Source organism: Neovison vison, chromosome X, assembly GCF_020171115.1.
Source record: "Neovison vison isolate M4711 chromosome X, ASM_NN_V1, whole genome shotgun sequence".
Classification (NCBI taxonomy): Eukaryota; Metazoa; Chordata; class Mammalia; order Carnivora; family Mustelidae; genus Neogale; species Neogale vison.
In genome coordinates, this window is record NC_058105.1 from 63,187,507 (window position 1) to 63,331,685 (window position 144,179).

Genomic DNA, 144,179 nt, shown 5'->3' on the forward strand with positions numbered 1-144,179 from the left:
CAAGTTAAAAATAATTTATATTACAAGGTAAGAGTTCACAAGTTGTGGAGCTACTGGTATAAATAAATTCTAAGAATGAAATTTTTATTATAACATAAATCCAAAAATGAAATGTGGTGTCTATCAGAACAATTCCTTTTAAAAGATAAATCTGTTATGGCTGTTAAATAAAAGTGTGAGAAGTCATATTTAGATCAGAATTGCTTTCATTCTGGATTTAAGTAAGCTATATTTAGTTTAACAACACTTATTCAAGTCAATAAAGCAAAACCTACAATTTCCACCAATGAAAAATAAGAAACTATATTTTTAGCTATTTTAGTCTGTAATCATCTCTTTTATGGCTTCCCAGGATGTAACAATGAAGTCAAATAATCTTACCCTTTAAGTATATAGAACAAAGCATCAATTATAACCAAACTGGAACATTACCACATTGAGGTTACACCATGGAGTCAAGTACCAAAAAAGTTAAGTAAGTTTAACCCAGTGTAGGAATGCTTACAATATTGACTGCATCTTTGGCCCTCCATCTTGTTCATATTCCTGCAACGACCTCCCTTAGGGCTGTGTTCCAGGCTCCTTGGAGGTTAATGTATGTCTTGACCATAATGCAGGAAGGTTTGTACTGATGTTCCCTAAAGCTGTTTAGATAACTAGAAGAGAAAACATAGTTTCTTCCTCTTTCTCCCCTCTGGGGCACAGATGGCTGTAGGTCATTTGTTAAATGTTAAACCCTTTGACCTCACCACAATGCCTTCTGCATATCCCCCTCATTCCATAAAATCTGTGAATTAAGGTCTGAACTTTGTGGATGACAGCTCTGCAATGCCTGGATCATTATTCACCCAATCCCATGTCAGCAAGTTACCCTGAATAAAACTCTGTGTAAGTGCAATGGCATGGCTTGCTTCATTTCTTTAGTTTCAAAGTGACTTCTCAGTTTGGAGGATACTTTACTATATCTCCTTCACCATCAAACACCCAAACTTAGCAAAAGGGTAATTTTTCATTTCTTTAACCAATAAAAATAATCTTCATTTATACCCATTCTCATTTGTGGTAGGAGACATCACATATGAATAGTGAATACTCAGCAAAATGAATGGTCTCCATAATTGTACTCTGAATGTTTTCATGACTTACAGTGGGAATATTATCTGATTATATCTGCTCTTCAATAGAACTTCACAAACTATTATAATTCTTTCATGGATAAATCATGCAGTAAGAAAGAAAGAATACAATATTAACCTATAGTACTTGCTAAAATATAACTTGGTTACTTTTCCAAATTGGAGACTATTAGAAAATTTTAAGAACATATTAATTTATTTTAGTTGGGTAAAATACAGACATTCCTGAAGAGATGGCTTGTAGTACAGCTAGTCATCAAATGCTCCTCCCCAAGGATATAAGGATTCTGGCTATCTGCAGGCTAGTCTTCTATACAATTTTATGACTTTTTCATCCCCTCAGTCCTCTATATTATACTCCCAAATTGCACTGGGCTAGAAGTCATTTTCAGAGCTGGGCAAAATATTTTAATCTAACTTATTTATTTCTAATTCATTTCTTCCACTTATTGAAGAGCTATTTAGACAAAAGATGAATACACTTACCCAAGACTTACAGTAGTTGTAACTTGAGTTGGTTTAATTTTGTTTTCTTTGTTGTTTTTTGTTGGTTTGCTTATAAACAAAGTTTTTTTTTTGTTTTTTTTTTTAGAATCCTGGCCTATCAGCAATACTATGGAAAATATAGGTAGTATTAAGCCATACAAATTAATCTCCTTTTAAAGTACAGATTAACAAGGACTGAGTAGAAATAAGAGAATCATTAAAATACATGTTTCAATCTCATTTGAAAGTATGAAAAGTTAAATTTCTCTCAAGGTCTTAATTGTGATATTTAGGCAAAGAGAAAATTTTAAAAAATGAGTAAACCTTAATTTCTTTGATTTTATGCTACAGACTTTTTCTAGTTATATAAGAAAATTATCAGGGAAAAGTTTTTATTTTAAAAATTTCAAAAATAGTCATTAGGTTGTGGGATAAAAATACCAATAATACTCTAAATCTAAAAGCCAGTATACAGATTCAAATCAGCTCCATTTCTGCTTGAATAAGCAAATATAAACACAAACATAAAACACAAAAAAATAGCACTGTTCATTGCCCTGCTTTTATTTTTATGCATTACATGTGAGTACAGACTGAGATTTTAAATTACTTTAAATTAAAAAGAAACCCAAACCTTTATTCTATACTTTATTCTGTAAAAAGTACTTTATTCTGTAGTACTTTGATGTCAGATTTTTTTATGTAATTTTTAAAGAAGGTGTTTCATATACAACAAACTAATGCTAGCTTTCTCAAAGACATCTACAAAAAATAAGTCCCCTACACTTTTCAACACAATATACAAAACTATAAAATCTGTCAAGGTGGTAGCTTTTAGGAACATCTTAAAGTATTAGAAATTACAGCAAGGCAAAAGAAAGTATTATGTACAAATGTTATTTAAGCGTTCTGTAATAGTGTTCTTAGTGTAATTAGAGTGAAACTCATATATATATATATATATATATATATATATATATATATATATGATATTTTAGAAGCAAGTGAAGTAAACAACACACCAGTTTTCTAATTTACAGTTGATCACATAGACGAGCAAGTCTCTGTGATAGTTCATTCTGGAGAAAGCAAGTTTTATTTATTTTTATTTTAAAAAATATTTATTTGAGAGAGAGAGAGAGAGAGAGATAAAATGAGAAGGATGAGGGGAAAATTCTGGGCAGGGGGCCCAATGCAGGGCTCTATCCCAGGACTCTAGGATCACAACTTGAGCTGAAGGCAGACACTTAACCAACTGAGCCACAAAGGTGCCCAAGAAAGCAAGCTTTAAAAGTCACAAAGTTAAAAAAAAAAAGTCACAAAGTTGTAACAAATATAAATCACTAATATTTTAAATAGCTCACATTTTAAATAAGATTTAAAATCTTGTCTCAAAAATTCACACCAAACCCAACATTAAGACTTTACTTTTTTAAACATTTTGGAACATATGAAGAACGTAATAGAACAGAAGTTATGAAGGGAAGCAAATCCCTTTTTTTTTCTTTCAAGATTTTATTTAAATTCCAGTTAGTTAACATAGTGTAGTATTAGTTTCAGTGGTAGAATTTAGTGATTCAGGGGTGCCTGGGTGGCTCAGTGGGTTAAGCCTCTGCCTTCAGCTCAGGTCATGATCTCAGAGTCCTGGGATCAAGCCGCACATTGGGCTCTCTGCTCTGTGGAGAGCCTGCTCCCCCCCCGCCGCCTCTCTGCCTACTTGTGATCTCTCTCTCTGTCAAATGAGTAAATAAAATCTTTAAAAAAAAGAATTTAGTGATTCATCACTTAATTACAAGACCCAGGACCCATGACAAGAATTGCCCTCTTTAATGCCCAGCACCCATTTATCCCATTCCTCTTCTCGTAGCCAATTTGTTTCCTATTATTAAGAGTTTCTTATGGTTCAGAAGGGAGCAAATTCAATATCTATATGAAATATGCATGCAAGTAGAAAATGCCCATCATAAAGGAGTTAAAATTAACCACATTTTGATAATTTATGATGCCATATTATAGGAAAATACTGTGTAAAATGATAGCTGTATATATTTACTTATATATTAATATACATATTTACCTCATACATCACATTCATATGAATCATGATAAAATCCAACTACTTTACCTACTCTTTGGAAGCAACACTTGTACCAACAGAACCTGTCTGACCCTGTGGTAGCTCCATACTTAGATCAAGGTCACAATGTATGGATCTCTGGGTGTGATGCATAAACAATGAATTTGGAACATAAACACACACAAAATTAATTTAATTTCAAGCAGAGAGAGCTAATTATCATATGGTTTCACTTATTTGTGGAGCATAACAAATAACATGGAGGACATGGGGAGATGGAGAGAAGGGAGTTGAGGGAAATTGGAAGGGGAGGTGAACCATGAGAGACTACGGATACTGAAAAACAACCTGAGGGTTTTGAAGGGGCGGGGGGTGGGAGGTTGGGGGAACCAGGTGGTGAGTATTGGGGAGGGCACATATTGCATGGAGCACTGGGTGTGGTGCAAAAACAATGAATACTGTTACGCTAAAAAGAAATTTTAAAAAATTTTTAAAATTTTGGGCACCTGGGTGGCTCATGGGTTAAGCCGCTGCCTTCGGCTCAGGTCATGATCTCAGGGTCCTGGGATCGAGGCCCGCATCGGGCTCTCTGCTCAGCGGGGAGCCTGCTTCCTCCTCTCTCTCTGCCTGCCTCTCTGCCTGCTTGTGATTTCTCTCTGTCAAATAAATAAAATAAAATCTTTAAAAAAATTTTTAAATTTTAAAAAATAAGATAATTAACATACATGGATTTAATATATGCATTTTCCTCTTTACCTAATTATGATAAGCAATAAAATAAGCTTACAGCAAATTTGAATATTACACCTAGCATTTTACCTTAATTTAAATAACAAAACGGATTCAATTTTACACATAAATAGAACTCAAACATCTTCTGAATGTCCACTTTGGGATAAAAGAATTTACAAATTATAAAGTGTTTTTGTTAAGTCCTAATGGGATCCCACCTGGATGATAATATTATGATAAAAAAGCTAAGGTAAGGACAATGATCTGGTCATCTGAATAAAAGAACAAAGCAATGGTCATCTAATGTATTCAACTTACTGGAGATTACTATGTCTTCTAACTGTGAAGGAAAATTAGTATACCTAAAAAAGAGACTAGACAAACATAGCCTCAGGATCCTTAACTAACATCTGAGCTAACTTCAAGTTCCATTTCTAGCTCCTGAGTTACCCATAGTAGGAATCATCACTTGCATTCACTTATACAAGAGACATCTATAAAAGTTACATACACTTGTTTAATATCGTTCTAACAACAGGACCTGAACCAAGGCTTGTTGGCCTCTAAGGCCAATGATTTTAATCTCCATTATTACTACTTTTCTACTATATAAATTAGCCTTTCCCTCTGTCTCTTGACCAGTGTATGAAAACCAGTTTGAAACAATATTGGGAATAGAACAACTTTAATAATCATTAGGAGAGTCTAGAGACAGATTGTTGTTTGTGTATTTATTTATTTATTTATTTATTTACAGTGTAAAGCTCTTTTACTTTTTTTTAAAGCTCAGCTAGGCAACATATAATACAGCATTAGTTTTTGATGTAGTGTTCAAAGATTCATTAGTTGTGTATAACACTCAGTGTTCACAACATGTGACCTTCTTAATACCCATCACCCAATTACCTCACCCCCATCTCCCTGCCTTCTGTAACCCTCAATTTGTTTCCCAGAGTGCATAGTCTCTCATGGGTTTACTCCATCTCTGATTCCCCATCCTTCAGTTTTCCCTTCTTTCCCGATAGTCCTCCATGCTATTCCTTATGATCCACATATGGGTGAAACCATATGATAATTGTCTTTCTCTGCTTGACTTATTTCACTTAGTATAATCCCCTCCAGTTCCACCCACGTCAATAAAAAAGGTAGGTATTTATCTTTTCTGATGACTGAGTAATATTCTATTGTGATATGAACCACATCTTCTTTCTTCATTCAACTGTTGAAGGACATTTGTATGTCTTCTTTGGAGGAGAGTCTGTTTATTCCTTATGCCCATTTCTTGACTTGATTATTTGTGGGGTTATTTGGGTGTTGAGTTTGAGGAATTCTTTATGGATCTTGGATACCAGCCCTTTATCTGTAATGTCATTTGTAAATACCTTCTCTTATTCCATAGGTTGCCTCTTAGTTCTGTTTACTGTTTCCTTTCCTGTGCAGAAGATGTTTATCTTGATGAAGTCCCAAAGTTCGTTTTTGCTTTTTTTTTTTTTCCCCTTGCCTTTGGAGACATGTCTTGAAAGAAGTTGCTGTGGCTGATGTCAAAGAGGTTACTGCCTATGTTCTCCTCTAGGATTTTGATGGATTCCTGTCTCACATTGAGGTCTTTTATCCATTTTTAGTTTGTCCTTGTGTATGGTGTAAGAGAATGGTCCTGTTTCATTCTTCTGTATGTAGCTGTCCAATTTTCCCAGCACCAATTACTGAAGAGACTGTCTTTTTTCCATTGGATATTCTTCCCTGATTTGTGGAAGATTAATTGACCATAGAGTTAAGGGTCCATTTCTGGGGTCTCTATAATGTTTTATTAATCTATGTGTCTGCTTTACCATGCTGTCTTGATGATCACACCTTTGTAATATAGCTTAAAGTCAGACATTTGTGATGCCCCAGATTTGGCTTTCTTCTTCACCATTCCCCTGGCAATTTGGGATCTTTTCTGGTTCCATACAAATTTTAGAATTGTTCCAGCTGCTTGAAAAATGTTTATAGTATTTTGATAGGGATTGTACTAAATGTGTAGACTGCTCTGGGCAGCAAAGAGATTTTCACAATGTTTATTCTTCCAATCCATGAGCATGAAATATTTATCTATCCCTTTGTGTCTTCCAAAATTTCTTTCTGAAGTGTTCTGTAGTTTCTATAATATAGATCATTTACTTCTTTGGTTAGTTTATTCCTAGATATCTTATGGTTTTTGGTGCTATTGTAAACGGAATCGATTCCTTAACTTCTTTCTTCACTTACATTGTTAGTGTATAGAAATGCAATTGATTTCTGTGCTTTGATTTTGTATTTTGCCACATTGCTGAATTTCTGTGTGAGGTCTAAGTAATGTGGGGTGGAGTCTTTTAGGTTTTCCACATAAAGAATCATGTCATCTGCAAAGAGAGAGAGTTTGACTTCTTCTACGCCAATTTGAATGCCTTTTATTTCTTTTTGTTGTCTAGTCGTTGAGCCTAGGACTTCTAGTACTATGTTGAACAAAAGTGATGAGCATGGGCATCCCTGTTGTGTTCCTGACCTTAAGGGAAAAGTTCTGTTTTTCCCCATGAGAATGGTACTTTTTGTGGGCTTTTCATAGATGGTATTTATGATACTGAGGTATGTTCCCTCTAGCCCTACACTTTGAAGAGTTTTAATCCACTTGGGTGGAGTTGCCCTGCCTCTGTCACAGGTACGGACTCTGTGGAAACTGGTCTTCTGTGCTTTTTGTTCCTTGGTGGCTTTCTGAGTTTCTTCCAAGGGTCAGAGCAAAAAGGGCCACACCCAAACTTCTGGCCTAGAGCAGAGAAATTGGTCTACTTTCTTCACTAAACTCTCCAGGACAGTCTCTGTTTCTGTATGTGTCCCCAAAAACTGCAGCCTCCCATGGTGCCTGCCCACGGTGACTCTCAGAGGTTGTCCCAGGGGTCTTGTTGTCTCCCTGCCCTTGATGCTTCTAAAACTTTGAGTGATCGTGGGCTGGCATGTGCACCTACAGGTCCTGGATCCTGTCGGAGCACTGCTTTAAAGCCCTTTTCCAGCCACAACAGCTCTGAGTTTTTGTCTGGTTGTGGGCACAGGCTCCTGAATTTTTCAGGTTGCCCAAGAGAAGAGCGGTTCTCAACCAGCCCAGCTTGCAGTTTATGGTGATCTTAGATGAGTGACCTTTCCTGGGCTCACTGACAATAACTTGCATCCTGGTTCCACTGCTTGGGTACTCTGTCAGTCTAGGAAGTCCCTTTGGTTCTGAGTCTTCTCCTATCTCAAGACCACAGTGCCCTACCTAGACTTTTGCCTTTTCATTTCCAGAGCCCCTTTCAGAGAGGGATGTCTCTCCCTAGAGCAGAATCCTAAGGGTTCTGATTTTTTGCTTAGTGTTGTATCACTTTCCAGGAGCTAGCTTATGGAGGCTCCCTCCCATTCTGTTTATCTTCCAATATCTCCTTACAGATTCATGAATCTGCACTTCCTACTTTGCAAAAAGCAGTGCTTTTCTGTTTGTAGAGGTCCAGATATATATTCTTATATCTCAGGCTGATGTTGTGGGTGTTTGGAGTGGTTTGGTAGATATTCAGCTAAATTCAGGGGATCAGTTGAAATGGGGCCCTGTACTCCTTTGCCATCTTGCTCCTGGAATCAACAGATTGTTATTTAAAAGTTAATGATATGCTATATTAAAATTTTTCAAGCAGAATTTGGATACATAAACATCTTTAAGAATGGGCATTAGTATTTGGACATCAGTGGTTCTACCTGGTTATACCGCTCCAGTTACCACCCATTATTGATATAACACATCTCTCAATTTTGACCCACCCATCCAAGGAACATTTGGTGATGTCTGGAGGCATTTTAGGGTATCAGAATTGGGGAGAGGGTTGTTACTGTTATCTTGTGAGTAGAAGACTGTGATTCTGCTAAATAGCCTACAGATGCATAGAACACATAGCCTAAAATGTCAGTAGTGTCAAGGTTGAGACATCCTTCTTTAAATCTTAACAAAAATTGTCTACCAAACTTGGTTTTCTGCTGAAGGTCAGCATGACTATAATGTGGCAACTGCCCTTTTACAAGACCTCTCTTGCTGTATTTTCAAGCCCAATCTTCTTACTTAGTCTTTGGTAAAAACAGAAACAAGTCATTAGTCTCAAATTACTAAGATAGAACCTTTTGACACACAATGTCTTAGTATCCTTTATAATACTTAGCAAAAGCCATCTTTCTTGCTACCTACTTGTTGCTGTGTGGGTTTTTATCAGGATACTAACAAAGCAAAATACTGTACAACCTAACCTCCAGCCCTATTCTCAAAATACTACAAACCTGACTTATTAAACTGGGTTTTAATTTAATAAAAATACATCAGTGATAATTGTTGGGTCAGCGGCTCTGGGAATGCATGAGGAACAATAAAAATGGCTGCCAGGCCGTCACCTTCCAGGCCACCCTCTTCCTTACCCCATGACTCTCCCGCAGGAAGGATGGAAGGATGTATGTTGAGGACACGTCACCATAAGTAAACTGATACCTGTGTAGGAAACAGGAACATCAGGACTCCCCCAACCATCCAGTCACCAAATTCCTTACCTTATATGGCTATGAACCTGTGCCCTGTCTTAACCCAGATAAAAGACCCACTCAACCCCTCCGGTGCTGACTTCCCTGACTCCCCTCTCCAGAGTCATGGAACCTCGCCTGAGGGCTCCTTTAATAAGCCTTGCCTTGCGCCTATCTCACCTGGTGTCATGTTTATCTCACCTGTAAAACCTTACAATAATAAGGAGCTGATAAAATTAATCATTTATATTAATCATAAATTAGCTTAGGCACTAGAATAATATTCAACATCTCTAGTTTCTGGGTGTCTACAAATCTTCTCTTCCCAGGAGAAGCAAATAGAGTACAAAAACCATATTTCAATCTATTACTCTACCTTTGGTGATGAAGTATAAAACTTCAGTATCACCCAGTTTTACTCTTTATCTTTGAAAAAAAAAAACCCTATTTTTATTCTTTAGTACAAGTTCTCTTGAGCTAAATAACATACCAGAAAATGCTGTTATAACATGATTTCTAAAGCACAGATATTATCATGGGCAAGTCATTCCCCTGAATCTTGAAGGGCCTGAAATAAACAGCTGATTAACAGATACTCTATTTCTAATAACAGTACCACAAACAGTGTCAGTCATTTACCTTTTTTTATTTTTAAAGGAATGATCACCTGCAATGAAGCAATACTGCCATCTTTTGAACACTTGGAACATTTTGCACATATTTCTCAGATTGCAGGACTCTAATGGGGCTTATAAATTAATGGCTTGATTACACCAGAATTCTTTTGGAAGATGTTTTATTTTATTTATTTTTTGGAAGCTATTTTAAAAGAAATCCAAACATTTGATACATGTTGAACACAGAAGGTACTGAAGATATTGAGGGAAATGTTTAAAAAATCCTGTCCCCCTCATTCATCTTCCTCCATTTCTTATCACATGTAAAATGAATGCATCTCCAAAGATTTTTAAGAAAATAGTAGGATAATTTAAACAGAGTGACTCTTTGAGGAACATGGCAAAATGCAGGATGTTGCTGCAAAGGCTCTACCAACACTAAATTCTAGGGTCAAAAATCTAACTCTGACCATTCGTGGTAAGGACAAATTTCTTTATCCACATAATTTACATAATTTTACATAATTTTAGGATCTCTAGATATTAAATCAAGATTATCCAAAAGCATTCAATTAAATTCTTACCCAGCTTCACCTGCTGGGTAAGAATTTCTTTAGCCCCGGGGTACAGGTCTGTGAATCGCCAGGTTTACACACTTCACAGCACTCACCATAGCACATACCTTCCCCAGTGTCTATAAACCCACCACCTTTTCCTTATCTCCCTCCCCCCAGCAACCTTCTGTTTTGTGAGATTAAGAGTCTCTTATTTATCTCCCTTCCAATCCCATCTTGTTTCATTTATTCCTTTCCTACCATTTCTTGAAGCAACATATCTACTTGATTCTAGAATAAGAATAATTTGTATTTTGATGGCATATTGTTTGGGCAGTTTTTCTTTCTGATTTTGTTTTAAAGAGGGAAACTTGGGAGGTCGAGAGAGGGTGGTTGGGGTTATGGACATTGCGGGGGGTGTGTGCTGTGGTGAGTGCTGTGAAGTGTGTAAACCTGGCAATTCACAGACCTGTACCCTTGGGGCTAAAAATACATTATATGTTTATAAAATTTTTTTTAAAAAAGGGGAAACTTGTTTACAATTCTTAAAAGAAAGCTTTTAAAAATAATTTTCACCAGCAGAGGGGGCTAAATTTCAGAAAATAATTTATTTCTCAATATTAAAATTATAAAGCCTTCAATTCTGAGGTTATATAAAAATATTAGCAGTGATAGTCACATATAATTTTAATCTGAGTAATGCAACTCTCTTTAATGCAATGAACCAATTTCTTAAGCTCTGTTTTAGCCCATTTTGTTTCTTTTTTCCCTTTTTCAACTTTGTAATTAAATTTCAGTTAGTTAACATACAGTATACTATTAACTTCAGGTGTAGAATATAGGTATTCATCACTTACATACAATTCTCAGTGCACATCACAATAACTTCTGTCTTCTTTAATACCCAACACCCATTTAACCCATTCCATTGCCCACCTCCCCTTCAATAACTCTCAGTTTGTTCTCTATAGTTGAGAGTTGGCTTTCTAGTTTGCCATTCTTAATTTTTTTACCTCTATATTATCTGTTTTGTTTATTAAATTGCACATGAGTGAAATCATATGGTATTTGTCTTTCTCTGATTTATTTCACTTAGTGATACTCAAACTCTATCTACATCATTGCAAACAGCAAGATTTCATTCTTATTGCTGAGTAATATACCATTGTGTGTGTGTGGAGGATGTCAGTCTCTACATATAGATAGACACATACACATACAGATATCTATTTATATACATATAGAGACTGACACACAAACATACAACTTTTTATTTATTTGAGAGAGGAAGAGAGCATGAGAGCATTCCCATGGGGGAAAGGGCAGAGGGAAAGGGAGAGAATTTTAAACAGACTCCTTGTTGAGCACAGAGTCTGACATAGAGCTTGATCTCATGACTCTGAGATCATAACCTGAACTGAAATCAAGAGTTGGACACTTAACCAACCGAGCCATCCAGGAGCCACTATATACCATATCTTTATTCATTCATCAGTTGATGGATATTTGGGCTCTTTCCATAATTTGGCTATTGTTGATAATGCTGCTGTAAAGATAGGGATGCATGGATCCCTTTGATTCAGTATTTTTGTATCCTTTGGGTAAACACCTAGTAGTAAAATTGCTGGGTTGTAGGGTAATTCTCCTTTTAACCTCTTGAAGAATCTTCATACTATTTTCCAAAGTGGCTTCACTAGTTTGTATTCTCAGCTATAGTGTAAAAGGGTTGCCCTTTATTTGCATCCTTGTTAATGCCCATTGTTAACTGTGTTCTTAATTTTAGCTCTTCTGACTGGGGTGAGATGATATCTCATTGTAGTTTTAATTTGTATTTCCCTAATGATGAGGGATGTTTAGCATCTTTTCATGTGTCTATTAGTCTTTGGAAAAACATCTATTCATGTTTTCTGCCCATTTTTAAACTACATTATTTGTTTCTTGGGTGCTGAGCTTTGTAAGTCCTTTACATATTTTGGATATTAACCCTTTATCAGATATGTCATTTGCAAATATATTCTCCCATTCCAAAGGTTGCCTTTTAGTTTTGTTAGTTGTTTCTTTTGCTGTGCAGAAGCTTTTAATCTTAATCATGTCCCAACAGTTTATTATTGTTGCTGTTTCCCTTATCTCAGGAGACCAATTCAGAAGTTGCTACAGGCAATGCCAAAGAGGTTATTGTCTGTGTTCTCTTCTAGGATTTTGATGGATTCCTGTCTCATATTTAGGTTTTTCATCCATTTTGAATTTTTTTGTGTGTGCATGACATAAGAAAGTAGTCCTGTTTCATTCACTTGCATGTTGCTGTCCAGTTTTCCCAACACTGTTTGTTGAAGAGACATTTTCTCCACTGGATATTCCTTTATACTTTGTCAAATATTAGTTGACTGTATAGTTCTGGGTCCATTTCTGGGTTTTCTGTTCTGTTCCATTAATGTATATATCTGTTTTTGTGACAGTACTATACTGGCTTGATCACAACTTTGTAATGTAACACGGAATTCAGAATTTTGATGCCTCTAGCATTGCATTTTTTTCTAAGATTTCTTTGGATATTTGGGGTCTTTTATGGTACTATACAAATTTTAGGTTTGTGTTCTCTAGCTCTGTGAAAAATGCTGGTGGTATTTTGAGAGGGATTGCATTTCCTGTGTAGATTACCTTAGGTAGTATATACATTTTAACAATATTTGTTCTTCCAATCCAAAAGCATGGAATATTTTTCCATTTCTTTGTGTCATGTTCAATTTATTTCATAAGTGTTTTATAGATTTCAGAGTACAGTTCTTTTACCTCTTTGGTTAGGCTTATTCCTAGGTATCTTTAGTTTTTAGTGCAATTGTAAATGGGATGGATTCCTTGATTTCTCTTTTGGCAGCTTCATTTTTGGTGTATAGAAGAGCAGCATATTTCTCTATGTTGATTTTGTATCCCAAGACATTACTTTGTTCATGTATCAATTCTAGCAGTATTTTGATGGTGTATTTTGGTTGTCTATAGAGTATCATGCCATCTGCAAATAAAGAATGTTTGCTTCTTATTTGCTGATCTGGATGCCTTTTATTATTTTTTTTCTTGTCTTTTTGTTGTGACTAGGACTTCCAGTAGTATGTTGAATAGAAATGGCATTAGTGGACATCCATATCATGTTCCTGACCATAGAGGAAAAGCTCGTAGTTTTTCCCTATTGAGGGTAATATTACTGTTTCTCATATATGGCCATTATGATGTTGAGGTATATTCCCTTATCCCTACTTTGGTGAGGGTTATTAACATGAATGAATGTTGTACTTTGTCAAGTGTTTTTGTGCATGTATAAAGAGGATCATGTGGTTTTTATCCTTACATTTATTAATGTAGTGTAACACACTGATTTAGCTATGAATATTGAATCACACTTGCAGCTGTGAAACAAACCCCACTTAATCATGGTGAATGATTCTTTTAATGTACTATTTGATTTGGTTTGCTAATATTTTCTTGAGAACTTTTACATCCACATTCATCAGGGACATTGACCTCTAAGTCTCTTTTTTTTTTTTTTTTGTGAAGTCTGACTGGTTTTGGAACCAGGGTAGTGCTGCCTTCATAGAAGGCATTTGGAAGGTTTTCTTCCATATCAACTTTTTTTGAATACTTTGAAAATAATAGGGATTAACTCTTTTTCAAGTGTTTGGTAGCATTTGCCTGTGAAGCCATCTGGTCCTGGACTTTTGTTTGTTGGGAGACTTTTGATTATTGATTTAATTTCTTTGGTGGTTATTGATCTGTTTAAATTTTTAATTTATTCTTATTTAAGTTTTGGTAGTTTATACATTCCTAGGAATGTATCCATTTCTTTCAGATTGCCCTAATTGATGGCATATAGTTTTTCATAATATTCTCTTATAATTATTTTTATTTCTGTGGTGGTGGTTGTTATTTCTCCTCTTTCATTTGTGATTTTATTTATTTGGGTCATTTATCTTTTCTTTTTGATAAGTCTGGCGAGGGGGGTTTATCAGTTTTACTAATTATTTCAATGAACCAGTTACTGGTTTCATTCATCTTTTCTACTGTTTTCTTTTGTTACTATATCATTTATTTTTTTTTCTAATCTTTATTATTTCCTTTCTTCTGATGGGCTTCATTTGTTTTTCTTTCTCTAGCTTCTTTGGGTGTAAGGTTAAGTTGTTTATTTGATATTTTTCTTGCTTCTTGAGAAAGCTATTATATTGCTATTTACTTCCTTCTTATGACTGCTTTTGCTCCATCCTAAAGATTTTGGACAATCATGGTTTCATTTTCATTTGTTTCCATGCATTTTTAAAAAATCTTTAATTTCCTGGTTGACCCATTCATTCCTTAGTACCATGTTGTTTAACCTCCATGTATTTGTGGTCTTTACAAATTATTTCCTGTGGTTGACATTCAGTTTCATAGTGTTATTGTTAGAAAATATGCATGGTACAATCTCAATCTTTTTTGTACTTGTGGAGGCCTAATTTGAGACCCAGAACGTGATCTATTCTGGAGAATGTCCCATGTCCACTTGACAAGAATATGTATTCTGCTGCTTTAGGTTGAAATATTCTGAATATATGTTAAGTCAATCTGGCCCAGTATGTCATTCAAAGCTATTGCTTCCTTGAGGATTTCCTACTTAGATGATGTCCACTGATACAAGTGGGGTATTAAAGTCTCCAATTGTTACTGTATTATTATCAATGAGTTTCCTTGTGTTTGGTATTAATTGCTATATATATTTGGGTGCTCCCAAGTTGGGGGAACATTTACCATTGTTAGATCTTCTTGTTGGATAATTCCCTTTATTACTATGTAGTGCCCTTCTTCAAGTATTGTTATAGTCTTTAGTTTAAAATCTAGTTTGTCTGATATAAGTACTGCTACTCTGGCATTCTTTTGACATCCAACTGCATGACAGATGATTCTCCACCCCCTCACTTTCAATCTGCAGGTGTCTTTAGGTCTAAAATGAGTCTCCTGTAGGCAGCATATAAATGGATCTTGTTCTTTTATCCATGCTGACACTCTCTATCTTTTGACTTTTTAGTCCACTTACATTCAAAGTATTGATAGTTATATATTTAGTGCCAATTTCTTACTTGTTTTGTGATTCTTTCTGGAGATTCCCTCTGTTACTTTCTAGTCTATGTCTTTTTTTGGTCTTTCTTTCCCAAAGTGTCCTCATAATATTTATGGCAAGACTGGTTTAGTGACCATGAACTCCTTTAGCTTGTTTTCTGGAAAGCTCTTTATCTCTCTTATTCTGAAGGATTGCCATGCTGGATAGAGTATTTCTGGCTACAGAATCTATCCATTCAGCACATTCATTATATCATGATACTCTGGCTTGCCAAATTTCTGTAGAGAGATTGGTTGCTAACTTGATGTGTCTTCCCTTGCAATGTTAGGAACTTCCTTTGTTTTGCTGCTTTTAGGATTTTTCTTTTATCAATACATTTTGCAAATTTAATTACAGTATGTCTTGGTGTTGCCCTGCTTTTGTTGATTTTGATGGGGGTTTTCTGTGCCTCTGGGATTTGGATATCTGTTTACTTTCCCAGGTTAGGAAAGTTTTCGACTGTAATTCCCTCAAATAAACTCTCTGCCCTCTTTTCTCTCTCTTCTTCTCCTGGGACTCTTATGATAGTGACATTTCCATGTTTGATGGATTTATTGAGTTCCCCAAGTCTCGTTTTGTGACCTGTCATTTTCTCTTTTTTTTTCAGATTCATTGTTTTCCATAATTCTATCGCCTATATCACTTATTCATTCCTCTGCTTCTTCCATCCTTCTGGTTATTACATCTAATTGGTTTCAAATAACACATACTGCATTTTTCACTTTTGCCTGAGTGTTTCGTTTTCACTCTTTTAACTCTACAGTAGGGGTCTTTCTGATATTTTCCATGCTTTCCTTTTTTTTTTTTTTATTTATTTGACAGTGAGAGAGAGCGTAAGAGAACACAAGCAAGGGGAGTGGGAGAGGGAGAAGCAGGCTTCCTGCTGAGCTGGGAGCCCAATGTGAGCCTCGATCCTAGGACCCTGGGATCATGACCTGAGCTGAAGGCAGATGCTTAATGACTGAGCCACGCAGGTGCTCTCTTCCATGCTTTTCTTAAGCCCAGTGATTATGACTGGGGCTTCAAATTCTGTATCAGGCATATTACTTATATCTGTTTGGATTAGATCTCTGGCTGTGACCTTTGCTTGTTCTTTTTTTGGGGGGGTGAATTCTTAAATCTGGAGGTTTTGTCTAGGTCTATTTCTTCTCTGTGTTAGAAAAACCAATTATGTTTCCTGCTTTTATGAGTAGTGGCTTTAGAAGAATAGGTCATATAATTCTCATGGCCTGGAATTCCATAAAGCATTTCTGGTATGTGCTACATGCACTCTGCTGCTGTGTTTTGGCTGCTCTGTGCCTCAGGTTATTCATCTCCTTCCCTGCAATGGACAGTGTTTGGACCTTGGCCTGAGTGTGATTAGTTTTAACTAGGTTTGTTCTGGTCTGCTTCTTAAATGAGACCTGATGCTATTTCTACTAGAACTGAAGCTCAGCAGAACTGTATGGTCAGTAGACATGGTATAGGGTGGAGGGATTTGTGCTGTTCTTCTGGAAGGGGCTCATAATGTGGTCCTTAGGCACAGCTGCCTGAGATAAGCAGTACCAGCAGAGCCCAGGAGGGTCTGACCTGGTGTAAGTAGGTTAGGTAACCAGTGTTAGTGCTGTGCTGTTTACTAGTTGGTTTATTCTGTGGGGTGTGGGAGATAAAGGGTGTCATCCCCTCTCCTTTGTCTTCAGAGGGTGGTCTCTATGCTTGCTGGTCTCAGGGAAAGCCTCCCAGAAGAGTGACTAATTTCCCCTCATGAGTCCTTTGTGTTTCTTAATCACTGTTTTCACACTCTCTGTCTCTGGGTTGCTTGTCAACCTGGAGAAGACATTGCACTGTGGAATCTATCACAGCCAAGCCTACTGATTTTCAAAACTTTAAACTTTAGGGACTGGTTGTGGTGGGGACCTGAGCTGGTCTTCTTGGGGAGGGTCTTGCTGCACAGGGACTGATGCAGGCTTGATCCAGAACACCAGACTTGCTAGAGCACAGGGGTGTGGGATTCAGAGCAAAGCAGGCTAAACAGCCAGTGTCCAGGTTAGCCACCCTCACCTGGTGTCTCTGGCCTATGCTGAGGGGAAGTGAAATGGCACCTGTCGGCTCCTTTGTTCCCAGAAGCAATGCCACCTTTCACAGATGCACTCCAAGGAGAGGAACAGTCCACCCATTGTGCCCAAGGCAAACCTCAGATCCCGCCTGCACTGTTTGCCTGCCTTCTCTCCAGGAACAGGACTCCACCCTCACTCCTCTATCCTAGAGATGTCTACAGACCTCTAGAACTCCAGGCTTAGATCTCTGCTGGTTGTAAAAACTTACAAAAATCAGTCCCTCTCATTTTTCCAGCCAATGACTGGGGTCATTTTGTGCATCCCTGTGCATCATTCCACTCTGTTTCACCTTTCTCAATAACCAGAGCTCACTCTCCTCCATGGCACCCACTATCTGTTTCTCCCCCAAATCCTGACTCCACATTTCCTATCCTTGATGTGACCTTTTCTAGTCAGTTTGTTCTATCAGTCCTCAGGTTAATTTTTTTTTGGGTATTCAGAATGATTTGATAGTTATGCCTATGGTCCTCCTAGTATGTCACCAACTTAGCTCTCCCTACTAACCACTTTAATTGTATTTAAAGTCTAATAGAGGGGTGCCTGGGTGGCTCAGTGGGTTAAAGCCTCTGCCTTCGGCTCAGGTCATGATCCCAGGGTCCTGGGATCAAGCCCCGCATCAAGCTTTCTGCTCAGCAGGGAGCCTGCTTCCTCCTCTCTGCCTGTCTCTCTGCCTACTTGTGATCTCTGCCTGTCAAATAAATAAATAAAATCTTAAAAAAATGAAGTGTAATAGATTTAAATTTTAGATTAGTCATAATTTTTCTTTCTGGTAGTTAATACAAATTTGATATTAAGAATTACTCTTTAAAAATATCTAGAATAACACTGTGTGCCAACTATACGTCAATAAAAAATAATTTTAAAACATCCAGGGATGAATAAAATAATAAAATATAAGGATTGAGATATTTACTACAGTGTAGGAGCTCTCAGGTAATAGAATCTGATTAATAAAAATCTGTTTTTTTACTTAGTTATTAAAAATATTTTGGATATAAAGGTGGGAGTTTTATAAAGTGTATTTCCAGCTCTATTATTAATGGGGTGTATGATTTTAAACAGATCACTACTAACCTTGCTGTTTTGCCTTAGTTTTTCTTGTTCTTTCATTCAGTTCAAAAACATTCCCAAAATACAGAAAATAATAGATCAAATACTTACATGCACTTATATTTTGCTGTTCTTGTATCCAACATAAGATGTCAGGGGACATCTGTACCTTGTGTTTTGGCTGTTGTAGACATTGCTGCTATAGACATTGGTGTGCATGTGTCCCTTCGAATCATTATGTTTGTATCATTTGGATAAATACCTGGTAGTAAAATTGCTGGGTCACAGTGTAGTTCTATTTTTAACTTTTTGAGGAACTTTTTTCCAAAGTACTCTTTTCCAAAGTAGCTGCACCAGTTTGCATTTCCAAGGGTTCCCTTTCTGTGTATCCTCACCAAAATCTATTGTTTCCTGAGTTGTTAATTTTAGCCATTCTGACTGGGGTGAGGTGGTATCTCATTGTGGTTTTGATTTTTATTTCCCTGATGCCAAGGCATGCGGAGCATTTTTTCATGTGTCTGCTAGCCATTTGTAGGTCTTCTTTGGAAATTCTGTCTTCATGTCTTCTGCCCATTTCTTAACTGGATTATTTGTATTTTGGGTGTTGAGTTTGATAAATTATTTATAGATCTTGGATATTAGCCCTTTATCTGTTAAGTCATTTGCAAATATCTTCTCCCATTCTGTAGTTTGCCTTTTAGTTTTGTTGACTGCTTCCTTTGCTGTGCGAAAACTTTTAATCCTGATGAAGCCTCAATAGCTCATTTTTGCTTTTGTTTCCCTTGCCTTTGGAGATGCATCTAGCAAGAAGTTGCTGTGGCTGAGGTAGCAGTGGTTGTTGCCTGTGCTCTCTAGGATTTTGATGGATTTCTATCTCACATTTAGGTATTTCAACCATTTTCAGTTTATTTTGTGTATGGTGTAAGAAAGTGGTCCATTTTCATTCCTCTTCATGTGGTTGTCCTATTTTCCCAAGACCATTTGTTGAAGAGACAGTCTTTTTTTCATTGTATATTCTTTCTTGCTTTGTTGAAGATTAGTTGACCATAGAGCTGAGGGTCTATTTCTGAGTTCTGTATTGTGTTCCATGGATCTATGTGTCTGTTTTTGTGCCAGTACTATACTATCCTCAATTTGCATTTCCCTGATAAGTGACATTGAGAACATTTTCATGTGTTTCTTGGACATCTGTATATTTTCTTTGGAAAATTGTCTATTTGGATCCTGTGCCCATTTGTCATAAATTAAGTGGTTTTTTTTTTTGTTTTTGCTGTTGTTGTTGTTATTGATTGCATGAGTTCTTTACATATTTTGGATATTAATCCATTATTAGACATACTATTGGCAAATATTTTCTCCTTTTCTACAGGCTTTCATTTTGTTAATGGTTTCCATTGCTGTGCAAAAAAAAAATTAGTTTGATGTAGTCGCACTCATTTTTTTTTGCTTTTGTTGCTTTTGCTTTTGGTGTCAAATCCAAAAAAATCATCAACAAGACCAATGTCAAGGAGCTTATTTCCTATGTTTTCTTGTGCTCAAATTTTTAATCCATTTTGATTAAATTGTTGTGTATGGTGTCAGATAGTGGTACAGTCTATCTGGACCATACTTTTGCATTCTTTTGCATGTGGATGCCCAGTTTTCTGAATACTATTTATTAAAGAGACTGTTTTATCCCCATCATATATGCTTTGTCATAAATTAATTTGGTATATGTACATGGATGTATTTCTGGGCTTTCCCTATTCTGTTACATTGACCTATATGTCTGTTTTCTATGCCAATACCAATCTGTTCTGATTACTACAGTTTTGTAATGTAATTTGAAATCAGGAAGCATGATGTTTCTATCTTTGTTCTTTTTCAAAATTTCTTTGGCTATTTGGGGTCTTTCGTGGTTTAATACAAATTTTAGGATTGTTTGTTCTGGTTAAAATGCCACTGGGATTTTGATATGGATGGCACCACATATGTAGATTGCTTTGGGTACTATGGACATTTAAAAATATATATTATTCCAATCCATGAGCATGTAGTATCTTTTCATTGATTTGTGTCTTCAATTTCTTTTAACAATGTCTTATAGTTTTCAGTGTACAGGTCTTGGATTCCCTTGTTTAATATATTCCCAGGGATTTTATTATTTTTGACACAACTGTAAATGGGATTGTTTTCTTACTTTCTCTTCCTGATAGTTTATTTGAAGTACGTAAAAATACAAACAAATGTTGTACTTTGGTTTTGTAAGCTGCAATTTGCTGATTTCATTTATTAGTTCTAACAGCTTTTTGGTTGCATCTTTAGAATTTTCTATATATATATTATAATGTCATCTACAAATAGAGGCAGTTTTATTTCTTCCTTTCTGATTTGGATGTCTTTTATTTCTTTGTCTTGCCTAACTGATCTGGGTGGGACTTGGCACAGTATGTTGAATAGAAGTGGTAAGAGTAGAGATCCTTGTCTTATTCCTGATTTTGGAGGAAAAACCTTCAAATCTTCATCATTGAGCATTATGTTAGTTATGCTTTTTTCATATGTGGCATTCATTATGTTGGCGTACATTCTATCTATAGCTGCTTTGTTGAAAGTTGTTGCATGGAGCACTGTGTGTGGTGCATAAACAATGAATCTTGGAACATTGACAAAATAAAATTAAATTCAAAAAAGACAGTTGTTATCATAAATGGATGGTGAATTCTGTCAAATAATTTTTGCCATTTATCAAGATCATCTTATGATATTTATCATTCATTTTTAATGTGTTATATTGACTGATTTCTGTATATTGAAGTATCCTTGCATCCATGGATTAAATCCTATTTGATCATACTGTATGATCTTTTTATGTATTCTTGAATTGCTAGTACTTTGTTGAGGATTTTTGCATCTATGTTTATCAAGGAGATTGGCCTGTAATTTTCTTTGCTTGTAGTTTTCTTGTCTGGTTTTGGTATTAGGGTAATGCTGGCCTCATAAAATAAGTCTGAAGTATTCCCACCTCTTCCATTTTTTGAAAGAGTTTGATGGTATTGGTATTGTTTCTTAAATGTTTGATATAACTCACCATGGAAGACACCTGGTCCTGGACATTTGTTTGCTGTGAATTTGCATATTTTACTTTTTATTTTATTATGTTATGTCAGTCACCATTCAGTACATCATTAGTTTTCTTTTTTTTTTTTCATTAGTTTTCAACATAGCATTCCAAGATTCATTGTTTATGTGTAACACCCAACACTCCATGCAATATGTGCCCTCCTTAATACCCACACTGGACCAATGCATTCCCCCACCCTGCTCCCTTCTAAAACCCTCAGTTTTTTTCTTGGAATGTACAGTGTCTCATGGTTCATCTCCCCCTCCAGCTGCCCTCCCTTCATTTTTTCCTTCTATCTCCTAATGTCCTCCATGCTATTCCTTATATCCCAGAAGTAAATGAAACGTATGATAATTGACTTTCTCTGCTTGACTAATTTCACTCAGCATAATCTCCTCCAGTCCCATCCATGTTGATGCAAAAGTTGGGTATTCATCCTTTATGATGGCTGATTACTATCCCATTGTATATATGAACCATATCTTTCTTATCCATTTGTCTATTGAAGGTCATCTTGGCTCTTTCCACATTTTGATATTGTGGACATCGCTTCTATGAACATTGAGGTGCATGTGGCCCTTTTTTCACTACATCTGTATCTTTGGGGTAAATACCCAGTAGTGCAGTTGCTGGGTCATAGGGCATTTTTAATTTTTTTGGGAACCTCCACCTGTTTCCCAAAGTGGCTGCACCAACTTGCATTCCTACCAACAGTGTAAGAGTATTCCCCTTTCTCCATGTCCTCTCCAACATTTGTTGTTTCTTGCTAATTTCTACCATTCTAACTGGTGTAAGGTGGTATCTCCATGTGGTTTAGATTAGAATCTTGCTGATGGCAAATGATGATGAATATTTTTTTTCATGTGTCTGCTAGCCATTTGTACGTCTTCACTGGAGAACTGCTGGTTCATGTCTTCTGCCCATTTTTTGACTTGATTATCTGTTTTATGGGTGTGGAGTATGAGAAGTTATTTATAGATCTTGAATATCAGCCCTTTGTTTGTAGTGTCATTTGTGAATATCTTCTCTATTCCGTGGGCTGCCTTTTTGTTTTGTTGACTGTTTCTTTTGCTGTGCAGAAGACTTTTATCTTGATGAAGTCCCAAAACCTCATTTTTGCTTTTGTTTCCCTCGCCTTTGGAGACGTGTCTTGAAATATGTTGCTTTTGCTGATGTCAAAAAGGTTATTGCCTAAGTTTTCCTCTAGGATTTTGATGTATTCCTGTCTCACTTGAGGTCTTTCATCCATTTTGAGTTTATCTTTCTATATGGTGTAAGAGAATGGTTGAATTTCATTTTTCTGTATATAGTTGTCTAATTTTCCCAGCATCATTTATTTAAGAGACTCTCTTTCGTCTATTGGATACTTTTTCCTACTTTGTCAAAGATCATTTGACCATAGAGTTAAGGGTCCATATATGGACTCCCTACTTTGTTCCATTGGCCTGTGTGTTTGTTTGTTTTTTTTTTTCCCAATTTATTTATTTTCAGAAAAACAGTATTCATTATTTTTTCACCACACCCAGTGCTCCATGCAAGCTGTGCCCTCTATAATACCCACCACCTGGTACCCCAACCTCCCACCCCCCCGCCACTTCAAACCCCTCAGACTGTTTTTCAGAGTCCATAGTCTCTCATGGTTCACCTCCCCTTCCAATTTACCCAAATTCCCTACTACTCTCTAACGCCCCTTGTCCTCCATGCTATTGGTTATGCTCCACAAATGAGTGAAACCATATGATAATTGACTCTCTCTGCTTGACTGATTTCACTCAGCATAATCTCTTCCAGTCCCGTCCATGTTGCTACAAAAGTTGGATATTCGTCCTTTCTGATGGAGGCATAATACTCCATAGTGTATATGGACCACATCTTCCTTATCCATTCGTCCGTTGAAGGGCATCTTGGTTCTTTCCATAGTTTGGCGACTGTGGCCATTGCTGCTATAAACATTGGGGTACAGATGGCCCTTCTTTTCACGACATCTGTATCTTTGGGGTAAATACCCAGGAGTGCAATTGCAGGGTCGTAGGGAAGCTCTATTTTTAATTTCTTGAGGAATCTCCACACTGTTCTCCAAAGAGGCTGCACCAACTTGCATTCCCACCAACAGTGTAAGAGGGTTCCCCTTTCTCCACATCCCCTCCAACACATGTTGTTTCCTGTCTTGTTAATTTTGGCCATTCTAACTGGTGTAAGGTGATATCTCAATGTGGTTTTAACGAAACAGACAAACACATCAAAAAATGGGCAGAAGATATGAACAGACACTTCTCCAATCAAGAAATACAAATGGCTATCAGACACATGAAAAAATGCTCATCATCATTAGCCCTCAGGGAGATTTAAATTAAAACCACATTGAGATATCACCTTACACCAGTTAGAATGTGTGTTTGTTTTTTTGCCAGTACCGTGCTGTCTTGGTGATCACAGCTTTGTAATATAGCTTGAAATCAGAAAACATGATGCCACCAGCTTTGTTTTTCTTTTTCAATGTTTCCTTGGTGATTCCATGCTTTTTCTAGTTCCATACAAGTTTTAGGATTGTTTGTTCCAGCACTGTGAAAAATGTCAATGGTATTTTCATCAGGTTGGTGTTGAAAGTATAGATTGCTCTCCACATCACAGTCATTTTCACAATATTCATTCTTCCAATCCACGAGCATGGTATGTTTTTCCATTTTTTTGTGTGTCTTCTTCAATTTCTTCCATCAATGTTCTGTAGTTCCTTGAGTATAGATACTTTACTTCTCTCATTAGGTTTATTTCAAGGTATCTTACGGTTTTTGGTGCCATCATAAATGGAATCAATTCTCTAATTTCCCTTTCTACAGTTTCATTATTAGTGTATAAGAGAGGAACTGATTTCTGTGCATTGATTTTGAATCCTGCCACATAACTGAATTGCTATATGAGCTCTAGTAATTTTGGGCTGGACTCTTTTGGGTTTTCCATATAAAGTATCATGTCATCTAGAAAGAGAGTTTGACTTCTTCTTTGCCAATTTGAGTATCTTTTATTTCTTTTTGTTGTTTGAATACTGTAGCTAGGATGTCTAGTACTATGCTGTACAATAGTGGTGAGAGTGTGCATTCTTATTGTGTTCCTTTTCTCAGTGGGAATGCTCTCAGCTTTTCCCCATTGAGAATGGTATTCACTGTGGGATTTTCATAGGTGGATTTTATGAAATTGAGGAATGTTCCCTCTATCCCTATACTTTGAAGAGTTTTAATCAAGAACAGATGTTGTATTTAGTCAAATGCTTTTTCCGCATCCATTGAGAGAAGCATGTGGTTCTCTCCTATTGATTTTTTCTATCACACTGGTTGATTTGCAAATGTTGAACCACGCTTGCATCCCAGGGATAAATGCAACCTGGTCATGGTGGATAGTCTTTTTTAAGTAGTGTTGGATCCTATTGGGATCTTGTTGAGAATCTTGGTATCCATATTCATCAGGGATATTGGTGTGAAATTCTCTTTTTTTGATGCGATCTTTGCCTGGTTTGGGGATCAAGGTAATGCTGGCTTCATAGAAAGAGCCTGGAAGTTTTCCTTTTGTTTCTATTTTTTTAAACCGTTTCAGGAGAATAGGTATTCTTTCTTCTTTGAATGTTTGGTTGAATTCCCCATGGAATTCATCAGGTCCTGGACTCTTGTTTTTTGGGAGGTTTGTGATCTCTGCTTCCATCTCGTTACTAGTTATGGTCTATTCGGGTTGTCAATTACTTCCTGTTTCAGTCTTGGAAGCTTATAGGTTTCTAGGAATGCATCCTTTCTTCTAGGTTGCTTAACTTATTGGCATATAGCTGTTGATAATAATGTCTGATGATTGTTTTTATTTCCTTGGCATTAGTCATGGTCTCTTCTTTCATTTATAATTTGGGTCCTTTCTATTTTCTTTTGGATTCGTCTGGCCAGTGGTTTATCGATCTTATTAATTCTTTCAAAGAACCAGCTTCTAGTTTCATTGATGTGTTCTACTGTATCTCTGGTTTCTACCTCATTGATCTCAGCTCTAATCTTAATTATTTCTCTTCTCCTTGTGTGGTAGACTTAATTTGTTATGAATTCTCCAGTTTTTTAAGGTGTAAAGAGAATTTGGGGTACCAGGTGGTGGGTATTATAGAGGGCACGGATTGCATGGAGCACTGGGTGTGGTGAAAAAATAATGAATACTGTTTTTCTAAAAATAAATAAATTTTTAAAAAAGATAATTTGTGTATTTGGGATTTTTCAATTTTTTGAGTGAGGAGTATTCCTACATATTTCCTCCTTAGGACTGCCTTTGCCATATCCCATAGATTTTGAACTGATGTGTCTTCATTCTCATTTGTTTCCATGAATTCTTTAAGTTCTTCCTTGATTTCCTGGTTGATCGAGACATTCTTGAATAGGATGTTCTTTATCTTCCAAGTGTTTGAATTTCTTCCAAACTTTTTCTTGGGATTGAGTTCCAGTTTCATAGCATTGTGGTCTGAGAATATGCAGGGAATAATCTCAGTTTTTTGGTAATGGTTGAGACCTAATTTGTGAACCAATATGTGGCCTATTTTAGAGAAAGTTCCACGTGAACTTGAGAAGAATGAGTATTTTGTAGTTTTAGGGTGGGATGTTCTGTATACGTCTATGAGGTCCATCTTGTCCTGTGTGTCAATCAAAGTTGTTTCTTTGTTGATTTTCTGCTTACGTAATCTGTTTATTGCTGACAGTGGAATGTTAAGGTCTCCTACAATTAATGTATTATTATTAATATGTATCTTCATTTTGGTTAACAGTTGGCTTCTATAGTTGGCTGCTTCTATGTTGAGGGTGTAGATATTTACAGTTGTTAGATCTTGTTGGATACATGCTTTAAGAATGATATAGTGTCCTTCTGTATCTTTAACTACAGTCTTTAGCTTAAAATCTAAATTTTCTGATATGAGAATAGCTACCTCAGCTTTCTTTTGAGGCCCATTGGTATACAAGATTGATCTCCTTACCTTCCCTTTCAGTGTAGGTGTATCTTTAGGTTCAAAATGAGTCTCTTGTAGACAGCATATGGATGGGTCCGGTCTTTTTATCCAATCTTCAACCCTGTGCCATTTTATGGGGGTATTTAGGCTGTTCACATTGAGAGTCATTATTGACAGATAAGATTTTATTGTCATGTTTCCCGTGAAGTCCTTATTTCCATGGACTGTCTCTATTTATCTGTTCTGTATCACTCTTGGGGTACTTCTCCATTTATATAACCTCCCCTTAATATTTCTTGCAAGGCTGGCTTGGTCACATATTCTTTCAGTCTCTGCTGGTCCTGGAAGCTTCTTATCTCTCCATCTATTCTGAATGACAGTCTTGCCAGGTAAAGAATTTTTGACTGCATGTTCTTCCCATTTAGTGCCCTAAATATGTCCTGCTAGCCCTTTCTGGCTTCTAGGTCTCTGTGTATTGGTCTGAGGTTATTTTGATGTTCTTCCCTCTGTACGTAAAGAATCTCTTCCCCCTGCTGCCCTTATAATGGTTTCCTTGGTTGTACAATTTTCAAGTTTCACTATTGTGTGACAGGGTGGGTCTAATCTCATTGATCTTGGGGGTGGAGTGTCCTCTCTGCCTCTAAGACACAATTACTATTGATATTTGTTTTAGGCCTCCACCTGCTCCTTCTTTTCTATCAGTTTGTCTTCTAGATTACTAATTTGATCTTCTGCCTCATTTACTCTGTCAGACTATGTAGATTAGATTGGATCTCACTAATGACATTTTTAAGTGCTGCCAGATCTGTTCTCATTTCTTCCCTTAACAAACCCATGTTGCCATTAATAGTTTTCTCCAGCCTGACTCTTGTCTTCAAAACTGCTATTCTGAAGTTTATTTCTGACATCTTGCTTAGATCCAAGTCCATTAAATCTGCTGGAGAGGCCACTGTTCTGGATCTTTTCTTTGTAGGGAATTTCTCTTTCTTTTCATTTTGTTGAGTTGTGGTTGAGAAGATGTATAGCTGAACATATCAACCACTATTCAGGCAGGGTCCACCTTAGGAAGTTCCAGAGCAATCAGAAGTCACCTCCAAAAAGAAAGAAAGAAAAAACAAAAAGAAGAAAGAAAGAAGAAAGAACCTAGCCAAAATGAGTCCCAAGAATAAGATTTATAAAGTACAAAAACAAAAACAAACAAACAGAAAGACCAAAAGAAGAAAAAGAAAAAAATAAACACACGAAATAAAAAAGAGGGTGGTGGTAGTATTGAATAGGGAGAAAAGGACTACATTGAATCTTATATCAATATCTATAGGTAGATAGATAGATAGATATAAAGAAAAAGAAAAAAGTATGTGCATGATAAAGTTCAAGTTAAAAAGTTACTATGGAATATGTTGTATTAAACATCAAGTTGAAAAAAAGTTTAGTCAGCTGGAGAGGAGAAAGTGAGTGTCACCAAACAGAACAGGCGGCTCCTCTGGGAGGGAACCTGGATAAAAACTAACTGGTACAGAAAAAAAGTTTTAAACATCAAGTTGAAATGGTAAGTAGGTAAAAAAAATAAATAAAAGAACAAGAATCATGAGAAAGAATTTAAAGAGAAAGAGAGAGAGAGAAAGAGAAAGAGAAAGAGAAAGAGAAAGAGAAGTTTTATCTAAGAAATACACAGGCTGTGAGGCAATACCGGGAGCTTAATACACTATTTTCCCCTGGTGTTAGGATTTTACAATTTTATGGAGACCCTGTGCTTGGTGTCCTCTTGTTTCTTTCAGCTTGTCTTTTGGGGGAGGGGCCTGCCACATTGTTTTTCAGTCAGTCCTTCTTGGGCCTGCTGTCTGGGTTTCATGGAAACTAGGTTTTTGGACTTTTGTTCTCTGGAGGCTTTTTTATTTTCCCTCTAGAGGCTTTTCACATCTTTTTGGAGGGTCAGAGCAAAGTAAACTGTCTGAACCCTGGCCCCCACCTCAGAGAGAAGCCACAGTCTGCTCCTGAATGGTCCAGAATGCAGAGACCCCCTCTGCAAACCCCATTGAATACCACAGCCTCCCATAAGTGGTACACACCCCTAGCTACCATCTCAGTGGTTTCCCGAGGTCCCCGCTTATCTCTGTACCCCGTGCCACCAAAACCACAAGTGCTACTGGTCTGGGCAAACCCAGTATCAGCAGCTGCCATTCCTGGGACCAGAGATTCAATTCCATGTTGGGTCCTCTGAGGCACAGGTGGGCAGCAGCTGTGGCCAGTCCTGGGACCATGGGTTTGAATCTGAGCCTATGGCTGCCCGGTGCCAGCAATTGTCCCTTAAGTCCCTTTGTTGAGTGCTGTTACCAGGCACTTCCCATCTCGCAGCCATTGCTTGTCCCCAAGTGCAGGGCACTTTTACCCTGGCATATTACTTTCTAATGGCTCACTTCTGGTGGTTTCATCCCCCTTCTGTTTATCCTCCAGTATCTGTCTGCACAGTCCCAATTCCTTTGTACCTCTCCACTGATGATTGTCTGCCCTTGTAGAGATCCAGAAGTATATAATCTTACATCTCAGACTGATTTCATGGGTGTTCAGAATGCACTGGTAGATATTTAGCTCAATTCAGGGGACTGGTTGAAATAGGGTTCCCTACTCCAGTGCCATCTTGCCCCTTCCCCAAAATTCACATATTTTAATACTGCTGTGCTTGTGTGAGATTTGAAACCTCAAAAATAATTTTTATTCTCCTCAGCAGATGAAAATATTAGACTAAAAATCTTTTCATGCTCTTTCCTTTAGTAGTTGAGCTTATGGTTTTATAAAAGGATAATCATAATATACCAATTTTAAATATATTTATCTTTTATAAAAGATTTTGTTTATTTATTTGAGAGAGTTTTCAAGGGAGTGGGAAAAGCAGAGGGAGGGGTTAGGAGACTCCATGCTGAATGTAGAGCTTATGTGAGATTCACTCTCCCTCTCCCTCTATCCCCTCTACTTCTGTGTTCTCTCTCTCTCTCTCTAAACTAAATAGATAAATCTTTAATATATATATATATACTATATAATACATATTATATATAATATATATAAAAGACCCATTACAAAAGTCCATTTAATGACATAAAGCTTTTCCCCCCTTCATCTTAAAAAGATATAAATCTCCTTCCATAAATATGAAGGTCTATAGGTTTAGAAAAACAACTTGATATACTGCAAACAAAAAGAAATGTCCTTTTATTTATTTTTTTGAATTTTATTTATTCATTTTGAGGGAGAGAGAGACAGAGAGAGAGAGCATGAACAAGGTTGTCGCTCTCACCATCAAGAACGACCCGGGGGCACACAGGGTGGCAAGCTTCTTTATTGCACTCTCCTGCGCCGCGATCTGGGGGCAGCCCTGTCCCTGGGACGCCCCGCTGGAAGCAGCCCCGTCCGGGGCCCCGGGGGTCTCCGCCAGGCGCACCACGCCACAGCGCCGGGAACCCGTGCTGGTCCACCGCTCCCGGGGCCCCGCAGCTCCTCCCCTACACGGAAGTTCATGCACATATATACGGTTTGTAATAGCCAATGAGCAGCCCTATCATGCAGCGCGCGCATGATCATTCCCTTCCACCACCTAAGGGTCCCGCAGTGTTCATTCACCTCTTACATAAGCTGTCAGCCAATCACATCTTGTTCCTCAAAAGCGCATGCGCCATTTTGCTCTTAATCTGCCAGCGTGGCTCCCGACAGCTCCCCCTTTTTTATTTTATTTATATGTGATGGCTGAGACCGTGCCTGTCTTAGGTTGCCGATCCTCACTACCCATGCTTACCCGTCATCGGGTACTCCTCCTGGTCGAGGGGCCCCTGTCTTAGGTTGCTATGGTGTGGGATCAGTCTTACCCGTCTTTGACTACCGGTCTAGCATGCCTAGCCATACTTGGGGGGAGGTACCAGCCTCGAGAGCCATCATGGCCTGGGCCATGAGTTGTTGCTGTCGACGTTGTCGACGACCGAGGCTACAAAACCAGCGTATCATAAATACATTGGCTATCACTAGCAGGATGGCCAAGGCTCCCAGGCCGGCCCATTGTTTGAGGAACGAGACTGATTGCTGCAGCATGTTAAGCCAATCTTGGACTGAGGCAATGGGCCCCTTAGTGGCATTTAGGGTGACAATTTGGGCTCTCAACTGTCGGGTTAAATTCTGGAACTTGAGATTCCAGGTACCATAAGTTACTGGGGTAACACAGAGTCCTGGCATGTTCCTTATGCATCCAATAGCCAATAATGACCCCAGGATATCAACCTGTTCTTGTACTAGATCTACTCTCTGATTTACAATGAGAATCCCTGCATGTAAATGTCCATTGATTTGGTCTTGTGTTGCGAGAGCCTCGGCCACCAGTCCTGTGACGTTGTTGAGAGTTGCAGCAGTTTGTACTGATGTTGTTAGCGCCATTGCTGCGGCGGCCGTAGACGCTGCAATGGCTGCAATTACGGCTGCGGTGATCCCAAAGTCTCGTTTGTGGCGAAGCAACACCGGCAAATTGTTCGAGTCCACTTGTAGAATATCTGATTCATTTGTCAGGGGCAGTGGGAACGGCCACGCTTTCACGAGAGCCCACAGCTGAACTGGCTCCGCCGTTGTCTTGGTGTTGGGATGTAGATTTATCATCATCGTCATCCACAGGGTCCACAGGCTCCATGACCACCATCCTCGTGAGCCTATCTGGCACCCAGATTGGAGTTGGTGCATCCTGAGGAAAAACACAGAGAGATCCTCGGTGCCATCGGAGCACCGGGTCCGGGCCTCTCCAGAGGCCTGTAAGTATATCTTTCCATTTGACCATCATTTGCATCTTTTTTTGCTGGCCCCAATGTCGCTCTGCAGCGGAAAGGCCATCTTTGTCCAGGGTTAGAAAATTTAAAATGAAGGTTACTAGGTTAGTGAGATCCTTAGGTGTGTTGTAGTCCTCCCCTATTCCCCCTTTTTTAATTTTATGTAGGGTTGTTTTAAATGTTAGGTGGGCTCTCTCCACCACTCCTTGACCTTGTGGATTATATGGTATTCCAGTGCTATGTTGAATATTGTAGCATGCTAAAAAACTCTTAAGAGTTTTGGAGGTGTAAGCAGGTGCGTTATCTGTTTTTAGGTTTTTAGGTACTCCCCAGCATGCAAAACTGCGCAAGCAATGGGTCATCACATTCTTTGCATTTTCACCCCTTAGGGGGGTTGCACTGATTATTCCAGAGCAGGTGTCAACACTTAAGTGTAAATATTGTTGCTGACCAAAGGATGGTATGTGAGTTACATCCATCTGCCAAAGTTGATTAGGCAACAAGCCTTTTGGGTTTACTCCTAAGGAGGGTGTAGGAAGGTGCACAGTGCAATTACCACATCCTTTCACTATATCACGTGCATCTGCTCTTGAAATATTAAATCGTGTTTTTAGGGTTAGGGAGTTCACATGCCATTTTTTATGATATTCTCTAGCCTCTTCTATTGTCCCACAGAAATCAAATTTTGCATTAGCATCGGCTATTTTATTTCCTTCTGCCATAGACCCTGGCATTTCTGAATGAGCTCTAATATGTCCAATGTAGAAGGGTGCGTGCCTAGCCAACACTGCCTCCTGTAAACTTGTCAGCAAAGAAGAGATAGGTGATTGATTGGTGGAGATAATGGCTGTTTCTATCAGCCGAGTGGCGGCAACTGCATATTTACTGTCTGAGATTATATTGATGGGTTGATCACCAAATCTTTGTAAGACTATGATGACCATTAGCAATTCAGTTCGTTGGGCTGAGTTTGCAGGCACCACCACAGATGTAACTTGTCCATTAATGACGTAAGCACCCGTTCCTTGCTTACTGCCGTCAGTGAATATTGTGGTGGCACCAGCTAAGGGTTCTAGCCTGCATGTCTTTGGCCAAATGAGTTGGGTATCCTTACAGAAATCAATTAATGGGTGTGATGGGTAATGGTTATCAAATATGACAGGATAGGAGGTTGTTACAATGGCCCAATCATCAACAGTGTTTGTAAGAATGTCGGACTATTGGCCATACCTTGAGGGAGCACTGTCCACTCATATCTGCGATCAGGCTCAGTATGATTGATGGCCGGCAAGGTAAAAGCAAATCTTTTTGTGTCATCTTGATGTAGGGGTATGGAAAAGAAACAATCCTTAATATCAATTACTATAGAAGGCCAATCTTTAGGCAAGGCAGTGACAACTGGGAGACCTAGTTGGATGGGTCCCATTATTTGCATCTGGCTATTTATTCGTCTTAAATCATGTAATAATCTCCATTTTCCTGATTTTTTCTTTATAACAAATATGGGGGTATTCCAGGGAGATATTGATTCACGTAAGTGCCCAGCTTTAAGCTGTTCCTCAACCAAATGTTCTGCAGCTGTTAATTTTTCTCTTGTCAATGGCCACTGAGGCACCCATCGCGGTGTGTCATCCTTCCATTCAATCTTTATTGCCTCAGTGGCCACTGGGAAAAACCCTGGCCTCCCATGGGTGTTGGTTCAGGAGTCCCTTGCCCTTTTGGGCCCAGGCCGTGACCAGGTTTATAGCCCATGGCTTTCATCATATTTCTAGCATTGTCACTATAAATTCTTTCTGTGGTTAATACAACATCCATTTGTCCAAGTACATCTCGTCCCCAGAGGGTTATTGGGAGAGAACATACATAGGGCTGAAAAACTCCCTTATGGCCTTCCTCATCCTCCCAATCTAGTGAGGAGGCACTGATATCTGGGCTGGTAGCTACTCCTAACCCTCTCAGAGTTTGGTTGGCCTTAACGAGTGCCCATTGTTTTGGCCAATCTGCTAGATTTATTATACTCTTATCTGCTCCTGTATCCAATAGTCCCCAGAATTGTTTTCCTCTTATTTTTAGAAATGTCATAGGCCTATCTTTCATGTCCATTGTTAAACAGGCTAGAGAAGTCCCTGTTGATCCGAACCCTCCACTCCTTTGCCTGCCTGTAGATTCATAATTGTCATGTTTACTAGGCAGTATCAAAAGTTGAGCAATTCTATCCCCTGGATTGATAACTGAGATGCCCTTTGGGGATGACACTAGGATTTTTACCTCCCCTGTAAAATCTGGATCGATCACCCCAGGGTGGACAATAAGGCCTCGCAGGGTGGAAGAGCTTCTGCCTAGAAGTAGTCCTACTGTGCCCTCCGGTGGGCCCCCGTGAAAGTCGGAGGGCAGTGCCTGCACTCCCATTTCTGGGGTTAAGACCAATCTGGTGGCGGCACAGATGTCAAGTCCTGCTGAGCCTGAGGTGGCTCTTCTGGGCCTGTCGGTGGGTACAATTGTCTCGGCACTTGTGGCAGCGTCATAACCGCCCCGTACATTTGATTCGGGCCCCGGGGGGACGGGCCCTGCTTCCCGTTTTTTGCATTTCCCCAATTATTTGTGGGAAGGATGTTTCCTTCAATATCAGCCACAGAGCGACATTCACTAGCCCAGTGATTTCCTTTTCTGCACCTCGGGCAAAGTTGCGGTTTAGGGCCTCCCTGCAATTTAGCCAAGGGTGCTCCTTCTGGCCTTACAAACTTAACTGGCTGCGGCTGTTTCTGTCCCCCCGCTTGGGTCCCTCGTTTTGGGCAATCCCTTTTCAGATGGCCTTCCTGGCCACACAGGAAGCACCCTTTGGGACGAGTCCCCCCAGCGCCTTGTAAGGCCTGTGCGAAGGCGGCGGCCATAACTTGACCTTGGACCATTGGTCCCGAGATGTCTCTGCAGACTTTAATATACGCTGACAAATCCTTCGCCCTCCAAGGCCTAATGGCTTCCCTGCACCATTTATTAGCATTCTCAAAGGCTAGCTGCTTGACCAATGGCATAGCTGCGTCCGCGTCCCCGAACATTCTGCCTGCTGTTTGCATTAATCTGTCCACAAAGTCTGCATAAGGTTCATTTGGTCCTTGTATCACCTTGGACAGTTGCCCCTGTAAGTCTCCTGCCCCCCGCAGAGTCTTCCAAGCCCTTAAAGCTGCAGTTGCTACCTGCTGATACACTCCAGGTGGATAATTGCTCTGTGCATGGGATCCGAGGTATTGTCCTGTGCCTGTTAACATGTCTATGTTCCATTGAGGATTACCTGCGGCTGTATTTCTCCGCGCTGTGTCCTGACAGTTATCCTGATTTTGGATCTTCCACTCCAAATATTGACCTCCGGTCAAAACCGCTTTAGCTAGGTTGCCCCAGTCCTCAGGAGTGAGGAAAAGGCTCCCTATAGTTTCTACCAGGGACACAGTAAAGGCAGCCTGGGGCCCATAAGACATGACTGCCTCCTTTAATTGCTTTACTAGTTTAAAGTCCAGAGGTTGGTGATATCTCTGTTGATTCTGATCCTCCATAACGGGGAAAAACCCCCTTTCTGGACCAAGAACCTCCCTCCAGTTTTGAGCAATGCAAGTTGGACAATGGCAAGTTCTGGAACAGCTAGATCTATAAGGTGGAGGCCACTCATAAGGTGGAGCGGTTGGGCCGGGATGCGGAAGAGTAGGGTCCACCATCGCTGTAGCTTCCACTTTTAATTTTAACTGTGCCACAGCTTTCTCTTGCAATTTTAACTCCGCCATGGCCTTCCTTAGTGCTTCCTCTTTTTTCTCAAGCTGTTTTTTAAGCTCCTCTAAGGCCTGTAGACCTTGTGATTCCTCCCTTCTATTTTCCTCCCTTTCTTCTATGTCATTTAGCTCACTCTCTGAGAGCCCTTCTGAGCTTTCACTTTCGGAATCGGAGTCTCGTGAGGACCCTTTACGGGACTCCTCCTTCACCTGCTCAAAAACTTCCTCTCCCTGTTGCACTGCTTGCCTTAAGGGCTCTCGTGTAGATTGTAAGCAGACCCTCACCAAAGACCACACGGCAAGAATTCCAGGTGCGATATTTGGACTGCGCCTGAGATCTTCCCCTAAATGCTCCCATTGCGGAATATTCAGCAGCCCCTCCTCTAGGAACCAGGGAGCGACCTCCTCCACCTCTCTTAAAAATGAGCGGGCCGTTTTTGCTTTTAAGGGTGTGCCATTTGCCTTAAGAAGGTCCCTTAACGGCCCCTCCATTCTATACCTAGCCATCTCGTTTCCCATTCCGGAAACCTTTACTCTTCTCGTCCCTAAGGAACTTCCCTGTCACAAGACAGAAATGGGTGCACTCTTACCTTATCGTTGCCTAGCTCCCGTGTGTCCTCCCGCCACGTAAGCGTTCCCGGGTTTCGGCACCACGTGTCGCTCTCACCATCAAGAACGACCCGGGGGCACACAGGGTGGCAAGCTTCTTTATTGCGCTCTCCTGCGCCGCGATCTGGGGGCAGCCCTGTCCCTGGGACGCCCCGCTGGAAGCAGCCCCGTCCGGGGCCCCGGGGGTCTCCGCCAGGCGCACCACGCCACAGCGCCGGGAACCCGTGCTGGTCCACCGCTCCCGGGGCCCCGCAGCTCCTCCCCTACACGGAAGTTCATGCACATATATACGGTTTGTAATAGCCAATGAGCAGCCCTATCATGCAGCGTGCGCATGATCATTCCCTTCCACCACCTAAGGGTCCCGCAGTGTTCATTCACCTCTTACATAAGCTGTCAGCCAATCACATCTTGTTCCTCAAAAGCGCATGCGCCATTTTGCTCTTAATCTGCCAGCGTGGCTCCCGACAAAGGTGGAGAGGCAGAAGGAGAAACAGACTCCCCTCTGAACCAGGAGCCTAATGTGGGGCTTGATCCCAGGAACTGGAGATCATGACCTGAGCTGAAGGGAAATTCTTAACCATCTGAGCCACATGGTATCTCAAGAAATGTCCTTTTAAATACACAGATTAGCAGGCAAAAATGAAGGAAAATTCTCAAGGCACAGAACCAAAGAGAAGGAAGAATGTATCCGTAGTAGCTAAGCACTAAAGCCAAAGCTCCCTGTTAGGCCCACAAAAAATGAGGTGCTTAAACTGAAGGCTACAATATTATCATAAGGGTGGAAAAGAAAAGTCTTAGCATCAGCAAAAGAAGAGGACATGACAAAGTAACTGTCATTATGGGCCTTGATCTCAGTTCCGGGTAGACCTAGCTAAAGAAATTAAGATAAAGCTGAGAAAATTAGCAAACTAAATCTAGATCTTAATTAAGATTAGAATGAAAAAATAAGGGTAATATAAAAGAGAGGCTAAGAAATGATAAACACGGGTGCAGCTGGTTAGCTCATTTTGTTAAGTGTCTGCCTTCAGCTCAGGTCATTATCCCAGGGTTTGGGTTTGAGGCCCAGGTCTGGCTCCCTGCTCAGTGGGGATACTGCTTCTCTCACTTTCCCTCTGACCCTCTCCCCTGCTCATGCATGCTCTCTCTCAAGTAAATAAAATCTTTTTAAAAAAAGAAAACAGAATAAAAAGGTCAATATCTGGAATCCCATAGATATAGAATTTTTTAAAAATGAGTGAAAGGTTACATTCAAGGAAGTAATACCTGAGAATCTTCCATAAAGAATGAGAGGATTCAATTTTTTAGATTCAGGAAGCACAAGAGAAAAAAATTCAAAGAAGGATGAAGAAAATACATAAATACAACATAGTAAAATTCAGAATACCAAAGAGTAAAATAACTTTAAAAGACACATTGTGAAAATTCAGATTACTTACAAAAACAGTAAAAACTGAGAATTAAAAAAAAAAACATTAAAATAACTTCCAAAGGATGAACAGTTCATTTACAATAGTCACAGTGTTTCAGGAAATAACTGCAAACACTGAATTAGCATGTATAGAACAATTGACCTAAGAGAAAATACAGAATTATGTTTCTGCAAGACTCCAGTCATATTTTCATCAATCTATGAATATATAATCTTGTTTTCTCTGTTTCTGTTTCTTTTAAAGTTTTTCTCTAAATTCCATTTAGTTAACATACAATGTAATATTAATTTTTAAGTTTACAATAATGATTCAACACTTCCGTACAATGCCCAGTGCTCATCAAAAAGGCACTCCTTAATCTCTATCACTATTTAAGACAAACACCCACCTACCTCCCCTCTGGTAACCATCATTATTTTCTCTAAGGAAAACAGATTCTGCTTCCTGGGTTTCCTCTCTTTTATGTCCCTATGCTCATTTGTTTTGTTTCTTAAATTACACACATGAGCGAAATACTATGGTGTTTATTTTTCTCCAACTGATTTATGTCACTTAGCAAAATACTTTCTAACTCCATCCATGTCACTTCAAGTGGCAAGATTCATTTTTTATGGAAGAGTACAATTACATTGCATATATATACATCTTCTTTAACCACTCATCACCTCATGGACACTTGGACTATCTCCATATCTTGGCTACTGTAGCAAATGCTGTAGTAAACATTCATGGGAATATATCTCCTTGACTTAGGATTTTGTATTCTTTGGGTAAATACGTGGTAGTGCAATTTCTGGATTGAAAGGTATTTCTATTTTTAAATTTTTGAGGAATCTCCATACTGTTTTCCACAGTAGCTGCACCACTTTGCATTCCCACCAGTAGTGTAAGAGGGTTCCCCTTTCTCCACATCCTTGTCAACACCTTTTGTTTCTTGTGTTTTTTACTTTAGCCTTTCTGACAAGTGTGAATTGATATCTCATTGTAGTTTTGATTTGTATTTCCCTGATGATGAGTGATGTTGAACATCTTTTCATGTGTCTGTTGACCATCTGTATGTCTTCTTTGGAAAAATGTCTCTCATATCTTCTGCCCATTTTCCTGTTGGATTATTCATTTTTGGGGTATTGTGTTTTATAAGTTCTTTATATGTTTTAGGTACTAAATCTTCATCAAACATAATATTTGCAAATGTCTTCTCCCCTTCTGTAGGTTCCCTTTTAGTTTTATTGTTTCCTTTGCTGTGCAAAAGCTTTTTATTTTGATAAAGTCCCAATAGTCTATTTTTGCTTTTGTTTCCCTTGCCTCAGGAGATGTATCCAAAGAAGTTGCTGTGGTCAAGGTCAAAGAGATTACTGTCTGTGTTCTCCTCCAGGATTTTTATGGTTACAGGTCTCACATTTAGCTCTTCCATATATTTTGAATTAATTTTTGTGTATGGTTTAAGAAAGTGGTCCAGTTTCATCCTTTTGCATGTTGCTGTCCTGTTTTCCTAACACCATTTTTTGAAGAGATGGTCTTTTCCCCATTGGCTACGCCTTCCTTCTTGGTTGAAGAGTAATTGACCATGTAGTTGTGGGTTCATTTCTGGGGATTCTACTCGGTTCTGTTCATCTATGTGTCTATTTTTGTACCACTGTTATACTGTTTACATCACTACAACTTTGCAATATAACTTGAAGTCTGGAACTGTGATGCCTCCAGCTTTGCTTTTTATTTTTCTTCTTTTCATGGTTGCCTTGGCTATTTCTGGTCTTTTGTGCTTCTGTACACATTTTATGATTGCTTGTTTCAGCTCTGTGAAAAATGCTAATGGTATTTTGATAAGGATTGTGTTTCATGTGTAGTTTACTTTGGGAAGTGTAGACATTTTAACAGTATTTGTTTTTCCAATCTATAAGCATTGGAATATCTTTCCATTTCTTGGTGTAATCTTCAATTCTTTCATCAGTGTTTTATAATTTTTAGACTATAGATCTTGTCTGTTTCTGTTTTAACACACCTCATTTAATATATATTAAATGACTAATTATATGCTCATGACTCATTGGCATTTAATCCATGGCCAAGAACATTATAACACAGACTTGAAAGAAGGTTTTCTAGTATACATATATTCTACATAAGGCACACCACAGCCTTGCACTTGGGAACACTACACAGTACTTCAATACTATACTTGGGGGGGCGCCTGGGTGGCTCAGTGGGTTAGGCTGCTGCCTTCGGCTCAGGTCATGATCTCAGGGTCCTGGGATCGAGTCCCTCATCAGGTTCTCTGCTCAGCGGGGGGCCTGCTTCCCTCTCTCTCTCTCTGCCTGCCTCTCCATCTACTTGTGATTTCTCTCTGTCAAATAAAAAAAAAATACTATACTTGGGGATCAGATAAATCACCAACTATAAGCACAAAAATGCAAAAAAAATTGGCACTAGATAGAAAGTGGAAAAGATATTTGTGTGGAGTATGAGAACTGAAATAAGAAGGTAAACATCACACTGTTTAACCTAAGGCTGGGGACATGTACCTCTGGACACTCAAATTTCCAGTGGCTGAAAAAATGCATGAATGACCCTGAAAGCATATTGTGGAATGATTTTCAGATTACAAATAAATTTTAGTGAGGTGAACTTGCAACTATAGAAGCTGTAAAGGATGTCTGTACATTATAAGAAACAATAATTATGTCTGATATGATGAAAGTCTTAGTAAGCATAGTAATTAGTAAATGCATGGTTAGGTACAGATATATACTAACACAATGTTTGTAATGACTAATTTTTGAAATAAAAAAGGCAGAACAATCATAACCAGACAATAAAAACATATGACAGAGGATGGAGTAACTTAAGTCAAATGCTTAAAAATCTTTGAATTATTAAGGAGAAGGAAAGAATATCCAGTTATTTAGACAGTAAATTAACTATGCATGTTAAAATGTGAATGATAATGATAAGAAAATGGTATGTGACATCCAAAATAGTAAAGGGGGAAAAGAGAAAGAAAGAACATATGATTATTAAGGCATTAAATTAACAATGCATGTTAAAATGTAAATGATACTGCTAAGGACATGACATGCCACTTTCAAAACAGCAAAGGGAAAATGGGGTTAACCACTTAATAAATACAAAAGAAAGTAGCAAAAGAGAAGTGAACAGTATGAATGAATCAGAAATGAAGAATGTAGTAACTTATATTGGAAACAGTCTTGATACAATGAGCAGCAGACTGGAGGATGCAAACAGAATAACAAATTAGTGAGATAGAAGAAAAAATATGGAGAATGAAGCTGAATGAAAAGAAGAAATGTGAAATGAGTCACTGAATTCTACTCCTAAAACCAGTATTACACTATATTATTATGCTATATCTTAAGTAACTAGAATTTAAATAAAAATTTGAAAAAAAGAAAGATTAAAAAATCAGCATATTATCTATAAGACACTCATTTTATGCCTAAAGATACTTGCAGATTCAAAGTATGGGCATAAAAAAGAATTTATCATACAAGTGGTTGTCAAAAGAAACCGAGGTAGCAATATTTATCTTACAGAAACAGGGCTTTAAAAGAAAGCAGGTGACAAGAGAAAAAGAAGGGCATTAAATCAATAACAGAGGGCACTATCCAACAGGAAGTTTTTTTTTTAAAGATTTTATTTATTTATTTGACAGAGAGAGATCACAAGCAGGCAGAGAGGCAGGCAGAGAGAGAGAGGAGGAAGCAGGCTCCCTGCCGAGCAGAGAGCCCAATGCGGGACTCGATCCCAGGACCCTGAGATCATGACCTGAGCCGAAGGCAGCGGCCTAACCCACTGAGCCACCCAGGCACCCCCAACAGGAAGTTTTAACACTTGTAAATGTTTATGCACCCAAAATGGAGCACCCAAATACATTAAAAAAATTAACAAAAACAACAAACATAAAGTAACTAATTGATAACCCAATAGTAGTAGGGAACTTTAACACCCAATTAAATCAATTGATTGACCATCTAAACAGAAAATAAATGAGGAAACAATGCTTTGAATGACACACTGGACCAGATGAACTTAACAGCTATATGCAGAACATTTTATCATAAAACAGGAGAATGCACATTCTTTTCAAGTGCACATGGAACATTCTCCAAAATAGATCACATACTAAATAAAAAATCAGGTTTCAACAAATACAAAATTACTCAATTTATACCAGGCACCTTTTATGACTTCAATGCTATAAAACCAGAAGTCACAGAAGAAAAAAGAAAAAAATTTGGGAAGACCACAAATAAGTGAAGGTTAAACGACATGAGACCAAATAACGAATGGGTCAGACAAGAAATCAGAGAACAAATAAAGAAAATACATGGCAACAAATGCAAATTAAAAAAAAAAAAAAGATAACACCAGAACAAAACCTTTGGGGTTTAGCAAAAGCAGTCCTAAGAGAGTAGTATATAGGAATATAGGCCTACTTCAAGAAGAAAGAAAAATCCTCCCCCACCAAAAACAACCTTACACCTAAAAGAGCTAGATAAAGAACAACAAATGAAATCTACAGCCAACAAAGGGAAGAGAATAATAAATATCAGGCCAGGAATAAATGATATAGAAACCAAAAAGACAATGCAACAGACCAATGAAAGCAGGAACTGGTTCTCTGAAAAAATTAACAAATTGATACATTTCTATCTAGATTTATCAAATAAAAAGAGAACCAAATAAATAAAATCACAAATGAGAAAGGATAAATAGCAAGCAAAACTACAAAATATAAACTATTATAAGATAATATTATGAAAAACTATATACCAACAAACTAGATAAACTGGTGGAAATGGATAAATTCCTAGAGACATATAAACTGTCAAAACTGAAAAAGGAAGACATAGAAAACTTGAACAGACCAATAACCACCAAAGAAATTGAATCAGTAATCAAAGCACCCCCATAAAACAAAAAGTCCTGAACCAAATGTCTTCACAGGCAAATTCTACCAAACATTTAAAGTAGAAATAGGACATATTCTTCTCCAAGTATTAAAAAAAGAAAGAAAGAAAGAAAGAAAGAAAGGAAGAAAGAAAGACAAAAAAGAAAAGGAGGGGAAACTTCCAAATTCATTCCAGAAGGTCATCATCATCCTGATACCAAAACAGATCCACTATAAAAAGAATTAAAAGCCAATATCTCTGAATGTGGTTGCACACATACGTTTTTATTGACATCGTGTTGCCTGTTAAGTCCTTGTTTCTATAGATTATCTCCCTAAATTTCTGTTTTATGTCACTCTTGGATTCTTTCTTCTTTTATAACCCCCCCTTAATATTTCTTGTAGTATCAGCCTGGTAGTCACATACTCTTTTAAACCCTGTTGGTCTTGGAAGCCATCCATTTTCAATGTCAGCTTTGCTGGATAAAGTATTCTTGGCTGCATCTACTTTTCATTTAGTGCTCTGAATACACCTTGCCAGCCCTCTCTAGCTTGCCAGGTTTCTATGGAGAGGTCTGATGTTATCCTGATGGGCATTCCTGTGTATGTAAGGAATCTCTTCCCACTAGCTGTGTTCAAGAGCTCCTGTCTAAAATTATGATTACTCAGTCTCACAATCAAGTGTCTCAAGGTCTTTCTAGATTCTGTGATCTTGGGAGGAGACATTTCTGCCTTTAGGACATGAGCGCTGGTTCCATTCCCAGATTGGGAACATTTTCATGGAGAATTTGTTCCACTATATCCTCTTGTCTTTTTTTTTTTCTCCTCGCCTCAGGGATTCCAATAATTCTGATGTTGGAACATTTCATGGCATCATTTATTTCCCTAATTCTGTTTTCATGGCTTCTAAGCTGTTTGTTCCAGGCATCCTCCTGATCATTTTTCTCTATCAGTTTGTCTTCTAGATCACTAATTCTATCTTCTGCCTCAGTTACCCTAGCTGCTAGAGAATATAGATTAGACTCGAACCCATTGATAGCATTTTTAACTTCTTCCCTTGTGGCTTTCACTCCTTCCCTAATTGATTCCATGTTGTCATTAATGGTTTTCTCCAACCTAGCCATTGCCTGGAAAATTGTTACCCTGAATTCTCTTTCTGACATACTGTTTTATGTCATATCCAATAGCTGTGATGGAAAGAGCACGGTCTCTGAAATCTTTCCTCTGTTGAGAATTCCTCCTCCTAGTCATTTTGGTGAGAGATGACTGAGGGGATGTGTAGCTGAATGTATGAACCATGATTCAGGCAAGGTGCACCCTGTAACACTTCTGAGCAATCAGGAGTCCCCACCAAAAAGAAAGAAAAAAGAAAAAATGAGAGAGAAAGAGACAGGAAAAAGAAAAAGAGAAATCCCAGCCAGAATGGGGTCCAAAGTTAAGACTGATAAGATAAACAAACAAAAACGGACAAACAAAAAGACCAACACAAGTAAATGACAAGAAAAAAAAGAAGAACCCAGCCAAAATGAACCCTGAGTATAAGATTTATATAATACTAGAACAAAAACAAATACACAGAAACATTGACAGAAGAAAAAGATGGGAGGGTGGTTATAAATCCTCAGTGTGGGCGAGGAAGGCTATTTTGAATCTTCCTGGATGTATCTTGATACCTTTGTTAAAGGACTCAACATTCCGGAGATAAAGGGGAATTAAAACTAGTTTATATATGGGGTAGTATTGATTGGGGAAAGAGGATTACCTTGAAGCTTATTTCTATATGAATATTAAGAAAATAGAAAAGCAAAAAAAGAAAGTGTAGGCTATATGTATCGAAAGAGTTCCAGTAAAAGGTTATTACGGAGTTTGTTGTACTGAACCTCTTGTGATGGTAAATAGGTTAAAAATTATAAAAAATGAAAAAGAATGAGATAGTGGGAACTAATTAAAAATAAAAGTTGTATCTATGAAGTATACAGGTTTTAGGGCAATACTGGGACTTTAATATCTTCTTTTCCCCGATATTGAGGTTTTACAGCTTTACGAGGACCCTGTGGTAGTTGTCTTCTGAGGTTTTGTTTTTGTTTTTGCTTTTGTTTTTTGGGGGGTTGGCTTTTTGGGGGAGGGTCCTGCCCTGTGGTTTTTCAGGCAGTCTTGCTTAGGTTGAGTCCTCCTGCCCCTATCAAGGGGCTGGAATCTGAGGAAATGTGTTTTTTCAGGCTTTTGTACTCTGCCGCACACCCCCTCCCCGCCCCTGGTGGCTTTTTTAAAAAATTAATTAATTTATTTTCAGCATACCAGTATTCATTATTTTTTCACCACACCCAGTGCTCCATGCAAGCCATGCCCTCTATAATACCCACCACCTGGTACCCCAACTTCCCACCCCCCTGCCACTTCAAACCCCTCAGACTGTTTTTCAGAGTCCATAGCCTCTCATGGTTCACCTCCCCTTCCAATTTCTCTCAACTCCCTTCATCTCTCTAACTACCCATGTCTTCCAGCCATTTGTTATACTCCACACATAAGTGAAACCATGTGATAATTGACTCTCTCTGCTTGACGTATTTCACTCAGCATAATCTCTGCAAGTCCCATCCATGTTGCTACAAAAGTTGGGTATTCGTCATTTTTGATGGAGGCATAATACTCCATAGTGTGTATGGACCACAACTTCCTTATCCATTCATCCATTGTAGGGCATCTTGGTTCTTTCCTCAGTTTGGCGACCATGGCCATTGCTGCTATAAACAATGGGGTACAGATGGCCCTTCATTTCATGACATCTGTATCTTTGGGGTAAATACCCAGGAGTGCAATGCCAGGGTCATAGGGAAGGTCTATTTTTAATTTCTTGAGGAATCTCCACACGGTTCTCCAAAGAGACTGCACCAACTTGCATTCCCACCAACAGTGTAAGAGGGTTCCCCTTTCTCCACATCCCCTCCAACACATGTTGTTTCCTGTCTTGCTAATTTTGGCCATTCTAACTGGTGTAAGGTGATATCTCAATGTGGTTTTAAATTGAATCTCCCTGAGGGCTAGTGATGAAAATTTTTTCATGTGTCTGATAGCCATTTGTATGTCTTCATCGAAGAAGTGTCTGTTCATATCTTTTGCCCATTTTTTGATATGACTGTCTGTTTTGTGTTTGTTGAGTTGGTGGAGTTCTTTATAGATCCTGGATATCAACCTTTTGTCTGTACTGTCATTTGCAAATATCTTCTCCCATTCTGTGGGTTGCCTCTATGTTTTTTTTTGACTGTTTCCTTTGCTGTGCAGAAGCTTTGGATTTTGATGAAGTCCCAAAAGTTTATTTTCACTTTTGTTTTCTTTGCCTTTGGAGACATATCTTGAAAGAAGTTTCTGTGGCTGATATTGAAGAGATTACTGCCTATGCTCTCCTCTAGGATTCTGATGGATTCCTGTCTCACGTTGAGATCTTTTATCCATTTTGAGTCTATCTTTGTGTATGGTGTAAGAGAATGGTCGAGTTTCATTCTTCTACATATAGCTGTCCAGTTTTCCCAGCACCATTTATTGAAGAGACTGTCTTTTTTCCACTGTATATTTTTTCCTGTTTTGTCGAAGATTAATTGACCATAGAGTTGAGGGTCCATATCTGGGCTCTCTACTCTGTTCCACTGGTGTATGTGACTGTTTTTATGCCAGTACCATGCTGTCTTGGTGATCACAGCTTTGTAGTAAAGCTTGAAATCAGGTAGAGTGATGCCCCCAGTTTTATTTTTGTTTTTCAACATTTCCTTAGCGATTTGGGGTCTCTTCTGATTCCATACAAATTTTAGGATTATTTGCTCCAGCTCTTTGAAGAATACCGGTGGAATTTTGATCGGAATGGCATTAAAAGTATAGATTGCTCTAGGCAGTATAGACATTTTAACAATGTTTATTTTTCCGATCCAAGAGCATGGAATGGTCTTCCATCATTTTGTGTCTTCTTCAATTTCTTTCATGAGTATTCTGTAGTTCCTCAAGTACATATTCTTTACCTCTTTGGTTAGGTTTATTCCCAGGTATCTTATGGTTCTTGGTGCTATAGTAAATGGAATTGATTCTCTAATTTCCCTTTCTGTATTTTCATTGTTAGTGTATAAGAAAGCCACTGATTTCTGCACATTGACTTTGTATCCTGCCACGTTGCTGAATTGCTGTATGAGTTCTAGCAGTTTGGAGGTGGAGTCTTTGGGGTTTTCCATATAAAGAATCATGTCATCTGCAAATAGAAAGAGTTTGACTTCTTCATTGCCAATTTGGATACCTTGTATTTCTTTTTGTTTTCTGATTGCTGTTGCTAAGACTTCTAATACTATGTTGAACAAGAGTGGTGAAAGTGGGCATCCTTGTCTTGTTCCTGATCTCAACGGGAAGGCTACAAGCTTTTTCCCATTGAGGATGATATTTGTTGTGGGTCTTTCTTAGATAGATTTGATGAGGTTCAGGAATGTTCCCTCTATCCCTATACTTTGAAGTGTTTTAATCAGGAACAAATACTGGATTTTGTCAAATGTTTTGACAAAATCCCTGGTGGCTTTTGGCAGCTTTTCGGAGGTTTAGAGCAAAGCAAACTGTACCCAGACCTTTATCTCAGAGAGAAGCCTCAGTCTGTTCCCCTCTGGGTGGTCCAGAACACACAGACTCCCCCTCTGCCACCTCCCAAATGCAGAGCTAGTCCCCATCCACTGACTCAGGGGTCACAGGAGCTTCTGTTTTTCTCTGCACTCTGGTGCTACTAAAACTGAGAGCAATATTAGTCCAGAGTGCTCCCTTCCAGTGGCTCCCTTTGTCACGGCTGTCTGGGCAGGTCCAGACCCTCCAAGAGATCCCAACCAGAGACAGCACACTGAGATTTTCATGTAGGCCTGGGCTGGGATTGTTCAGACTCCTGCTGGTCCCAGAGAGCACAGGCTAGAGCCCGCATGGACCTCCTTCAGGGGAGGGAGCATGACTCGCACCCAGGTTGCACAGCATGCATGCAAAGTGCAAAAGGCTGTGGTTCTAGTGTGTGGATGCTAGCTGGCATCCACACCAGACTCTCTCAGAGAGTCGGCCATTGCCCAGACGCTCTCTCACCTGTAGGCGTCTCAGGGAATAAGGCCTGGATGCTTCGCTGCAATGTCTCTGGCATGGCGCCGGTGGTGTGCATCCTGTGTTCTTGGGCTAAAACCAGTGCCCACAACTGCCAGATTCCAAAATTTCCCCTTAATATCTTTTGCTCTTTTTCAGTGCTTTTAATCAGAATCCAAGTTAATGCTGGTCCCCAATCACAGGACTCTCTCTTACTGTGGTATTACTTTCCAGTTGGTTGCTTCGGGTGGCTTCCTCCCTCTCTTGTTTAGAAGAGAGAAAATCTTAAGCAGGCTACAGGCTCAGCAGGAACCTGACATGGGGCTAAATCTCACAACCCTGAGATCATGACCTGAGTTGAAATCAAGAGTTGGGTAACTCTGATTTACTAATTGAGCCACCCAGAGGCCCTCAGAGCTACATTTTTTTTTAATTTTATTTTTTCAGTGTTCCCAGATTCATTACTTATGCACCACACCCAGTACTCCAACTTTTTAAAAAAAATATTTCTTACATGCCAAACATTGTGCTAAGTACTCAATAAATGTTGTCTTTTTAATTATCACAACAGCTCTTTAAGAAAAGTAGTTATTTATTGTAGTTTACAGATAAGGAAACTGAACTTAGATAAATTAAGCAACTTGCCTAGAAAGAAGTGTTAGTAAATGACTGAGTCTCAATTGGAACCTTAGCTTTTTTTAAAAAAAAAATTAAAATTTATTTTCAGCATAACAGTATTCATTGTTTTTGCACCACATCAAGTGCTCCATGCAATCCGTGCCCTCTCTAATACCCACCACCTGGTTCCCCCAACCTTCCACCCCCCCGCCCCTTCAAAACCCTCAGATTGTTTGGCAGATTCCATAGTCTCTCATGGTTCACCTCCCCTTCCAATTTCCCCAAACTCCCTTCTCCTCTCTAACTCCCCTTGTCCTCCATGCTATTTGTTATGCTCCACAAATAAGTGAAACCATAGGATAATTGACTCTCTCTGCTTGACTTATTTCACTCAGCATAATCTCTTCCAGTCCCGTCCATGTTGCTACAAAAGTTGGGTATTCATCCTTTCTGATGGAGGCATAATACTCCACCGTGTATATGGACCACATCTTCCTTATCCATTCATCCGTTGAAGGGCATCTTGGTTCTTTCCACAGTTTGGCAACCGTGGCCATTGCTGCTATAAACATTGGGGTACAGATGGCCCTTCATTTCATGACATCTGTATCTTTGGGGTAAATACCCAGGAGTGCAATGGCAAGGTCATAGGGAAGTTCTATTTTTAATTTCTTGAGGAATCTCCACACTGTTCTCCAAAGAGGCTGCACCAACTTGCATTCCCACCAACAGTGTAAGAGGGTTCCCCTTTCTCCACATCCCCTCCAACACATGTTGTTTCCTGTCTTGCTAATTTTGGCCATTCTAATTGGTGTAAGGTGATATCTCAATGTGGTTTTAATTTGAATCTCCCTGATGGCTAGTGATGATGAACATTTTTTCATGTATCTGATAGCCATTTGTATGTCTTCATTGGAGAAGTGTCTGTCTATATCTTCTGCCCATTTTTTGATATGATTGTCTGTTTTGTGTGTGTTGTGTTTGAGGAGTTCATTATAGATCCTGGATATCAACCTTTTGTCTGTACTGTCATTTGCAAATATCTTCTCCCATTCCGTGGGTTGCCTCTTTGTTTTTTTGACTGTTTCCTTTGCTGTGCAGAAGCTTTTGATTTTGATGAAGTCCCAGAAGTTTATTTTCGCTTTTGTTTCCTTTGCCTTTGGAGACGTACCTTGAAAGAAGTTGCTGTGGCTGAAATCAAAGAGATTACTGCCTATGTTCTCCTCTAGGATTCTGATGGATTCCTGTCTCACGTTGAGGTCTTTTATCCATTTCGAGTTTTTTTTTTTTTGGTGTACGGTGTAATAGGGGTTGAATTTCATTCTTCTACATATAGCTGTCCAGTTTTCCCAGCACCATTTATTTATATCAGGGAAATAAATGATGCCATGAAACCTTCCAGTGTCAGAATTATTGGAATCCCTGAAGGGGAGGAGAAAGAAAGAAGTCTAGAAGATATAATGGAACAAGTTCTTCATGAAAATTTTCCCAATCTCGCGAATGGAACCAGCGTTCATGTACTAGAGGCCAGTCTCCACCCAAGATTATAGATTCCAGAAAAACATCAAGGCACCTGAGAGTCAAATTGAGGAATCATAATTGTAGATATAATCTCTTGAAAGCCACTAGGACAAAGAGGCTCCTTACAGAGGAAAGCCCATCAGAATAATGTCAGACCTGTCCACAAAGACCTGGCAAACCAGAAAGGGCTGGCAAGATATATTCAGGGCACTAAATGAGAAGAACATGCAGCCAAGAATACTTTATCCAGCAAGACTGACATTCAAAATGGATGGAGAGATAAAGAGTTTCCAAGACCAGCAAGGCTTAAAAGACTATGCAACCACCAAGCCGACACTGCAGGAAATATTAAGGGGGGTTCTATAAAAGAGGAAAAATTCTAAGAATAGCATTGAACAGAAATATAGAGACAATCTACAGAAAGAAAGACTTCAAAGGTAACACGATGTCAATAAAAATGTATCTATCAATAATCACTCTCAATGTGAATGGCCTAAATGTGCCCATAAAATGGCACAGGGTTGCAGATTGGATAAAACAACAGGACCCATCCATATGTTGTCTACAGTAGACCCATTTTTAACCTAAAGATACATCCAGACTGAAAGTGAAGGGATGGAGAAGCATCTTTCATGCCAATGGGCCTCAAAAGATGGCTGGGATAGTGATTCTCATATAAGACAAATTAGATTTTAAACTAAAGACTGTAGTCAGAGATACAGAAGGACACTACATCATTCTTAAGGGGACTATCCACCAAGATGATCTAACAATTGTAAATATCTATACCCCCAATATGGGAGCAGCCAATTACATAAGAAAACTGTTAATCAGGATAAAGAATCATATTGATATGAATACATTAATAGTAGGAGATCTTAACATGCCTCTCTCAGAAATAGACAGATCATCAAAGCAGAAACAAGAGCTTTGAATGACACATTCGACCAGATGGACCTCATAGATATATATAGGACATTCCACCCTAAAACAACAGAATACTCATTCTTCTCAAGTGCACATGGAACCTTCTCAAGAATAGACCACATACTGGGTCACAAATCAGGACTGAACCGATACCAAAAGACTGAGATTATTCCCGGAACCTTGGTTTTTAATCATTGGGTACACTGCTTCCCATTTTAAGGTCTTAAGAAGAAGGTAATGCTTAAAATAACCACTGCCAAGTAGAATTTGATGCATGATTGCAAGGCTTATAAGAAATTTGCTTATTTGTAGGCGATTATAATGTATCTATTTATAAGGTTATAAATAAATAAATAACTGAAGCATCCTTCTTGATCATATGAAAATAAACATTTTAGAAATAAGCTGTCACCTGCTTGCCCACGTCCATTCCCTAAATTAAGCTCTAGTGCAACAATAGAACAATTCTTGATGCTTACCTTACAAAGACATGATAACCTCTTCTTTGCAGACTTTTTGCCCCTCCTGGAGCAAGTTGTGCTGGATTATCTGGATTAACATGGAAGCTGTCCAACTAGCTAGGAGTCACTGCTTTTCTGAGGATAGCAGGCTGTTAGGGCCTTTGGGGTTGTACATGCAGAGTTTCATTATGTTAAACCTCTGCATTAACAGTCCCTGCTCATTTAATTCAGTACTGGGAGATGAAGGCTGAGAACTGCAGATACCACGGCAAATACAGTAAGACTCTCCAGTAAGTTAGCTGCTTCGTTTCCCCAATGGAATGCTTTAAAAAGAAGTGATCCTGGAAAATTTCAAGTGAGCAATTATTTTATACTTATTGCCTGGTGCTATGAGGCAGTGTGGAGAAACATTTCACTATCCTGGAGTGTCTTTAGAACTTATAAATCTTCCACTGAAAGCAGCTCACTGAAGTGAGCAGCAGGGGGCCATTTGGGGTTTCTTAAAGTGGCCTCCAGAGTACAGACCCCTACAAAATGTTGCCATTTCTTCTTTGGTCCTCAGGCTATCTACTCTGAACAGGAGAGGAGGCTGTGGTGGCAGCCAGCTTCACCTCTTCTTTCTTCCCTATGAATACTCAGAAAACCATTCTATTTATGAATGTCCAGGCCTCCTAGTCCTTCAAGGAACAGATAGATATTGAGACCCAGAGAAGGACATGCTTGGTAAATATGCTATAAGCACATCAAATCAGTGGGCTTTCTTGGCTTTAAGATATAAGGAATTGTAACATTAAAGTTAATTTGCATCGAAAGAGCACTTTTTAAATAATTCAGTACAACTTTTCTACAGTGAAAAAATTTACTATGATTCAACTTATTTTTCACCCCCCAAATATGTTGATATGCTATTGTTGAAACCCATACAGCAAGGATTTATTTTTATTTTCACCATCAAAATTATTCAATTATTCAAAAACTTGAATTTCTCTAATACCCACTAATTTACAGGATGCTTTCACATGTGCCATGAAGATTCATTTTCACAACACTATAGTGCAAGATGGGGCAGAATATTATTAACTTCATTTTATAGACGAATATCTGGAGGTGAAGATATTGAGTGATCTCTCTAAGGTCAAACCCAATCACTTGTGGTGCTAAGCTTCTAGGAGTCTCCCCACTTTCCCTGCTTTGAGAATATTGGAACTAATCACCCAAATACCATCTAGGAAGCAAATTACCTGCTCCCAAAGATGGGAAGAGTACAATGTGAGAAATGGTTCAAAGTCCCTCCACCCCCACAATCTCACACACATATTAAAAAAAAATAATAATAAATAAAAACAAACAAAATTATCTGTTATTGGCCCAAATGCCTGGCTTTCCAGGGTTTGACTCACTCGTTTGAGCTACTTCTTATGTAATTCTCATGTAAATTCTTTGAAATAAATATCCCATTAAACAGTATCAACCATTCACATATCCAGTGTGAATTCCTGTGTCTAAATTCAACATGTTAACTGCCCATCCTTAACCAGATATCAGACAAATAGAAATCAAGTCAAAATAGACTTCGACTAGGGTAAGATTTAACACAGATAATGCCCACTGTCCTTAAATAGTGTTAGTAAATTGGGAAGCCAGGGCTGGGTAATGTGAGGGGAGTACCTGGCAGAGTCACTAAAAGGAAATGTTGAAAGAGTATGCTTCAGAAAAGCTTGGCCAACCTCCTCACTGGGTTCTGTTAAAATGCAAATTATTGGTCCCACTCCAGATCTAAAGAATGGCTGGAGAAAGACAATCTGTGTTTTCAAAAGCCTACAGGTGATTCTGATGCATGCTAAAGTTTGAGAACCTTTGCCTTAGTAGGATTTAGTTTATCAGATATTTATTATCCTGCATAGTACCTTCTCATTATAGCTATTTTTGGCACTTATATGCCAGATACTGACCCATTAGATTTATATCACTTAATTCTCAGAATGAACACACAAAGTAGGAGGTAAGATTGGCAGAGAAGTAGGGGGACCCTTGCTTCTGAAATATAACTTTGTTGAGGTCAGATCATATGGAACACCCAGGAAATCAATGTGAGGATCGGAAGGATCTCCACAGGTGAAGGGACACAGTGTGACAGGTGCAGGGTGTGTGAAAGTGAATTGAGGGAGAGAAAAACTGCCCTGCTGCAGAGGGTAGGGAGCCATGTCTTCAGCACAGAGAAGAAAAGGAAGAAAAAGAGAAAGATGGGTTGAGAGAGTATGGGAGAAAGAAAACCTCTCCAGATAATGGACTGGGGAGCAAGGGGAAACTGATGATCACCAGTTTTGTGCAAACAATATGTGGAGCTCAAACTGTTAAGTTTTGGAAGTGTGTTAGTTTTGCCAGATTGGAGCTGTAGTGCATGCTCCTGGGGAAAAGGGGGCTCTATCCAGAGAGTGCACAGATGGTGTAGGGATCTCCTGACTCACACTGGAAGAGAATGTCCCCCTTCTTGGAGTACATTTGGAGGGGTGTATGTTGCTTCTCCAAGGAAAAAGCCCCTGCAGTCACCAGCAAATGCTCTTTCATCTGCAGGGGCAGGGGCACACACAGAGGGTGGATAACTTGGTTGCTGATTTTCCTAGTGCTACAAAGTCGATGCTGGTCACCTTGCGGGTGTAGGACTGGTTTTCTGGGACAAAGGACACTAGACACAATGCTACAGGGAGGCTCTTCTCCAGAGGAGGGACTGGATCTGCACTGTACTGGGTCCTTTAAGATTTGGAGTTTTGAATCGCAGTCATGCACCAAAGATAAAATGAGGGAAAACTGTGGTGCCAGGCACACTGATGGCACCTTGCATTTCTGTGAGGGTTCCCTGAGCAATAAGTGTGTGTGTATGAGGAAGGAGGGCTGTGTAAGATCACCTGTCCAGAAATGAGAGAATAAGGTGACACCATTTTCCACTTACCATCAACATGTTCAGACTTCAGAAAACAACAAAGCAGCCCCCACTGGAGACAAGAGCCGCTTATACCAAACCCAATTCCCCGTACCTAGTAAATACATATTTATTGGGGCAGGATTGACTCTGAGCCAGCACAGCAGACCACTCTCCCAGAAGACCAGCCCAGGTAGTACCCTACAGGCGTCAAGTCATACAGTGTTTTGAAGCATCACCTTCAGTTTTGGTGAAAATAGGAAAAGGGTTTTTGTTTTGTTGTTTTTTTTTTTTTTCCTTTTTTCCTTTGGAATCAGGCCTTATAGTTTTTTTTTTTTTTGTTTGTTTGTTTGATTTTTTTTTATTTACTTTTTTTTAAAATCATACTTATTTTTTTTTCTTTTCTTTTCTTTCCTTTTTCTCTCCCTCCCCCCCCAACCCTGTGCTCTTTTTTTTTCCCCTTCAGAATCAGGCTTATATGTTTTGATTGTTTTCTTTGTTCCTTTTCTCTTTTTTGGATCAGTCTTTCTTTTTTTCTTTCCTTTTTCTCTCTTGCCCCCCTCCCCAGACTTATTTCAACAAACAAATAAAAGAACAGCTAGTTAAATGTCCAAAGACACCCCAGTGCAAGCAAAGAGATATTCTGCAGAGGTCTTACCAGTGGGAAAGAGCAGCTAAAACACAATAGCTGAGTGCATACAACATACAGCAAAAACAGTTCCTGAAGTGTCAGGCCCTGGACGTGCATGACCTCTTTTTGATATGGCATTGTTCTGAGGTGCAGGAAGCATAACAAGCTTTCATAATACATAAAACACAGAACCCTATCCAAAATCATCCAATGAAGAAACTGTCCCCAAAAGCAAGGTCAAGAAGAAATCATAGTCAGGGATCTGCTGAAAACAGATATAAGCAATATATCTGAGCAAGAATTTAGATCACAGTCATAAGACTATTAGCTGGGCTTTAAAAAAATTATAGAAGACACTAGAAACTGTTCCTGCAGACATAATAGTCTTTAAAAACTACTCAGTCTGGGGACACCTGGGTAGCTCAGTGGGTTAAAGCCTCTGCCTTCAGCTCAGATCATGATCTCAGGGTCTTGGGATCAAGCCCCGCACCGGGCTCTCTGCTTCCTCCTCTCTCTCTGCCTTCATCTCTGCCTACTTGTCATCTCTGTCTGTCAAATAAATAAAATCTTAAAAAAAAAACACTACTCAGTCTGAAATTTTAAAAAAAAAATGCCAAAACTGAGATGCAAAACTGGTTATACTCATGAGGATTGAAGAAACAGAGGAGAGACTATGTGATATACAAGATAAAGTCATGGAAAATAATGAAGCTACAAAAAAGAGGGAAAGAAAACTATTAAATAATGAAGACAGACTTAGGAAACTCAGTGATTCCATACAGCAAAGTAACATCCATATCATGAGAGTTCCAGAAAAAGAAGAGCAGTAAAAAGAGCCTGAAGGTATAAATGAACAAATTATAAATGAGGACATCCCCCAATCTGGGGAAGGAAATAAGAGTTCAAGTCCAAGGACAGAGAACTCCCCTCAAAATCAACAAAAATATGTCAATACCATGATATATCATAGTGAAACTTGCAAATACAAAGATAAAAAGAAAATTCTGAAATCTGCTAGGGACAAAATGTCCTTAAACTACAGGGGTAGATAGAAAAGGTTAGCAGCAGACCTCACCACTGAACTGGCAGGCCAGAAAGCAGTGAAAGGAAATATTGAATGTACTAAATGGTACATGGATCCAAGAAAGCTTTATCCAGCAAAGCTGTTATTCAGAACAAAAGAATAGGTGAAGAGTTTCCAAGGCAAGCAACAATTAAAAGAATTTGTGAACACCAAACCAGCTCTTCAAGAAACATTAAAGGGGACCTTTTGCACAGGAAAGAGAGACAAGAAGAAAATAGTCTAGACATGAACAAAGACAGTTTACAGGTTAGTGACTTTCTAGGTACTATAACTGTTAGGGTCCGTGATCAAAGGAACGAGACTGATACAAAGCGAAAGTCAAGCAAAACTTTATTTCGCGCCAAGCATCAGGAATCAAACTACCGGTCAGAGCTACCTCTTACGAAAAGGCGGTGACGATGAACCCAACAAGGTCACTTCCAAGAAGGCCACTCTGGACGAGGCTGCTCTAGATGACGTTGCTGCTCCACAGATGAGGCCGCTCCATGATTGGAGCCGTTCCCAAGAAGAGGCCACTCCCAAGACAAGGCCACTGCTCAATGAAGTTTCTCCCCGGACAAGGCCGCTCCCAAGAAGAGGCTGTTCTGGACAAGACCATTTCCTGGATGAGGCCACTCCCAATGACGAAGAAGCAACAATGACAAGGAGGACAACCCAGATGACACAGACTCTGCTCCCCACGATGCTACTCTGACCAGGCTTCCACCCAGAGGAAGCCACCACTGCGGACAAGGCCACTTGTGGTTCGGGGTGGCGAGGCATTTTGCAGGGAGGCTGCTGGTGTCTAGGGGCCGTTGGCATCTCAGGGCTGCTTATGCCTCCAGACTGCTGGCATCTAGGGGCTGCAGGTGTCAGGACCGACTGCTGGCCTCTAGGGTCTGTAGGCATCAGGACCGCAGGCGTCGAGGGACCGCTGACAACTGGACCGCAGATGTCTCAGGACCGCAGGCGTCGAGGGACCGCTGACAACTGGACCGCAGATGTCTCAGGACCGCAGGCGTCGAGGGACCGCTGACAACTGGACCGCAGATGTCTCAGGACCGCAGGCGTCGAGGGACCGCTGACAACTGGACCGCAGATGTCTCAGGACCGCAGGCGTCGAGGGACCGCTGACAACTGGACCGCAGATGTCTCAGGACCGCAGGCGTCGAGGGACCGCTGACAACTGGACCGCAGATGTCTCAGGACCGCAGGCGTCGAGGGACCGCTGACAACTGGACCGCAGATGTCTCAGGACCGCAGGCGTCGAGGGACCGCTGACAACTGGACCGCAGATGTCTCAGGACCGCAGGCGTCGAGGGACCGCTGACAACTGGACCGCAGATGTCTCAGGACCGCAGGCGTCGAGGGACCGCTGACAACTGGACCACAGACGACTGGACTGCTGGGCCGCCGGAGGCTGCAGGCTGCAGGCGATGGCTCGGGGCCGCCGCCGGAGGCTAGAAGCTACAGGCGATGGCTTGGGGCCGCCGCCGGAGGCTGCAGGCGGCGGCGCTCGGGGCCGCCGCCGGAGGGTGCAGGCGGCGGCGCTCGGGGCCGCCGCCGGAGGCTGCAGGCGGCGGCGCTCGGGGCCGCCGCCGGAGGGTGCAGGCGGCGGCGCTCGGGGCCGCCGCCGGAGGGTGCAGGCGGCGGCGCTCGGGGCCGCCGCCGGAGGGTGCAGGCGGCGGCGCTCGGGGCCGCCGCCGGAGGCTGCAGGCGGCGGCGCTCGGGGCCGCCGCCGGAGGCTGGAGGCTGGACCGCCAAACGCGGTTATAGCTCTTACAAGAGCTGTTACAGCTCTTCTATACACCGTTGACTCCCCTGCTCTTCTGCGACTTCCACCGCTCTCCGCTCCACTTCACCGCTCTCCGCCGACTTCACCGCTCTCCGCCGACTTCACCGCTCTCCACTCCACTTCACCGCTCTCCGCCGACTTCACCGCTCTCCGCCGACTTCACCGCTCTCCGCCGACTTCACCGCTCTCCGCCGACTTCATCCCTCCTGTAGCAGCCGCTGCTCTCCTGCAGCAGCCCCCCGGCCCTCCTGCAGGAGCCCCGGCTCTCCTGCAGGAGCCCGCGGCTCTCCTGCAGGAGCCCCCCCTTGGCAGCCTGGCAGAGCAACCTTTATGGGGGTGGTTGAGCCCCGCCCCTACACAGGTGGCCAATTGAATTTCAACCTTCCCAGTGGATATACATACGGCTTACTGATTGGATGTCTCCACGCAGTCTGCCCCACCCTTACATTCAGGGTCCACAAGCAAGTTCCTCTGGGAGGGGCAGACCCTTACAATAACAGCACTAAATTTATATCTATCAATAATTACTCAGAATGTAAATGGACTAAAAAATCCAATCAAAAGACATAAGGTATCAGAATAGATATTATATTCTATATTATGTAATATATAATAATAATAATAATAATAATAATAAAAGTCTCATCAATAATGCTGCCTACAAGAGACTCATTTTTAGATGCAAAGCACCTCCAAATTGAAGGTGAGGGAGTGGAGAACAATTTGTCATGTTAATGGACATCAAAAAAAAAGCTGGAGTAGCCATCCTTATAACAGACAAACTAGATATTAAATCTAAGACTGTAATAAAAGTTGATGAAGGACATTATATCATAATACAAGTGTCTCTATCCAACAAGAAGGTCTAACAATTGTAAATATGTATTCCCCTAATGTGGGAACAACCAAATATGTAAATCAAGTAATAAGAAACTTAAAAAAAAAAACTTGTCATAATAATACTATAATAGTAGGGACTTTACCACCAAACTCAGAGCAATGGAAAGATATTTAAGTAGAAGATAAACAATGGCTTTGAATGATGCATTGGACCAGATTAACTTAACAGATACGTTCAGAGCATTTCATCCTAAAATATCAGAATAAACATTATTTTCTAGTGCACATGGGACATTCTCCAGAATATATCACATGCTGGGTCACAAATCAGGCCAAATCCAGTGCAGAAAGATTGAGATCATACCATGCATATTTTAAGACCACAGTGCTATTAAACTTGAATTCATCCAGAAGAAAAAATTCTGGAAAGACCATAAATATATGAGGTTAAACAACATTCTACTATGGAAAGGATAGTTTCACTGGGAAATTAGAGAATTTAAAAAAAATGGCAACAAATTAGTATGAAAATACAACAGTCCAAAATCTTTGGGGTGCAGCAGGCTTAGCTCAAAAAATAAGTCTCAAATTCAGAACCTAACCTTAGACCTTAAGGAGCTGGGAAAAGAACAGCAAATAAGTCCTAAAGCCAACAGGAGACAAGAAATAATAAGGATTAGGGTAGAAATCAATGATACAGAAATCAATAAAATAGTAAAACAGATCAACAAAGCCAGGAGTTGTTCTTTGAAAGAATAAACAAAATTGATAAACCTTAGCCGGACTTATAAAAAGGAAAAGAGAAAGGACCCAAATTAGCAAAATAATGAATGAAGGAAGAGAGATCACAACCAAAACCAAAGAAAAAATAACAATTATAAGTGAATATTATAAGCAATTATATGCCTATAAATTAAGCAGTCTAGAAGAAATGGATAGTTGCTTAAAACATATAAACTACCAAAAGTGACACAGGAAGAAATAGAAAACCTGAAAAGACCCATAATAAGCAAATAAATTGACTCAGTAGTCAAAAATATACCAACAAAATACAGTCCAAGATCAGATGGCTTCTCAGAATTTTACCAAACAGTTAAAGAAGAATCAATATCTATTTTGTGAAACTGTTCTAAAAAAATATAAATGGAAAGAAAACTTTCAAAGCCATTCTATGAGGCCAGCATTACCCTGAACCCTTAATGAGACAAGACCCCACTAAACAGAAATGCAGACCAATATCCCTGATGAGCATGGATGCAAAAATCCTCACCAAGATACTAGCTAATAGGATCCAACAGTACATTAAAAGGTTTCTTCACCATGACCAAGTGGCACTTAATACTTGGCTGAAGGGTTGGGTCAATATCCACAAACTGGTCAACATGATACATTGCAGTAATAAAATAACAGATAAGTTTCATATGACCCTCTCAATAGATGCAGAAAAATCATTTGATAAAATACAGTATCCTTTCTTGATACCAGCCCTCCACAATTCAGGGATACAGGGAACATAATTAAAAATCATAAAAGCCATATACAAAAGACCCATAGCTAATATCATCCTCAATGGGGAAACAAGGAGAGCTTCTCCCCTAAGGTCAGGAACACTACAGGGATGCCCACTCTCACCACTGTTGTTCAACATAGTACTAGAAGACCTAGCCTCAGCAATCAGACTACAAAAGAAATACAAGGCATTCAAATCTGCAAGGAAGAAGTCAACTTTATCTCCTTGCAGATGGCAAGATACTCTATGTAGAAGACCCAAAGACTCCACCAAAAAATTGCTAACATTGATAGAGGAATTTAGCAAAGTTGCAAGACAAAAATTCAGCACACAGAAGCCTGTTGCATTTCCATACATTAACAATGAAGCAGCAGAAAGATAAAACAAGGAATTGGTCCCATTCACAATTGCAACCAACACCATAAGTTATCTAAAAATAAAGCTAACCAAAGAGGTACAGGATCTTTACTCTGAATAATACAGAACACTTATGAAAGAAATTGAGGAAAGCACAAAGAAATGGAAAAAATATTCCATACTCATGCATTGGAAGAACAAATATTGTTAAAATGTCTATACTACCCTAAGCAATCTATACATCTGTATCATAATACCACTAGCATTTCTCACAGGGCTGGAACAAATAATTCTAAAATTTATATGGAACAAGACGACATCCCAAATAGTCAATACAATGTTGAAAAAAAAAAAAAAACCAAAATGGGAGGGATCACAATTTCTGACTTTAAGCTATATTGCAAAACTGTAATCATTAAGACAGTATGGTACTGGCACAAAAACAGACATAAACATTGATGGAATGAATAGAGAACCCAGAAATGGACCCTCAACTCTATCATCAACTAGTCTTTGACAAAGAAGGAAAGAATAGTTAAGCAGAAAAAAAAAGTTTTCTTCAACCAATGGTGTTGGCAAAATTGGACAGCTACATGCAGAAGAATGACACTGGACCACTTTCTTACACCATGAACAAAAATATATTCAAAATGGATAAATGAGCTAAATTTCAGACAGGAATCCATCAGAATCCTAGAAAAGAATACAGGCAGCATCCTCTTTGATCTTGGCCACAGCAACTTCTTACTAGACACATCTCCAGAGGCAAGGGAGATAAAGGTGAAATGAACCACTGGGACTTCATCAGGATAAAAAGCTGCACAGTAAAGGAAACAGTCAACAAATCTAAAAGGCGGTCTATGGAATGGGAGAAGATATTTACAAATGATATATCAGATAAAGGGCAAGTACCCAACAGTATAAAGAACACTCAAAAAAAAAAAAAAAAAAAGAAAAAGAAAGAAATCCACTCAAGAAATGGGCAAAACCCATGAACAGACATTTCTTCTGAGAGAACATACAAATGGCTAACAGACACATGAAAAACTGTTCAACATCACTTATCATCAGGGAAACACAAATCAAAACCACAATGAGATATCACCTCACACCAGTCAGAATAGCTAAAATTAACAACTCCGAGAACAATAGATGTTGGCGAGGATGTGGAGAAAAAAGAACACTTTTACACTGTGGGAATGCAAACTGATGCAGCCACTCTGGAAAACAGTATGGAGGTTCCTCAAACAGTTAAAAATAGAGCTACTCTACAACCTTGTAATTTCACTACTAGGTATTTCTCAAAAGAATACATAGTTATTTGAAGAGGCACATGGACCCCAATGTTTATAGCAGCAATGTCCTCAGTGCCCAAAATATGGAAAGATGTCCATTGACTCATGAATGCATAAACAAGATTTGGTGTATATATATAAATCTTGGTATATATAAGGATATTTGGTATATACTTACATATAAGAAATGAGTATTACCGAGGAGTATTATTTGCCCATTAAAAAGAATGAAATCTTACCATTTGCAGTGACTTGAATGGAACTAGAGGGTTTTATGCTTAGTGAAATAAATCAGTCAGAAAAAGACAAATACCGTTATGATTTCACTCATTTCTGGAATTTAAGAAACAAAAACAGATGTCCCGTATGGATATAAGGGAAGGGAAGGATAAATATAATTTAAAATATAATAAATATATTTATACATAAATATATATTTATACATATATATATTTACACGTTATTTATATCTATACATAGATACACACACACATAGATATACATAGATATATACATGTATATACATATATATACGTGTGTGTGTATGTATCTATGTATATAGTATATATACTATATATATGTGTTTGTATATATATGTATTTATATATATACATAGATATATATGTATCTATGTATATACATGTATGTATCTATGTATATATATGTGTGTGTGTATATATACGTATTTATACATATATATGTATATACATGTATATATCTATGTATATATGTATGTGTATGTATATATGTGTGTGTGTGTCTATAGACAGAGAGAGGGAGGCCAATCATAAGACTCAACTATAGGAACAAACAGAATTGCTGGAGGGGAGATTGGTAGAGGAAAGGAGTAATTAGGTAGGTGATGGACATTATGGAGGGCACTTGATGTAATGAGCCCTGGGTGTTACATGCAACAGGTGAATCATTGAATTCTACCCCTGAAACTAATAGTACAGATTATGTTAACTAATTTGATTTTAAATAAAATCTAAAAAAACCACACAACATATTATTGTTTTTTTTTCTATTTTTGAGAATAAACTATGTCATTGAGATTAAGTTAGTAGCTTAAACTATTAAGTTATGGGGTCTATAATAGTCCTCAGACCTTCTGATTCTTTATCTGTGATTTTTAAAAAGATTTTATTTATTTATTTGAGAGAGAGAATGAGAGAGACAGCCTGAGAAAAGGGAGGGTCAGAGGGAGAATCAGACTCCCTGCCAAGCAGGAAGCCTGATGTGGGACTCTATACCTGGACTCCAGGATCTGACCTGAGCTGAAGGGGTCACTTAACTAAGAGCCATCCAGGCACCCCTTTATCTGTGATTTCTACCCTGGCTGTTAATTAATACCTCTTAGGAACTTACAAAAATTCCAAAGTCAAGGTTACATGTCAGATCAATTACATCAAAATTTCTGGAGTTTGAGCACTTTGGTAGCACTTTAAAGTTCTGTTTGATGGTTTCAATATGCAGCTAAGATTGAGAACATTATTTGTTCTGAATGTTGACTGTGCATTAGAATCAGTTGGAAAGTTTAAAAATTCAACCTACATTTTAACATTAAGGGTTCCCACCTAACCAGTGAGTATTGAGAAACTCTGTTGTACAAACTGGTTTACTACCTCTTTGAGCTTTGGACTGTTATGGCTATGGAAATGAGTCTTGGATGGTATTGGGGAAAGGAGATGTCAGGAGTTTATACAGGCAAACTGTATTCACAAGTTTATCAAGAGTCCACCTGTCTTAAGCAGGTTTATAACTGACTCACCACTTCCTTAATTCTGGGTATTTTTTCTCCTTTCCTTATCTCCTATTCCTAAAGGCACGACTCCATTTGTGTTCTTATGGGAGGCAATATATATGACATAATAGTTAAATGCAGGACTCTGAAACCAGACTGACCCTTGCTACCCAAGAAAATATGAGCAAGGCATTGAAGGTCTTTGTGCCTCAGTCTCTTCATCTGTAAAATGTTAATATTTTTATTATCTTCCATGAAAGCCTATAAAAGTTCAGAGAGGACTAAAGGTAATGATGCATCTAACACTGACAAAGATTAAGTCATCATTAAGTGTTAGCAAACCATTTAGCCTCAGCTTTCTCATCTGTTAATGGAGGATAAACATACTCACTCTACCTGTCTCTGAAAGCTATTGCTAAAAGAAAATCTTATATATGTGGAAAGTACTTTGTAAGCTGAACTAGACCATATAGCTATAAGAGGTTATGAGTTCTTAGCATTTTCTTTAAGATAAATAGAATAAGGATTCTTCTTGAGGGGTTAAAGGAGTCCCTAAAGTCTGAATCTTGGTGCTAGAAATGCCTTTATAATTCATCAGTCCAACACCTTCATTGTTCAGATGATATGAATGGAATTCAAAGGAGAAAAAAAGACTTGTACAAAGTTACCAGAAACTAGAGGCAGTGCCAAGATGAAATCCCAGGATTACTGATGATGAGTCCCAGGCCTTTGCCACAATTCACATTCTTTATCCCTTTCTGTCTCTATCTCCATGCTTTCCCCCACCACCTCCAGCTCCAAAGCAGTACACTTCATATCCTGAAATGTAAACACAGCAGCTGAGCTTCCATATGCCATTAAAGAGCAGGGCTGCTTCTTTTTAGAGGCCATAGAATTTTAAAAATATGACCAACTGAGATTCCACCTGTGTACAGTACAGTCTGTGAGTCAGGAACTTAGGGATCCTTCTGAATTGAGGAGTGAAGTGACATATTTCTGAGTCTGTACTTTTGGACCTCATTCAACTAGTATACACTGGTCTGGACTCTCTAACTAAATAGAACACTTGCATACTCATATTAGGACTTAACTCCCCTCCATTATTAGTTTACATATGAGGCACACTAGTTTTTGTTTCTGGTCAGATTTTATGATAGTTTAAAACTTCACTGTTTGAAGATTAGAAGTGAGTTGAAGGGAGGATAATAAGCTTGTCTTATGCCAGATAGAATAAGATAAATTGGCTGCAAATAATGGTTATGTGTGGTCACTTAAAAGCCATGCTTATGAGAAATTAGCTTCCCAACTTTTAAGGTATGTTGCCTAAGATCCCACCATTGTCTATTTATTGTCACGGACCCATTTCATACATAATATTACATGTATGAAAGCAACTAGCACTTACTTATCTGCTGGTAATTTGAAAAGAACAAAAAATAAATCCAGCAGCATCTCTACTGTTTCTCTGTGAGACACACTAACAATAAAGATAATAAGTTAAGATGTCAGTGTTTATCAATATGTACTTTTAAACTCATACTGAGAAATCTTAACTTGCCTTCCAACGGTGCTACACATTAGTTCCACCCTGTTAGAAAAGACAGATGAATTGATAGTACCTGAAATTTGATAACAATCCATGACAGTTACATTAAATTTTATTTCAAGAGTTTAACAAATAGAATCATGTTGAACATCCCAGAAGACCTGTCTTCATCTTCTTCAGGCATATTCAATTTCCATGGTGAATGTTAACGTCTTAGCAGATTTCTATTGATTCAAAGCAGCAGGTGTCTACGTTTATTGAGGCCAAAAGAAAGACTAAATTACTCAATAAGGAAGAAGAGGCTGTAGAATACTGTTAGAAATCCTATTTCAAAGTTAGAGCATATCCATTTATAGCTCCCAGATAATATGTATACTCTTTAATTTTTAGAGTTTAAATTCCAAACAAGAGTTCTGTATGTTTCCTTCAAAAGAGAATCACTTGGCAGGAGTAAGATAACTGTATGCCAACATTTTGATAGCGTGGATAGTATAGATTCAATGGTATGAGAGAATTGGCTGGGACTAGCTCATGAGTGCCTATTGTCAAGTTTTCAGGAAATATGTGAGCTGGTTAACTTCAAGTGGCTTGAAGCTGGTCATAATGGGAGCACATACACAAAGACAAGTCAGGACTTTTTCATTTTATTTGTCTTCAGAAAGATGTTTGTAAAAATTGTATTAGCTTCTATTACTGCATGGAATAAAAATGGCCTCTTATTGACATGTAAAGGAAAACACTGTAAAAATATCAAATTTTCTGTTTCCCCTTCCAGCAAAGCTTGAATGATATTAACAGTTCAGTTTTGTTTGATTAATGATAACATGGTATTATAGCTTGACAGGATTTTTTTTTCTCTACTTTAAAAATGTTGCTCTTCCATCTTCCTACTTGCATTGTTCCTGATGAAAAAAGTGCCCCCATCCTTATCTTTGTTTCTATGTGATGTGTCTTTTTTCCTCTGGCTGATTTTAAGATTTTCTCTTTATCACCGTCTTGTTTTGTTTTGGCCATTCTTTCTTATAGTTTAATTTTCTTCATGTTTCTTGCACATAGAGGTTATTTAACTTCTTAGGTCTGTGGGTTATAGTTTTCATCAAAAAGTTAGAAAATTTTCAGCCATTATTTCTTTGAAAAATTTTCTGTCTCCTCTCTTCTGGATACTTCAATCACACATATATTAGGTCATTTAAAAAAATTAAATATTTTATTGATTTATTTTACATAGAGAGAGAGAGGGAGCACAAGCACAGGGACTGGGAGAGGGAGAAGCAGGCTTCCCGCTGAGCAGGAAGCCCAATGTGGGGCTGGATCCCAGGACCCTGGGATCATAACCTGACCCAAAGGTAGATGCTTAATGACTGAGTCACCCAGGTACCCCTGAATTAGGTCTCTTGAAGTAGTTCCAGAGCTTACTGATATTCTTTTCACACTTTGAAATTTCAATTTCTGTCTCTTTCATTTTGAATAGTTTGTATTGTTATGTCTTCAAATTCATTAACTTTTTCTTCAGAGATAGTAATTTTGTAGTTTGCTATGATTTCACTTAGTGAATTTTAAATTTTAAGCATTGCAATTTTACTCTTTAGAAGTTTTATTTGGGTCTTTTCTCTATCTTTCATTTCTCTATTTAACTTTATAAACATATGAAATAGTTATATTAATTGTTTTAACATTTTCATCTGCCAATTCTAACATCTGTGTACTTCTGAATCACTTTTGATTAATTGGTATTTCTAATGGCATACATTTTCTTGCTTCCTCTCATGCCTGGCAGTTTTGATTGGATGTAGAATGTGATATATGAGATATTTATATTTTGATGCTAAATATTTTTATATTACTATAAATATTCTGGAGCTTTATCGTGGGTTATATTTAAATTAATTGGAATTAGAAGTCCTAGCAACAGCAATCAGACAACAAAGAGAAACAAAAGGTATCCAAATTGGTAAGGAAGAAGTCAAATTCTCTCTCTTCGCAGATGACATGATTCTTTATATGGAAAACCCAAAAGACTCCATCCTCAAACTACTAGAACTCATACAACAATTCAGCAACGTGGCAGGATACAAAGTCAATGTACAGAAATCAGTGGCTTTCTTATACACTAACAATGAAAATAGAGAAAGGGAAATTAGAGAATCGATTCCATTTACTATAGCGCCAAGAACCATAAGATACCTAGGAATAAACCTAACCAAACAGGTAAAGGAATTACAGAACACTCATGAAAGAAATTGAAGAAGACATAAAAAGATGGAAGACCATTCCATGCCCGTGGATGGGAAAAATAAACATTGTTAAAATGTCTATACTGCCTAGAGCAATCGATACTTTTAATGCCATTCCAATCAAAATCCCACCGGTATTCTTCAAAGAGCTGGGGCAAATAATCCAAAAATTTGTATGGAATCAGAAGAGACCCCAAATCGCTAAGGAAATGTTGAAAAACAAAAATAAAATGGGGGGGCGTCACATTACCTGATTTCAAGCTTTACTACAAAGCTGTGATCACCAAGACAGCATGGTACTGGCATAAAAACAGTCACACAGACCAGTGGAACAGAGTAGAGAGCCCAGACATGGACCCTCAACTCTACGGGCAAAGAATCTTCGACAAAACAGGAAAATATATACAGTGGAAAAAAGACAGTCTCTTCAATGAATGGTGCTGGGAAAACTGGACAGCTATATGTAGAAGAATGAAACTCGACCATTCTCTTACACCATACACAAAGATAAACTCGAAATGGATAAAAGACCTCAACGTGAGACAGGAATCCATCAGAATCCTAGAAGAGAACATAGGCAGTAATCTCTTCAATATCAGCCACAGCAACTTCTTTCAAGATATGTCTCCAAAGGCAATGGAAACAAAAGTGAAGATGAACTTTTGGGACTTCATCAAAATCAAAAGCTTCTGCACAGCAAAGAAAACATTGAAGAAAACAAAGAGACAACCCACGGAATGGGAGAAGATATTTGCAAATGCCAGTACAGACAAAAGGTTGATATCCAGGATCTATAATGAACTCCTCAAACACAACACACACAAAACAGACAATCATATCAAAAAATGGGCAGAAGATATAGACAGACACTTCTCCAATGAAGACATACAAATGGCTATCAGATACATGAAAAAATGTTCATCATCACTAGCCATCAGGGAGATTCAAATTAAAACCACATTGAGATATCACCTTACACCAATTAGAATGGCCAAAATTAGCAAGACAGGAAACAACATGTGTTGGAGGGGATGTGGAGAAAGGGGAACCCTCTTACACTGTTGGTGGGAATGCAAGTTGGTGCAGCCTCTTTGGAGAACAGTGTGGAGATTCCTCAAGAAATTAAAAATAGAACTTCCCTATGACCTTGCCATTGCACTCCTGGGTATTTACCCCAAAGATACAGATGTCATGAAATGAAGGGCCATCTGTACCCCAATGTATATAGCAGCAATGGCCACGGTTGCCAAACTGTGGAAAGAACCAAGATGCCCTTCAACGGATGAATGGATAAGGAAGATGTGGTCCATATACACGGTGGAGTATTATGCCTCCATCAGAAAGGATGAATACCCAACTTTTGTAGCAACATGGACGGGACTGGAAGAGATTATGCTGAGTGAAATAAGTCAAGCAGAGAGAGTCAATTATCATATGGTTTCACTTATTTGTGGAGCATAACAAATAGCATGGAGGACATGGGGAGATAGGAGAAGGGAGTTTGGGGAAATTGGAAGGGGAGGTGAACCATGAGAGACTATGGACTCTGCAAAACAATCTGAGGGTTTTGAAGGGGTGGGGGGTGGGAGGTCGGGGTACCAGGTGGAGAGTATTGTAGAGGGCATGGATTGCATGGAGCACTGGGTGTGGTGCAAATATAATGAATACTGTTATGCTGAAAATAAAAAAATAAATTAAAAAAAATAAATTACTTGGAAAGAGTTTGGTTATTTCAGGTCTTCACTGTAATATTGGTTAGGCAAGATGAGAGCAGCATTTAGTCCAGAGTCTAGACTCAGACTTATGGTAAATGCTTTCTGAGTACCTGTTTTTGTTTCTTTTTGTTTGTTTGCTTTTTAATAACCTATGAGGTTTTCCAATCTGACTGGTAAGTACTGTCACTAATTTTAACTCTGTGTAACTACTATTTTTGTAATCTTACCAGATATTGTTTTCCAGTAGTTTCCTTAAATACATTCACTGATGAGTACTTTGCTAAATGCCCTCTGCAACTTTCCAAGGTTCTTTGTCTATACCTCTCTACTAGCTCATATTTTTTTTTGTGAGCTTTAGTTTCCCTGTACTTTCAGCTACTTTAAAATATATATTATTTATTCATTTATTTGAAAGACAGTGGGGGAGGGGCAGAGGGAGAGAGAGTCTTTCAAGCAGACTTCATGCTGAGTGCAGAGTTTGATGTAGGGCTCATCCTCACAACCCTGAGATCATGACCAGAGTAGAAACAAAGAGTCAGTCACCTAACCAACAGAGCCACCCAGACAGCCCAACTTTGTTTTTTATTTGTTTGCTTGTTTGTTTTTAAATCCAAGTATTTATCTTTCTGTGTGTTCTCTCTCTTTGTTTGTTCCCTGAAAACTCTCTCAAGGTAGCAATCTGGGGTAATCATGTGGCTCATCTCATTTGATTCTCATCTCTCAGATATCACTGTCTCTTGTTGCCTGACATCCAGTATCTTAAGAAGTGTTATTTTATATAGGCTGTCTGTCTTTTTTGTTTGTTTTAGTGAAGAGGCTAAATCAGGTCTTACTCCACTTTAATCATAAGTGGAACCTGAGGAAACTAAATGTGATCTGATATTCTAGATAGTTGATTTAAGATATTTCCATTGCTATGCAGTTTGTTGTTTCGAGTGTGTATGTGGACTTCAAAGCCACTTGCGATGAGATTGATTGTAGGAGACTAGGGATATTGGCTAGGATATCTTCCACATTTAAAGGGAGTGTGTGCCTTAAAAATTATATTCTTCTCTCCCATCACTCATTCCTTCTTTTTATAATCACATATTGAATATCCCCTGAGAAAACATCTCTTTCTTGCTCTCAAATCTTTGTAAGTCCAGTAAGGCAGACATCTCTCTGAAGAAAGTAAGGTTGCCACATGACCCAGATATGGCCAATCAGAATCACTGTCCCCTAAACCGTAGACATTTGGTTTAACAATTGGTAAGTTGGTCTCAGACTTAACTTCAGAATATTTGCTGGGACTATTGGGAAGAGATTGTTTCTTTCCACTGAACTTACAGCTGGTTAGATGTAGGAATAGACCTGCCTACCATCACTCAGACGCCCATACACAGAAAGAAAAATAGAGACCAACTCCTTGTGACATTTTTGAACCCCTTAATCTTCCTAGGGTTTTCAGTTATAAACAAACCCCCTTTATTAGTAAAATCAGTTTTAGTTGGATTTCTACCAATTGCAAAAAGAAAGTTTTGATTAATTCACAAGTGATCATTGTCAACAGGGGATCGTGGTAGGGGAGATAGGAGATTTCATAAATAATTAATAAACTACAAAATGTTCACACCCAAGAGTACAAATAGTATGATTTCAGAGAAGGGATAAAGTGTAATAAAAATATAGAACTACCATTTATTGTGCATTTATACTAAGTATTGTGTATACATTATCTCATTCATGCTGATGTGACTTTAAGGAACCTGAGAATCTGAGAGGGCCTTGTGAAGAACATGAACCTTGGAAGATGGGTGTTGGAGGAAAGGGAGAGTATTTCAAGTAAGAAGAAGGGCAAGAATGAAGGGATGGAGCAGGTTTGGAGATGGCAGGCTGTTCAGGGGAGAAGTAGGAAATGAGTGAGAACTTTCCTGGTGCTTTAGGACTAAGCTTCTTGAATGGCTTATTGGCATCTAGATGCTCCTTGGCTAATGAATTTTCTGTTCATTTATTTTTTCTATGCTATTATCTCCCCAGCAGCTTTACTCTTTAACTTAGATTTGTTTTAATTGTCATCCAGCTGGTGGCATAGGAAAGCCTGAGTATGAGGTGAGGACCACAACATTGATTGGTGAAGGAGCTAACAAAGAAAACAGATGACTCCTTTTACTAACTTCTTTACTTGCTTCATACCTTACTTTTACTTGGCATCCTGTAATGTATTTCCATCAATTTCTAATTTCTAATCTATTTCTAATAACCATATCAACACTTACTTTAAAAATTCAATTCCAAGACCTGTTATTTGATTAAGAAGCACTCATATAGGCACTGATGATTTTACAAATACTTTACAAAGATTATCTCATTTAATTATCATAATGAACTTATAAGACAAAGATATGCTATTATTCCCATTTAGTAAACAAGGTAACTGTGGCACAAAGATATCAATTAATTTGTTCAACATTAAAGTGAGCAGCTGGGAAGGCAATATTGGCTTCATAATCTACATTTAATTGCTACAGTACAGAAAGTTCTAGAGATAACTAATCCCATAAGGACACATGCATCCAGGCTATAATTTTATTTCTCCTCTTTGGCTTACAGGTATTCTCAGAGATCTTTAAGAGACTGTCCCAACATGAAAAATGTCTAAAGATGTATGTTTGCTTGGCAGCCCCCCTGCTACATTCCCATCAATAGTAGTAATTGGTGCAGAATCCAGACAATATTAACCATTAGAGACTAGAGGTTTTTAGGAGGCATGGTTAATGCCTAGATAATCATCCCACACATTTTCCTTTCGAGTCAGTTACATTTATAGGATATCTGAGTCAGTAAATAACATCAACCACCATTGGCACATAAGTGCATTGTACAAACATGCTGGACATCTGTTGGCATTATTGGAGCTCCTATCCTAGCTAACTTCAGAATTAAGATTGTGCATACCCTTCACATCAGATAACAATATGGAAGTGCTTAAAGAAGCAAAAGTGTACCTTGGAAGCCAAGAATTTAGTCTCTGTTGTTAATCCAAGAAAGAATCTGTATTCTTCATTTTTTTTAAAAAAATTAATTTTTCTTTAAATTTCTTTTCAGTGTACCAGAATTCATTGTTTATGCACCACACCCAGTGCTCCATGCAATACATGCCCTCCATAATACTCACCACCAGGCTCACCCAACTTCCCACCCCCTGCCCCTTCAAAACCCTCAGATTATTTTTCAGAGTCCATAGTCTCTCATGGTTCATCTCCCCCTCCAATTTCCCCCCCAACTCCCTTCTCCTCTCCATCTCCCTATGTCCTCCATGTTATTCCTTATGCTCCACAAAACAGTGAAACTATATGAAAATTGACTCGCTCTGCTTGACTTTTTTCACTCAGCATAATATCTTCCAGTCCCATCCATGTTGATACAAAAGCTGGCATAATACTCCATAGTGTATATGGACCATATCTTCCTTATCCATTCATCCATTGATGATCATCTTGGTTCTTTCCACAGTTTGGTGACTGTGGACATTGCTGCTATGAACATTTGGTACAGATGGCCCTTCTTTTCACTACATCTGTATCTTTGGGGTAAATACCCAGTAGTGCAATGGCAGGGTCATAGGGAAGTTCTATTTTTCATTTCTTGAGGGATCTCCACACTGTTTTCCAAAGTGGCTGCATGAACTTGTATTCCCACCGACAGTGTAAGAGGGTTCCCCTTTCTCCACATCCTCTCCAACACACGTTATTTACTGTCTTGTTAATTTTGGCCCTTCTAACTGGTGTAAGGTGATAGCTCAATGTGGTTTGGATTTGAAACTCCATGATGGCTAGTAATGAACATTTTTTCATGTGTCTGATAGCCATTTGTATGTTTTCTTTGGAAAAGTGTCTGTTCAAGTCTTCTGCCCATTTCTTGACATGATTATCTGTTTTGTGTGTGTTGAGTTTGAGAAGTTATTTATAGATCCTGGATATCAACCTTTTGTCTGCACTGTCATTTGCAAATATCTTCTCCCATTCCGTGGGTTGCCTCTTTGTTTTTTTTTGGCTGTTTTTTTTAATTTTATTTTTTTCAGTGTTCCAAAATGCATTTTTTTTGACTGTTTTCTTCGCTGTGCAGAAGCTTTTGATTTTGATTAAGTCCCAAAAGTTCATTTTTGCTTTTGTTTCCTTTGCCTTTGGAGAAACGTCTTGAAAGAAGTTGCTGTGGCTGATATCGAAGAGGTTACTGCCTATGTTCTCCTCGAGGATTCTGATGGATTCCTGCCTCACACTGAGGTATTTTATCCATTTCAAGTTTATCTTTATATATGATGTAAGAGAATGGTCGAGTTTCATTCTTCTATATATAACTGTCCAATTTTCCCAGCACCATTTATTGAAGAGACTGTCTTTTTTCCACTGTATATTTTTTCCTGCTTTGTCAAAGATTATTTGACCATAGAGTTGAGGGTGCATATCTGGTCTCTCTACTCTTTTTCACTGACCAATGTGTTTGTTTTTATGCAAGTACCATGCTGTCTTGGTGATCACAGCTTTGTAGTAAAGCTTGAAATCAGGCAACGTGATACCGCCAGTTTTGTTTTTCTTTTTTAACATTTCTTTAGCAATTCAGGGTCTCTTGTGATTCCATACAAATTTTAGGATTGTTTGCTCCAGGTCTTTGAAAAATGCTGGTGGAATTTTGATCGGAATGGCATTGAAAGTATAGATTGCTCTAGGCAGTATAGACATTTGAACAATATTTATTCTTAGGATCCAAGAGCATGGAATGGTCTTCAAATTTTTGTGTCTTTTTCAGTTTCTTTCATGAGTGTTCTGTAGTTCCTCTAGTACATATCCTTTACCTCTTTGTTTGGGTTTATTCCCAGGTTTCTTATGGTTCTTGGTGCTATAGTAAATGGCTTTGGTTCCCTAATTTCCCTTTCTGTATTTTCATTGTTAGTGTATAAGAAAGTCACTGATTTCTGTACATTGACTTTGTATCCTGCCACATTACTGAATTGTTGTATGAGTTCTAATAGTTTGGGGGTGGAGTCTTTTGGGTTTCCTATATAAAGTATCATGTCATCTGTGAAGAGAGTTTGACTTTTTCATTGCCAATTTGAATACCTTTTATTTTCCTTTTTTTTTTCTGATTGCTGTTGCTAGGACTTTTAATATTATGCTGAACAAGAGTGGTGGGAGTGGGCATCCTTTTTCTTGTTCCTGATCTCAACGAGGATGCTGTCAGCTTTTCCCCATTGAGAATGATATTTGCTGTGTTTTTTTTCATAGATTTTTTGACGTTGAGGAATGTTCCCTCTATCCCTATACTTCAAAGCGTTTTTATCAGGAATGGATGCTGGATTTTGTCAATGCTTTTTCTGCATCAATTGAGAGGACCATGTGGTTCTTCTCTCTTCTCTTATTGATTTCTTATATCACACTGATTGATTTGTGAATGTTGTACCATCTTTGCAACCCAGGGATGAATCCCTTCTGGTCATGGTGCATAATCTTTTTAATGTACTGATAGATCCTATTTGCTAGGATCTTGTTGAGAATCTTTGCACCCATATTAATCAGTAATATTGGTTTGAAATTCTTTTTGGTGGGGTCTTTGCCTGGTTTGGGGATCAGGGTAATGCTGGCTTCATAAAAAGAGTCTGGAAGTTTTCCTTCTGCTTCAGTTTTTTGAAACGGCATCCGTAGAATAGGTATTATTTCTTCTTTGAAAATTTTGTAGAATTCCCCAGGGAATCCGTCAGGTCCTGGGCTCTTGTTTCTTGTGAGGTTTTTCATCACTACTTCAATCTTGTTACTAGATATCAGTCTATTCAGGTTGTCAATTTCTTCCTGGTTCAGTTTTGGATGTTTATAGATTTCTGGGAATGTGTCCATTTCATCTAGGTTGTTTAACTTATTGGCATGTAACTGTTGATAATAATTCTGATGATTGTTTCTATTTCCTTTGTGTTAGTTGTGATCTCTCCCTTTTCATTCATAATTTTATTAATTTGGGCCTTCTCTCTTTTCTTTTGGATTAGTTTGGCCAATGGTTTATCGGTCTTATTGATTCTTTCAAAAAACTGGCTTCTAGTTTCATTGATGCGCTCTAATGTATATCTAGTTTCCATCTCATTCATCTCTGCTCTAATCTTGATTATTTCTCTACTTGTGTGTGGTGTTGGCTTAATTCGTTGTTGATTCTCCAGTACTTTAAGGTGTAGAGAGAGCTGGTGTATTGTGGATTTTTCAATTTTTTTTGAGGGAGGCTTGGATGACTATGTATTTCCCCCTTAGGACCACCTTTGCTGTATCCCATAGGTTTGGGACTGAAGTGTCTTCATTCTCATTGGTTTCCACGAATTGTTTCAGTTCTTCTTTGATTTCCTGGTTGATCCAAGCATTCTTAAGCAAGGGAGTCTTTAGCTTCCAAGTGTTTGAATTCCTTCCAAACTTTTACTTGTGGTTGAGCTCTAGTTTCAAAGCATCGTGATCTGAGAATATGCAGGTAATAATCTCAGTTTTGGTATTGGTTGAGCCCTGATGTGTGACCCAGTATGTGATCTATTCTAGAGAAGGTTTCAATCGCTTCTTGGCCTTTTGGCTAAGATCAAGTGTATTCTAGAGAAGGTTTCATATGCACTCGAGAAGAATGAGTATTCTGTTGTTTTAGGGTGGAATGTTCTATATATATCTATGAGGTTTATCTAGTCCAATATGTCATTAAATGCTCTTGTTTCTTTATTGAATTTCTTCTTGGATGATCTGTCTATTACTGAGAGTTAAGATCTCTTATTATTAATGTATTTATATCAATATTACTCTCTATCTTGATCAATAGTTTTCTTATGTAATTGGCTGCTCCCATATTGGGGGCATAAATATTTACAACTTTTAGATCTTATTGGTGGACAGTCCCTTTAAGAATGATGTAGTGTCCTTCTTTATCTCTGACTGCAGTCTTTAGTTTAATATCTAATTTATCTGATATGAGAATCACTACCCCAGCCTTCTTTAGAGGCCCACTGTTATGAAAGATGCTTCTCCATCCCTTCACTTTCAGTCTAGATGTATCTTTAGGTTCTAAATGGGTCTCTTGTAGACAACATATGGATGGGTCCTGTCGCTTTTTATCCAATCTGTAACCCTGTGTCATTTTATGGGCCCATTTAGGCCATTCACATTAGGAGTGATTATTGAGAGAAATGTTTTTATTGACACCGTGTTACCTGTGAAGTCTTTTTTTCTATATATTGTCTCCATATATTCCTATTCAATGATATTCTTAGAATTTTCCTCTTTTATAGAAGCCTGCTTAATATTTCCTGCAGTGTTGGCTTGGTGGTCACATAATCTTTTAAACCTTGCTGGTCTTGGAACTCTTTATCTCTCCATCCATTTTGAATATCACTTTTTCTGGATAAAGTATTCTTGGCTGCATGTTCTTCTCATTTAGCGCCCTGAATACATCTTGTCAGCCCTTTCTGGTTTGCCAGGTTTCCGTGGACAGGTCTGATGTTATTCTGATGGGCTCTTTTCTGTAAGTAAGGAATTTTTCCCCCTAGCTGCTTTCAAGAACTTCTGTCTAAAATTATGATTCATCATTTTTACAATCTTGTGTCTCGAGGTTTTCTAGATTCTATGTTCATGGTGGGAAAACAAACACTGGTTCCGTTCATGAGATTGGGAAAATTTTCATGGAGAATTTGTTCAATTATATCTTCTAGTCTTCTTTCTTTCTCCTCCCCCTCAGGGATTCCAATAATTCTGACATTGGAGCATTTCATGGTGTCATTTATTTCCCTAACTTCTGTTTTCATGGATTCTAAGCTGTTTGTTCCAGGCATCCTCCTGATCCTTTTTCTCTATCTGTTTGTCCTCCAGATCACTAATTCTATCTTATGCCTCATTTACCCTAGCTTTTATAGAATTTAGATTAGATTGGAACTCATTGAGAACATTGTTAACATCATCCCTGGTGGCTTTCACTTCTACCCTAATCAATTCCATTTTGTCATCAAAGGCTTTCCCCAACCTAGCTATTGCCTGGATAATTATTAGCCTTAATTCCCTCTCTGACATACTGTCTATTTCCATATCCAATAGCTCTGATGGAGAGGGCCCAGTCTCTGAATTTTTCTTCTGTTGGGCACTCCTCCTCCTAGTCATTTTGGTGAGAGATGGCTGAACAGATATGTAGCTGAATATATCAACCATGGTGCAGGCAAGGTGTACCCTGGAATGCTTCTGAGCAATCAGGAGTCCCCACCAAAAATAAAGAAAAAAGAAACAGAAGAGAGAGAGAGACAGCACAAAAAAAAAGAAAGAAAGAAAGAAAAAATAAGAGAGAAGGCCCAAACCAAATGGGCCCCAAGGTAAGATTTATGAAGTATACAAACAAAAACAGAAAAACAAAAAGACTGACAAAACAGATGACAAGAGAAAAATAAATAAATAAATAAAAGAACCTTGTCAAAATGAACCCCAGGTATAAGATTTATATACTACCAGGATAACAACAAATACACAGAAACGCTGACAGACAAAAAAGGTAGGAGAGTGGTTATAAATTATCAGTGTGGGTGAAGAAGGTTATTTGATTCTTCCTGGATGTAGCTTGATATTTTTATTAAGGGACTCAACTTTCCTGAGATAAAGGGGGATTAAAACTGATTTACCTATAGGGATAGCATTGATTGGGGAAAGGGCTTATCTCTATATGAATATTAAAAAAAATAATAAATAAAATACAACAAAAAAATAGAAAAGGAAAACACAGGTATATGTATCAAAAAAGTTCAGGTTAAAAGGTTATTATGGAATTTGATGTACTGAACATCTCATTGTGATGATAAATAGGTTAAAAAGTTATATATTAAAAAATCCATGAAAAGAACCAGAATAGTGGGAACGAATTAAAAATAAAAGTTGTATCTATGAAGTAGTGTTGGTTGTCCTCTTGTCTTTTTTTTTTTTTTTTTAATTGGCTGGCTTTCTGAGGGAGGGGAATGCTGCGTGGGTTTTCAGGCAGTGTTGGAGTTAAGTCTTCCTGCCCCCATCAAGGAGCTGGGCTCTGAGGAAACCAGTTTTTCAGGCTTTTGTTCTCTGGAGGTTTTTTTTGTTTGTTTGTTTCTTCTCCCCTTGGTGGCTTTTGGCAGTTCTTTGGTGGTTTAGAGGAAAGCAAACTGCACCCAGACCTCCCTCTCAGAGAGAAGCCTCAGTTTTTTCCCGTCTGTGTACTCCAGAGCACATAAATTCCCCCTCAATCACTGGCAGAGCATGTTCCCAGTCAGGGTCTCTGGGGTCACAGGAACTCCTGTGTGTACCCAAAAGCATGAGAATTATTAGCCATGGCTGTCTGGGCAAGTACAGACCACCAAAGAGGTCCCAAGCAGAGATAGCGCCCTGAGATTTTCACGCTGGCCCGGGCTGGGAGTGCTCAGACTCTCCGGGTCCTAGAAAGCACTGGCTGGCTGGCTCCTGCATGTACCTCTCTCAGGGGAGGGTGTAGGGTGCAACTCATACTCTGGTCGCACAGCGTGCACACGAGTGTGCAGAGTGCAAAAGGCTGTGGTTCTGCCGGCTGGCAAGGCTCCCTCACCCTCTGGTGGCACCCAAACCCAGAGGCACTCAGGTGCACCAGCGGCTCAGGGACCAAGACCTGGCTTCTTTGCTGCACGCTCTCTGGTTCAGTGCCAGTGGTGGCTGTCCTGGGTCAGCGGGTTTAAGCCCCTGTCCCTAACTGCCCAATTCCCCCAATTCCCCCTATGATCCTTTGCTCTTTTTATGTGCTTTCAACCAGACTCAGAATTAAAGCTGGTCCCCAATCACAAGGCATTCTGGTATTGGGGTATTACTTTCCAGTGGGTCACTTCTTGTGACTCCCTCCCCATTTTGTTTATCTTCTGATATCAGTCTGATGTTCCCACTCTGCTATACCTGCCCACTGGCATCTTCTGCCCCCATAGAGATCCAGAACTGTATAATTCTAATCTCAGGCTGATTTCATGGGTGATCAGAGTTCTTTGGTAGGTAATCAGCTCACTTTAGGGGACAGGTTGAAACGGTGCCTCTTCCTACTTCTCCACCATCTTATCTCCCCCCCCCAATGTCTGTAGTCTTCATTTAAAAACAAAATTTGTTTTTTCAGTGTTCCAAGATTCATTATTTATGCATCACACCCAGTGCTCCATGCAATATGTGCCCTCCTGAATACCGACTACCAGGCTCACCTAATCTCCCAACACCCTCCCCTCCAAAACCCTCAGTTTGTTTCTCAGAGTCCACAGTCTCTCATGGTTCATCTCTCCCTCTGATTTCCCCCAATTCTCTTTTCCTTTTCTTCTTCTAATGTCCTCCATGTTATTCCTTATGCTCCACAAGTTAGTGAAACCTTATGATAATTGACTCTCTCTGCTTGACTTACTTCACTCAGCATAATCCCCTCCAGTCCAGTCCATGTTGATACAAAAGTTGAGTATTCATCCTTTCTGATGGAGGCATAATATCCATTTTATATATGGACCACATCTTCTTTATCCTGTATTCTTCATTTTTATATGATCTTAAATTGTTCTGGTTCAGTGAATTTTTAATACCAATCAAGTTAACTTTAATATAGATTTTCAAAGTTGAGAGTACTAACCTCAAATGGCAATTTCAATGTTATGTGACTGTTTAGCTATAAATAAAAATAAAATAACTTTTTAAAACATATTTTATTTATTTATTTATGAAAGACAGGGAGAGTGAGTAGGTAGTGAGTGTTGGTTTGCTTCTTGTTCCTGCAGGTGCTTCAGTCTTTATGCTGGGGAAGGGAAGGGAAGGGAAATGACTTGTGCCCAGCTCCTTTGTTCCTATGAGGTCTCCCCATGATCCCTGCCCCTCTGGGCCCTGCTCTAAGATAAGTAAATGACTCTCTGTTCTGCTTGCTCCTGGCATTTTCTGAACTGCTGTTTCTATGCTGTATCTCTGTAGGCTCTTTGTCTTGCTGTCTCTTTAAGGGAGGGGACTCAGCTACAGGAAGCATTTTAAATAACAGTAAATTGAGACACACTGGATCCTTTCAGGTTCACACAATCTTTATTACATTATTACCTATTCCCCTGACCTAATGAATCTATTCTTCCATTCTACTTAGGGACTTTTAAGTTATCTTTTCTACAATTAACAACATTAGAATATGGACTGTACATAAGGATGCTAGAATTGCATCAGTGTTAAATTCCTGAATATGATAACTGTACCTTCATTATATAAGATTCTGTATATGTTTTTGAAAGTATAAACTGAAATATTTATTGGTGAATAGTCCTTAATTTTGAAACTCACTTACAAACTGTTCAGTAGAAAAACAAAAGAGAAAAAAAAATTTAAAACCCTTTACTTTTTCTGAAAGGAAAAAAAAATCAGTCTTCTTTCTTTAACTGCAGCAGTTGGCTGTAGCAACAGCTCACATTTCAATATACTGCCAGTATCTTTTTTCTTTAAATTAAAATTTTGTTGACAAAATATTCAGATAAAGGCTTTGGTAAATATCTCAAGTAAATGAAACAAATAGTTTTCTCCTTGAGGTTATTCACAGTCTACCTACTACTCTCTAGTGTAAGTGTGATACCAGTTGTTGTCAGACACTAACTCTCAAAAAATAGTGTGTCTATTTCAGAAAACTCAGTGAGTCTCAAGTTATTTACTTCCCTTTTAAAAACATTATTACATTCACCCTAACATAGGTTCAAACACAGACTGTTGTTTGAACAATGTCCAATAAAGGAGCATTGTGATTCTCAGATGTGAATAAACAGAATATATATTTAATTTGCGAATGTTTTCCAAATATATATTATTGGAAAATCCAGTTGGGCATATTACGAATGAATATCACTTTAATTCTTTGTGGAGAATCTTAGGAATCAGTAAAAGCTACAAATTTATGAAATTCTTTTGGCAGAAACAGAGAGATTAAAAAATGTTGACCAATATTCTGACACACAATATTTAGTTCATCATTTGGTAATTATGTGGTGTTCATTAAATTGTTTTCAAAGTTTGCTTTTGCATTAAATAGGAACTCAGTCTTTTCTTCTTTTGATGATATTAATGTATGACTCTCAGATACACAAATTGTACCATTTTCCATCTGACTGGTGAATAAAGGAATTTGAGAGAAAGAGACAGAAGGATAAAAAGAAACAATTTGGACGAGTTTTTCTTGGGGCTCCCTTAATAGCCAAAGACTATAGTGTCCAGAAGCTTTAAGACATCTGGTATCTATATAGAATATCAGATAGTTTGTCACATTTATGATGTGTTAATTGAATTCCCTTTGACAGTAAGCAGCAAACTGTAGGTGATATCCTAAACAGAACTGAAGAATGGGCTCCTGAAAATCAGTTATCATCTCCATTTTGATGAGCAGAGGCACAATTTGCAGGTCTCTGGGGACAGGCACCAGGGTGAACTGACAGCAACAAATGGGAGCTGGAGGGTCTACTCACAGCTCTTAGGGTGACGGACCTCTGCTACCCCACATGAAAGTCAAATAAGGCAAACAGCTAAAAGAATCAGACAGTAAATCACAGAGCTGGATTATGCAGAACTGCTATAGGATGCTTCTAAATGTTTGATTAATGTTGGGTAGTACCTTAAAGAGAGACACAGTGAAATGGAAGGACAGTCATTAAGTTCATCTAGCATGGACTTGTAAAGGTTCCTCCAAAGAAGGCTAGAGAGTGCTATGCTTAACCCATAGAAAGAATTAATAGTAATGCTATTAAAGACCTTGAAGTACTGAAGTAAGTGGAGGGATTTTATGCCAGTGCCTCTTTCAAATTATACCTTCTGGATGATTGCCTTCTTTGTATACATTTAAGAATGTTTTTAACTCCTTAGTACATTAAAAACAATGCTTGCTTAGCTTTCTAGAGCACAGTACACACACCTAAGCTGAATCTTGTCTGGCTGTTACCAGCTGCGAAGGCTTCAAAAAATATTTAACTTTCTTGAAGTTAAGTCTCTCCATCTTCAGAGCAGAAAAAAAATATATTCCTTCACAGAGTTGTTCTGAGGATTAAATGAAACAGTGTATGTTAAAGTGCTTGTTTCACAGTATTGCTCCAATGATAATAATGGTAATAATAACTAACAGTTAAACAGTATTTACTAGGTTACATTGTTACAAATATTTGTTCATCTTAAATTATATAATAATAATGACCCAATGAAGTGGGTACCATTATTATCTACATTTTATAGATGAGAAAACTAAAGCATGGAGGAGTTGACCTGCCTAAGGTCATACAAGTATGAAGTGGCAAAGCCAGGATTCAGACAAGCAGAGTGGCTCCCTGTTGCCTACCTGCAAGTATTTTCACAAGAAGACAACTCCATAAAACAAAAGCAACAAATGCTTTGAATGATGAAAATGCAATTGGATTATTTATGACTTCTGAAGTTGCATATTTTTGAAATATCAGTCAGTAAATTTGGGGGGCATTTATTTAAAATGACAAACAACAATAATAACATTAATGATAGCTAACATTTGTTCAACCTTTACTACTTACCAGGTCCTGTATTACCTCTCAGTAATCCTGACCTATAAACATTCAATAAGCACTATTTTCTATCATGAATATGAAGCTCAGAGTCTATTAAGAGGAATACAACATGTATGCAATAATTAGAATACAAAATAGAAAATGCAAAGTGACAAGAAACATTAAGATAAAGTGATCTGGGAGTTTAGAAGCAAGAGAGGGCACTTCTGGTGTGGGAACATATATGGCACTGATAAAGACTGCTTAAAAGAGACAGCCATTTACAAAAGGGGACTTGAAGACAGGATAAGGGTTGCAAAATGTGGAACAGGAAGGGGAATAAAATTCTAATAGGCAAGAGACAGTGAAATGCACAGTATATTTTGTGAATAACAGGTAAGTAATTTTGGTTGGGAAAGGCACTGTAGAAGATGAACTCAGCTAATTAGGATGAGGATAGATTTAAGGAGTGGGAGATTTGAATGTCAAACTCATGACTTTAAACCTCATTCCATGGGGAATGGGTAGTTACTTGACATATATAAAAATGTTTATGGCATTAAGAGAGAGTTCAACTTTGGGAAAATCCACCTAACAACAAATGTGTAAAGGATTAGAGGGTAAGGAAATAAAGGCAAGGAATCTAGTTAGGTAGCTATTGCAATAGCCAGTTGACATTTACACATGCAGAAAAAGAGGCTTTCTTTCTGTGTCAAGGGACCAATTTAACACTATTTGTTCAAAATATTGTCACTAAATTGTTACTGTGGGCTAGGAACTTGATGAGTTGAGTGAAATTTCTCTCTTGAAGGGGCTTATTCAATTATAATTAATAAATGTAGATTTAAAATCTCTTAAAAGCACATTCTATGAAAAAGTAGACTTGATAAACAGCAGTTTACTTTTTTTTCAGGAACCAATCTGAGCCATGCTACAAAAGAGGAAAATAATCACCTCATAGATATAGATAATAATCAAGCATACATATGCTTATAAAAGCCACAATCTGTACTTGAATCCTCTAACCAGTAGATGGCGATTATACTCTTTCACTTAGAAAAAAAACCAAGTGGCTTTCATTTCATAAGAGAAGAAAAAAAAGGGAAAAGTGATGAGAGAGGAGAAGAAGAAATAAGGGGAGAATGAGAGGATTGTGAAAGGAAGAGAAGAGTTTAAGGGAAGGGAGTGGGAGATGGCAGGGTAATAGACACTATTCTTGCAGTTCAAAAATCTCCCTATGATATGTTTAGTTCAGAGCTATCTTTTCATTAGTTAAATTTAAAACTAACCCTGGTAGTGGGGAAGAAACACCTATTGGCTTCCAGGAAGATACTGAAGAAGATAGTTTTCCTATTCCATAATCTTTCCAGCTGATTTTAGTAAAAAGAGATAGGAGCTGTGTTTGAAAGGGGCTACACAGAATTTTTGACCATTTGTAGTAAGAAATGTGGGGACACCTGGGTGGATGAGTGGGTTAAGCCTTGGCCTTTGGCTAAGGTCATGATCCCTGGGTCCTGGGATGGAGCCTCCTACCAGTCTTCCTGCTTAGCGGGGAGCCTGCTTCCCCCCACCCCCGCCTGCCTCTCCGCCTACTTTTGATCTCGTCTGTCAAATAAATAAATAAATAAATAAATCTTAAAAAAAGAAGAAATGTGACTCAGAAATTATATTACTGCTCTGCTACCTATCTATATATATCTCTTTCTTTTTAGTTGAGTTAAAAATTCTACTAGAAGAAGGGCAAAGTTGGAACAGACGTGTTCCCATTATATTACTGGAAGCATTTATTAAAATCAAAGTGGTAAAATCAAATTTTGATTTATAAAATCAAAATTCTAGCAAGCAGACCTTTTGAAATCCAGGTAGAGAGTGTCTCTAAAGAAGAATTGTACATGAAAATGCTTGAAGTTGGATGTTGGTTGTAGTCTGGTAATTGATTGGGAATTATAAGTCTAAAGATAAATAAGGGAAAGTAGGCAAAGGTGGCAGAAAATCTTGCCCTTTCTTTGAGAATATAAATTCATTTTACTTTCTTTGTTTAGTCAGGCTATCTTGTGGTAAACATTAGATCTATATTCCTGGATAGAGGTGGGAAGATCAGAATTTCAGAGAGGTTAAGGGCAATTTTTGCCCAAATAACCTTTTATCACAACTGCAAACTTCTATAGGTCAGAAGTTGAATATGGGTCTCAACAGGCCAAAATCAAGGGTTGTGTTCCTTTCTGGAGGCTCTGGGTGGAGGGATTCCATTTGCTTGTCTTCTCAAGTTTCTAGAGACCAGCCACATGCCTTGGCCCAGCGCCCCATTAACCCATCTTCAAAACCAGCAATATTGCATTACTCTGAACCTTCTTCAGTCACAAACCCTTCTGACCACAGCCCATGAAGTTTCTCCCACTTTTAAGAATAGATGTGGTTAGATTGGACCCATTCAAACAATTCAAGATAATTTAAGCACTTCAAGGTTTATGTCATTCATATTAATAACAAAGCCCCTTTTGTCATTTAATGTAACATATTCACAGGTTCCAGGGATTAGGGACAGAGAGGGAAATGTAGAGGGGGAGGGGGAGAAGGAGAGGGAGGGGAAGAGGGTGAAACCAAATTCACATGATAAATGGGCAACTCTTGTTGTCTAGCATTATTCAACTGAACTGTTTAGAAATGGGTATTGGGGTGCCTGGGTGACTCGGTGGGTTAGAAATGGGTATTGTGGGTCAGTCAGTCACTCAGACAGGGACTTTGAATACCTCCAATATAAAAAGGGCATTGTTTTTTGTGGTGTGAATTTGACAGTGACAGAGAAATATTAAGAGAAAATTAAAAAAAAAAGATACAGTAGTCCTGCCTCATGCTATATGAGATGGCATGATAATGATGGTGAAATAAAAGTCATTATTGTGGGCGCCTGGGTGGCTCAGTGGGTTAAGCCGCTGCCTTAGGCTCAGGTCATGATCTCCGGGTCCTGGGATCGAGTCCCGCATTGGGCGCTCTGCTCAGCAGGGAGCCTGCTTCCCTCTCTCTCTCTCTGCCTGCCTCTCCATCTACTTGTGATCTCTCTCTGTCAAATGAATAAATAAAATCTTAAAAAAAGTAATTATTGTTATAAACACATTATTAATATCATTAACTTGCTAAGTCTCAGAAATATTCTAAACATTTTACATGGGAAATATTATTTAGCCCTCATATCTGTTTTACAGATAAAGAAAAAGAGACACAGAAAAGTTGTCATTTGCAGAAGGTGACTCACTTATAAATGGTAGAAACAAGAGCCCATAAAGCTGGCACTGAAGCTCAAGCTCTTAACACTATACTGCTTCTAAATTTTTGGTCTTTCATGAAGAATGTGAGAAAATTATACAAATATTTCTAAACACTTAATAAGCATATATAGCCTAGATTAGTCCCCCGATTATTGAGAGACAAGATTTCTGATTTTTAACTTTGAAAGAAGAAATGATCTCAAATCTTTTCAGGACTACACCTTTTAAGGACTGGATAACTTGAAATAATGTTGAAATTTCTTTATATTCAGTGGTTCTTGTCTCTATTGCTGATTTGGCAGCTATTGTCTGGTTGGGATAATGAGAGGTAGGAAAACCCTAAAATACATTTCTCTCCAGTGTAGATTTATTTTACAATTTCGTTTGAATGAATTTTCACATCTACTCTAGGGCTTCCAAGCACAAAGATGAATAGATGGTTTCTGATATTCACCTACCATTCAATTAGAACTAAGTTTGAGGATAGAGGAAATGGAATATACAATTTCTGTCTTCAGAACAGTAGATAAATTGTTTATAACTTCAATTTATAATCTTTTCCTAAACACCACGGTCTGTAATTCTCAGAGTACAAGATAGATGAGGTGAGGCATTATATAATCAGTCCTGGTTTCTCACAGACAATAGTAAAGGAGAAATTACACAATTTTTAGATGATGATTTTTCTTCCATCAAGATAGAGTTCGTTCTTAAAGAAAAATTATTGTTTTTGAATGTGTTTACATTATTTATTAATTACAGATTATTTATTTAAATAACCATTAATCATTTTTGAATGAAATATGAAATTAATGCAATATTATACTTTGTATAGGTATTTACAGTAGACAAGCATTTTACATTTTATTTTTTTCTTTGATTTGCAAAGCAGATAAGATGGAAAGAAAATCTGTCCATTTTACAGAGTTCCAACAATTACATATCTTTCCTAGTAATTAGTTGAAGAGCAAGATATCTAATCCAGACTAGTTGAATCTCAGTCCAGTTCTTTTTTTTTTTTTAATTTTTCAGTTCCTTTTTAAAACTGAGGTTGAGAGGAAGAGTTAGGATGACAGAGTAGTAGGGGGACCCTGAGAATGCCTCATCACTCAAACACAGTTAGATCAACATCAAGCCATTTCAAACAACTAGAAATATGGTCTGATGATTAAGAAAACAATCTGCCCAGTTGGAGAGAGAGAGAACATGGTAGATAACAACATTCAAAACTATGAACTGGGGGAGAGGAAAGCTACAAGGTGGCAAAGGGAAGGGAACAATTTCCACAAGGGAAAGTCAGGGAGAGAAAGAGAACAGTAGAGAACTCAGCCAATAAGGTAGGGATTGCAACATAAACTGCAGTGAGAAGATCCCCTGGTCGCACTGGGAGAGATTGCTCCCCAGTTCATTTGGAAGAGTGTATTTTCCCTCTCTAAGGACAAAAGGCCAGCTGGAGCCACTAAGTGGTGCTCAACATCAGGGACAGTGTTTTGCACAGAGGAAAGATAACCTTGTAGCAGAATTTTGCTGTGAGCTACCAAAGGCTTAAACTGCTATGCACATGCCAAATGGCCACTTTTCTAGGAGAAGCAGAGAACAGAGCAGAGAACAGAGATGGGCAGACTGCAGATAAGCTAGTCCCTGTTTATTGCTATTTGCCACAATAGATTCAAGCCTCTGTGTGACTGCTTTTCTCAGACAGAACAGAGTAGGAGACTGAGTTGCATGCAGATGGCAGATAACCTTATTGCAGCTTCAGTATACATCACACTAAACTCTAATCACCATGCACACACTGTGCAGCTATTTTTCTGGGACAGGATGGTGATGGGCATGTGGGTTCACACCTTGACAGGAACTTTAGAACTTGGAGTGTTGAATCCCAGCCACTGGGCAGAGATAAAATAAAGGGGATATGTGGTTCCAGGCATGCTGACAGCCTGAGAATAGATAGACAGGCTAAAAAAAGGAAACTGAGGAAACCTTGAGACACAGGAGAGTGTTTTTCTGAGAGGGCCTACTCAACAGGAGTTGAGACTAGAGAGCAGGATGACACCATATTTCTCCTCCACCACACCTTCCATCCATTCCCCACTTTCCTATCCCCACCCCCCTACCAACCAGTACAATCATACTTAGGAGAGAAACATAGAACCTCCAGTGGAGGTTGTCATCTCTTACAGCAAACACCCCCCCCATCCCTGTGCTTGGCAGGGACATCTTTACCAGAGCAGCACTGGGAGCCAGCCCAGCAGGCCTCTACCTCAGAAGACCAACATAGGCCCTTGCATGTACCCAGTCTACTGATTAAAGAGCACTCCAAAGCATTACCTTTAATTCTGGTGGAAATAGGAACAGGATTTCTTTTTTTTTAATTTTTTATTTTTTAATTTATTATATATGTTTTATTTTTTCTATCCTTTATTATATATATATTTTTTCCTTCTTTTTTATCCTTTTTTTGGTATCCAGCTTATAATATTTTGTTCATTTGTTGGTTTATTTGTTTCTATCTCATATTTTTCTGGTCAAGCTTCTTATTTATTTGTTCTTTTCTTCTTTCCTTAATCTCCCCTTATTGCTTTCATATTCTTTGGAATTGGGAGTACAGTTTTTTGCTTGTCTTTTGTTTCCTTCTTTTGTTCCATTTCCTTTTCTCTTGTCTTAGATCAGGAACCCCCCCCCCAAGCATGCCTTAACAAACAAATCAAAGCACACCAAGTTAAAGGTCCAAACACCCCTCACTATAAGCAAGAAGTAACTCTGTAGAAGATGGATCAGGTGGGAACGAGCAGTCAAAATTCAACAACAGAGTGCACATAACATACACCAGAAACACTTCCTAAAGTTTGCTGTTTTTGCTGTTGTTTTTATTTTTCTTTCTTTTTTTTTCTTTTCTGGACCAAATGACCAGATGGAAAAATTCACCCCAAAAGAAAGAAAAGGAGGTACTAATCACAGCCAGGGATTTTATCTATATAGTTATGAGTAGGATGTTCAAACTACAATTTAAAACAATGATAATAAAGATGCTATGTTGGTTGGAAAAAAATCATAGAAGAGACTAGAGAATCCCTTACTGTAGAGATAAAAGAACTAAAATTTAATCAAGCCAAAATTAGAAATGCTATAGAGATGTAATCCTAAGGGGATGCCATAAAAATGAGGATGAACTAAGCATAACTAAATGAGTAAAATAAAAGAAAAAAATTATTGAACATAAACTGAAAAGAACAGGGAAAAAACACTTAGATCACAAAGATAGACTTAGGGAACTCAGTAATTCACTAAAGTGAATTAATATTCAAATAACAGGAGTCCCAGAAGATGAAAAGAGAGAGAGTGGGGCAGAAGGTTTATTTGAACAAATTATAGCTGAGAACTTCTTTAATCTTGGGAAGAAAACAGGCATTCAAGTCCAGGGAGCACAGAACCCCCCTCAAAATCAATAAAAATAGGTCAATGCCTTGACATATGAGAGTGAAGTTTTCAGATTTCAGAAATAAGGAGAAAATCCTGAAAGAAGTTCAGAACAAGAGGTCCTTAGCCTGAAAAGGTACACACATAAGGCTGGCAGCAGACCTGTCCACAGAAAGCTAGCAGGCCAAAAAGGACTGGCATGATATATTCAATGTGCTAAATGGGAAAAAAATATGCAGCCAAAAATACTTTATCTAGCAAGGCTCTCATTCAGAATAGAAGGAGATAAAGAGATTCCAAGACACACAAAACTAAGGGAGTTTGGGAACACTAAGCCAGGCTTGTAAAAATATTAATGGAGACCCTTTGGGTGGGGAGAAAAAACAAAAGTAACAAAGACCAGAAAATAACAGGTGTCTCAATGACACCTAATGACACCTCCAGAGTGAATGTGAGGGGGTGGAGAAAATGTATTATGTATTATGTATTATGCAAATGGATGTCAAAGGAAAGCTGGAATAGCCATTCTTATATAAGACAAATGAGATTTTAAACCAAGGACTGTAATAAGAGAAAGACACTATATTATAATAAAGTGTTCTATCCAACAAGAAGATATAACAATTATAATTATTTATGCTCTAATGTGGGAGCAGCCAAATATATAAATCAATTAACAAAATTAAAGCTACTGATAATAATACAATAATAGTAGGGGATTTTAAACCCCACTCACAGCAATGGGCAGATCATGCAAGCAGATGAACAAGAAAACAAGGGCTTTGAATGACACACTGGACCAGATTGACTTAAGAGATATATTAAGAGCATTTCATCCTGAAGCAACAGAATGCACATTCTATTCAAGTGCACATGGAACATTCAACAGAATAGATCACATACTGGTTCACAAATCAAGACTCAACACGTACCAAAAGTTTGGAATCATTCCCTGCATATTTTTAGACCACAGTGCTATGAAACTTGAAGTCAACCAAAAGAAAAAAATTGGAAAGACCAAAAATACATGGGGGTTAAATAAGATGGTAATAAAGACTGAATGGGTCATTAAGATATTAAACAAGAATTTAAGAAATACATGGAAGCAAATGGAAATGTAAACATGACAGTTCAAAACCTTTAGGATGGGGGTGCCTGGGTGGCTCAGTGGGTTAAAGACTCTGCCTTTGGCTTAGGTCATGATCCTAGGGTCCTGGGATTGAGCCCTGCATCAGGATCTCTGCTCAGCAGGGAGCCTGCATCCTCCTCTTTCTCTGCCTACTTGTGATCTCTGTCTGTCAAATAAATAAATAAATAAAATCTTAAAGAAAACAAAACAACAACAACAACAAAAACCTTTAGAATGGGGTGTCTGGGTGGCTTAGTCAATTAAGTATCTGCCTTTTGCTGAGGTAATCCTGGAGTCCTAGGATTGAACCCCATATCAGGCTCCCTTTGTAGCAGGGAGTCTACTTCTCCATCTGCTTCTGCCTGCTTCTCCACCTGCTTGTGCTCTGTCTCTCTCTCTCTCTCTCTCTCTCAGTAAAATAAATGAATAAAATCTTTAAAAAAAAACAAAAACAAAACCAGAACAAAGCAAAAACAAACAAAGAAACAAAAAACCCCTTTGGAATGCAGCAAAGGCAGTCTTAAGAGGGAAGTATGTGAAGGTCTCCTTCAAGAAGAAAGAAAAATCTCAAATATACAAACTAACCTTATACCTAAAAAAGCTGGGAAAAGAACAACAAATAAAACCTAAACCTGGTAGGAAATTAGAAATAATAAAGATTAGAGCAGAAATCATAACAAAGAAATCACAAAAACAGTAGAACGTATCAGTGAAACTAGGAGCTGGTTCTTTGAAAGCTTTAACAAGTTTGATAACCCCCTAGCCAGACTTATCAAAAAGACAGGACCCAAATTTAAAAAATCGTGAAAGAAAGAGATCACAACCCAAACTGCAATAATACAAAACCATTATAAGAGAATATTATGAGCAATTATATGTCTACAAATTAGGCAATATGGAAGAAATGTATAAATTCCTAGAAGCATATAAACTACCAAAACTGAAAGAGGGAGAAATAGAGAACCTGAACAGATGCGTAGCAAGCAAAGAAATTGAATCAGTAATCAAAAATCTCCCAACAAACAATAGTCCAGGGACAGATGGCTTCCTAGGAGAATTCTAACAAACATTTAAAAAAGAATCACTATCTATTCTTCTGAAACTGTTCCAAAAATAGAAGTGGAAGGAAAACTTCCTAAGTCATTCTATGAGGCCAGCTGTGGCTTGAACACAAAACCAGATAAAGACCCCACTAAACCAGACAATTACAGGACAAGAAAGAATAAGAATCTTATGATCCTCTCAACAGATGCAGAAAAAGCATTTAACAAAATACAGCATTCTTTCTTGATTAAAACCCTCCATAATATAGGGATAGAGGGAACATACCTCAACATCATAAAAGGCATATATGAAAGACCCAAGGTAAATACCATCCTCAGTGGAGGAAAAACTGGGAGTTTTTCCCTTAAGATCAGGTACGTGACAAGGATATCCACTCTCACCTTTGTTGTTCAACATAGTACTAGGATTCCAAGCATCAGTAATCAGAAAATAAAATGAAATAAAAGACATCCAAACTGGCAAGGAAGAAGTGAAACTTTTACTATTTGTAGATGACATGATACTCTATGTAGAAAGCCTCCACCAAAAACTTGCTAAAACAGATCCATGAATTTAGTAAAGCCTCAGGTTACAAAATCAATGTGAAGAAACTTTTTGTTTTTCTATACATGAATAATGAAGTAGCAGAAAACAATCAAGGACTTGATCCCATTTACAATTGAACCAAAAACCATTAGATACCTAGGAATAACCCTGAACAAAGAAGTAAAAAATCTATACTCTGATAATTATAGAATACTTTTGAAAGACATGGAGGAAAACACAAAGAAATGGAAAAAAATTCCATGTTCATGGATTAGAAGAACAGATATCATTAAAATGTCTATGCTACCTAAAGCAACCTACACATTTAATATACTCCCTATCAAAAAGCACACCAGCATTTTTCCCAGAGCTGGAACATTACCTTGAATGTAAAAGGATTAAATGCTGCAATGAAAAGGTATAGGGTAAAAGAGTGGATGTAAACATAAGACCCATCTATATGCTGCCTATGAGACATTGATTTCAGACATAAAATCACGTTCAGATTGCAAGTGAGGGGTGAAAAAACATTTTTCATGCAAGTAGGTTTGGAAAGAAGACTGGGGTAGGAATGCTTGTAACAAAACATAGATTTTATAAGAAAGAATGTAACAAGAGACAAAGAAGGACACTATATAGTCACAGAGGAAACAATTCAAGAAGATACAATTGTAAATATTTATGCACCCAACATGATAGTACCAAAATACATAAAAGAGTTAATAACATAAAGAAAAGGACATCATCAATATTAGCACAATAATAATAGGGAAATTTAACACCTCACTTACACTGATGTAAAGATCATCCAAACAGAAAATCAACAAGGAGGAGAGGCTGGGGAGGATGGTGGAGTAGGAGGATACTGAGCTCACCATGTCCCATGTTTACAATTGGATATCACTCACATTCAGATAAATAAACCAGAAAGAAATCTGAAGACTGGCAGAACAACCTTCACAAATAAATGTAGAGCATAAGCCACATTAGAGAGATTAGGAAGGGCAGAAATGGTGGTCAGGAGTTGTCCACAGGAAGGAGGGAGCTGCTGGCATGGAGAGAGGAAGCAGCAGTTTATCCACACAGGGAAAACTAATCCCAATAACATCTAGTTGAAAACCAGGGAGGCTTAATTCCATGAGTTTATATAACCAGTGGAACTTGGAACCTGGATATTTGAAAGTCAGCTGACTCAGTAGTGGGTGAGCCAAAAGGGCAAGCAATAGCCAGTTCCCAACCATTAAAGAGACAACAGCTGGAACAAGGTCACACAGAAGTGACAGCTTATAACATAGGAAGTAGATCTGCTTATGATCATATTATGATCATATTACCTCAGAACATATTGGGGGATTTTCTAGGAACAAAGGAGCTAGAGGGACCATTTTATTCCCCAACCCCCAGCATAAATACAGAGTCACCTGGGGGAGGTGGCACTATACAAATACTTGCCACCTAACCCACTAACAGTGCACTTCACTCCTGTGTTCTACTGAGGATTCACCCACTCCAAGACTACTAATCTCAGTCCTGGGCTCAGTGAAAATATTACTAAAACTGTGCATGCCCACCCAGCCACTGCCTAGTGCTGACTCCTGTGGCCACTGCTCTTCAGGGCATCTGACCTAGGAGTAGCGGCTCAGTGAAAATTTTGATAAATCCACATGCGTGCCCTCCCCAGTTGTACACACAGATGCCATAGGCCCTGGGCCAATACCACTGCCACCATATACTGCAACCCAGCAGCCACTGGGCTGTGGGGGATCCATCCTGTCACTAGCAGGTTAGATAAAATTTTGCTACCACTGTCACCCCACCCCTGAGCTCTTCTGTGCTCACACACCCTCAGAGCCAGCCTTCCTAGGCCTCACTAACATCACAGAGAGTAAGCACAACCCACAGCAAGCAAAGTCAGGACAGATATCTCAAGTGAAAGGAAAAACAATAGATACAATAGCAGGACCAAAAAAAAAAAAAAAAACATACAAAGAAACACTCACTGAAGTGCCAGGTTCTGGTGAAGGGTGGTGTTGCACCACAGGGCACTACAGGAACTCTTCTTCATAAAGTCATTATTTTCAAGAACAGAAGATGTAGTGACTTTCCTAACACAAAGAAACAGGCACAGAGAGATAGACAAAATGAAGAGATAAAGAAATATATCCCAAGTGAAAGAATAGTATGAAATCATAGTAGGAGATCTAAGCAAAAGAGAAATATTATATGCCTAATACAGAATTTAAAGTAATGATCATGAAGATACTCACTGAACTTCAGAAAAGGGCAGAGGACATCAGCAAGAGCTTTGACAAAGATAAAAATATTACATACCAGAGATGAAGTATTCAATAAATGAAAATAAAAATACAAGAGATGAAATGAATAGTAGGCTATAGGAAGCAGGATGAATCAGTGAGCTGGAAGATAGAGTAATGAAAAATAATCAAGCTGATCAAATGAGAGACAAGTAAATATGGCATAATGATAATAGAGAACTCAGTGACTCCATCAAGCATAATAATATTCAATTATTGGTATTCCAGAAGGAGAAAAGAGAGAAAGAAGATCAGAAAATGTACTTGAATAAATAATAGACGAAAACATCCTCAATGTGGGGGGAGAGATCCAGATTCAGGAGATCCCCCAACAGATTCAAATCAAGGAAGTCTACACCAGGAGAAAGAGTATTAAAAGGGGGGGGGTCATTTAAAAAAAAGAATTTCAAATGTTGCAAGAGAAGTCAGTTGTATACAAAGGAAACTCCATCAGGCTATCAGTTGATCTTTCAGCAGAAACTTTGTAGACCAGAAGATAGGGGTATGAAGCATTCAAAGTACTAAAAGGGAGGCTCAGTCTCCCATTTATATATTGGCTCAGTCAGTAGAACATATGACTATTGATCTTGGGGTTGTGAGTTCAAGCCACAAATTAGGTGTGGAGATTACTTAAAAATAAAATCTTTAAAAAACAAAACAAAATAACAACCAAAAGTGCAGAAAAGGGAAAAATATGCAGCCAAGAATACTTTATCCAGCAGGGCTATCATTCAGAATAGGCAGAGAGGTAGAGAGTTATCCAGACAAACAAAAGTTAAAAGTAATCATGAACACTAAACCAGACCTACAAAAAAGGTTAAGGGGGATTCTGTGAGTGTAAAACAAACAAAAACATAAGTAGGAGTAAAGAAAATAGGAAACACAAGAGAATAAAAAATCTGTAAAAATCAGTAAAGCACAAAACAAAGGGATGTAAAATGTCATACCAAATATCTGAAATGTGGAAGGGAGAGGAGTAAAGAATGAATTCATAATTAAGCAAACATCTGTTTGATATAGACTGCTACATAAAGAAGATGTTACATGAAAATAAATGGTAGCCACAGATCAAAAAATAATAATAGATATGCAAAGTAATAAAGAATAAGGAACCCAAGTATATCACTAAGGAAAACAAGAAACCAGGAAAGAGAAAAAGAAGAAAGGACCAAAAAAAAAAAATGCTACAGAAAAAAAGTAACTCAAAAGAAGTAACAAAATGGCAAAAAAAACACATCTATCATAGGGAGAGACAAGATAGCGGGGAAGTAGGAGGAGGCACCCTTTCAACCTGTACCCTAAAGTGAGCTGATTACCTTCCAAAGAACTCTGATCACCCACGAAATCAGCCTGAGATCAGAATTATACACGTCTCTACAGGAGCAGAAGACACCAGTGGGCAGGTAAAGCGGAGTGGGAACGTTGGACTGATATTGGAAGATAAACAAAAGGAGGAGGGAGCCACCAGAGGCGACCCACTGGAAAGTAAGATCCCAATAGGAGAGTGCCCTGTGTCTGGGGGACCAGCATTAACTCGGAGTCTGGTAGAAAGCACTCAAAAAGAGCAAAGAATCACGGGGGGGAAATTGTGGGAATTGGGGCAGTTAGGGACAGTGGCTTAAGTCTCCAGACCCAGGACAGCCACCCCTGGTGCAGAGCCAGAGAGTGCAGAAAAGAAAGTGTGGGGCTGGGAGCCTCCCCAACTGGCAGAAGCATAGCCTTTTTGCAGTCCCCACGCCAGTGCTGTGCCCTGCTCACAGAGTCTGAGTAGCACCCAGCGCCCTCCCCTGAGAGAGGTGCACACAGGCCCCAGCCAGGTGCTCTTGGACCTGGAAAGACTAGGCACTCCCAGCCCGGGACAGCGGGAAAATCTCAGTGTGCAATCACTGCTTGGAACCTCTCTGGCAGTCTGGAGCTACTCAGACAGCCACCACTGCCATGGTTATGGGTCCAAGCAGAAGATCCTGCATCCCCAGGGACTGCGACTCTGAACCTGCTCTGCCAGCGGCCAAGGGGGAATTGATTTGGGCTCTGCAGCCAGACTGAGGCTTCTCTCTGAGAGGGAGGTCAGGGTGCAGTTTGCTTTCCTCTAAACCTACAAAAACCATCAAAAGCGGTCAAGGTGAGAGAGAAAAAAAAATGAACAAACATAAAAACCTCCAGAGAACAATAGTATGAAAAAACCAGTTTCCTCAGAGCCCACCCCCTTGAGGGGGGAGGGAGGACTTAACTCAGAGAACATCATTGACTGAAAACCCACGTGGCAGACCACTCCCCCAGAAAATCAAACAGGAAGGAAAAAAAAAAAAAAAAAGACGACAAGAGAACAACCACCCCTACTTCATAGGACAACCTTTTTTTAAATTTATTTATTTTCAGCTTAACAGTATTTATTGTTTTTGCACCACACCCAGGGCTCCATGCAAACCGTGCCCTCTATAATACCCACCACGTGGTTCCCCCACCTCCCACTCCCAGCCCCTTCAAAACCTTCAGATTGTTTTTCAGAGTCCATAGTCTCTCATGGTTCACCTCCCCTTCCAATTGCCCCCAACTCCCTTCTCTTCTCCAACTTCCCTTGTCCTCCATGCTATTTGTTAGGCTCCACAAATAAGTGAAACCATATGATAATTGACTCTCTCTGCTTGACTTATTTCACTCAGCATAATCTCTTCCAGTCCCATCCATGTTGAAACAAAAGTTTGGTATTCATCCTTTCTGATGGAAGCATAATACTCCATATACCCTAATATGGACCACATCTTCCTTATCCATTCGTGATTGTAAATAGGTTAAATAATTATCTTTTTAAAAAATGAGCCAAATAGTGGGAACAAGTAAGAAATAAATGTTGTCCTATGAAGTAGTGGTAGTTGTTCTCTTGTAGAGGTGTTTTTTTTTTTTTTTTCTTTTCCAGTTGGTTTTCTGGGGGAGGGGCCTGCCACGTGGGTTTTCAGTCAATGTTGTTCCCTGAGTTAAGTCCTCCTGCCTCCCTCAAGGGGGTGGGCTCTGAGGAAACCGTTTTTTTCAGGCTTTTGTTCTCTGGAGGTTTTTATGTTTGTTCACTTTTTTTTTTTTCTTGCCTTGACTGCTTTTGATGATTTTTGTAGGTTTAGAGGAAAACAAACTGCACCCTGACCTCCCTCTCAGAGAGAAGCCTCAGTCTGCTCTTCTGTGGGTGTTGGCAGAGCCCATATAAATTCCCCCCTGTCGCTGGCAGAGCAGGTTCTGGTCGCGGTCCCTGGGGATGCAGGATCTTCTGCTTGGACACCAAACCACAGCAGCGGGGGCTGTCTGAGTAGCTCCAGACTGCCAGAGAGGTTCCAAGCAGCAATCGTACACTGAGATCTTTCTGCTGGCTCGGGCTGGGAGCACCTGGTCTTTTTGGTTCTAAGAGCGCCCGGCTTGTGCACACCTCTCTGAGGGGAGCCTGTAGGTCGCGCGCATGTGTCAGGCTCTGAGAGGTGGGCAAAGTTTCGAAAACACCAGGATGGGCCTTCGTGCACCTCTCTCAGGGGAGAGTTTGGGGGGCATGTCTCAGGCTCTGAAACAATGGCGTGGGACTAAGAGCGCCAGGTGGGCCTTTGCACACCTCTCTCAGGGGAGGGTGAGGGGCGCACCTGTCTCAGGCTTTTTATCAGGTGTCAGTGTTCTGCCATCTGGCGTTGCCCCCAGCCCCTCACAGGAACCAGAACCCATGTAATCTTGGGCACGTTGGCGGCTCAGCGACCAAGACCTGGTTCCTCCACCGCACTCTCTCTGGCTCTGCACCAGGGGAGGCTGTCCTGGGTCTGGGGACTTAAGCCCTTGTGTCTAGCCACCCCGATTCCCACAATCCCCCCCCCACGATCCTTTGCTCTTTTGGAGTGATTTGAACCAGTCTCTAAGTTAATGCTGGTCCCCAGACACAGGGCACTCTCGCTCATATTAGGGGTATTACTATCCAATTGGTCACCTCTGGTGGCTCCCTCCCCCTTTTGTTTATCTTCCGATATCAGTCCGACATTCCCACTCTGCTTTACCTGCCCACTGGCATCTTCTGACCCTGTAGAGATCCAGACATGTATAATTCTGATCTCAAGCTGATTTCATGGGTGATCAGAGTTCTTTGGTAGGTAATCAGCTCACTTTAGGCTACAGGTTGAAAAGGCATCTCCTCCTACTTCCCCGCCATCTTCTCTCCCCTCCATAGGACAACTTTTATTTTTAATTCATTCCCACTATTCTGCTCATTTTTTATATAGATAATTTTTTAACCTATTTACCATCACAGTGAGATGTCCAGTACATCAAATTCCATAATAACCTTCTAACCTGAACTTTTTGATACATACACCTGTTTTTCTTTTGCATTTCTATTTTTTAAATTTCTTTTTTTAAATTACAGTTTAGTTTAGTTTATTCCTTTTTTAAATTTTTATTTTCTAATATTCATATAGAGTTAAACTTCAAGGTAATACTCTTTCCCCAATCAATGCTACCCCTATAGGTAAAACAATTTTTAATCCCCCTTTATCTTAGGAAAGTGGAGTCCTTTAACAAAGATATCAAGATACAGCCAGGAAGAATCAAAACAACCTTCCTCACCCACACTGAGAATTTATAACCACTCTCCCATCTTTTTATTCCACCAGTGTTTCTGTGTTTTTGTGTTTGTCCTGATAGTATATAAATCTTACACTTGGGGTTCTTTTTGACAAGCTTCTTCCTTTATTTGCTTATATATATATATTTTTTTTTTCTCTTGCCATATACTTTTATCAGTCTTTTTGTTTGTCTATTTTTGTTTGTATACTTCATACATCTTACCTTGGGGCCCATTTGGGCTGAAACTTCTCTTTTATCTTCCCTTTTTTTCCAGTATCTCTCTCTCTCTCTCTTTCTTTTTCTTTTTTTTTCCTTTGTTCTCTCGTTTGGGTGGGGAATCATGATTGCTCAGAAGCGTTCCAGGGTGCACCATGAAAGCACCACGGTTGCTACCTCCAGCTACATCCGTTCAGCCATCTCTCACCAAAATGACTTAGGAGGAGGAATGCCCAACAAAAGAAAAATACAGAGGATGGACCTTCTGTAACAGAGCTAATGGCTATCAACATAGGCAATATGTCAGAAAGAGAATTCAGACTAACAATTATCCAGGCAATAGCTAGGTTGCAGAAAGCCATGGATGACCAAATGGAATTGATTAGGGCTGAACTGAAAAGGATCAGATATGATGTTCACAATGTTAGAGCAGAGCTAAAAGCTACCAGGGATGGGGTTCACAATGCTCTCAATGAGTTCCAATCTAATCTAAATTCTCTCAAAACTAGGATCACTGAGACAGAAGATAGAATTAATGATATGGAGGACAAACAGAGAAAAGATTAGGAGGAAGCCTGGAACAAATAGCTTAGAAACCACGAAAACAGAATCAGGGAAATATATGACCCCATAAAACGTTCCAACGTCAGAATTATTGGAATCCCTGAAGGGGAGAATAAAGAAAGAAGTCTGGAAGATAGAGTGGAACAAGGTCTTGATGAAAATTTTCCCAATATCGCGAATGGAACCAGCGTTCATGTACTAGAGGCCAAACAGTCTCCACCCAAGATTATAGATTCCAGAAAAACATCAAGGCACCTGAGAGTCAAATTGAGGAATCATAATTGTAGATATAATCTCTTGAAAGCCGCTAGGACAAAGAGGCTCCTTACTTACGGAGGAAAGCCCATCAGAATAATGTCAGACCAGTCCACAGAGACCTGGCAAGCCAGAAAGGGCTGGTAAGGTATATTCAGGTCAGTAAATGAGGAGAACATGCAGCCAAGAATACTTTATCCAGCAAGACTGACAATCAAAATGGATGGAGAGATAAAGAGTTTCCAAGACCGGCAAGGCTTAAAAGACTATGCAACCACCAAGCCGACACTGCAGGAAATATTAAGGGGGGGTTCTATAAAAGAGGAAAAATCCCAAGAATAGCATTGAACAGAAATATAGAGACAATCTACAGAAAGAAAGACTTCAAAGGTAACACGATGTCAATAAAAATGTATCTATCAATAATCACTCTCAATGTGAATAGCCTAAATGCGCCCATAAAACGGCACAGGGTTGCAGATTGGATAAAACGACAGGACCCATCCATATGTTGTCTACAAGAGACCCATTTTGAACCTAAAGATACACGCAGACTGAAAGTGAAGGGATGGAGAAGCATCTTTCATGCCAGTGGGCCTCAAAAGAAGGCTGGGGTAGCCATTCTCATATAAGACAAATTAGATTTTAAACAAAAGACTGTAGTCAGAGATACAGAAGGACACTACATCATTCTTAAAGGGACTACCCACCAAGATGACCTAAAAATTGTAAATATCTATGCCCCCAATAGGGGAGCAGGCAATGACAAAAGAAAACTGTTAATCAAGATAAAGAGTCATATTGATATGAATACACTAATCGTTGGAGATCTTAACATGCCTCTCTCAGAAATAGACAGATCATTGAAGCAGAAAATCAATAAAGAAACAAGAGTGTTGGGGGGGACAAGATGGCGGGGGTACTAGGAAGAGGCGTCTTTTCAGCTGGTACCCCAAAGTGAGCTGATTACCTACCAAAGAACTCTGATCACCCATGAAATCAGCCTGATATCAAAATTATACACGTCTGGATCTCTACAGGGGCAGAAGACGCCAGTGAGCAGGTAAAGCAGAATGGGAACAGCGGACTGATATCGGAAGATAAACAAAAGGGGGAGGGAGCCACCAGAGGCGACTGGTGCAAAAGTATTACCCGATATGAGCGAGAGTGCCCTGCGTCTAGGGACCAGCATTAACTTGGAGATGGGTTGAAAGCACTCCAAAAGAGCAAAGGATCGCGGGGGCAAATTGTGGGAATCGGGGCGGCTAGGGACAGGGGCTTAAGTCCCCGGTCCCAGACGGCCTCCCCGGCGCGGAGGCAGAGAGAGTGCGGCGGAGAAACCGGCTCCTGGTCCCTAAGCCGCCAGCGCGCCCCAGAGCACGGGGGTTCTGGCTCCTGTGAGGGGATGGGAGCTGCGCCGGTCTGCAGAACACGCGCTAGCCCTACCACAAAGCTTGAGATGCGCGCGCACGTCCCTCCAGCTCTCCTGGGTTTCTAAGGCCAGGGAGCGCTTCTTGACCCGCGCCATTGTTTCAAAGTCTAAGCGCGCGCACGCGAAACTCTTCCCCCGACAGAGGCCCACAAAAGCCCAACCTGCGGCTTACGGACCAGCGCCCCGTTCTCAGTGCCCCAGACGCGCGACCGAACCACAGCCGCCTCTGAAAAGAGGTGCGCGCAAGCCGGGCACTCCCAGCCCGGGCCGGCGGCAAAATCTCAGTGTGAGATCCCTGCTTGGAACCTCTCTGGCGGTCAGGAGCTCCCAGACAGCCGCCTCTGCCTTGGCTTTGGGGATGAGCAAAAGATCCTGCGCCCCCAGGGTCTTCAACTTGGAACCTGCACTGCCAGCGTCCAAGGGGGAATTTATTCAGCTTCTGCACCCAGACTGAGGCTTCTCTCTGAGAAGGAGATCAGGAAGTGTTCCAGGGTGCACCTTGACTGCACCAGAGTGGATACATCCAGCTACATCTGTTCAGTCTTCTCCCACCAAAATGACTAGGAGGAGGAATGCCCAACAGAAGAAAAATACAGAGGATGGACCTTCTGCAACAGAGCTAACGGCTATCAACATAGAAAATATGTCGGAAAGAGAATTCAGGCTAACAATTATCCAGGCAATAGCTAGGTTGGAGAAAGCCATGGATGACCAAACAGAATTGATTAGGGCCGAACTGAAAGCGACCAGACAGGATGTTCACAATGTTAGGGCGGAGCTTAAAGCTACCAGGGAGGAGGTCCACAATGCTCTCAATGAGTTCCAATCTAATCTAAACTCTCTCAAAGCTAGGGTAACTGAGACAGAAGATAGAATTAGTGATCTGGAAGACAAACAGATAGAGAGAAAGGATCAGGAGGAAGCCTGGAACAAACAGCATAGATCCCAAGAAAGCAGAATTAGGGAAATAAATGATGCCATGAAGCGTTCCAACGTCAGAATTATTGGAATTCCTGAAGGGGAGGAGAAAGAAAGAAGTCTAGAAGATATCGTGGAACAAGTCCTTCATGAAAATTTTCCGAATCTCGCGAATGAAACCAGCGTTCATGTACTAGAGGCTGAACGGTCTCCACCCAAGATTATACACTCCAAAAAATATCACGACACCTGATAGTCAAATTGAGAAATTATAATTGTAGGTATAATCTCTTGAAAGCCGCCAGGGCAAAGAGACTCCTTACTTACAGAGGGAAGCCCATCAGAATAACGTCAGACCTGTCCACAGAGACCTGGCAAGCCAGAAGAGGCTGGCAAGATATATTCAGGGCACTAAATGAGAAGAACATGCAGCCAAGAATGCTTTATCCAGCAAGACTGACATTCAAAATGGATGGAGAGATAAAGAGTTTCCAAGACCGGCAAGGCTTAAAAGACTATGCAACCACCAAGCCGACACTGCAGGAAATATTAAGGGGGGTTCTATAAAAGAGGAAAATTCCCAAGAATAGCATTGAACAGAAATATAGAGACAGTCTACAGAAAGAAAGACTTCAAAGGTAACTCGATGTCAATAAAAACGTATCTATCAATAATCACTCTCAATGTGAATGGCCTAAATGCACCCATAAAACGGCACAGGGTTGCAGATTGGATAAAACGACAGGACCCATCCATATGCTGTCTACAAGAGACCCATTTTGGACCTAAAGATACACGCAGACTAAAAGTGAAGGGGTGGGAGAAGCATCTTTCATGCCAATGGGACTCAAAAGAAGGCTGGGGTAGCGATTCTCATATCAGATAAATTAGACTTCAAACTAAAGACTGTAGTCAGAGATACAGAAGGACACTACATAATCCTTAAAGGGACTATCCACCAAGAAGATCTAACAATTGTAAATATCTATGCTCCCAATATGGGAGCAGCCAATTACTTAAGAAAACTGTTAATCAAGATAAAGAGTCATATTGATATGAATACACTAATCGTAGGAGATCTTAACACGCCTCTTTCAAAATTAGACAGATCATCGAAGCAGAAAATCAATAAAGAAACAAGAGCATTGAATGACACATTGGACCAGATGGACCTCATAGATATATACAGAACATTCCACCCTAAAACAGCAGAATACTCATTCTTCTCAAGTGCACACGGAACCTTCTCCAGAATAGACCACATACTGGGTCACAAATCAGGACTCAGCCGATACCAAAAGACTGAGATTATTCCCTGCATATTCTCAGATCACAATGCTTTGAAACTGGAGCTCAATCACAAGGAAAAGTTCCGAAGGAACTCAAACACCTGGAAGGTAAAGACCACCTTGCTTAAGAATGCTTGGATCAACCAGGAGATCAAAGAAGAACTGAAACAATTTATGGAAACCAATGAGAATGAAGACACTTCGGTCCAAAACCTCTGGGATACAGCAAAGGCGGTCCTAAGGGGAAAATATATAGCCATCCAAGCCTTGCTCAAAAAAACTGAAAAATCCAGAACACACCAGCTGTCTCTACAACTTAAAGAACTGGAGGATCAACAACAAATCAAACCAACTCCACACATAAGAAGGGAAATCATCAAGATTAGAGCTGAGATCAATGAGGGAGAAACCAGAGATACAGTAGAACGTATCAATGAAACTAGATGCTGGTTTTTTGAAAGAATCAATATGATCGGTAAGCCACTAGCTACACGAATCCAAAAGAAAAGAAAGAAATCCCAAAATCATAAAATTATGAATGAAAAGGGAGAGATCACAACTAACGCCAAGGAAGTAGAAACAATCATCAGAAGTTATTACGAACAGTTATATGCCAATAAGCTTAGCAACCTAGATGAAATGGATGCATTCCTGGAAAAATATAAACTACCAAAATTGAACCAGGAAGAAATCGACAACCTGAATAGACCGATATCTAATAACGAGATTGAAGCAGTGATCAAAAATCTCCCAAAAAACAAGAGCCCAGGACCTGACGGATTCCCTGGGGAATTCTACCAAACCTTCCAAAAAAAAAAAAAAATAACACCTATTCTCCTGAAGCTGTTTCAAAAAATTGAAGCAGAAGGAAAACTTCCAGACTCTTTCTATGAAGCCAGCATTACCCTGATCCCCAAACCAGGCAAGGACCCTACCAAAAAGGAGAATTTCAGACCAATATCACTGATGAATATGGATGCTAAGATTCTCAACAAGATCCTAGCCAACAGGATCCAACAGCACATTAAAAAGATTATCCACCATGATCAGGTGGGATTCATCCCTGGGCTACAAGGATGGTTCAACAGTCGCAAATCAATCAATGTGATACAACAAATTAATATGAGAAGAGAGAAGAACCACATGGTCCTCTCAATTGATGCAGAAAAAGCATTTGACAAAATCCAACATCCGTTCCTGATTAAAACGCTTCAAAGTATAGGGATAGAGGGAACATTCCTGAACCTCATCAAATCTATCTATGATAGACCCACAGCAAATATCATCCTCAATGGGAAAAAGCTTGCAGCCTTCCCATTGAGATCAGGAACAAGACAAGGATGCCCACTTTCACCACTCTTGTTCAACATAGTATTAGAAGTCCTAGCAACAACAATCAGACAACAGAGAGAAATAAAAGGTATCCAAATTGGTAATGAAGAAGTCAAACTCTCTCTCTTCGCAGATGACATGATTCTTTATATGGAAAACCCAAAAGACTCCACCCCCAAACTACTAGAACTCATACAGCAATTCAGCAGCGTGGCAGGATACAAAGGAGATCCCCCAACAGATTCAACTCAAGGAAGTCTACACCAGGAGAAAGAGTATTAAAAGGGGGGGGGGTCATTTAAAAAAAAGAATTTCAAATGTTGCAAGAGAAGTCAGTTGTATACAAAGGAAACTCCATCAGGCTATCAGTTGATCCTTCAGCAGAAACTTTGTAGACCAGAAGATAGGGGTATGAAGCATTCAAAGTACTAAAAGGGAGGCTCAGTCTCCCATTTATATATTGGCTCAGTCAGTAGAACATATGACTATTGATCTTGGGGTTGTGAGTTCAAGCCACAAATTAGGTGTGGAGATTACTTAAAAATAAAATCTTTAAAAAACAAAACAAAATAACAACCAAAAGTGCAGAAAAGGGAAAAATATGCAGCCAAGAATACTTTATCCAGCAGGGCTATCATTCAGAATAGGCAGAGAGGTAGAGAGTTATCCAGACAAACAAAAGTTAAAAGTAATCATGAACACTAAACCAGACCTACAAAAAAGGTTAAGGGGGATTCTGTGAGTGTAAAACAAACAAAAACATAAGTAGGAGTAAAGAAAATAGGAAACACAAGAGAATAAAAAATCTGTAAAAATCAGTAAAGCACAAAACAAAGGGATGTAAAATGTCATACCAAATATCTGAAATGTGGAAGGGAGAGGAGTAAAGAATGAATTCATAATTAAGCAAACATCTGTTTGATATAGACTGCTACATAAAGAAGATGTTACATGAAAATAAATGGTAGCCACAGATCAAAAAATAATAATAGATATGCAAAGTAATAAAGAATAAGGAACCCAAGTATATCACTAAGGAAAACAAGAAACCAGGAAAGAGAAAAAGAAGAAAGGACCAAAAAAAAAAAATGCTACAGAAAAAAAGTAACTCAAAAGAAGTAACAAAATGGCAAAAAAAACACATCTATCATAGGGAGAGACAAGATAGCGGGGAAGTAGGAGGAGGCACCCTTTCAACCTGTACCCTAAAGTGAGCTGATTACCTTCCAAAGAACTCTGATCACCCACGAAATCAGCCTGAGATCAGAATTATACACGTCTCTACAGGAGCAGAAGACACCAGTGGGCAGGTAAAGCGGAGTGGGAACGTTGGACTGATATTGGAAGATAAACAAAAGGAGGAGGGAGCCACCAGAGGCGACACCCCACTGGAAAGTAAGATCCCAATAGGAGAGTGCCCTGTGTCTGGGGGACCAGCATTAACTCGGAGTCTGGTAGAAAGCACTCAAAAAGAGCAAAGAATCACGGGGGGGAAATTGTGGGAATTGGGGCAGTTAGGGACAGTGGCTTAAGTCTCCAGACCCAGGACAGCCACCCCTGGTGCAGAGCCAGAGAGTGCAGAAAAGAAAGTGTGGGGCTGGGAGCCTCCCCAACTGGCAGAAGCATAGCCTTTTTGCAGTCCCCACGCCAGTGCTGTGCCCTGCTCACAGAGTCTGAGTAGCACCCAGCGCCCTCCCCTGAGAGAGGTGCACACAGGCCCCAGCCAGGTGCTCTTGGACCTGGAAAGACTAGGCACTCCCAGCCCGGGACAGCGGGAAAATCTCAGTGTGCAATCACTGCTTGGAACCTCTCTGGCAGTCTGGAGCTACTCAGACAGCCACCACTGCCATGGTTATGGGTCCAAGCAGAAGATCCTGCATCCCCAGGGACTGCGACTCTGAACCTGCTCTGCCAGCGGCCAAGGGGGAATTGATTTGGGCTCTGCAGCCAGACTGAGGCTTCTCTCTGAGAGGGAGGTCAGGGTGCAGTTTGCTTTCCTCTAAACCTACAAAAACCATCAAAAGCGGTCAAGGTGAGAGAGAAAAAAAAATGAACAAACATAAAAACCTCCAGAGAACAATAGTATGAAAAAACCAGTTTCCTCAGAGCCCACCCCCTTGAGGGGGGAGGAGGACTTAACTCAGAGAACATCATTGACTGAAAACCCACGTGGCAGACCACTCCCCCAGAAAATCAAACAGGAAGGAAAAAAAAAAAAAAAGACGACAAGAGAACAACCACCCCTACTTCATAGGACAACCTTTTTTTAAATTTATTTATTTTCAGCTTAACAGTATTTATTGTTTTTGCACCACACCCAGGGCTCCATGCAAACCGTGCCCTCTATAATACCCACCACGTGGTTCCCCCACCTCCCACTCCCAGCCCCTTCAAAACCTTCAGATTGTTTTTCAGAGTCCATAGTCTCTCATGGTTCACCTCCCCTTCCAATTGCCCCCAACTCCCTTCTCTTCTCCAACTTCCCTTGTCCTCCATGCTATTTGTTAGGCTCCACAAATAAGTGAAACCATATGATAATTGACTCTCTCTGCTTGACTTATTTCACTCAGCATAATCTCTTCCAGTCCCATCCATGTTGAAACAAAAGTTTGGTATTCATCCTTTCTGATGGAAGCATAATACTCCATATACCCTAATATGGACCACATCTTCCTTATCCATTCGTGATTGTAAATAGGTTAAATAATTATCTTTTTAAAAAATGAGCCAAATAGTGGGAACAAGTAAGAAATAAATGTTGTCCTATGAAGTAGTGGTAGTTGTTCTCTTGTAGAGGTGTTTTTTTTTTTTTTTTCTTTTCCAGTTGGTTTTCTGGGGGAGGGGCCTGCCACGTGGGTTTTCAGTCAATGTAGTTCCCTGAGTTAAGTCCTCCTGCCCCCCTCAAGGGGGTGGGCTCTGAGGAAACCGTTTTTTTCAGGCTTTTGTTCTCTGGAGGTTTTTATGTTTGTTCACTTTTTTTTTTTTTCTTGCCTTGACTGCTTTTGATGATTTTTGTAGGTTTAGAGGAAAACAAACTGCACCCTGACCTCCCTCTCAGAGAGAAGCCTCAGTCTGCTCTTCTGTGGGTGTTGGCAGAGCCCATATAAATTCCCCCCTGTCGCTGGCAGAGCAGGTTCTGGTCGCGGTCCCTGGGGATGCAGGATCTTCTGCTTGGACACCAAACCACAGCAGCGGGGGCTGTCTGAGTAGCTCCAGACTGCCAGAGAGGTTCCAAGCAGCAATCGTACACTGAGATCTTTCTGCTGGCTCGGGCTGGGAGCACCTGGTCTTTTTGGTTCTAAGAGCGCCCGGCTTGTGCACACCTCTCTGAGGGGAGCCTGTAGGTCGCGCGCATGTGTCAGGCTCTGAGAGGTGGGCAAAGTTTCGAAAACACCAGGATGGGCCTTCGTGCACCTCTCTCAGGGGAGAGTTTGGGGGGCATGTCTCAGGCTCTGAAACAATGGCGTGGGACTAAGAGCGCCAGGTGGGCCTTTGCACACCTCTCTCAGGGGAGGGTGAGGGGCGCACCTGTCTCAGGCTTTTTATCAGGTGTCAGTGTTCTGCCATCTGGCGTTGCCCCCAGCCCCTCACAGGAACCAGAACCCATGTAATCTTGGGCACGTTGGCGGCTCAGCGACCAAGACCTGGTTCCTCCACCGCACTCTCTCTGGCTCTGCACCAGGGGAGGCTGTCCTGGGTCTGGGGACTTAAGCCCTTGTGTCTAGCCACCCCGATTCCCACAATCCCCCCCCCCCCACGATCCTTTGCTCTTTTGGAGTGATTTGAACCAGTCTCTAAGTTAATGCTGGTCCCCAGACACAGGGCACTCTCGCTCATATTAGGGGTATTACTATCCAATTGGTCACCTCTGGTGGCTCCCTCCCCCTTTTGTTTATCTTCCGATATCAGTCCGACATTCCCACTCTGCTTTACCTGCCCACTGGCATCTTCTGACCCTGTAGAGATCCAGACATGTATAATTCTGATCTCAAGCTGATTTCATGGGTGATCAGAGTTCTTTGGTAGGTAATCAGCTCACTTTAGGCTACAGGTTGAAAAGGCATCTCCTCCTACTTCCCCGCCATCTTCTCTCCCCTCCATAGGACAACTTTTATTTTTAATTCATTCCCACTATTCTGCTCATTTTTTATATAGATAATTTTTTAACCTATTTACCATCACAGTGAGATGTCCAGTACATCAAATTCCATAATAACCTTCTAACCTGAACTTTTTGATACATACACCTGTTTTTCTTTTGCATTTCTATTTTTTAAATTTCTTTTTTTAAATTACAGTTTAGTTTAGTTTATTCCTTTTTTAAATTTTTATTTTCTAATATTCATATAGAGTTAAACTTCAAGGTAATACTCTTTCCCCAATCAATGCTACCCCTATAGGTAAAACAATTTTTAATCCCCCTTTATCTTAGGAAAGTGGAGTCCTTTAACAAAGATATCAAGATACAGCCAGGAAGAATCAAAACAACCTTCCTCACCCACACTGAGAATTTATAACCACTCTCCCATCTTTTTATTCCACCAGTGTTTCTGTGTTTTTGTGTTTGTCCTGATAGTATATAAATCTTACACTTGGGGTTCTTTTTGACAAGCTTCTTCCTTTATTTGCTTATATATATATATATTTTTTTTTTTTCTCTTGCCATATACTTTTATCAGTCTTTTTGTTTGTCTATTTTTGTTTGTATACTTCATACATCTTACCTTGGGGCCCATTTGGGCTGAAACTTCTCTTTTATCTTCCCTTTTTTTCCAGTATCTCTCTCTCTCTCTTTCTTTTTCTTTTTTTTTCCTTTGTTCTCTCGTTTGGGTGGGGAATCATGATTGCTCAGAAGCGTTCCAGGGTGCACCATGAAAGCACCACGGTTGCTACCCTCCAGCTACATCCGTTCAGCCATCTCTCACCAAAATGACTTAGGAGGAGGAATGCCCAACAAAAGAAAAATACAGAGGATGGACCTTCTGTAACAGAGCTAATGGCTATCAACATAGGCAATATGTCAGAAAGAGAATTCAGACTAACAATTATCCAGGCAATAGCTAGGTTGCAGAAAGCCATGGATGACCAAATGGAATTGATTAGGGCTGAACTGAAAAGGATCAGATATGATGTTCACAATGTTAGAGCAGAGCTAAAAGCTACCAGGGATGGGGTTCACAATGCTCTCAATGAGTTCCAATCTAATCTAAATTCTCTCAAAACTAGGATCACTGAGACAGAAGATAGAATTAATGATATGGAGGACAAACAGAGAAAAGATTAGGAGGAAGCCTGGAACAAATAGCTTAGAAACCACGAAAACAGAATCAGGGAAATATATGACCCCATAAAACGTTCCAACGTCAGAATTATTGGAATCCCTGAAGGGGAGAATAAAGAAAGAAGTCTGGAAGATAGAGTGGAACAAGGTCTTGATGAAAATTTTCCCAATATCGCGAATGGAACCAGCGTTCATGTACTAGAGGCCAAACAGTCTCCACCCAAGATTATAGATTCCAGAAAAACATCAAGGCACCTGAGAGTCAAATTGAGGAATCATAATTGTAGATATAATCTCTTGAAAGCCGCTAGGACAAAGAGGCTCCTTACTTACGGAGGAAAGCCCATCAGAATAATGTCAGACCAGTCCACAGAGACCTGGCAAGCCAGAAAGGGCTGGTAAGGTATATTCAGGTCAGTAAATGAGGAGAACATGCAGCCAAGAATACTTTATCCAGCAAGACTGACAATCAAAATGGATGGAGAGATAAAGAGTTTCCAAGACCGGCAAGGCTTAAAAGACTATGCAACCACCAAGCCGACACTGCAGGAAATATTAAGGGGGGTTCTATAAAAGAGGAAAAATCCCAAGAATAGCATTGAACAGAAAATATAGAGACAATCTACAGAAAGAAAGACTTCAAAGGTAACACGATGTCAATAAAAATGTATCTATCAATAATCACTCTCAATGTGAATAGCCTAAATGCGCCCATAAAACGGCACAGGGTTGCAGATTGGATAAAACGACAGGACCCATCCATATGTTGTCTACAAGAGACCCATTTTGAACCTAAAGATACACGCAGACTGAAAGTGAAGGGTTGGAGAAGCATCTTTCATGCCAGTGGGCCTCAAAAGAAGGCTGGGGTAGCCATTCTCATATAAGACAAATTAGATTTTAAACAAAAGACTGTAGTCAGAGATACAGAAGGACACTACATCATTCTTAAAGGGACTACCCACCAAGATGACCTAAAAATTGTAAATATCTATGCCCCCAATAGGGGAGCAGGCAATGACAAAAGAAAACTGTTAATCAAGATAAAGAGTCATATTGATATGAATACACTAATCGTTGGAGATCTTAACATGCCTCTCTCAGAAATAGACAGATCATTGAAGCAGAAAATCAATAAAGAAACAGGAGTGTTGGGGGGGACAAGATGGCGGGGTACTAGGAAGAGGCGTCTTTTCAGCTGGTACCCCAAAGTGAGCTGATTACCTACCAAAGAACTCTGATCACCCATGAAATCAGCCTGATATCAAAATTATACACGTCTGGATCTCTACAGGGGCAGAAGACGCCAGTGAGCAGGTAAAGCAGAATGGGAACAGCGGACTGATATCGGAAGATAAACAAAAGGGGGAGGGAGCCACCAGAGGCGACTGGTGCAAAAGTATTACCCGATATGAGCGAGAGTGCCCTGCGTCTAGGGACCAGCATTAACTTGGAGATGGGTTGAAAGCACTCCAAAAGAGCAAAGGATCGCGGGGGCAAATTGTGGGAATCGGGGCGGCTAGGGACAGGGGCTTAAGTCCCCGGTCCCAGACGGCCTCCCCGGCGCGGAGGCAGAGAGAGTGCGGCGGAGAAACCGGCTCCTGGTCCCTAAGCCGCCAGCGCGCCCCAGAGCACGGGGGTTCTGGCTCCTGTGAGGGGATGGGAGCTGCGCCGGTCTGCAGAACACGCGCTAGCCCTACCACAAAGCTTGAGATGCGCGCGCACGTCCCTCCAGCTCTCCTGGGTTTCTAAGGCCAGGGAGCGCTTCTTGACCCGCGCCATTGTTTCAAAGTCTAAGCGCGCGCACGCGAAACTCTTCCCCCGACAGAGGCCCACAAAAGCCCAACCTGCGGCTTACGGACCAGCGCCCCCGTTCTCAGTGCCCCAGACGCGCGAACCGAACCACAGCCGCCTCTGAAAAGAGGTGCGCGCAAGCCGGGCACTCCCAGCCCGGGCCGGCGGCAAAATCTCAGTGTGAGATCCCTGCTTGGAACCTCTCTGGCGGTCAGGAGCTCCCAGACAGCCGCCTCTGCCTTGGCTTTGGGGATGAGCAAAAGATCCTGCGCCCCCAGGGTCTTCAACTTGGAACCTGCACTGCCAGCGTCCAAGGGGGAATTTATTCAGCTTCTGCACCCAGACTGAGGCTTCTCTCTGAGAAGGAGATCAGGAAGTGTTCCAGGGTGCACCTTGACTGCACCAGAGTGGATACATCCAGCTACATCTGTTCAGTCTTCTCCCACCAAAATGACTAGGAGGAGGAATGCCCAACAGAAGAAAAATACAGAGGATGGACCTTCTGCAACAGAGCTAACGGCTATCAACATAGAAAATATGTCGGAAAGAGAATTCAGGCTAACAATTATCCAGGCAATAGCTAGGTTGGAGAAAGCCATGGATGACCAAACAGAATTGATTAGGGCCGAACTGAAAGCGACCAGACAGGATGTTCACAATGTTAGGGCGGAGCTTAGAGCTACCAGGGAGGAGGTCCACAATGCTCTCAATGAGTTCCAATCTAATCTAAACTCTCTCAAAGCTAGGGTAACTGAGACAGAAGATAGAATTAGTGATCTGGAAGACAAACAGATAGAGAGAAAGGATCAGGAGGAAGCCTGGAACAAACAGCATAGATCCCAAGAAAGCAGAATTAGGGAAATAAATGATGCCATGAAGCGTTCCAACGTCAGAATTATTGGAATTCCTGAAGGGGAGGAGAAAGAAAGAAGTCTAGAAGATATCGTGGAACAAGTCCTTCATGAAAATTTTCCGAATCTCGCGAATGAAACCAGCGTTCATGTACTAGAGGCTGAACGGTCTCCACCCAAGATTATACACTCCAAAAAAATATCACGACACCTGATAGTCAAATTGAGAAATTATAATTGTAGGTATAATCTCTTGAAAGCCGCCAGGGCAAAGAGACTCCTTACTTACAGAGGGAAGCCCATCAGAATAACGTCAGACCTGTCCACAGAGACCTGGCAAGCCAGAAGAGGCTGGCAAGATATATTCAGGGCACTAAATGAGAAGAACATGCAGCCAAGAATGCTTTATCCAGCAAGACTGACATTCAAAATGGATGGAGAGATAAAGAGTTTCCAAGACCGGCAAGGCTTAAAAGACTATGCAACCACCAAGCCGACACTGCAGGAAATATTAAGGGGGGTTCTATAAAAGAGGAAAATTCCCAAGAATAGCATTGAACAGAAATATAGAGACAGTCTACAGAAAGAAAGACTTCAAAGGTAACTCGATGTCAATAAAAACGTATCTATCAATAATCACTCTCAATGTGAATGGCCTAAATGCACCCATAAAACGGCACAGGGTTGCAGATTGGATAAAACGACAGGACCCATCCATATGCTGTCTACAAGAGACCCATTTTGGACCTAAAGATACACGCAGACTAAAAGTGAAGGGGTGGAGAAGCATCTTTCATGCCAATGGGACTCAAAAGAAGGCTGGGGTAGCGATTCTCATATCAGATAAATTAGACTTCAAACTAAAGACTGTAGTCAGAGATACAGAAGGACACTACATAATCCTTAAAGGGACTATCCACCAAGAAGATCTAACAATTGTAAATATCTATGCTCCCAATATGGGAGCAGCCAATTACTTAAGAAAACTGTTAATCAAGATAAAGAGTCATATTGATATGAATACACTAATCGTAGGAGATCTTAACACGCCTCTTTCAAAATTAGACAGATCATCGAAGCAGAAAATCAATAAAGAAACAAGAGCATTGAATGACACATTGGACCAGATGGACCTCATAGATATATACAGAACATTCCACCCTAAAACAGCAGAATACTCATTCTTCTCAAGTGCACACGGAACCTTCTCCAGAATAGACCACATACTGGGTCACAAATCAGGACTCAGCCGATACCAAAAGACTGAGATTATTCCCTGCATATTCTCAGATCACAATGCTTTGAAACTGGAGCTCAATCACAAGGAAAAGTTCCGAAGGAACTCAAACACCTGGAAGGTAAAGACCACCTTGCTTAAGAATGCTTGGATCAACCAGGAGATCAAAGAAGAACTGAAACAATTTATGGAAACCAATGAGAATGAAGACACTTCGGTCCAAAACCTCTGGGATACAGCAAAGGCGGTCCTAAGGGGAAAATATATAGCCATCCAAGCCTTGCTCAAAAAAACTGAAAAATCCAGAACACTCCAGCTGTCTCTACAACTTAAAGAACTGGAGGATCAACAACAAATCAAACCAACTCCACACATAAGAAGGGAAATCATCAAGATTAGAGCTGAGATCAATGAGGGAGAAACCAGAGATACAGTAGAACGTATCAATGAAACTAGATGCTGGTTTTTTGAAAGAATCAATATGATCGGTAAGCCACTAGCTACACGAATCCAAAAGAAAAGAAAGAAATCCCAAAATCATAAAATTATGAATGAAAAGGGAGAGATCACAACTAACGCCAAGGAAGTAGAAACAATCATCAAAAGTTATTACGAACAGTTATATGCCAATAAGCTTAGCAACCTAGATGAAATGGATGCATTCCTGGAAAAATATAAACTACCAAAATTGAACCAGGAAGAAATCGACAACCTGAATAGACCGATATCTAATAACGAGATTGAAGCAGTGATCAAAAATCTCCCAAAAAACAAGAGCCCAGGACCTGACGGATTCCCTGGGGAATTCTACCAAACCTTCCAAAAAAAAAAAAAAAAATAACACCTATTCTCCTGAAGCTGTTTCAAAAAATTGAAGCAGAAGGAAAACTTCCAGACTCTTTCTATGAAGCCAGCATTACCCTGATCCCCAAACCAGGCAAGGACCCTACCAAAAAGGAGAATTTCAGACCAATATCACTGATGAATATGGATGCTAAGATTCTCAACAAGATCCTAGCCAACAGGATCCAACAGCACATTAAAAAGATTATCCACCATGATCAGGTGGGATTCATCCCTGGGCTACAAGGATGGTTCAACAGTCGCAAATCAATCAATGTGATACAACAAATTAATATGAGAAGAGAGAAGAACCACATGGTCCTCTCAATTGATGCAGAAAAAGCATTTGACAAAATCCAACATCCGTTCCTGATTAAAACGCTTCAAAGTATAGGGATAGAGGGAACATTCCTGAACCTCATCAAATCTATCTATGATAGACCCACAGCAAATATCATCCTCAATGGGAAAAAGCTTGCAGCCTTCCCATTGAGATCAGGAACAAGACAAGGATGCCCACTTTCACCACTCTTGTTCAACATAGTATTAGAAGTCCTAGCAACAACAATCAGACAACAGAGAGAAATAAAAGGTATCCAAATTGGTAATGAAGAAGTCAAACTCTCTCTCTTCGCAGATGACATGATTCTTTATATGGAAAACCCAAAAGACTCCACCCCCAAACTACTAGAACTCATACAGCAATTCAGCAGCGTGGCAGGATACAAAGTCAATGTGCAGAAATCAGTGGGTTTCTTATACACTAACAATGAAAATACAGAAAGGGAAATTAGATAATAGATTCCATTTACTATAGCACCAAGAACCATAAGATACCTGGGAATAAACCTAACTAAAGAGGTAAACGATCTATACTTGAGGAACTATAGAACACTCATGAAAGAAATTGAAGAAGACACAAAAAGATGGAAGACCATTCCATGCTCTTGGATCGGAAGAATAAACATTGTTAAAATGTCTATACTGCCTAGAGCAATCTATACTTTTAATGCCATTCCGATTAAAATTCCACCAGTATTCTTCAAAGAGCTGGAGCAAATATTCCTAAAATTTGTATGGAATCAGAAGAGACCCCGAATCGCTAAGGAAATGTTGAAAAACAAAAATAAAGCTGGCGGCATCACGTTACCTGATTTCAAGCTTTATTACAAAGCTGTGATCACCAAGACAGCATGGTACTGGCATAAAAACAGACACATAGACCAGTGGAACAGAGTAGAGAGCCCTGATATGGACCCTCAACTCTATGGTCAATTAATCTTCGACAAAACAGGAAAAAATATCCAGTGGAAAAAAGACAGTCTCTTCAATTAATGGTGCTGGGAAAACTGGACAGCTATATGTAGAAGAATGAAAGTCGACCATTCTCTTACACCGTACACAAAAGATCAACTCAAAATGGATAAAAGACCTCAACGTGAGACAGTAATCTATCAGAATCTTAGAGGAGAACATAGGCAGTAATCTCTTTGATATCAGCCACAGCAACATCTTTCAAGATACGTCTCCAAAGGTAAAGGAACCAAAAGCGAAAATAAACTTTTGGGACTTCATCAAAATCCAAAGCTTCTGCACAGCAAAGGAAACAGTCAAAAAAAAACAAAGAGGCAACCCACGGAATGGGAGAAGATATTCGCAAATGACAGTACAGACAAAAGGTTGATATCCAGGATCTATAATGAACTCCTCAAACTCAACCCACACGAAACAGACAAACACATCAAAAAATGGGCAGAAGATATGAACAGACACTTCTCCATTCAAGACATACAAATGGCTATCAGACACATGAAAAAATGCTCATCATCATTAGCCCTCAGGGAGATTCAAATTAAAACCACATTGAGATATCACCTTACACCAGTTAGAATGGCCAAAATTAACAAATCAGGAAACAAGATGTGTTGGAGAGGATGTGGAGAAAGCGGAACCCTCTTACACTGTTGGTGGGAATGCAAGTTGGTTTAGCCTCTTTTGAGAACAGTGTGGAGATTCCTCAAAAAATTAACAATAGAGCTTCCCTAAGACCCTGCAATTGCACTCCTGGGTATTTACCCCAAAGATACAGATGTCGTGAAAAGAAGGGCCATCTGTACCCCAATGTTTATAGCAGCAATGGCCACAGTCGCCAAACTATGGAAAGAACCAAGATGCCCTTCAACGGACGAATGGATAAGGAAGATGTGGTCCATATACACTATGGAGTATTATGCCTCCATCAGAAAGGATGAATACCCAACTTTTGTAGCAACATGGATGGGACTGGAAGAGATTATGCTGAGTGAAATAAGTCAAGCATAGAGAGTCAATTATCATATGGTTTCACTTATTTGTGGAGCATAACAAATATCATGGAGGACAAGGGGCGTTAGAGAGGAGTAGGGAATTTGGGTAAATTGGAAGGGGAGGTGAATCATGAGAGACTATGGACTCTGAAAAACAGTCTGAGGGGTTTGAAGTGTCGGGGGGGTGTGAGGTTGGGGTACCACGTGGTGGGTATTATAGAGGGCACAGCTTGCATGGAGCACTGGGTGTGGTGAAAAAATAATGAATACTGTTTTTCTGAAAATAAATAAATTGGGAAAAAATTGTCTAACAAACACCTATTCTAAAATAAAAACACGTTCTTATTCTCAAAAAAAAAAAAAAAAAGAAACAAGAGTGTTGAATGACACTTTAGACCATATGGACATCCTAGATATATACAGAACATTCCACCTTAAAACAACAGAATACGCATTCTTCTCAAGTGCACATGGAACATTCTCAAGAATAGACCACATACTGGGTCACAAATCAGGACTCAGCAGATACCAAAAGACTGAGATTAGTCCCTGTACATTCTCAGATCACAGTGCTTTGAAACTGGAGCTCAATCACAAGGAAAAGTTCAGAAGGAACTCAAACACATGGAAGCTAAAGACCACCTTGCTTAAGATCAAAGGAGATCAAGCAGGAGATCAAAGGAGAACTTAAACAGTTCATGGAAACCAATGAGAATGAAGACACTTCGGTCCAAAACCTTTGGGATACAGCAAAGGTGGTCCTAAGGGGAAAATACATAGCCATCCACGCCTCCCTCAAAAAAAAATGAAAAATCCAGAACACACCAGCTGTCTCTACACCTTAAAGAACTGGAGAATCAACAGCAAATCAAACCAACTGCACACATAAGAAGGGAAATAAACAAGATTAGAGCTGAGATCAATGAGGGAGAAACCAGAGATACAGTAGAACGTATCAATGAAACTAGAAGCTGGTTTTTTGAAAGAATCAATAAGATTGATAAATCATTGGCCACACTCATCCAAAAGAAAAGAGAGAAAGCCCAAATTCATAAAATTATGAATGAAAAGGGAGAGGTCACAACTAATGCCAAGAAAGTAGAAACAATCATCATAAGTTATTATCAACAGTTATATGCCAATAAGCTAAGTAACCTAGATGAAATGGATGCATTCCTGGAAAACTATAAACTCCCAAAATTTAACCAGGAAAAAATTGACAACCTGAATAGACCGATATCTAGTAATGAGATTGAAGCAGTGATCAAAAACCTCCGAAAAAACAAGAGCACAGGACCTGACGGATTCCTGGGGGAATTCTACAACACTTTCAAAGAAGAAATAACACCTATTCTCCTGAAGCTGTTTCAAAAAATTGAATCAGAAGGAAAACTTCCAGACTCTTTCTATGAAGCCAGCATTACCGTGATCCCCAGACCAGGCAAGGACCCTACCAAAATGGAGAATTTCTGACCAATATCACTGAGGAATATGGATGCTAAGATTCTCAACAAGATCCTAGCAAACAGGATCCAACAGCACATTAAAAAGATTATCCACCATGATCAGGTGGGATTCATCCCTGGGCTACAAGGATGGTTCAAATTTGCAAATCAATCAATGTGATACAACAAATTAATATGAGAAGAGAGAAGAACCACATGGTCCTCTCAATTGATGCCAAAAAAGCATTTGACAAAATCCAGCATCTGTTCCTGATTAAAATGCTTTACAATATAGGGATAGAGGGAACATTCCTGAACTTCATAAAATGTATCTCTGAAAGACCCACAGCAAATATCATCCTCAATGGGAAAAAGCTTGCAGCCTTCCCGTTGAGATTAGAAACACGAAAAGGATGCCCACTCTCACCACTCTTGTTCAACATAGTATTAGAAGTCCTAGCAACAGCAATCAGACAACAGAGAGAAATAAAATGTATCCAAATTGGTAATGAAGAAGTCAAACTCTCTCTCTTCACAGATGACATGGTTCTTCATATGGAAAACCCAAAAGACTCCACCCCCAAACTACTAGAACTCATACAACAATTCAGCAACGTGACAGGATACAAAGTCAATGTACAGAAATCAGTGGTTTTCTCATACACTAACAATGAAAATACAGAAAGGGAAATTAGAGAATCGATTCCATTTATTATAGCACCAAGAACCATAAGATACCTGGGAATCAACCTAACCAAAGAGGTAAAGGATCTGTACTCAAGGAACTTCAGAACACTCATGAAAGAAATTGAAGAAGACACAAAATGATGGAAGACCATTCCATGCTCTTGGATCAGAAGAATAAACATTGTTAAAATGTCTATACTGCCTAGAGCAATCTATACTTTTAATGCCATTCCAATCAAAACTCCACCAGTATTGTTCAAAGAGCTGGAGCAAATAATCCAAAAATATGTATGGAATCAGAAGAGACCCAGAATCGCTAAGGAAATGTTGAAAAACAAAAATAAAACGAGGGGCATCACGTTTCCTGATTTCAAGCTTTACTACAAAGCTGTGATCACCAAGACAGCATGGTACTGGCATAAAAACAGATGCATAGACCAGTGGAACAGAGTAGAGAGCCCAGATATGGACCCTCAACTCTATGGTCAAATAATCTTCGACAAAACAGGAAAAAAAAAAACATACAGTGGATAAAAGACAGTATCTTCAATAAATGGTGCTGGGAAAACTGGACAGCTATATATAGAAGAATGAAACTCGACCATTCTCTTACACCGTACACAAAGATAAACTCAAAATGGATAAAAGACCTCAGTGTGAGACAGGAATCCATCAGAATCCAAGAGGAGAACATAAGCAGTAATCTCTTCGATATCAACCACAGGATCTTCTTTCAAGATATGTCTCCAAAGGCAATGGAAACAAAAGCGAAAATGAGCTTTTGGAACTTCATCAAAATGAAAAGCTTCTGCACAGCAAAGGAAACAGTGAAGAAAACAAAGAGGCAACCCATGAAATGGGAGAAGATATTTGCAAATGACAGTACAGACAAAAGGTTGATATCCAGGATCTATAAAGAACTCCTCAAACTCAACACACACAAAACAGACAATCATATCAAAAAATGAACAGAAGATATGATCAGATACTTCTCCAATGAAGACATACAAATGGCTATCAGATACATGAAAAAATGTTCATCATCACTAACCATCAGGGATATTCAAATTAAAACCACATTGAGATACCACCTTATACCACTTAGAATGGCCAAAATTAGCAAGACAAGAAACAACATTTGCTGGAGGAGCTGTTGAGAAAGGGGAACCCTCTTACACTGTTGGTGGGAATGCAGGTTGGTGCAGCCATTTCGGAGAATAGTGTGGAGATTCCTCAAGATCTTAATAATAGAGCTTCCCTATGACCCTGCTATTGCACTATTGGGTATTTATCTCAAAGATACAGATGTCGTGAAAAGAAGGGTCATCTGTACCCCAATGTTTATAGCAGCTATGGCCACAGTCGCCAAACTGTGGAAGGAACCAAGATGCCCTTCAACGGACGAATGGATAAGGAAGATATGGTCCATGTACACTATGGAGTATTATGCTTGTATCAGAAAGGATGAAATCCCAACTTTTGTAGTAATATGGCCAGGACTGGAAGAGATCTTGCTGAGTGAAGTAAGTCAAGCAGAGAGAGTAAGTTATCATATGGTTTCACTTATTTGTGAAGCATAACAAATAGCATGGAGGACAAGGGGAGATGGAGAGGAGAAGGGAGTTGAGGGAAGCGAAGGGGAGGTGAACCATGAGAGACTATGGACTCTTACAAACAATCTGAGGGTTTTGAAGGGGCACGGTGGTAGGTTGGGTGAACCAGGTGGTGGTTATTAGAGAGGGCATGGATTGCATGGAGCACTGGGTATGGTGCAAAAACAATGAATAGTGTTACTCTGAAAATAAATTTAAAAAATTAAAATAGAAAATAAGAACACATCTATCAATAATTACTGTGGTTGTAAATGGACTAAATGACCCCCAATCAAAAGACTCATGGTGTTAGAGTGAATACTAACAATCCAGACCCATCCATATGCTGCCTATAAGAACTTCATTTCAGAACTAAAGACACCTGCACATTGAAAGTGAAGGGATGGAGAAATATTTATCATACGAATGAATTAAAAAGAAAGAGTAGCAAGAGTTATATCAAATAAAATTGACTTTAAAACAAAGTCTGTAAAAAAATAAAAGGTAGGGGTACCTGGGTGGCTCAGTGGGTTAAAGCCTCTGCTTTTGGCTCAGGTCATGATCCCAGTGTCCTTGGATCAAGCCCCGCATCAGGCTCTCCGCTCTGCAGGGAGTCTGCTTTCTCCTCTCTTTCTCCCCGCCTTTCTGGCTATTCATGATCTCTGTCAAATAAATAAATAAATACTAAAAGTCTGTAAAAAGAGACAGAAGGTCAATATATAATAATAAATGGGACAATCCCAAAAGAGGATAAAACACTTGTAAATATTTATGTATGTTACATGGGAGCACACAAATAGATAAGCTGTGAATAAAAAAACATAAAGGAACTAATCAACAGTAATACACTAACAATATGGGACTTTTATGCCACACTGACATTGATGGACAAGTCGTCCAAATAGAAAATCAACAAGGAAACAAAGACTTTAAATGACACACTGGATGAGATGAATTTAACAAATACATTCAGAACACTCCATCCTAAAACAGCAGAATACACATTCTTTTGAAGTGCACACAGAATTCTCCAGAACAGATCACATATTAGCCCATAGAACAACATTCAGCAAATTCAAAATATTGAAGTCATGCTATGCATCTTTTCTGACCACAAAGCTATGAAGTGAGAAGCAAATCACAAGAACAAATCTGGAAAGACCACAAATAAATAAAGATTAAATAACATGTTATTTGGGGCACCTGGGTGCCCCAATTGGTAAGTGTCCACCTTCAGCTCAGGTCATGATCCCAGGGTCCTGGGATCAAGCCCCTAGAAGGCTCCCTGCTCAGTGGGGAGTCTACTTCTTCCTTCTCTCTCTCCCTCTGCCACCCTCTTTCTCAAATAAATAAAATCTTTAAAGAATAAATAATATATTAATAAACAATGAATGGAATCAATGAACAAGAAATCAGAAAGTACATAGAAAAAAATAAAAATTAAAGGTCAATGGTTCAAAAACATTGGGGTGCAGCAAATGATGTTCTAAGAGGGAAGATTATAGCAATACAGGCCTAACTCAAGAAGCAAGAAAAATGTCCAGTGAACAACCTAAACTTACACCTGAAGGATCTAGAAAAAATATCCCAGACCAGCAGAAGGAACAAAATCATAAAAATTAGAGTGGAAAAAATTATACAGAAGCTTAAAAGACAATAGAACATATCAATGAAACCAGGAGCTGATTCTTTGAAAAGATCAACAAAAAATATAAATCTCTAGCCAAATTCATAAAAAATGACTCAAATAAAGAAAATCACCAATGAAATATTAGATATAATAGTCAACAATGCAGAAATGTAAACATTTGTAAGTGAATATTATGAAAAACTATATGTCACAAAATTAGACATACTAGAAGAAATGAATAAACTTATAGACATATGTAATCTACCAAACTGAACCAGGAAGAAATAGAAAATTTGATCAGACTGATTACCAAGGAGATTGAATCATTAATCAAGAAACTCCCAACAAACAGAAGCCCAGGACCAGATGGCTATAGAGGTGAATTCTACCAAATATTTAAAGAAAAGTTAATGCCAGTTCTTCTCCAAGTATTCCAAAGCTATAGAAGACAAAGGAAAACTTCAAAATTTGTTCTAGGAGACCAGTTATCACCATGATATCAAAACCAGAAAAAAAAACACATCAAAAGGGAACTATAGGACAATATCTCTGATGAACATACATAATACTCAACAAAATACTAGAAAACAGAATTCAGCAATACATTAAACAAAATCACTCACCACAATCAAGTGGGATTTATTTTGGGGATGCAAGGGTGGTTCAGAATTCACAAATCAACTGAAATGATATGTCACAACAATAAGAGAAAGGATAAAAAACACATGATCATTTCAATAGATGCAGAAAAAGCATTTGACAAAGTACAATGTCTATTTGTGAAAAAAGCCCTCAACAGATGAAATTTAAAGGGAATGTACCTCAACATAGTAAAGGCTATATATGAAAAATCCGCTGTGAACATCATACTAAATAGGGATAAAAGAGAGCTTTTCCCCTAAGTTCAGGAATAAGACAAGGATGCCCACTCTCACCACTTTTATTTAGCATAGTATTGGAAATCCAAGACAGGGTGATTATAAAACAAAAATTTTAAAAATCAACCAAATTAGTAAGAAGAGAGCAAATCTTTGACTATTTGTGGATGACAAGATACTGTATATAGAAGCCTTAAAGAATCAACCAAAATATACTGCAACAGTTAACTGTATTCAGTAAAGTCAAAGGATGCAAAGTCAAAGTGCAATGTGAAAACCTGCTGCATACTTATACACTAATAATGAAGAAGCAGAAATTGAAATTAAGAGAAGAATATTATTTAAATTGCACCAAAAGCAATAAAACACCTAGTAATAAATAACCAAAGAGGTGATAGAATTATACTCTGAAAACTATAAAACACAAAGAAATGGATAAACATTATATGGCATGTAAGAACAAGTAGTGTTAAAATATGTGTACTACCTAAAGCAATATACAGGTTTAAAGTAATCTCTATCAAAATACCAACAGCATTTTTCACAGAAGTAGAATAAAAAAATCATAAAATTTATATGGAACCACAAATACCCTTAAAATCTAAGCAACTTTGAAAAAGAAAAGCAAAGCTGGAGATATCACAATTCCAGACCTCATGTTATATTACAAAGTTTTGATAAACAAAGCAGTATGATACTGGGCACCAAAATAGACACATAGATCAATAGGACAGAAGAGAAAATCCAGAAATGAACCCACAGTTATATGGTTAATTAATCCATGACAAATCAGGAAAGAATATCCAAGAGGTAAAAGACCATCTCTTCAACCTGTGGTGTTGGAAAACTGGTGAACTCTCTGCCAAGAATGAATCTGGACCATTTTCTTACACCATGCACAAAAATAAACTCAACATTGCTTAAAGATCTAAATGTAAGACTGGAAACCATACAAATTCTAGATGAGAAAACAGACTGTAATGTAACTGACATTAGCCTAACAACTATTTTCTAGATATGTTTCTGGAGGTAAGGAAAATAAAAACAAAAATCAGCTATTGAGACTACATCAAAATAAAAACTTCTTCACAGTGAAAGAAATAATCAACAAAACTAAAAGACAATCTATGGAATGGGAGAAGATATTTGCAAATGTTATATCCAGTAAAGGGATAGTATCCAAAATGTATAAATAATTTATAAAACTCAACATGCAAAAAGTGAATAATACAATTTTTGAATCAGCAAAACACATGAATAGATAATTTCCCAAAGACAGACAGACAGATGGCCAACAGACACATGAAAAGATGCTCAGCATCACTCATTGTTAGGAAAATACAAATCAAAGCTGCAATGAGACATCACCTTACACCTGTCAGAATGGCTAAAATAAAAAAAACACAAGAAAGAAGTGTTGGCAAGGACACAGAGGAAAAGGAACACTTGGGCACTGCTGGCAGGAATGCAAACTGGTACAGCCACTCTGGAAAACAGTGTGGAGTTTCTTGTATATGTGCACAGGTATTAACGTTTGTTGCCATAGTAATCATGTGTCTTCCTTGCATAAAGAAGAAGGACAATTGTCACTACTTGCAGGTGAAATGATACTACATGTAAAAAATCCTAAGAACTCCACCAAAAACCCCTTAGAATCAGTAAATGCATTCAGTAAAGTTACAGTATTCAAAATTGAGCTTAATCTTATCTTAGTAGCATTCCATTGTATATCTTTTGTTCTGTATATAGTGAATGGGTTAAGAATATATATATATATATCATATATATGATATATATGTGTGTGTGTATATACACACATATAAATGTGTACATATATACATAGACATACATATATATATATATATATACACACACACACATATATATACCACTTCTTCTTAACACATTCATTAGTCAATGGGCATTTGGATTTTTTCCATAGGTTGACTATTGTTGATAATGCTGCTCTAAACATTGGGGTACATGTATTCCTTCAAATGTGTATTTTTTTATCCTTTGGGTAAATAGCTAGTATATTTGTGGGATCATAGGGTAGTTCTATTTTACCTTTCTGAGGAACTGTCGTAGTGTTCTCCAGAGTGGCTGTGCCAGTTTGCATACTCACCAACTGTGCAAGAGGGTTTCCCTTTCCCCAAATCCTCCTAAACCTGTTGGCTCCTGTGTTGTTAATTTTAGCCATTTTGACGGAGGTGAGGTGGTATCTCATTGCAGTTTTGGTTTGTATTTCTGTGATGATGGATAATGTTGAGCATCTTTTCATGTGTCTGTTAACCATCTGGATATCTTCTTTGGGGAAAAAAAAAAGTCCATTCATGTTTTCTGTCCATTTCTTAATTAGATTATTTGTTATTTGGTATATTAAGTTTGATAAGTTATTTATATATTTCAGATACTAACCCTTTATCAGATATGCCATTTTCAAATATCTTCTCCTATTCTTCAGACTTTCTTTTAGTTTGGTTGATTGTTTAGTTTGTTCTTTTTTTTCAACTTGATGAAGTCCCAATAGTTCATTTTTGCTTTTGTTTCCCTTGTTCCTGGCAATGTGTCTACTAAGAAATTGTTACAGCTGAGGTCAAAGAGATTAGATGCCTGTGGAATACCGTAAAATTTTGATAATTTTCTGTCTCACACTTAGGTTTTCCATCCATTTTGAATTTATTTTTCTGTATGTTGTAAGAAAGTGATCCAATTACATTATTTTGCATATTGCTGTCTAGTTTCTCTAACACCATATGTTGAAGTGATGGTCTTTTACCCATTAGATATTCTTCCCTGCTTTGTCAAATATTAGTTGACCATGTAGTTGTGGGTCCATTTTTGGGCATTTTATTCTGTTCCATTGGTCTATGTGTCTGTTTCTTGTGCCAGTACCATACTGTCTTGATTACTAGAGCTTTTTAATATAGCTTGAAATCTGGAATCATGATGCCATCTGCTTTTCTTTCTTTTTCAGGATTGCTTTGGGCATTCAAGGTCTTTTTTGGTTTGTCCTCTTCAATTTCTTTCATAATTATTCTGTAGTTTTTAGAGTACAGATCTTTTACTTCTTTGTATAGGTTTATTCCTAGGTATCTTATGGTTTTTGGTGAAATTGTAAATAGGTTAGATTCCATGATTTCATTTTCTGTTGCTTCATTATTAATGATAGGAAGGCAGAATGTAGAATTTCCATGGAAAGCCACCTGGCCCTGGACTTTTGTTGGGAGATTTTTTTATTACTAATTCAGTTTCTTTATAAGTTCTGTGCCTGTTCAAATTCTCTATTTGTTCTCTAATTGTTATGATTCTAGGAATTTGTCCATTTCTTCCAGATTGCCCAGTTTATTGGCGTATACATAGTCATAATATTATCTTATAATTGTTTGTATTTCTGTGGTGTTTGTTATGATTTCTCCTCTTTCATTCATGTTTTTATTTACTTGGGTCTTTTCTCTTTTCTATTTGATGAGTCTGGCTAGTGGATTCTCAATTTTATTAATTCTTTCAAAGAACTAACTTTTAGTTTCATTGATCTATAGGTTTTCTTTATTTCAATATAATTTCTTTTTTGGGCTCTAAGTTTCATTATTTCCCTTCTGCTGGCTTTAGGCTTTATTGACTGTTATTTTTCTAGCTCCATTAGGTGTAAAGTTAGGTTGTATATTTAAGGTTTTTCTTACTTTTTGAGCCATGCCTGTATTCTAATATACTTCCCTCTTAGGACTGCCTTTGCTGCATCCCAAAGGTTTTAGACTGTCATGATTTCATTTTCATTTGTTTCCATGTACTTTTTAATTACTTCCTTAATTTCTTACTTTTATTTATTTATTTAATTAATTAATTTTTTATAAACATATAATATATTTTTATCCCCAGGGGTACAGGTCTGTGAATTGCCAGGTTTACACACTTCACAGCACTCACCATAGCACACACCCTCTCCAATGTCCATAACCCCATCCCCCTTCTTACAACCCTCCTCCCCCCAGCAACCCTCAGTTTGTTTTGTGAGATTAAAAGTCACTTATGGTTTGTCTCCCTCCCAGTCCCATCTTGTTTCATTTATTCTTCTCCTACCCCCTTAACCCCCCACGTTGCATCTCCACTTCCTCATATCAGGGAGACCATATGATAGTTGTCTTTCTCCGATTGACTTATTTCGCTAAGCATGATACCCTCTAGTTCCATCCACATTGGCACAAATGGCAAGATTTCATTTCTTTTGGTGGCTTCATAGTATTCCATTGTGTATATATACCACATCTTCTTTATCCATTCACCTAATTTCTTACTTTCTTAATTTTTTCTCTCTTAATTTCTTACTTTATTTCCTTAATTCTTCTTGGTTAACCCTTTTATTCTTTAGTAGGATGCTTTTTAGCCTCCATCTATAGTGGTCTTTCCAATTTTTCTCTTGTGGTTGACTTCAAGTTTCATATTATTGTGGTCTGAAATTACTCATAGTATGATCTCAATATTTTTGTATTTGTTGAGGGTTGATTTGTGACCCAGTATGTGACCTATTCTGGAGAATTTTCCATGTGCACTCAAAAGGAATATGTAATCTGCTACTTTAGGGTGAAATGCTCTGAATGTATCCCTTAAGTCCATCTGGTTCAATGTGTCATTCATTGTCATTGCTTCCTTATTGATTTTCTTAGATTATCTGTCCATTGCTATAAGTAGGGTGTTAAAATCCCCTACTATTATTGTATTATTATCAGTGAGTTTCTTTATGTTTATTATTAATTGATTCATACATTTGGGTTCTCCCATGTTGGAGGTATAAATATTTACAATTGTTAGATTTTCTTGATGGACATTTCTTTTTTTTTTTTTTTTTGAGTGTACTACAATACATTATTCTTATTATCTTTTTTTTTCAATTTATTTATTTTTAGAAAAACAGTATTCATTATTTTTTCACCACACCCAGTGCTCCATGCAATCCGTGCCCTCTATAATACCCACCACCTGGTACCCCAACCTCCCACACCCCCGCCACTTCAAACCCCTCAGATTGTTTTTCAGAGTCCATAGTCTCTCGTGGTTCACCTCCCCATCCAATTTATCCCAACTCCCTTCTCCTCTCTAACACCCCTTGTCCTCCATGCTATTTGTTATGCTCCACAAATAAGTGAAACCATATGATAGTTGACTCTCTCTGCTTGACTTATTCACTCAGCATAATCTCTTCCAGTCCCGTCCATGTTGCTACAAAAGTTGGGTATTCATCCTTTCTGATGGAGGCATAATACTCCATAGTGTATATGGACCACATCTTCCTTATCCATTCGTCCGTTGAAGGGCATCTTGGTTCTTTCCATAGTTTGGCGACCGTGGCCATGGCTGCTATAAACATTGGGGTAGAGATGGCCCTTCTTTTCACTACATCTGTATCTTTGGGGTAAATACCCAGGAGTGCAATTGCAGGGCCATAGGGAAGCTCTATTTTTAATTTCTTGAGGAATCTCCACACAATTCTCCAAAGAGGCTGCACCAACTTGCATTCCCATTTCTTAATTATGATATTGTGCCCTTTCTCATATCTTATTACAGACTTTGGTTCAAAATCTAGTTTTTCTGATATAAGTATGGTTACTCTGGCTTTCTTTTGATGTCCATTAGCATCATAAATTGTTCTCCATCCTGTCACTTAGAATATGCAGGTCTCTAGATCTAAAATGAGTGTCTTATAGACAGCATATAGATGGGTCTTGTCTTTTTTGGTTCTATCTTAGGCTTGAGGCTGGGTTTCAAAAGTTCAAATATTAGGGATTCCTGAGTCACAGATCCATGGTATTGTTCCTCTGTGGGAGGCTTGCATGCTTTTTCCATTTGCTGCTTTGTCCCATAAATGTGGTGGGATGACCATTTTGTGCTTTGGAGTTCATGGTAAACTATAGAAGAAAGCCTGTGCCAAGGCTGACTGCCCTCAGGCAGCATCACTGGAAAAGCCCTGTTGCCAGTCCCAAATACAAACCAAGCAGGGGAACTGTTTCTCCCCATGCCACTTTCCTCTTGTATTTTATCTCATGCATTCAGTTGTGTCCTAAAATTCTATATTTTAGAAATCTACAAAAGTGCAGACCCACATCAATCTCCTGGGGAAAGGTCTTTCCAAACTGCAACTTCCTGCCTTATTTGTCTCAGAAATTAGACATGCAATCACACAGCAGCTCAGGGTTTCTAGCCAAGTCCAATTGCAAGCCTGCATTAAGGCTGGCTTCCCTCCACCAGCATCCCATTTCTATGCTAGTGAAAGTGGCTGCTTGATGGGGCTCTCTGGGTTCCTCGACCCTGGAGAGGTCACACCACCTCTCCCAGATGCACTCCAAGCTGGGAAATTATCTTTCCCCATGCACCTGCAGAGATCCTCAGGCTGTGCTCTCTGCTCCAGTGTCTCTGCCCTCCTTCCCCACCAAAGCACCACTGGTGTGGTGGACCTCCAAAACTTCAGACTCTGCTTTCCACTGTTTGTAAAAGATTTCAATATTCCACAACTCCCCTTTCCTAGTCAATGGTATCAGGGAAGAGCTTTTCTTGTGCAATTCCCTACATGCACTTCCACTCTTTCTCTCTTTCTTTCTCTTGCTGCTCTTTTTGTGAGTAGTGGGTTAGGGCTCCTTCCCCATCACAGCATGCACAGCTCTTCTTTCCCCCAAATCAACTTTCTGCTTTTTCTTATCTTCCATAATGTGGTGGGGTTTCTTTTTCTTTCTTTTTTTTTCAGCTCTAATTGTCCATTTTTATTTTCTGCATCCTCAGATCAATTTTGTGGGTGTCCAAAATGATTTGATATTTATCTAGCTGTTTTCCAGGGGTGAGGCTAGTCCAGGGTGTCCCAACTCTTCCACAATGTTAACTCTTCCCTCAGTAATCTTTATTATCAGGTTTCATTGATGAACTATTCTTAAAGTTTTTAAGGAATCAATTAACTTCATAAATAGTTATTAAAAGGCAATTTCTGGGCCTCCTTTATAGCATACTCAGGAAAGGGTGAGACTATGTGACCCCTAATGTTTCCTGCAGTGCTCATGTCTTACACCCTGCCAAATAGTGAGAAGGAAAAATGCTCAGTGTGCAAGGATGTGAAGTTTAAGAGTCCTGAGCAAAAACCTTCCCAAATGTACAGTATGTTGTGAGGTAGGGTGAAGGATCTAGATACTGAGCCAGATCCTGCATTATTATGGTTATACCTATTACTTAAGACACCTGGTTTTTTTTTTAAACCAAGGATTCCCAAACTTTTTTTTTTCTTTTGCATTATGTACACATAAAAAATAATGATGTTTGTGCAGCATAGTGGGGTAAAGTATAGGGAAATTGGTGCCATAATGGCAGCAAATGGCCAGAGATTTAGAGACCAGTTTTTCACATCTCTCCAGATCACCCCAGAGGTTGAAGGGATAGATTTTTCTTTGTACATCAGTTTGCTGCATCCATATTGTTTGAAAATCTATGCTGTGAAGCAACTCAATTTTCACCTATAAAAGAGGGATAGTGGTATGTAATTTGCTGGGTTATCAACAAAAGCTAAACAAAATTGATGCCTCAGAAAGTTTCATGGTCTCTTTTAGTAAAATATTATTAAGTAACTTCTCTTTCTTCCTGAAATGCTTGACTTCCTTCCTTAGCTGGCCTTTTAAATTAATTAATGAATTTTCTATTGGAATATAATTGAAACACAATATTCCCTTATTTCAAATGTACATCATAACAATTTGACATGTCTCTAGGTTATGCTATATTCACCACAAATGTAGCTCCCATTAATCACTACACTATTACAATGTCATTGACTAAGGGGTATCTGGGTGGTTCAGTCGGTTAAGCATCTGCCTTCAGTTCAGGTCATGATCTTGGGGTCCTGGGATCGAGCCCCACATAGAAAGCCTCCTTCTTCTCCTCATTCTGCCTGCCATTCCCCTGCTTGTGCTCTCTCTGTCAAATAAATAAAATCATTTCAAAAATGCCATTGTCTATATTCCCTATGCTGCACCTTTGATTGCCATGACTTACTAATTCCATTACTAGAAACCTATATCTCCAACCCTTCACCCATTTTTCCCATCCCTCCCACCACAATCCTCTGGAAACCATCACTTTATTCTCTGAATTTATAGATCTGTTTCTGTTTTTTGTTTGCAATTCATTAGTTTTGGTTGTAGATTTCAAATATAAATGAAATTATATGGTATTGATACCTGTCTTTGTTTGTCTCACTTATTTCATCTAGCATACCTCCTAAGTCTATCTGTGTTGTTGCAGATGGCAGAACATTATTGTTTATGCATGACTAATATTCTATTGTGTGAATGTGAGATATATTATATTTTATACAACATATGTTTATATATAATATATAATTATTATATATTCACATCTTCATCTATGAATGAGCACTAGGGTTGTGTCCCTATCTTGGTTATTATAAATAATGCTACAGTAAACATTGAGATGCATATATCTTTTCAAATTAGTGCTTTTGTTTTCTTTGGGTGAATATCCAGTAGTGAAATTATTGGATCTTACAATATTTCTATTTTTAATTTTTGGAGAGAACTCCATACTGTTTTCCACAGTGGATGCACCAATTTACAATCTTACCAATTATGCAGGGTTGCTTTTTCTCTATATACTCACCAACACTTGTTTTTCTATGCTTTAATTTACCCATTTAGACAGTTGTGAGGTGACATCTTATGATGACTTTGACTTGTATTTCTCTGATGATTATGATGTTAAGCATCTTTTCATGTTTCTGATGGCCATTTATATGTCTTCTTATAGTCAACAAAACAAAGAGGCAACCCACGGAATGGGAGAAAATATTTGAAAATGACAGTACAGACAAAGGTTGATATCCGGGATCTATAAAGAACTCCTCAAACTCAACACACACAAAACAGATAATCATATCAAAAAATGGGCAGAAGATATGAACAGACACTTCTCCAATGAAGACATACAAATGGCTATCAGATACAGGAAAAAATGTTTATCATCGCTAGCCATCAGGGAGATTAAAATTGAAACCACCTTGAGATAACACCTTACACCAGTTAGAATGGCCAAAATTAGCAAGACAAGAAACAACATGTGTTGGAGGGGTGTGGAGAAAGGGGAACTCCGTGACACTCTTGGTGGGAATGCAAGTTGGTGCAGCCACTTTGGAGAACAGTGTGGAGATTCCTCAAGAAATTAAAAATAGAGATTCCCTATGACCCTGCCATTGCACTACTGGGTATTTACCCCAAAGATACAGATGTAGTGAAAAGAAGGGCCATCTGTACCCCAACGTTTATAGCAGCAATGGCCACGGTCGCCAAGTTGTGGAAAGAACTAAATTGCCCTTCAATGGATGAATGGATAAGGAAGATGTGGTCCATATACACTATGGAGTATTATGCCTCCATCAGAAAGGATGAATACCCAACTTTTGTAGCAACATGAACAGGGCTGGAAGAGATTATGCATAGTGAAATAAGTCAAGCAGAGAGAGTCAATTATCACATGGTTTCACTTATTTGTGGAGTGTAACAAATAACAGGGAGGACATGGGGAGATGGAGAGGAGAAGGGAGTTGAGGGAAACTGAAAGGGGAGGTGAACCATGAGAGACTATGGACTCTGAAAAACAATCTGAGGGTTTTGAAGGGGTGGGGGGTGGGAGGTTGGGGGAACCAGGTTGTGGGTATTAGGGAGGGCACGTATTGCATGGAGCACTGGGTGTGGTGCAAAAACAATGAATGCTGTTTCACTGAAAAGAAAAAAAAATCTGTCTTCACTTGGCAGCAAATGCAGATATAGCCATTTCCCATGTTTTTAACAACTAGCAAATAAGTAATAAGATGCCTTTTTGAATAGTAGCCTTCCAGAAGCAGGGAAATCACTAAAAGTTACACAAACACCGTAGATTTATATGATCCTCATATCTTTGGAGGACCTTAGTTTACGTTTTTGATTAGACAATGCTGGGGAGAACATTATGGATTTTAGGAAAAATCACAAACTTTTGAGGTTATCCAAGCTTATGTTATTATTTATATGACATATAATATTATTGTTAAAATTTGTTAAAATAACCATTTTTGCTTATTTGACAGAGGGTTGCTATTGTCACTTTTTCTTTCAATAAGTCAATAAAATCAAAATTAAAACAACAACAAAAAAGAAAACTCCCTACTCAGGTCCTTGGCCCATATTTTAATTGGATTATTTGATTTTGGGTCTTTTGTGTCTTCTTTTTTTTCTTTTCTTCTCTGCTGAGTTGTATAAGTTCTTTAAATTTTGGATATTACCCTTTATTGTATATATTATTTACAAAAGTTTTCTCACATTCAGTAGGTTTCCTTTTTGTTTTGTTAATGGTTTTCTTTGTTGTGATTTTTTTTTTAATTTTGGTGTGGTCCTAATATTTTGTTTTTCATTTTGTTTCCCTTTCCTGAGGAGACCTTTCCATAAATCTGTTGCTGAGGCCAATGCCCAAGAGATAACTGTTTATGCTTTATTCTGGGAGGGTTTTTTGATCTCTAGTTTCATGTTTAGGCCTTTTTTTAATGATTTTACTGATTTATTTGACAGAGAAAGGAGAGAGAGAACAAACAAGGGGAGCAGTGGAATGGGAGGAAGAAGCAGATTCCCCACTGAGTACATCAGGGTCCCATCCCAGGACCTTAAGATCATCACCTGAGCTGAAGGCAGACACTCAGCCAACTGAGCCACCCAGGGGTCCCCATTTTTAGATCTTAATTCCATGTTGAGTTTATTTTTTAGTATCATATAAGAAAGTGATCTTCTTTCATTCTTTTGCATGTAGCTGTCCAGTTTTTCCAGCACCATTTATTGAAGAGACTCTATTTTCTCCATTCTATATTCTTGTTTTATTTGTTCAAAATTAATTAACCATATATATCTGGGTTTATTTCTGGTCACTCTATTGTGGTATATGTGTCTATTTTTGTGCCAGGATTGTACTGTTTTGATCATTTCAGCTTTGTATTATATCTTGAAATCTGGGTTTAATATAACCCCAGTGTTTTTGTTTTTTTTCAAGATTGCTTTGGCTATTCAGGATATTTTGTTGTAACATACAGATTCTAGTATTATTTGTTCTTGTTCTGTGAAAAATGCCCTTGATATTTTAGTAGGGATTGCATTGAATGGTATGGAGATTTTAACAATATTAATTCCTTCAATCCACAAGCACAATATATCTTTCCATTTATCTCTATTATCTTTGATTTCTTTCATCAGTATTTTAAAATTTGTAGAAGATACTTTTTTCACCTCTTTGATTGTTTATTCTTAGGGTTTTTTTTAGCCCAATTATAAATGGAGTTATCATCTTAAATTATCTTTCTCTTATTTCATCATCAGTGTATAGAAATGCAACTGATTTCTGATTTCTGATTTCTGCATTGATTTTGTATCCTAAAAATTTATTGAATTGATTTACTATTTCTAGTATTTTTTTAGTGAAGTCTTTAGAGTGTTCTATGAATTGTATCATGCCATCTACAAATAGTGACAGTTCAACTTCTTCCTTACCAATTGGAATGTCTTCTATTCCTTTTACTGGTTTCATTGCTGTGGCTGTAATTTCCAGTATCATGTTGAATAAAAGTGGTGGCAATGGAATCATTGTCTTGTTCCTGATCTTAGAGGGAAAGCTCTCAATTTTGCACAATTGAGTATGGTGTTAGGTGTGGACTTTTCATATATAGCCCTTATTATGTTAAGGTACGTTTCCTCTAAACCCACTTTGTTAAGAGTTTTTATTGTGAACAAATACTAATTTTTTTCAAATGTTTTTCTCTGTATCTCTTCAGATGATTATATGTTTTAACTTTTTTTTTCTTTTTTTGGATGTAGTGTATAATGTTAATTGGTTTGTAACTATTAAACCATCCTCGCATCCCCAGATTAAATCCCACTTGGTTTTGGTGAATGACCCTCTTAATGTGTTGTTGAATGTAACTGGGGTGGATGAGACTAAACTGCATTTATTTTTTTTAAAGATTAATTAATTTATTTATTTGACACAGAGAGAGAGAGAGAGAGACAGATAGAGAGGGAGAACAAGCAGTGGGAGTGGGAGAGGGAGATGCAGGCTTCCTGTGTAACAGAAAGCCTGATATGGGGTTTGATCCCAGGATCCTGGAATCATGACCTGAGCAGAAGGCAGATGCTTAACAACAGAGCAACCCAGGTGCCTTAAGACTAAACTGCATTTAATATTCTTATCTACATCTAAGTTTTCCACTGCTGACTTGAAATTAGGGCTTAACAAATAATTTATCTATAATTGTGAGATTAAAATGAGCTTCAGGTTTGCATGTAACTGTGTGTGGGGACTGTTCAGTCAAACCAATTGTATCTATTTGACCTTGAGGTCTTTAACTGCTCTGGTGAAATAAAGCAGAAGAGAATAAAACAAATAGGTCCCTCAGGGTCTGGGGTTTTCCCATGGTGGGTTCCAGGTTTTCATGTACTGATGCTGACTCTGTAAATTCATAAAATATATATATATCCAAAATATCTGAGAAATTGTCCTAGGAAAATGCAAATCATTTTCTTAAAATGTCTTGGTGGTAGCTGCTCAAAATATTTTTACACCTCAAAAACACTCATACAATTCCAATTCAAGATTTAGGAACCAATTACCATGTTCTCTCTGTAGCTTCCTTTTTTCCACACAACCTCCTTACTCTTCTGAAATTCAACAGATTTAATAATAGTGAATTGGGGTAAACTCATTTCTTAGTTCTGTTTTCAACAGGTTTTCTTTGATGGAACAAAAATGTTTCTGTTAAGAACTGGGTATGTAATTTAATAAATTTTTTTTATTATTATGAAAGTAAGATATCTAGCATAGAACATTTGGAAATAGAGAAAGGTATAAAGCAGAAAATAAAAGTCACCCATATTTCCAATACACAAAATATATCCACTATTATCATTTTTGTAAAGTTTTTAGGCCTTCTCTCTTTTATCAGCTTGAGTACACAAGCATGGGAATATATGCACACACACATCTCTTATGTGTTTGGTATCGTAATTGTACATAGAATTTTGCCTTCTAATACTCTTTACCATGATATTTTTCTCATGTCAATAAGTGTTATTTGATAATATGTTTGAATGGCTGCACAAAATTCCACTGAGAATATGGAAGAAACTTAATCTATTTCCCTATTATAAGATATTTAATATATATCTATATTTTACTTTAAAAATGTAATAGGATCATTATATATTTTGGCCAAGATGGAATTGTTTCTTACTCCCAATCCCCTTCTCATACAACTAAAACTAAAGCATAAGGAGAGTCTGAAAAATGAAAAGAAGAGTAAGAGCCTGGGAAACTTGGGACTTGAACAACATAGAGAAACACCCTGTTGGTTATTGTTTTCCTCTTAAATATCCTAGACAGTGTGCTTGAGAAACTTGCAACACAAAATTGTCAATAAGCACAGATATAAAGAGCCAAGGAAAGCTGACTCTCTAGCCAAAACTCCTAGAAAAGGTGGCATATTAGAAAAAAACACATTTTTGACAGTACTCACTCTAATCAAGCCAAACATCAATGGAGAAATGGCTCCCCAATTCTTCTACAAAGTGGTATTTGACAAGAAGGGCCATCTGTACCCCAGTGTTCATAACAGCAATGGCCACAGTTGCCAAACTGTGGAAAGAACCAAGATGAGCTTCAACAGATGAATGGATAAAGAAGATATGGTCCATATATACAATGGAATATTATGCCTCCATTAGAAAGGATGAATACCCTTTAGCACATATACTAAAATTAGAAAGGATGAATACCCAACTTCTGTATCAAATGGACAGGACTGGAGGAGATTATGCTGACTGAAATAAATCTAGCAGAGAGAGTCAATTATCATATGGTTTCACTTACTTGTGAAGCTTAAGGAATAATACAGAGGACATTGGAAGAAGGAGAGGAGAAGAGTGTTGGGGGAAATCAGAGGGGGAGAGAAAGCATGAGGGACTGTGGACTCTGAGAAACAGAGGGTTTTGGAAGGGAGGGGTTGGGGGCTTGGGTGAACCTGGTGGTGGATATTAAGGAGGACACGTATTGCATGGAGCACTGGGTGTGATGCATAAACAATGAATCTTGGAACACTGAAAAAATAAAGTTAAAAAAAGTGGTATTTGTGGGACTTCTATCCTCTCCTAGTAATAATAGGAAGTACTTTGATTCTACTACCTGAGTGGTGTCAATAAGACAAGGTAGGATGATGGGCTTTCACTTCCACTCAACAGAGATTAATGGAAAGAGTAGTGTAAAGCACTCTTAGTTGTCCCTCTTCTTCCCACCTATCTTTCTCCAGTGTCGGGAGGCCCTGTGGAGAGCTGAAGTTCTAACTCCACCCAGAAGCAACAAGTTAGAATGAGTTAGTTCAAGACTTTCTACTTTCAACTCCTCTAGACTTAGTGGGCCACAAAAAAGTTGAGCTTTCATTCTCATCTAGCAAAATTAAAATAGAATAAGGTTGTGAAAGAAAGTGCCAGCTGACACTCTTCTTTTCCCTCCTTTGCTGTGAATGAGGTTTAGACAGAACTGAACTTCCACAACAATCCAAAAGCATTAAGTCAGAACAAGGTTATGCAATATAGCACTTGATGATAGTCTACTAACCCCAATCTGAAGTCAGTGGGAACTCAACTTCCACAAATAACTGAAATAAATGAGATAAAACAAGTGAAAGTTGGTGCTAGTTATCTACCATATCTGCTCTCATTTTAGCAGTGAACAGTAAGGAGCTGAACTGCCATGTAGTGGCAATGAGAGAGTACAATTAAGTGTAAATTTTTCTGGGAAGGTGGAAATAGAGCAGAAAAAATGTGCTAGTCTTGTACTATCATCCATTGGCATAATGGCAGTGAAAGCTAGGGCCCTTCTTTCACCAGGTTGTTGTCCCAGTGGAAATTAAACATCCACACCTCAACATGGCAGTCACAGATGTTAGAATTATCTGCCAGGTAGTTAAAAACAGCAATTATAAATATGTGTCAGTGAATAACTGTGGGCACTCTAGAAAACAAGTGGAAAAAAATAAAATGACAGCAAAAATAGAAAATATAAAATGAAATCAAAGGGAAATTATACAATCAGTAAATATAATAATTGAAATACATAATCTTTCTGTGTGACCGGTAGTAGATTGAAGACAATAAAGAAAGAATTCATGGACTCAAAAACAGAACAATAAGGATTACCAAATCTGAACAACAGAAAGAAAATAGATCAAAACAAATGAACAGTCTCAGAGATGGTGAAACAACAATGAAATAAAATATCTAATATTTGTGTCAGACAGGAGGGAAGAAAGAATTTGAGGTAAGAGTATTTCAAATAATAATGGCTGAAAACTTCCAAAATTTTACAAGTGTCATAAATCTACAGATCTAAAATGATTAATCCAAAGAAAATCCATGTCAAGACATAGCATATACAAGCTTCTGAAAATTAAAGACAAAAAATATTGAAAACAAGCAGAGAGAAATGATGCACTCATTACATATATGAAAATAATAATTCAAATAACTAGATTTCTCATAAAAAGCCCTGAGGACCAGAAGGAAATGACACAATATTTTTCAAATGCTGAACATTCCAGCACTCAGTTCTATATCTAGTGAAACCATGTCTTAGAAATGAAGGGAAAATAAAGATATTTTAAAATGAGTGTGTTCATTATGACAGATTGTATCCAGACCTGTAAAAAACCTCAACAAAAGTAAAATAATGGGGCGCCTGGGTGGCTATTTTAAAATGAGTGTGTTCATTATGACAGATTGTATCCAGACCTGTAAAGAACCTCAACAAAAGTAAAATAATGGGGTGCCTGGGTGGCTATTTTAAAATGAGTGTGTTCATTATGACAGATTGTATCCAGACCTGTAAAAAACCTCAACAAAAGTAAAATAATGGGGCGCCTGGGTGGCTCAGTGGGTTAAGCCGCTGCCTTTGGCTCGGGTCATGATCTCAGGGTCCTAGGATCGAGGCCCGCATCAGGCTCTCTGCTCAGCAGGGAGCCTGCTTCCTCCTCTCTCTCTGCCTGCCTCTCTGCCTGCTTGTGATTTCTCTCTGTCAAAATAAATAAATAAAATCTTTAAAAAAAAAAGTAAAATAATGAAAGATACAGAATATGTTCTCTGACAATGAAATCCAAATTTGACTTGGATAAGTCAAATAAATAAAAGAGGAAAAAATTACCAAACCCTTGAAAAATAAATAACGTGTCAAAATTTGTGAGATGTAGCTAAATCCATGTTGTGAGGGAGATTAACTGCAGTAAATATTTACATTAGAAAAGATGAAAAAAGGTTTATATCAATAACCCTTATTTATACCTCAAGAAATTATAAACATTAGAACAAAACAAACTCAAAACAAGCAGAAGGAAGTGTATAATAAAGACAAGAGCAGAAATAAATGAAATTGAAATCAGAAAAACAATAGGGAATATAAAGTTTTATCAGGTGGTTCATCAAAAAGACTAATAAAATTGATAGTTATGACAAGAAATACATGATGAAAAGAAAGACAAACTACCAATATCAGGAATGATACTGGTGTTATAACTGCAGATACCACAGATATTAAAAATATAATTAGGACATACTATGACCAACATTTTCCTTATAAATTCCAAAACTTAGAAAAAAATGTAGCAATTTCCCAAACTCAAAAACTAACATCACTCACAAAATAAGAAGTAGTGAACTTGAATAGTTTTACAAAGATGTAAGAATTTGAATTTGGAATTAATATGCTCTTGAAAAGGGAATCTCCAGGAACAAATGGTTTCTCTGGAGAAATCTACTAAACATTTAAAAATAATGAGTGGCAATTTTACCGTCATTTCTGAAAATTAAGAGGAAGGAATTCACTCTAACTCATTTTATGATAAAACTATTACCCCAATGCCAAAGCCAAGAGAATACACAGAAAATAAAACATCAATATTTCTTATGTACCTAGACACAAAAATTCTCCACAAAAGACCAGCATATTGAGTCCATCCAAAAAAGAATTATATACCACACCAACATGGGATTTATTCCAGGACAGCAAGGCTGGTTAAATATTTGAAATGTGATTAGTGTAATCAACCACATATCAACAGGCTAAAGAAGAAAACTTATATGACTGTATAACATCATGCAGAAAAAAAAATCATCAAATTCAATATGTATTTGTGATTTTAAAAAATCATCTCAGCAAGTAAATAATAAAGAAATTCCTCAACTTGAAAACACAGTCTGTAAAATGGCTACAGCTTAATGATAAAGGAAAAAATGTATTTTAAAATCAGAAACAAAGCAAAGGATGTCTGCTCTAACCACTCTTATTCAATATAACATTGGAAGTTCTAACCTACACAAAAAAGCAAGAAAATTAAATAAAAGACAAACTGGAACGGAAGAAATATAACTGCCTTATTTGCAAATAACATGCTTATCTATGTAGGTAAACTTAAATAATCTATATAAGATCTGGAACAAATGAATCAGATAGTTTCAGAATCCAAATATCAAATGTATTGCTGTATATTGGCAATGAGCATATGGAACTTAATATTAAAATTATAATACTTTTAGCAATTGCTCCAAAAATTGAAATATCTAGGTATAAATGTAATAAAAACATACAAGATCTCTATGCTGAAAATTAAAAATGATAAAGAAATTAAAGATCTGAATAAATGAATAGATAAACTTTCATGCATTGGAAGACTCAATATAGCAAGGATTACTCTGTTACCAAAGCCAGATAAAGACAATGAAACTATAGACCAATTACCAATATAGTTGCAAAATATTTAATAACCAATACAGATGTGAGAATTTTCAATAAAATACTAGCAAGCGAAATTCAATAGCATATTAAAAAGATTATAGATCACAATCATATGAGATTTATCACTGGTTTGCAAAGATTATTCAATAAACAGAAATCAACAATGTGATATATAAATAGCATCAATAGAATAAAAGATAAAAAAATCATAGGAGCACTTCAACAGGTGCAGAAAAATCATTTGACATAATTCAATGTCTTTTAATGATAAAAACTTTCAACAAAATGGCATAGAAGGAACATACCTCAATATACTAAGGACTATATATGACATGCTCACAGATAACATCATACCCAACGTTGAAATGGTGAAAACTTTTCCTCTAAGATCATTAACAAAATAAGGATGACTTTTCCTATTATTCCTATCCCACATAGTACTGGAGGTCCTAGCCAGAGCAATTAGGCAATAAAAGAAATAAATGGCATCCAAAGCAGAGAGGAATAAGTAAAAATTGTCTCTATTCATAGATGATGCGATGTATGTAGATAATGTTGACGACTACACACACACACACACACACACAAAACTAATCAACAAATTCAGTGAAGTTGCAGAACCAAAAATCAACATATAGAAATCAGTTACATTTCTATACACTAACAACAAAATATCTGAAAAAGAAATAAATAAAACTATCCCATTTACAATAGTATCAAAATAATGAGATATGTAAGAATAAATTTAAACAAGGGGTGAATAATACATATACTGAAAATTAAAGATGTAGATGAAAATAGAAGACACAAACAAATGAAAACATACCCTATGTTCATGAATTAAAAAACATTAATATTGTTCAAATACCTATGCTACCTAAAGCCATCTATTCTCTTCTGAGTTTATTCAATGCAATACTTATGAAAATTTCAACAGCATTTTTCACATAAATTTAAAAAATAATTCTAAAATTTGTATGGACACACAAAAGCCCCCCCCCAAAGCAAACAATCCTGAGAAAGAATAAAAACCCGAGAAGAATCATACTTCCTTATTGCAAACTGTACTACAAAGATATAATAATCAAGAGTATTACACTGGTATAAAAATAGACACATAGACCAATGAAACAAAATAAAGAGCCCCCAAATAAACTCTCACATAGGGACGCCTGGGTGGCTCAGTTGGTTGGACGACTGCCTTCGGCTCAGGGCGTGATCCTGGAGTCCCGGGATCGAGTCCCACATCGGGCTCCCAGCTCCATGGGGAGTCTGCTTCGCTCTCTGACCTTCTCCTCGCTCATGCTCTCTCTCACTGTCTCTCTCTCTCAAATAAATAAATAAATAATCTTAAAAAAAAATAAACTCTCACATATATCATCAACCATTAATTAATATTTAAAAAGAGGAAATTGAGAATTCGCAACAGAAAAATGAGTCTCTTTGATAAATGCTTCTGGAATAACAAGATAGTCACATGAAACATAATGAAATCATGAAAATTAATAAAATGGATTAAATACTTAAATAGTTAATGTATGATCTTACATTTTAAAACACCTAGAAGAAAGCTTAGTGGAAACCTTCTTGACATTGGTCTTTGCAACCATTTTTTTATTTACTATTTTTAAAAAGATTTTATTTATTTGAGGGAGAGAGACAGTGACAGAAAGCACACAGATAGGGAGGAGAGAGAGAAGCAGTCTTCCTGCTAAACAGGGTCCTGGGATCATGACCTGAGCAAAAGACAGACACTTAACCCACTCAGCCACCCAGGTGTCCCTTTGCAACCATTTTTAGACATGATACTAAAAGCACATAAAGAAAAGCAAAAATCAACAATGGGGACAAAGTCAACTAAAAACATGCACGGTCAAAGGAAAAATCAACACAAAAATGTAATATCTGAAATAGAGGACATGAACAGACATTTCTGCAAAGAAGACATCCAGATGGCCAACAGACACATGAAAAAGTGCTCCATGTCACTCGGCATCAGGGAAATACAAATCAAAACCACAATGAGATATCACCTCACACCAGTCAGAATGGCTAAAATTAACAAGTCAGGAAATGACAGATGCTGGCGAGGATGTGGAGAAAGGGGAACCCTCCTACACTGTTGGTGGGAATGCAAGCTGGTGCAAGCTCTCTGGAAAACAGCATGGAGGTTCCTCAAAATGTTGAAAAGAGAACTATCCTATGACCCAGCAATAGCACTACTGGGTATTTACCCTAAAGATACAAACGTAGTGATCCAAAGGGGCACGTGCACCCGAATGTTTATAGCAGCAATGTCCACAATAGCCTAACTATGGAAAGAACCTAGATGTCCATCAACAGATGAATGGATAAAGAAGATGTGGTATATATACACAATAGAATACTATGCAGCCATCAAAAGAAATGAAATCCTGCCATTTGTGACAACATGGATGGAACTAGAGCGTATCATGCTTAGCGAAATAAGTCAAGTGGAAAAGACAACTATCATATGATCTCCCTGATATGAGGAAGTGGTGATGCAACATGGGGGCTTAAGTGGGTAGGAGAAGAATAAATGAAACAAGATGGGACTGGGAGGGAGACAAACCATAAGTGATTCTTAATCTCACGAAACAAACTGTGAGTTGCTGGGGGGAGGGGGGTTGGGAGAAGGGGGGTGGGATTATGGACATTGGGGAGGGTATGTGCTTTGGTGAGTGCTGTGAAATGTGTAAACTGGGCGATTCACAGACCTGTACCCCTGGGGATAAAAATACTTTATATGTTTATAAAAAAAAAAGCAGTAAGTACACTTGGACCCCCCCAAAAAATAATCTCTGAAATAAAAGAAAATATTTATAAACTATGTATCACGTAAGGGGTTATCATCTAAAATATATAAGGTAATCATAGAACTCAATACCAAGAAAAGCAAATAATCTCATTTAAAAATGGGCAGAGGGGGGGCCTGGGTGGCTCAGTGGGTTAAACCCTCTGCCTTCGGCTAAGATCATGATCTCAGGGTCCTGGGATTGAGCCCCGCGTCGGGCTCTCTGCTCAGCAGGGAGCCTGCTTCACCCTCTCTCTCTGCCTGCCTCTCTGCCTACTTGTGATCTCTGTCAAATATATAAATAAAATCTTAAAAAAATAAAAAATAAAAATGGGCAGAGGATTTACATAGACATTTTTTTCCAAAGAAGAAATCCACATGGACAATATATACAAGAAAATATTCTCAAAGTATCTAATTATCAAGGAAATGCAAATCAAAACTACAAAAAGATACAACCTCACACCTGTTAGAATAGTGATTACAAGGAGGACAAGAAGTAATGTTTAGCAAGGATGTGAAGAAAAGGGAACCCTCATGCACTGTTGGTAGAAATGTAGATTAACACAACCACTATGGAAAACAGTATAAGTGTTCCTCAAAAAACTAAAAAAATATAAATACCATACAATCCAGTAATTCCACTTCTGGATATTTACCTGAAAAAGAAAACACTAATTTGAAAAGACATATGTACTCCTGTGTTTATGGCAGCATTTTTTTACAATAGCCAAGATACAGAAACAACATAAGTGTCCATCAATAGAAGTATAAAGAACATATGACATATATAATATATACAATGAAATATTACTTTATCATAGGGAAGAATGAGATCTTGTCACTTATGATGACATAATATAAAGGATATTATGCTAAGTGAAATAAGTCAGACAGAGAAACACAAACACCCCAGA